The sequence below is a fragment of the Carassius gibelio genome, chromosome A16 (assembly GCF_023724105.1).
Source record: "Carassius gibelio isolate Cgi1373 ecotype wild population from Czech Republic chromosome A16, carGib1.2-hapl.c, whole genome shotgun sequence".
Taxonomy (NCBI): Eukaryota; Metazoa; Chordata; class Actinopteri; order Cypriniformes; family Cyprinidae; genus Carassius; species Carassius gibelio.
Window position 1 is genome coordinate 15,118,333 of NC_068386.1, and position 142,484 is coordinate 15,260,816.

Consider the following 142,484-nt stretch of genomic DNA (forward strand, 5'->3'; position numbering starts at 1 on the left):
TGTTGTTGCTGTTGTTAATGTAGAAGGTGGTGAGAGATGCGTTGAGATGCTTGAAATCACAAAGTCTAAGGTAGGTTATGAAAATAATATTATATTACTATGTTTTTTTCCCCTCATCTTTTAAGTTTGCCACTCTCAGCTTTTTTGTCTGTCTGTCGCATTTCGTCTATTCATATAATGTGAATCAATGGAAAAGGGCCCAATAACTTGAGGAAAAGATACATGTTCAGTTTAATAAAATCCATGAGCTCTTGAGAAAAAGGGAGGAAGAGCTGATAAGGCAACTCCAGAGACAAGCAAGCAGCGCTGAAGTATCAATGAAGCAAAATGCGTAATTTCTGTCAAAATTGTAAATAATGGACAACTAAGAGTTCATATTGGAGTCAGGATAACAGATGTTGTCTAAAAAAAAAAGAAAAAAGTAAAATAAAGAAAAAATGCTAACATTTAAACCAATAAAAATTCCTATGGTCTCAGGGGGGAAAGTGACTATTTACAATTTTTTGCAAAATGTTACATTTGAGGCTGCTTGTACAGTTTGATGAAGTTGCCAGATTATTGTACTACCTTAAGCTACTTTATATTGACTGTCACAATTCATCGAATGATCTTTTAATCTGTGCATTTACTTTGTTTTCTGTAACAGAACATGAAATTAAGATCAGATTTGACATATTGACCATTGATGAATAGACGGATGAATGAATAGCTTCCCGTATAATACACATGCTCAACATTTTTTTTTTTTTTTTGAGGGAATACATTATGGGGTACAATAAAATATATATATATATTCACCTTTTTATTCTTGGCCAGTCATTATACAAAGTAGAAGTGGCATCTGTTAAAAATATTTAGGTCTTTTTCAAGGCAATCGTTTTGATTGATTTTGATATTTTCAATGCATCCAAAGATAACATTGCATCCTCAGTGTGGTTCTTGGACTTAATATCTCTCCTGGAAAGCTCTCCTTGGGAGACTCCAGCCAGGAGCAACTTCCTGGCATCCCCGCACCAAGATGAGAAAACTGTGGGTATGGTCCCAGTGGGGACCCATTTTTAAATTCTGATTTCTCAGCTAAGGTTGTTGGGACTTAGAGAGCTGTCTCCATATGGATTATGTATGCTCTGAAGAGGCGCCTCTCCGTGTCAACAGCACACTTTAGACCCAGACAAGGAAGCAAGAGTTAGGAAGCCAGGAGTAAGGATATAGGCATAGGTGTATCCTGTGCTTAAGTGTTTGTATTTTAATTTTGAAGTTTATATAAACCATACATTTTATATATTTAAACAGGGCATCTTGCTGTATTAATATTTATTATACATTTCTTAAATAACCAGTTTCAAGCACAGCTGATGACACTTTAAAGTGATAAAGAATATTTAAATAAACAAACAGGTGTTTCTTATTCTTCCATCCAAATTTTCTTTCCTTGCATCATTTCCTTAATTCCTAAGGGGGGTGGAGGTAAGATGCAAGGAAAGGAAATGTTGATGCACAAATGTGACCCTGGAGCAGAAAAGCAATCATAAGTAGAACAGGTATATTTGTAGCAATAGCCAACAATACATTGTATGGGTAAAAATATTATATTTTTTCTTTTATGCCAAAAATCATTAGGATATTAAGTAATGATCATGTTCCATGAAGATATTTTGCCAAGTTCCTATTGTAAATATATCGAACTATAATGCAAATGTAAACTTCATTTGGACAACTTTAAAGCCAAATTTCTCACTATTTTGAGAAATTATTTTTTTGAATCCTCAGATTCCAGATTTTAAAAAGAGTTGTATCACAGCCAAATATTGTCCCTTTCTAACAAACCATACATCAATGGAAAGCTTATTTATTCAGCTTTCAGAAGCTGCATACATCTACGTTTCAACAAATTAACCCTTATGGCTGGTTTTGTGGACCAGGGTCACAAATAGGAAACAATTTTAGACAGAGGATGAAAACTTATATAAAGAAATTATGTATAATTTAAATAATGTAGGGAATAATTGATGACTGTCCATCGAATTATAGAAAATAATTCTTAAGTTTTAATGTTTTAGCTCCACCCCCTTGGTGTGAGGAAAGGATGCTGTGAAAGGAAATCATCAGCTGCACTCAAAGGATCTGCCCTAAAGCTGGTTATTTAAGAAATTAATATAATTCAGCAAGATGCCCTGTTTAAATATGTGAAATGTATGATTTATTTAAACTGCAAAGGTAAAATGTTAACACTTGAGAATAGGATACAGTCAATTATTCCATCAGTTATTCTGCTTATATGCTACGGTTACCACATCTTGTTCCACACCTTACAAAGGCTTTGTAGTTTTATATAAGGAAATTTGTGTTTGTTTTTGTACTTAAATAACTCTTGTGTGTAGGAGCAAACATGCCCCTTTGGGGCCCTTGGGCCCACTGTGTGTATGAAATGCGGGGTACGTGTGGGCCCCACGATATTGGGCCCCAGGTGGGGCCCCTGCAGGACACTCAAAATTTAGACTGCTCACAGTAAGCAAAGTGTTTCCACAATGGGGCCCAATGTGGGTTCCAAAATGTAATTTCAGAGCAAGTAATGAGGCTTGAGCCATTAATATCAGACTTAAAAACAGACTACTGCTTTATTATAAAATGAGAGAGAGAAATTAAGCATGTTTGAAGTCTGTGGGTCTCTAATAGTAACTGTAAGTTTATCTGCCTCTTTAACAGTATTGTTATTACCTCACTAGTGAAATGTCATTTAGCTTTTAAGTTGCTAAACTATTTGGCTGTTAAAATCAAGAGAGCAACACTGACAACACTTTTTAGACTGTCTGTATGTATGTGCGTTTGTAAATGAGAGAGAGAGAGAGAGAGAGAGAGAGAGAAAGATAGTATGTGCTTAATAAAACATAATTTTGTGTCAAAAACATGGAATATCTAATTGTTTATTGGTTATTTTTTAAATAAATGAAATATTTTGGCAAAGTGATATGGATATGTTACAGGGATACTCCACCCCAATATTCAATTTTTGTCATTAATCACTTACCCCCATGTCGTTCCAAACCCGTAAAAGCTTTGTTCGTCTTCGGAACACAGTTTAAGATATTTTGGATGAAAACCGAGAGGCTTATGACTGTCCCTTAGACTGCCAAGTAAGTTATCCTGTCAAGGTCCAGAAAAGTATGAAAGACATCATCAGAATATTCCAAGCCATCAGTGGTTCAACTGTAACATTATGAAGCAACAAGAATATTTTTTGTAAGCAAAGAAAACAAATATAACGACTTTTTTCAACAATTCCTTTGTCAATTGTCTCCTTTGTGGCATAACCTGATTTTAGCAAGTGAGACATGGTCCTGGGACAACATCTTTGCCCTGTTTTCTTTCAAATCAAAGCTAAATACACACCTTGTGGCAAGCATTAGCAGCATGTTGATATGGAGAGACACAGAGGAGTTGTTATTGTTATAAATCTTCAATCTGTCACAGTGTCTGGGTTGTGTTCCCTGGGTATCCACTAGATGTCCTCCTTTCCCACAGTGTCTGTCACTTCATCAACCACATTCCTCACGTCTCTGCCTAAATCATTGCACCCAGCTGTCACTGGTTATCAATCATTACACTCTTGTCAATTTCCCATTAGCGTAGTCTCTCCCTGTGTATTTAACCTGGTCTGTCTTAATAGTGTCACGGAGTCCTTGTTTAATTCATGTCCGTCATCTATTTGTGCCCTTGCCTTGTGCTCGTGTTTGTTTATGTTTTGGATTTGTTGGATATGACCCCTGCCTGGACTGTTTATTCTTTGGATTGCCCCTTTAATAAAGACGTACCCGCAATTGGTTCTCTGTTTGTGTATCCTTGTATCCCAGTCATGACACAATCTGCCTCTTGGGCTGATTAATACAGTTTTGGGTACTACACAAAAACTTTGATTCTGGGTATCAGACAAAGCTTTTGCATACCAAACATTAATATTTGCTGACAGGATGTTGACAAAATCTTACAAAATAAACAATTTGTCGAACATAATGTCATATTTAAATTGTATTTTGGGTCTATATTTCTTTTTTCTTTTTTTGGCTCATATACTGTAATAGAGTCCATGCTTCTACAAAGGCTCATGTATTAACTGGTATTATCTTTTATTGTTTATTGTTTATTGGCTTTATCAGCTTCATTACAGGTACCCAAAGACGTTTGTCGTAGGGGAACACTGAATTATTTTGCTGTTACAGTGAATTGTCAAAGCATATTTACTCAAGTTAAAATACAAGATTAAAAGAAAAAGAAGAATAAAATACTTAATAAAGGTATGCAAAGTCCATTTAAAATCCATAATCATTTAAAAGTCTACACATATATGGAATAGGTGATCTCCTGAATTGTTCCGTTCGGCATCTGGGGGTTGTCAGTTTAGAAGAGTTCCTCATCTGGCGTCCAGTCAGCTGCTCCCTGAGTGGTGGTAACCAATCTCTAAAGCTAGACTTATATAGCTTCCTAGCAAAATCAAGGCTCAATTGGACTCGTCTCTCTGCTAGTGTACTCAATCCAAGAAAAGAGAGGGCATCAGAATATCCTTCGTACCTTCGTCCCAGTATGATTTTACATACTCGTTTCTGCACTCTTTCCAACCTTTTAATTTGGTCAGTGGTCAAGGAATTATGCCAAACTGGGACTGCATACTCTAACACTGGACGTACGTACCCAGTATAGATGGTAACCAGTTCTTGATCATGAACTCCAAATTTCTTTAGCCGGCGAAAAGCAAAAAGCTTTCTATTAGCTGAGGACAACATGTGGTCCACTTGTCCATCCCATTTTAAGTCACTCTGAATGGTTACTCCTAAGATCTTAACAGAGTCACAGATGTTTAGAATATTCTGATCTATAGAAAGTTGTGGCCAAGTTGGCAAGTGTGTCATACAGGAGACATGTAAGACATTACATTTTTTTGAGTTGAGTTTCATTTTATTGTCCTCAACCCAAATGCCAAGGTTATTTAATGTAAGCTGGAGAGTACAGGGCTGTTAGACTGTCCACCTTTGGGCCATAGTCATGTCATCCACGTATTTCCAGTGATTTATTTGATCTTGAAGAGCATTGTTAATCAGTGCTAGGAAGATTATGGGTCCTAATATGGTTCCTTGGGCAACTCCACATGAAGGATACTCCCAATCAGATAAATATCCATGGTAACGCACTCTTTGACAGCGATTAGACATAAAATTACTGATCCATGGAATTAGACTAGGTCTCGCTCCTAGATCCAGGAGGCACTTTATTGCTACTGTGTGGTCGACAGCATCAAAAGCTTTTGCAAAATCTGTTTTAACTAATGTGCACACTGAACCTGGTTCATCACAAGCTTTATACACAAAGTCCATCAGGCTAACTAAATTATGTGTTGTGGAATGATTATGTCGACTACCGAACTGCATAGGATCTAGGTTTGGTGTGATATCATTCACGATCCATTGCTCAATAAATTTTTCACAAATTTTTGACAATTGGGATGTTAGTGAGATCGGTCTTAGTTCCTCAATATTCGGAGGAGAAGATTTTGGTATGGGAACGACAATGGCCTCTTTCCATTGTATGGGAACTACACCTTCTACAAGGGAGCTGTTAATAATGTCACAAATAGGATTGCTGATTTCACATGCAAACTCCTTCAATATTCTTGGGGGAATCATGTCAGGGCCAGGGGATTTGTGACAATTTAGGGAAGATAATTTTCTGTACACTTCCCATTCTGGAATGGTGGGCAATGGTGGAGATGGAAGATAAGACGGTAGGTCTGCATACTTGAGAGGCGGGAGGGATTGAGACACCTTGACCAACTTTGTGTTAATCACATTAGCAGTTGTTACAAAATCTTGGGGGTTAATTCCCGGGACTTCAATTCTATCCACCTTTTTCACAGATCCGCACATTGATTTGATTTTCCTGTGCCAAGCCCTCGGACTCCCTTTGATTGTACCTTCTACCCTTGATTTATAGTAGTGTTTTTTTGCCGCGCTTATTTCCTTTTGGACTTTGTTCCTGTAGAATTTTGATAGAGTGCTTGATTTCCGAGTCTTGAAAGCTTTTTGTCTCAGGCAGATTAAATGCTTAATTTTTGGAGTAATCCATGGTTTATCTGAGGGATACATTTTTACTGTCTTCGTAGGAAAATGACGGTTAATTTCAGGCATGATGGTACTATAAAAAGCGTTAGCCTTTTCATTGGTACCTGTAGCTTCATTTACCTGCTGCCATGATTGAATAGTAATCCATCTACCAAACTCATTCAAACTGGACCCATGCATGGATCGAATTACCTGCTTAATGCACTGAGGTGGTCTTACATGTACTTTAGGACTCCACAAAACACAATTATGATCTGATGAGCTGACTGGGGGGAGAATTTCCGGTTTCTTGTACACTGATTTCATATTAGTGATGATCATATCAAGTATTGCATCACCTCTAGTGTTATTCTGGACAACCTGGCAGAGTTTATTATCCAAACAGATGTCCTGGATTCTGAGATGATCCAAATCTCCAAGTATAATGAGGCCAATATCAGGGTACTTTGTGCACAGCAGATCAGATGATGTTAAATGGTCAATGAGTTCTTCTTGATATGGTGATTGAGGCGGTGAATACACTACGCACACAGCAATAGCAGATATGTGTCGTGGGAGCCTCGATGGTCTCACCTTTACCCACAGACATTCAAGGTGATCGGGAACACTAATACAGGTTAAAGGGTAAGATGGGACACTTTCTTTGATGTACAATGCAACTCCTCCACCTCGACGTGCGGTTCGACATTTAGAAAATAAAGTGTATCCATCGATACCCAATAAATCTTCTGGCATGTGGGGGGTGAACCAGGACTCAGAAATTGCAGCTATGTGAACATCATTTTCCATCAAAATAGCTTGAATCTCATCAATCTTATTTACAAGAGATCTAGGGTTTGTCATTAAAAGAGTTGGAAGCATAGCATGATTAGTTGACTTTGTATGCTCTACTCTGACTTGTATCAAACTGGATTTGAGTGCATCTCTTTTTCTCAATCCAAGCAAGCATGATGTTTTGAAATCAAATCTTCTACCAACAATGGTCTTAATTTTGTGCAAAGTCTTCTTACCTCCTCTGCATCCTCTTTTCCTGACTGGTGTCTGTGCAAGTCCTTCATTATATTAGAGCTTTCTTAGTTGAGAGCTTGGTGGAGGAGCTGATTGCTTGAGGCCTTTCAGGAAATCCATGGAATAATTAAATATGGGTTTCTTTTCTTCCATTTTTTAAAAGGATGTTCCAAACTGTTCCAGTTAAGTACGTAGGAAAACTAAGTTTCAGAAGCTCAAACGGATGGTTATCCTAAAGAAAGTTTCTTATCAGATTGCAGGGAGCACATCTTGCTACCCAAACACATGTGGCAGCCATCTTGGGCGCTCCTCTGTCCATCGACAGACATCATTTATATAAAATGATGAAGACATATACATGAAAGAATATGAAGATCAGGCCCAGAATACTATACACCTGATCACATCTAAAGTGCTTAGTAAACCTCTAGGACATGGATTTTGAACTCCAGGGACCACTGACGGTTGCTGGGGATACAGAGAAATGCTGATTTAAAAATAGAAAAAAAATATTATATAAAAACATAATATTTTCTTACACAATTTCATATGTGAAATCATTTAAAATCAATATATAAAACAATAATATTAATGTGTTGCATATTTTAGCCTTTTTTTGTGTTTGGTAGATGGAGGAAGACATCGAAGACACATTGTTTAAACTGCTAAAAGTGATAAGCGTTAGGACTATAATCAAATGTTTTCAACTCACCACTTTTCAAAACGTTACAAAGCTTGTAGAATCGAATTAATTCAACTTAAGAGCATTAATTACATTTTATGGATTCTTTTTATCCTAGGACAGGATGAAGGATGGACTGGAGATTTTGGAGACAACAAAGAAATAAATGATATGGCACAAACTACTGAAAATGAATAGATTAAGGTAAAACACTATATTTTTTATTAGAAGTAGTAGTAGTAGTAGTATTGCTCCCAGAACAGATCTGTTGTGCATGGAGGAGATCCAGCTGTTGAGAAACCAGGAATAAGAAGTGAATAAACAGCTGGAGAAATAGGAAAGGAATGCAAGAGGCCATGCGGAATAACCTTTTAATGATATGAACAAAATGAGTAAATGAGAACCAAAAGTAATTCCAGTTCAAAACTGTTTTTATCTCCTAGAACTGATAGTGATAAATTGATAAGTTGCTAAAGTCATATGAAAGTGACTCCTATTGCTCAATCACAACCGGGAAATGAAGGTGTGGGAAAAGTTAAACAGAGCTCTGTCAGTCTTTAATGAAAAACAGCAGTGTCATCTGAAACCAGGCACGAATAATTAACATAAATTCACAGATTGCTCAATAGTCATGATTTTGTGACAGTGCTGCATCCTGCTTTTGACTTGTGTTTGTTTTTTCCTACACAGTTGTATGTCACACCAGTGTGCCAGAACCTTTAATGATAAAAGCAGTGATCGGCCCTCACCACTATGACTTTTTAGGCTTTGAGCACTTCACCAAAACAGTGACTGATGGAATAAAAAACAAAAGATAAGAGATCTGCGACCTTTTAAATGTTTTGCTATTTTGCTACATGAACTATGCAGATTTAAATGGTTAGATGCATATTATTATTTTTATGAGCATACCCTAAAGTCTAATTATATGAGTAACTTCATATTAATTAGGTTACTGTAAATTGTACATCTCTATATTACGTACATCTTTAATCTTTCATTAAAAAACTAACAAATCTTGTTTGGATGTTTTGTGTACAGCTGGATTTTACAACATGTTCAGTATGAAACATTTTACAGGAATTCATATTATAATAATAAAATCATTTCACTATCATGGACAAACTGTTCTTTTTTTTGGCTAGAATGACTCATTGCAAAATATGGGTTGTTTTGTGCATGGTAAAAAAAAGTTCAGTATTGCATAACCAGCTCTCCTCTAATTCATCCTCTCTGTGTTTACCCTCTAGCGGCCCTGAATTTGTGCACATGATCACAGGCACGATGGGAGGGAGAGAAAGTGGGATAAAAGTTAGAGCCCAGTGAACTGTGAAAAGGAGCAGTTCATACAAATCTGAGCAGACACACTCAGGAAGAACTTTCCCTTCTTCATTTTTTCCAGGGAAGCTCTCTTCTGGTTTCTTTCTTCTTCGTGGACTGTTATTTCTTTATAGGTGATCTGGAGGACCGGACTAGAAGATAAAGACAGACTAATTAAGAAGCTCTGTTCTTAAATAAACTCATTTACTGAATCTTTTGTTAAAGATGGAAGATATTGAAAATTACACCAGTTTACAAGAGTTCACAGAGGACGTCTCTCATGGTGGAAACAGACCTATACTCACATCACAGGGCAAACAAGGTAATGTATATGTGTATATGCGAGTGCGTGAACTGAAGGGGGGAGTGGAAGAGAAATGTAGAGAAATGTGGAGCAAGTCAGAGTAATAATCAACTAATTATGTGTTTCCTCAGGGGTTCACAAAGGGGCGAAGTGTCTGACGGGGCAGGCTTCCCTTGTACTGCTCGTGGCTCTACTGACCTCAGTTTGTGCAAACATAGTACTTGGCGTTCTCTGTAAGTAAACTGACATTACGCACGTAAGCATGCCTCTGAATCTCTAGTGCAGAGGGTTTCACAACGAATAAAAGAGACTAGATTAGAGACTCTAAATAAATAAAAAATAAAGCACTAACAACAAAAATCACTCATTTAAAAATGTAGACATCACAAAATGATGTTGTGATGTATAATGTATAGTATAGAAAATGCATATTCATTTTGAGATTTGCTGTTTAAATGTGATGACATATAAATGTTATTCAATTAATAAATGTGTTATTCAGTTAATGTTTGCAATTATTTTGAAGCTTGCTAAAGAATACATTTAAATAGTTTTATTGAATTAATAAAGTTAAATGATGGCAATGGTAATGTAAATGTAATATTGACATTGATCATGCACAACATGGACATATACAATAGTATAAATATAATATTGACCTTTATCCAATATGGTACTGATATAGAATAGAATAGAATAGAATAGAATAGAATAGAATAGAATGGGGTGCATCAATATTACATTTTTGAGAGATGCTGATAATCTGGTATTAAAATTCTAAATGTAAAAAAAAAAAAAAAAAGTATTAAAAAAAAATGACAAATTCCTATAAATAAAATCTTATAATATAGCCAAATAAGCAATATGGTACAATATATTTTGTATCCCTACATTAGAATAGAATAGAATAGAATAGCCTTTTTACCAATGAGTTAAATGTTTTCTATAAGGCTTTAGGATTTATATGCAGACATAATTCCTAAAATAATATTTCCTGAAGGATAATGATAATAAATAGCTGGTTTTCTGGTAGCTAGCTGGTAATTTAAACATTTATTTAAGACCATAAAAACATTGCGGTGTCTGAAGTCTTTGCATGGCTGCTGGTTTAATACACTGATACATAAAACTCTGTCTCTCTGCAGTGGTAAACAGTCACAGACCAGACACTGTAAAGCCAGTCAAGAATGATGAGTCTGAGGCTGCGTCTCTTTCTCTCAAACTCACCGCCATGCAGGAGCGTTTCTCCCGCCTTTGCTCTGAATACACAACCCTTGGACAGACTTGTTCCAAACCGGGTGAGGAAACAAAAATATTTGTGAATATACAGTCTCTGAATGATATTTGATCCCCGAGGGTCAACCTTAGATTGTTGTTTTAATCTTTCCCGCTCCCTTTCTTTCACCCATTCATTCTGTAACATCTCTCTTCCGCAGTGATCAAATGTAGGCCATGCCCAGAAGACTGGCTGCATTTAGAAGGGAGGTGTTATTTCTTTAGTGGTGATAAACTTGACTGGCAGCACAGCAAAGAGAGCTGCGCGTCTATGGGTGGCCATCTGTCAATCCTGCACAGCCACCAACAACACGTAAGCCATGTTTGTGAATCGACTTCTTACATATACAGGATGAAAACTTACTTAAACCTTTGTTTCAATTAGTGTATGCAGCATTTATGTTCATATGCATTTATGTTCTGATATTTTTATTTTTATTACAGCACACACTTGAAAGTGTCGCACGCAATCGTGGTGGAGTAGACTATCATTACTGGATTGGTTTATCAGACCTTGAGACCGAGGGAGTGTGGAAATGGGTGGACAACACACTGGTTAATAGAACGTACGTCGCACACACACACACACACACACACACACACACAGACACACACACACACGCACACACACAGAGAGGATGAACAAAAATAATACTAACTAGGGATTTTTTTTTATTTTTTATAATGTATATACATATACATAATATATATATATATATATATATATATATATATATATATATACATCTTTTTTTTTGTCTTGTACCTTTCTTTCTACAGAGATGTTTTTTTCACCAGTTGCCTTTAACTTATTATTATTTGTATTATTTCTTTTATTATTTATCTAAATTATTTTAATATTGGTGTAAAAATATTTCTAATAATATTTCAATCAATTGTTTTGTGGGAAAAAGGCCAATTGTTTAAGTATTATGTAGCCTATACTTTTTTCTCAAACAGTACATATAGGTCTGTACATGAAAAAAATAAATATATATATATATATATATATATATATATATATATATATATATATATATATATATATATATATATATATATAGCTACATTTATATTTTAGGGTGTCCCTTCATATTTGGGGGTAATGGGTCCTTAAAACTCCTAAAAACCCTGGATATAGACAAGTAAAACCAAAGCAGGATTTTGTCTTTAAAAAATCTCAGTGACAGTGAAGGCAGTGGAGGTCATTTAAATGCAAATTGGTTTCTCTGAGGAGATGTTAATATTATGTTTTCCTGATTGTTCCGCTGGTCTCTGTAGGTTCTGGAGTGAAGGGGATAAAGAGCCCAATAACCACCAGTCAGGAGGGATTCATGGAGAAGACTGCGCAGTCCTGGACTCACACTCCAAAACATGGTTTGACGTGCCATGTGATTTCAGTTACAAACGAATCTGTGAAATGGATCCTATCACAATTAATATTTGATCTGAAGAATATATATAAAAATGCATCTCTATTTTTCTATTGCCTTTTCATTCTTTTTAATAAAAAGTGAAATTGAAATTCTCATATCCGATTAAGTTTGTGTGTCTTTGATTTGACTTGAGATTTGGGACTCTTAAAACATTGCATAATAATGTTTTTTCCTCTCATCAACACCCCCTTTGCCTCAGGCACAAACATTTTTTAAAAGTTTTTTATGCAATCAAAGTTATGTCGGCTGGTTTATGAAGGTTTCAGGCACTTTTTAGCTGGTCAGACTTGGAAACCGGCTTATACTGGCTAAGACTAACAAACCATATAGGTTGATTTAAGATGGGTACAAGGAGAATTCAATAGTAAGGTTTCTTGTTCAACAAGTTGATGTCATAATAACTGGCTTTGATTCATTGAGAAGACTTCCCAAGAAAATATAATTCTCACAGCCTCACGGTGGCGATGTGTATCCGCTCACTCTTACAATCGCTCTGTGGACACGCCCACCCTTCTACGTCTCCGCCAATCAGAGAGCACGTTTCATGTCGTATCACGCTTGCTAACGGAAGTAGCAGTGACCACAGTTGACACAAACAACCTCAGTCTTTATAAATAAGGTAAATATACCGCATTTTCTGCACATTTGACTGTGCAAAATGTGGTCTCAAGTTCATTTTGAACATTTGAGCGTACTTGGCAAAGTGTGCAACGACGCGTGTTTACGTAAGATCTTAGTTTACTAACCGCAAGGCCTAGCTGCTGGTGTGTTGATGTAACGTTACTTCACAACGGGCGCTGAACTTTAAGCACGAGCTGACTGGTTTATTCTCTTAAACTTGTGTTTATTAGTATTAAACAAAATAGAATGCTTTTAGACTCCATTAAACAAAGTAAATTCACGGTTAGAATATGGATTCGTGTATCAAAATCTAGTAACTGTCGAGAAACACAATTAACACTTCAGTTCACTTTAATAAAACAGCCTGTTTTCCGAAGTGTTATTAATTTACATGCATAACGTTACGTGTTCGTTATCATTTGTAGTCTCATAAATATTCTCATTGTGTCAAGTGCATGTAAATGCATGTCTTTATGTTTTAATCCATAAAGTTATGCATGATCATGCATAACTTCTCCCTGTTAATGTAGTTATTGTTTACCATGAGCCACCTGTCATATTAAACTCTTGTATCAAAATGTCGTCGAAAGCATATTGCTGTGGATCAACAGCAATTTAACAAGCCCAATGAAGCATGTTTATTGTACACGAGTTACTGAGGCTTTCAAGTAACGTTACAGATTTAATAAGAACAACTTTTGCATTTGATAGGTCTGAACATAGTACTTTTTATTTCTGAAAGTTGTTCAGGGCCTCCTGGGTGGTTTAAACTCTTCCTCTTCATTCAGATGGAGGTGGATCAGCTGCTGTCTCTCTCAGGTCCAGCTCTGGCTCAGGCCATCAGCTCTGTGCTGGAAACCCCAGGCCTCTACGTTTTCTCAGACATACTAGAACTGCCCAACGTCCGTGAGGTGAGTTTTTGTGCTAAAAAATCTATTTCAGTTCAACTTGATGACTTTACATAAATTCTGTGTCAAATGTAATTGTTTTAGTTTTCAACGCCTGCATGTCATGCTCGAAATCAAGTCGATTAATCATCTCTTCAAGCACTGAGCTTTTTATTTTTCTTTCTTGATGTGCTTCGCCATGGTGTCTGAAACCAAATCCAAATTTTTGTATATCCTATTTAAATTAGATTAGTGTAGTATACTCTTGAATACACTTGAAAAGAGTATGCTACACTAATCTAATTTGAATGGCATATACAAAAAAAATACAAAAACAAACACACACAGGGCATCTGAATTTAAGTTTGATAAATATAATTTTTATGGTTTGAAATCTTTCATATTCAATCTGAATAGTCAGGTTAAAATTCCAAGTTTTTGTTTTCCATTCAGAGCATTCCACGTATTTGATGTCAGTATGGATTTACGTAGACATTTATATTACAATATAAATTGGTTTTATATATATTATACTTTACTTTAGTCTTCAGTGTCACATGATCCTATAGAAATCATTCTAAAATGCTGATTGCTCATTGTGGAAAACAAGATATTTTTTTTAAGATTCTTTGAAAAGAAAGAAATAGAATTTATTGTTACTTTATATATCTCTTTACTGTCATTTTGTTCATTTTAAAGTGTCCCTGGCTGCTGAATAAAAGTAATCATTTCTTTATTTAAAAACACATACTGACTCAAACTTATGTAAACATAACACATTTATTATATTATATATTACTGTATTGATATTTGCCAGGAGTGCTGTAATAAAACCAATTGGAAAGCCAACAGATGTCATCATCACTGCGTTACATGCACACTTCTCTGCCACATATGAGATCCCAGAGTACTCATGTACCACATCGTCATTCCTACAGAGCCCAGCTGAAGTGTTTACCTGCTGAACACAAGATACTTCCACACTTTGTCATATCAGTCATTGTCTGCACTTCACTGTCCCTCTCTCTAGCTGGAGACGGGTCCCCATGCTGCAGTCTACCAGCTTCTCAATCTTTTTGCGTATGGAACCTACTGCGACTATAAAGGTAACCATGACAACAAATGACCAGATATTGGCCCCCGAGGAGGCAGGTTCATTCCCTGCACTGCCTCTGAATGAGACCGTATACGCTGCCCTTTGCCTTGCTAAATACGTTAACTACTGTTCTTTTGCAGATTTTACCAGGGCTTTAATGTAATCAGTTGTTTTCCTCCTGGTTGTGTGGATGGTTCTAATGTATGTTAATTAACTGTATGTTTGCCACTTAGAGAGGGCAGCCTCACTTCCTGAACTCACACCCGCTCAGAAGAACAAACTCCGTCACCTGTCAATCATCAGCCTGGCCTCCAATCTAAAGGTAGAGATTCATCCGTTCTCAACCGAGGGTTTATTAGCACTGTTTTGAATGAGTTCCCTTATGTTCAGCGCACAGCTGTTCACAATATGGGCTGTTAGTATTATTGACTGCATGATTGATGAAACCAACGTTCTCTTATCAAGCCTTTGTAATATTACTAGGACAAATTAGAAGTTTCAACTTACCCCAGGGCATAGCATAGTATTCAAGAAACAAAGCAAAAAACACCTCTTTCTCTGGATAGTGTCTGCCGTATTCATTACTGCTCCAGCAGTTAGAGCTGAAGAATGTGCGCGAGCTGGAAGACCTGCTGATCGAGGCTGTTTACAGTGACATTATCCATGGGAAGCTGGACCAGAGGAACCAGCAGGTCGAGGTAGATTGCAGCATAGGTCGAGACCTGGGCCCCAACGAATTACCAAACATTGCCAACACACTGCAGGAGTGGTAAGCGTGTGTTTGTGTTTGTGTCTGTGTCTGTATGTTGCAGTGGACTCTGCTGGTGGTATGAAATATTCTGTCTGTTTGTGTCTCTCAGGTGTACAGGCTGTGAAGCAGTTCTGTGTGGCATTGAGGAGCAGGTGTCAAGAGCCAATCAGTACAGAGAAAACCAGCTCAAGGTCAAAGCTCAAGTGGAAACGGAGGTTTGTGTGTGAATCTTTATCCATCCTAAATGACATACAATATTAGATCATGTCAATGATAAAGATTTGGTTTCATGTAGTTTCAAATGACCCTAATATGTAAAAGTAAAAAGCAAATAAAGTCAATAAAAAGTAAGTGTATTTTTTATATGTGAGTGTACACGTGTAATTATTATTTTGAAGGTTTCTAAATGGTTCTTGTTTGTTTATTTTTTAATACATTAATAAATATAAACATTAATAAATATAACATTACAATTATATTATTAAATATAAGTGCTACATTTATATTTAACAAATTCTACATTTATACATATACATACATTCTATATAAATAATGAAAATTATCCCAAACTACATTGAAAACTATAATATTAATTCTTTTGAAGCATGTTTCCCTTCATTTTGATTTCAAATAGGTTGCATCACCCTGCCTTTTTTATTTATTAATTTTTTTACTTTAAGCCCCCAAGAATATCCAAATGAATGTCAATTCAGGAATCTAAAGCATGTTAATCATTGAAGAAGTGTAAGTCATTGTGCGTATGATTTGCGGACAAAAAATAAGCATCACTTGACCCACATATAAAGGCAGTTTTAGGTGTTTACCTGTTCGATGAGTAAAATTAAACATTTCTGTTAATGTTCAGAAAAGATAGTATGTGCTTAGTTTTTTATTGGACTGCCAAAAATGAAAAGACTTATGACATAGATATATTTTTATATTATTTTAATGTTCCTTAAGGTTAATAGTTTTTTTTTTTGCACAAAAACTCACCCGTTAAGCAACTGAATGCCAGTTAGTTAATAGTTATAACTATGCTTTAATGTCTTGTTCTAGCAGCAGTCATATGCAAATATGTTTGCCTATATGATGTCACAAATCCCACAATATCCAAACGAGCTGTGTTTGAAGCTTGATTAAATAACTGCTTTGTTTGTAATGAGGAGGATGTTTGGTGTTTAAATGGTGCAAAGACTTTTTAGATGTCAAAAGATCAAAGCAAATTTTATTTCTTATGTCATGACCATTTAAGACCTTTTTACACAAAATTGAATAAATATGCAAAAAAACAAACATTTATTGGTTATGATAGTATACAGCATATTGTTTAAAGTGTCCCATACTTGGAATTTGTGCTCTGCATTTAACCCATCCAAGTGCACACACACACACACAGTAGTGAACACTCACCTGGAGCGCCCGGGGAGCAGTTGGGGGTTCGGTGCCTTGCTCAAGGGTCTTACCTCAGTCGTGGTATTGAGGGTGGAGGAAGTGCTGGATATACACTCCCCCCACCTACAATCCCTTCCGGACCTGAGACTTGAACCCGTGACCTTTGAGTTACAAGACTCTATCCATTAGGCCACAACTGCCCCAAAATCTAGATGAGGGCTTGTCCCGGTTTTATTTCACTTTGACAACTGCAGGATTCAATGACAAGTTTTTTTTCTCATCTTCTTATTTAGGTATCAAACCTACAGAAAACCCTCAAGGCAAGTTCCGCTTCCCCCTCATCTGGCCCCGCCCCTGCTGGAGCAGCATCAAATCAGGATGCAGACCAGCCAGCTGAGCCAAGAGACCCCGCCTCCTCACAGGAAACACGGCAACCAGGAAAAAAGAGTTCAAAGGTCAAAGGGTAAGTGAACTGCATTTTAGGGTTTACTGCCTCAGAATCCCCTTCGGTTAGTGTTTATAACTTACTGTAATATCTAGAAAATATCACAGTGGTATATATAATATATATATATATATATATATAAAGCCCTGCACAGTTTTTATTTTTTATTAAAACTACCAGCTTCACTACACATAAATCATACATCTCAGGGAGTAAATATATACTAATGGCATTTTTAAGCACATAGAATATGATTTATGAGTATTTGTGTGTGCTCTTTTTGTGAGCTTATGTACTGCTTCCTGCCTTTTAGTTAAATGTGATGTATAAGATAACACCCACAGGCTTATAGTCCTAATTAAACACCAATGAGTTTAAAATAGTCTCTGTCCTGGTTTGGAAATCTCATGTCAGGATGTGCTCCGGAAAGAGACGGGGCTTTTGATCACCACTGCTTTTTCTTTGTCACCAAAGAATGTCAGTTAATTTATTCAAGGCTGATTAAGCACAGATTAATCCAAGAGTCCAAGGCTTTAAAAGTGTCTCAGTCATTAACATTTCAGGGGTACTCCTTGTCCATATGGGAAGCTGCTGCTAATTTTCCAATAATAATTATCAGATTATTCAAATATGATTAGGAGAATACATTAAAGGCATGTCCTGGTTAAGATAAGCATTAAGATCATTTGCTTTTGTGGCATAATGAAATTTAAAGTTGCACCTTTTTTAGGCATTCAAAATGAGTGTAAATAAGACCAGATAAAAAAAGGAATATCTCACTCAAAAATGAAAAATGCTGAAACCCCAGGCCATGAAAGATGTGTAGATGAGTTTATTTTTTCACTGGAACGGATTTGGAGAAATTTAGCATTGCATCACTTGCTTGCCAGTGGATCCTCTGCAGTGAATGGATGCCATCAGAATCAGAGTCAAAAAGCTGATAAAAGCATCACAATAAAGTGATCAATATGACTCCAGTCCATCAGTTGACATTTTATGAAGTAAAAAGCTGCATGTTTGTAAGAAACAAATCCACCAATACGGCGTTTTAACTTTAAACTGTCATTTCTGGCAAATAAAATAAAAATACCAATTCATAGTCCATAATAACTCTTCCTCCAGTGAAAAAGTCCATTCCCTGTTGTCTTCTCACATCAAAATCCATAGACATTTGGTAGAACTGTTCTGGACCGTTTACGCTCGTAAAAGGTGCTTGATCTGTGCATATTTCTCTTCTGATTCAGATAAGATGACTTTTTCACTGGAGAATGCGATATTATGGACAGAGGACTTGAAGTTAAAAAATGTCTTAATGATTGATTTGTTTTTTACAAACAGATTTTTACGTTGCAAGACATAATCATAATCATGGATAACTTGTGAATTATTGTGATGCCTTTATCAGCTGTTTTGTGAGCAAGTGATGTAATGCTAAATTTCTCCAAATCTGTTCCAGTGAAAAAAACTCATCTTCATCTTGGATGGCTTGAGGGTAAGTCAATTCTCTGCAAATTTTCATTTTTGGGTGAACTAACCCAACGGCATTAAATATGAACCATTAATAGCCACAAGGAAAATTACGAAGAATCATTACAATAGATCAATATTTCACCTGAACAATTCTTTCTGTATTTTTTAGGCTTCGTGGGAGCGGAAAGATTTGGTCAAAGTCTAATTGATCTTAAGCGCTGAACTCAATCTTCAGTAACCCACTCACAGTCAGATATATTGTGGACTGCTCGCTTGGATAGACAGAAAAACAAAACCTGCCACTTCTCAAACACAAACCACCATCACAGTCTAAACTCAACTTTAACACAATTTTGGGAGTGTGTTTATGTACATGTGTGCTGTAAATGTCATTTAATTTGACTCATACTCCTTTTCCTTTGCGCGTTTGTTTGGTTCGTTATTAAACCTGGATGTAAATTGATAAAGCCAATGAATAAATGATATCCATCTGTCACCCTGTCTAGTCTCTGGCTTTCACGTTTCCTTTCCTCTAATGTTAAGTGCTGCTAAATGTTTCGTCTCAATGGGGGCATGTCTGTTGAGAGGTCATGACATTAATTAGCCACACTTTAATGTCGGGGCCCTGAAATAACATCCTGGTTTCCTCTCAGCACATACACTCTTCCCTCCGCTGTGTTATGCAAAATGCCCTTTATCCAGCTATTAAGCTTGACTAAAGCAATGTTTCTCTCTCTGTCCTGCATAATGGTCTGTAATGGTAAGCGATTAACTTGTAGCCACTCAGAAATGAGGAGAACAATAAAAAGCAGAGAGCAATGATCTACTTGTACATTAACCCCTGCCTTCGCTCTCTTTCCATCTGTAGAAATCCATCCACCTCAAAATCCATGATCCTTTTTACGCACACCCCCTCCTCTGTTTCTCTCTATAAATAGTGGTGTTAATTTCAGTCAGTGTGACTGCGCTTCAGTTTCTCGGTCTTTCAGCTCTGAGCAGATGGGAGCTGTGAACTTTTGCGGCTTACATGCAGCATGTGTGCGTGTGAAGTGTCTTCGTGTCCCGGTGTTTTGTTACTGTGCAATGGCTAATGAGTCCTCGCGGTGTCCCTTTGGCCTGGCTGTTTGGAGTGTGTGATTGTGTGACTCACTGTCATATAGACAGTCCTCTCAAACACCACACCAAAGAAACATGTTTTAAAACACCAGAGATGGCTTTTTATTGACTTCATAGAACACTGAATCACATTTTTAAGGCAGTGCTACATAAATGATGTGAAACCTCTAAACATATCTCACATGGTGTAGCTTCTTGTGCACTATGTGAAAAATTAAGAGAGAATTCTGCTGTGACCATAAACTATAATGGCACATTAGTTTCTTTTTTCCCCTCTCTGTTGTAATTTTTTTTTCTTCACTTCACGAGTTACATGGTTATTTGAGAGGGTCTGATAATGATTTCCTTGGAAAATACAGCTTATAGCAGAATTTCTTCTGCTTTTAAGTGAATATGTAAAATTGATCTAAATATATGTTCTTGGTCATATTGTGAACAATTCATCATTTCAAAGAAAAATGTCTTTGAATTAAATGTAAATAAAATGTACAAACTTGCTTTTCCTCAAATTTCCTTTTACAAAGACCGACCACACAGTCTATAGAGTGGAAGTAAAAATCCCATTCCTATTCTGTTTTTAATGATAATTTATATAAACTATCTCAGAAAGACCTTCTGTGAGCTACAAGGTTGTTATCTTTTGAAGCGCTCAGCCTGCATTATTAAGATTTTCTTTTAATCATGTTCAACAGCTGAATTTTTTACCTATACTCTTTACATAGACGCTTCCAATAATCAGAGAATCGTGATAAGCAAATAGTGCCAAAAAAAATATTTTACCACCTGCACATTACCATGAATCACTGCACATAATTGAAAAACATAATAGTCAGTCTTCCTACGCTCCTAAATGACTTGAATATTTGTATGATATGCATATTTTGCTGTGAATGTCAAATATATTGTTTCTATATCAACGTCTTTAAATCAATATTTTTATATTTCTACTTTATTATGAATTCAACCATGTAATTTGCAATGCATCATGGGAGTGTAGTTTGTTCCCTCAAAGTACAGTCTTGCACCTTTGTCAGATTTTTTTTTGCTTCAAATGAATGTTTGCAATGCTGTGGTTCACCTTGTAGTTGCTTGATTTGGTTGATGGCTTATAACTATTAAAGACTTTATTTTAAATCCCTGTTGGAAAAAAGAATGGGAAAAATACATCCGAAACCAAGCCTGCTGATAACTGTTACAATGTATTGGATAATGCTAACCCCTGATTAGCCATTAACTATCCATGCACTGATTTTGCAAACTTGCATTCAATCTGACTCCATTCTAAAATAGAAAGCCAGTTTTTCACAATTGCCCTTTAGAATCTTTACTGTTGAATATCCCCTATCATTATCAAATTAGTCAAAATACACAAGTAAACACTGACTTCAGCACGTATTTAAAAATGTTTCTATCGTCTAAGAACCCAAACCCTGCTGATAGTTGCGGTTCATAAATGAGAAACCCCAAGCTGCCTCACTAGCCATGGTTGTTAGCATTGTGATAGATCAAACTAACTTGTGTTTTTTTACATTGCTTATCAAACTAGATATGCCATGGCAGCGCCAAGCGTATTTTTCAGTATGTCTTCACACATGTCCTTAACTGTGCTTTCCATAAACTCAACATGAAAACATCACAGACATCAACCACTGTGGTTAATGCTAGCTCTCTGCTAACCAAAAAAAAACACCCCGAGAAGAGCTACATGGCCATGATTTAGAAGTATAACGCTAAAATGCATAACACCACACTTTGAATAGAATTACGTAGGTTTCACAAACACCTCAAAAGATGTTTGACGAAAAACGTTCGTCAGATAATTAGTGTAAATTATAAGGTAACACTGCAGAGGTGTTTCCAGATATCTGTTTATATCAGCTGACGTCATTGCAGTCCACTGTTGCCATGGGACACGGAGCCATATGAAACACTATAAACAAGTGATGTGAATTATATTTAACTCTTCAGAATAGCTGCAGTCATTCATTAAGCTCAAATAAATGCTACTCAAAGTGAGATAAAGGCAGCGGTGGGCAGCTGTAACTTTGTATGCATGAGATAGGCTACTACAAGTATGTGACGCCGGTTACTAAATGAATAACTACATACATCACAGCTTATTCCAGGATCAGAAGCGAATGGTTGTTTTTATGGTAGAGGACTTGGCATTCCCAGAGCCCTTCTGAAAGGCTGCGTTGACTAACAAGAATAATACTGTCGAGAATAAACAGCATTGGAAGAAAGAGTTACAGCCAGAAATGAAGAGCCACTGGACCACAAAACCTCACAGTCTCCATCAGAGTGTCCAAACAGATGTTATTCATCCATATATCCACACGTGTCTATCTACAGGTTATGTACATTCGGATGGCTTGCCCATGTGTGCACACCAAAGTCTATGTCATGCCAGCGGGATTTGATTATCATACTCAGAAGAGTCAGCTCTTCAAAGATTGACCACTGGTATCCTGCAGCGTGGGGTAAAGAGATGGAGAAAGAGAAGGCAAATTAATAAGTGTCGCACTCTATTATCGAGAGTGATATTAATACTGAAATGCACAGAGCAGCAGGAAGTGGGTCTGATTTCATGGATGGCACGCTTTCTTTCACTCTGCGTTTCTCCTGTTGAAATATTCACAACAATTGAGAAAAACCTCCACAACCAAGCCTAACTGACTGTTTTGTATTGCAAGCCTTTACAACTGATCTAACAACACTAACATCCTAATTTACACACCATTTTCACAGAATCAGCCATACATACCGGGTATCTGCATTTTTACGTTTAAATAGATATTACATTCATTAATAGAACACATTTTCACTGCATGCACATTTTTAAAAGATTCAGCGCAATTTTGAAACAAAACAAAGATAGAAAAATATCATATTTTAGTCATTAAGTGATGAAGTCTAAACCACATCAACAGGTTCAACTGAATGAACATTGATCACTCAAATACTTTATAAAAAATGAACAGGTACAATTTACATCACTAAATGAGTTAATGGAAAAAATGTAATATTGCTATTAATTTTATAAGAAATAAATTTGTGATTAAGTTCAAATAGTTAGGCCACTTACTGTACATTTTCCACTTACAGCTTTACACTGAATGTCATTTTTAATCTTAATATTTATTTTATGTTATGTCATAATAATTTAATCTTGATATTGTAATTGTATTTATGCAACAGTGTATGAATGCATAATGCAATAGTACATTTTAATAATTTTTCTTTCCTTAAATTAAAAACGTTCAATACTTCATACAACTTCTGTGCTATTTGGAATAGAATAGAATAGACTTTTACAAAAGGGTCCACAGACTTCCTGACATGATTTTAAAAATCCGTAATTTAACATAGCCCCTAGGTGTGATTATTTATTTGTTAGGAACGTGTTTTTTTATTTATGTTGTTCCCTTTGACAGTGTCTGGTTTACCAGTCTTGTTATCTCTGACTGTTCCTCTTTCACACACACACACACACACACACACACACACACACACACACACACACACACACACACACACACACACACACACACACAGTGCTAAACCCAGTCTTGGCACCCTGTCCCACAGGCTTAGACACGCACGCTACCTCTCTCTGCCGGGGAAGGATGGTGTGCTGTGCAGTGTCTGCCTGCTGTCCTCCTGAGCCATGTGCCGAGGGATGGCAAGGGAGAGAGGCGGAGGGCGCTGGGAGAGACTGCGGTCGTAACTGAATGAAAGAGAGAGAGAGATTAGGACGTCAGTCAGTGAATGAATAGACACTGAAGAAGGTGAGAAAGAGGCATGAAAAGAGAGATTAAAGAGTATAACGGGAAAGAAGGCAAACACTTCAGAGGCACTGACGGGAAGTTCATTCACTCACTGGCTTAATTTCATAGACCGCCTTCAGCAAGAAAAATAAACCCGCGGGGGAAATAAAGCGTGCGAAAGTGAGAGAGAGACACTGAAATTATCAGTTAAAATCATATATGTCATCCAGCAACCATGGGAAAGACAAAGTGTCACCGTGTGAGGTCCCATGTAATATTAATACCCCACATCGACACACACTTATCTTCAGTGACTCAGGAGCGAGTTCACTCCACCTCTGCTCTGATGGGATGATGGACTGGAGGTGGTTAAGTGAGCGCGAGGGTGTCTGTCAAGGCAAGTGTGTGATATACAGAGATTAATTGCGTAGATGTAGCTTGTGTTTGCAATAAAACCGCCCTCGGCTCGCTCAGATAAGAGACGGCCTCACATTTACATAAACCTGTCGGGAATTCATGATGTCACGGTTTTAAGCCTCTCTATCGATCTAACAAACACTGTCCGACGTTGCCTGCACTATTGCTTTACCGCAGCATAAAAAGCATGTGATTGGCTGAAGCAATCCGAATCTTATGAGAAAACAGTTATTCTACGAGTTGGCGATTTCGTATGAATTTGTGATTCGTAAAGAAACATTTCATTTTTAGAACGTGAGACTGAAGGCCCAGCCTGAACTGGAGCCAAAAACTTGTCCACATTCATACGGTCTGCACTATGTAATTTTAGTCAACAGTTTTTGCTGATGTCTGCGCAATGTCTGCCTAATGCCATGTGTGAGTAATTTTGGCGCTTGAAAATAACGATTTGAATGTCTATCCACACTAACAGTTAATAGAGTAACGTTACACTTTAAAAGTCTTGCGTGCTCAGCTGGGAATTGTGGAAAACGAAATACACCTGACCTGGGCCTAAAACCTAACTGCTTAGTTGGATAGTGTTTGCCAACACATGCGGTCGACTCATGCGCACTAGAAAGTTTCTAGTGTCCAGTGTCTGCGTTATTTCTCTCCAGAAGTTATTAGCAATAAAATGTCTTAAATTAGATTTTCGGTATCTCTTAACCCTCAAACACAAGCACTTGTCGACATGGCTCTTTTGTTGTTGTTCTATCTCTGGGGTTTCTTTCTTGACTGTGAAACAAAAACATTGAAGGCACATGTGCAAGCTGAGAGAGGTTAGAAAAATCTGGCTTCACATGTATAGTATGTGTTGTATATACTAGCTTATGTTGATGACATAGAATGTATGTACTATTTTGATGACAAACTTTATGTCACAGTGCACAAAGCATATAGTGTACATGTAAAAGCCAAGTATAATTTGGGCCTAAGCAGATAGGATAAAAACATACAAATGAGACTGTACAAATTCATAGACATTAGCCACCTATTTTTCAGAAAAGTAAAATAGTTATGAATTGCCATGAGAGTGTGTGGGCTGATGGCACATTACGATGGATGTGAATTCAGCGAAGGGAACATTCTAGCACAAACTAAGGCTGGTAGTAATAAATCACACTCATAACCTGTCACCCCATGTTTATAGTTACTCTGAGGATGATATGGGCCGTTCCTTAGCTCTCTATATCATTTTAATGGTCATCTATGCGATCAAATGCTGCAGTCAGAGTAAGTATAAATGCATTCCTATGCCTGATGGCCCTCAGTGCTCTAGGCTACATTTCCAATTAAACCAGCACAATAAAACACTGTAAGGTGTCCACACTGTTAGTGTCTGCAGAGTTAGAATATCCATAGCTGGCTTTTTTAACAGTTCTGTGGGGAACTCTTACTGAACAGCAGAACCCTCGATTGAAAGTTTGTGGAAATCTGTGGTGTGAACCCATTATGGCACACTGACTGTACAATGACTCACATAGACACACGGGAGCAAGCTGTCTCAGGCTATGTACGACAGAACCATACAGACAGAGAAGTGGATAAAAATCTCACCAGAGTTTAACAGAGATGATGACCGCAGAGAGAATCAGCAGAGATGAAATTGTCACTGTCACGTAAAACTGTGGGTCCACTGAAAAAAGTAAATTAGATTACTTATAAATTAGACACAGCAAGGGGACACTTTAAACAGATGTGATACTTTACATTGTAATGATAGGAAGAGGATTTGCTGAATTGCAATTCAAATACTTGTAAATAATACAGTGTTTACATATGGTCTCTCACAATCTTCTATATTTGGTTATATCCTTAAGAAATAATACAATTAAATATACATTCCTCAAACAGTAGAGTATATAATATTCAATATAGTAAATATATTGAATGCAATGCATGTTGCTTTTGATAAAAGTGCCTGCCAAATGCATGATCTGTTTGCTGCCTCAATTCAAATGCAAGAACTGAACTGTCAACTCATTCACTAAATGCACAACCGTAAAAAAAGCAATTAAAGGAAACACAAAGATGTCGGAAAAGTGTGAAGACATTGAGCGAAAGCAACAAGGAACCATTACAGGAGAGAAGAGCAAGAGAAAAAGTTGGGGGCGAAAAGGGTTGCAAGAGTGTCATAATCAGGTAAAATTAAAATGATTGGATTGTTGCCTGCCTTCTGCTCAATGGGAGAGAAATCTAAGCTCTCCTCAAGCGCAGATTTTCTACTATGAGGAACCAGCATGAGCTCAGAGTCCTGTCAGCGATGCAGCTCTCAGATAAAGAACTAATTTCACGGACACCAACCTTCCTTGGTGTCCTGCTCTTCTGTCTCTATTTTGTCCCTGTCTCCTGTAGTTGGGTGTTGAGTTTGATTGGCAGGCATGCTCCGACGATGTGACCAGTCCTCGGGCGTAGTCTCCCTCAAACTTTCCGTCTCCAGACTGGACAGGAAGTGATGGGTTTCATCCTCCAGGGGCTGCGTGGGACCCCAGTCCACCGCCCAGAGCTGAGTGGTGCTGGCCTGCGCCGTGACTGGCATCTGCATTTCGCCCAACTCCTCCCACTTCCTGCGATCTCTGTCACCGGTGGCAGTGCAAAAAATTACAGTGACCAGCAGGAAGCTCCAAAGGGGAATGAATCCAGTGTGGGGAGAGATGGAGCTGGGGGAAGCAGAGACAAAGCAACGAAAAGACGGAAGGAGGGATTGAAAAGGAAAAGCTAGAGATTGGAAAAAACACAACTGAGAGGCGTGAATCGAGCACAGATGGAAAGAGACTTAAAGCAGAAGCTGATGCAACCCAACAGGCTGCAGGAAACCAACTGGTCAGATCTAAGAGCACAGTGCAACCAAAACAGTCTGTTAGGCACTCTCACTTTGCCTTACCATCGCTCCATCGCTTCAGCCTGTTCACTGACTCCTTGCCGCTCCGATCATCTCATAAATAAGAATGACATAAAGAGAAGAATGAGAAGAGAAACAGAGCTGAAAGGGGGAAGGTTCAGTCTTGACACTGACTAAAAGACCATAAACAGATGGCTTTAGTGGAGAAATACCCTGCTGGCTCTGAGACAACACAAATAAAACACACACACACACATGCATACACCCTTATCCAGATCAAAATGGATCACACTCATCAAAAACCATACCACAAGCTCCACAGGAAAACACACATGCAAACACACCTGTGGATGCTTGCGTGCGTTAAGCCTCTTTCCGAGCCGTCAAACAAAACTCAACATCTGTATCCAGATTTACTCCACCCTCTAACTTCCATGCAACACTCACAAATACACCTACACACACTTGGAAACATGCAGATTCAAACTCTCAAGACAGATATCTGCTCGCATGCCTACCTCATGCCACCGAAGAAGAGACTGGGAGAGAGGCAGAGCGCCTGGAAGTGGGGGAAAGCATTGGTTGCCGTAGCGACAGAGACATGTAGAAATTGTGCAAGTGAGAAATAGAGTGCAGAAGAGGGAGGTAGAGAGATAGAAACAGAGAGAGAGAGAGCCAGGGGAGGGAGGGAGGAAAAGAGGATTGGAGGAAAGATTGAAATACTAATTATGCATCTTAACTGGTTCAAATTAAATAGGCAGCAAGAAGAAAATAAATGAATTTTGACAGCAAAAATAGCCAGATGGAATAAAAGAAGCAGCTTATTAATATTCTGAAGACCAGTTTAAGTAAATAAAAAGTATTCAAGGGCGACAAATGAAAAGAGGCAGCGGCAGGAAAATCGATATACATTAATGTAGCGTTGGACAGGAGCCCTATGATGAACAACGCTATAGATATTTATAGACAAAAGTGCCAGCGATGATAAATAATCTCACACGTACACAGACATAACATGGTAGGTTTTATTGGATCAACGTTTACATAAAAACAGTCTGTTGTTTCTCTCCTCCTTCTGTTTCTTCCCTTCTGCAAGTCAGTCAATCTGTTCCACTTCAGTCCCCTCATGTGATTTCTTGCACTCCATCGTCGCCCCTTGACATTGCCTTCACTTTCTCTTCCTTTAACCCTCCTTCAGTCTCCTTTCCCTCACTCTCATTTTTCATTTACCCCTCCTCTCGCTCAATGAAGAACACAACACATCCATGAAGAACTTGTGGGTTCCTCTGTTTCAGATGCATCCTGGGGTATGGAGACTTCATCATCGTCCACTGGAGGGAAAAAATATATTTTCGTTAAGGCCATCAAAGTGAATTAAATGTTTTATAGCATTGCTTTTTAAACTCATTTATTCAAAAAAATAAGTCCATAAAGTGTGTAAAAAAATTATTGAATTAATGCAGCTTTTTTTGACTGGAATAAAAACTTTATTTATTAAAATATATAAAAATATTTAAAATGTTAAAATATTGAGAAAAAAAAAATCATATTTGTTTTACAAATAGGTTAATGCATCCATCTTTGGCTCTCTCTCTCTTACCCTCACTTTATTCATCATCGGAGTCTGTGTCGGATTCAAGAAGACAATCTTCCAGTCGGCTGTCTCGTCTCACTGTGACATCGCCTCTAGAGGAAAAACAACAGAAGACAGTCAGTGTAGGGCAGTTGGGTCACACTGTTTACGAGGACAGAGGATGTTTAACTCAGCCTGAAGCAAAAAGCAAAGCTGCTCTGCTGACAACCGCGCGCTGTCAATGGGTTTGGAATGACTTCATTATACAAACTGCTTTTGAAGTAGCAAGTACATCATTAAGAGTTAGGCAAAGGCAGATCAACTTAAAAATCTTCATATCTGGCTTAAGATGACACATTAGCTACATTTCAATGAAAAGGTCTATAGTGTAGCGAAACATGAATCTGCTCACACAGAAGTCACTTTTAAACCAGAGAGCTTTCTGTTAGGTCAACCCAGCAAAATTCGGTTTGGGGATGGGGGAATGTTTCCCCCTTGGTCTGCAACAGTTCCGCCACCCTAAGGACGGTGCTGACTATACCTTTAGTTGTTCAGAAGTTACTCCTGGTGACCCAAAACAGAACCAAAATTGTTTTACTGTTCTGCTGACAAAACCTGCTTAAACCAGCATAATCTGGTTTTAGTTGGTTAAATCTGATCTCCCATCTCTACACCATGGTGATTAGCTGATTTTGCTTGGTGACCAGATTAAAAGTGGCCAAAACCACTCCAGAAACCAGCTAACAGACAAGCCTAACCAGGCTGGGAGACCAGCTAAGACCGGCAAACCAGGTTAGTCTGGATTAAGACATTTTTGCCAGAAGTGTGTACAATTGTAAACACAGATGTCCTTGAAATGAAACATCAACATTGACATCAAATGTTTGCATCTGCCTAATCTGTATAGGTTCCAAGTGACATATTAAGTGCCAAAATATTGAATGCAAGTATTTGGTTTTGGATTTCCCATTGGACATTGAGTGGTGACCCAACACAGTATCGAAAATGTTTATTGCTCTGCTGTAAAGCCCAATTAAACCAGTCTGGTCTTTGATTATTAATCTGGTCTCCCAGCCCTGCTAAAATGGTGTTATAACTAAATTGAGCAACTGACTGGTCTTCCAGATTGCCCAGCTGGAAAACTCCCAGAATTACTGTAAAACCAGTAAACGGATCAGCCTGACAAGGCTGGGAGACCAGCTAGGACCAGAAACCAACAGCAATGTAAACAAAAAATGTCCTTGAAAATAAACATTGATAGTAATATTGCCATGTTGAAATCTGCCTAATTTGGACAGCTTCCAAGTGACAGATTAAGCTCCAAAATACAGGATGCAAAGTCTTTGACATCAACAACAAATGATTTGGGAAGCCTTTCTCTCTTTCTCTTTTTTTTCTGGCAAATCTAAATATGCAAAATTATATGGCTAGTTGCATTTGATTATTTGCATTGAGCACTATTTTCCCTAAAACCCACCAGCTGAGACTCTAGACTCCATTTTATCCACAAAGTGATCATCAGCATCCAACACTCAATGTGAGCTACGGTTCGCATCGTCAGTTAAACTGTGCCCGAAGCATTCCTACAGACTTCTCATTGATAAGCATCCCAAAGTTACTATATTCCAGCCAGCATCTCATTACTGATGTACATATTGATATACTGATTAAATGAAACATTGAGCAGAGTGTCTTTTATTAGTAACTACTTGTCAGCAAATGTCTACAAATTAATACATATATACAGTAATACATTATATGAAGTAGGTGTTGATGGTATAAGTAATGGGCAGAAGGGTACATTTATTAGAAGAAATAGGTTTGGGATAAACGAAAGGACTGCTGTATCTGAGAAAACCCACCTCTTTTTGAAACTTCCAGGAAGCTGCTCCCAAAACAATGAGGTCACGACCCCCTGTGACCCAACCATGGTCCCCGCTTGCTGTTAGCCATGCAGCAAAACAAAGAATCCTGGGAAGATGTGAAGAGGTGAGCGAAACCAGGTATTTGCACTGGGGAAGAGAGAACACTTAAAGAGAGTGAGAGAAAGACAAAAAGAAAGGGGGAGTGATTATACAGCTCGCAGTTTTGCACATCAAGAGGTGATAAAATAAAATTAAGGTTAAATTCACTAACAGTACATAGTGCTCTCTCCATTAGTGATGTCAAAACAAGAGCCAATCAAAAGGCCGGGTATTTGATTGACACAAACTGTGACACCAGCAGTGCTGCTGTGATTGGTTGGTCTGGTCATCATGCCTGCACATGATTGGAGAGAGCAAGCATGATCATTAGCGGCATCATAATAACATTCATCCACTGAAACACAAATAAACCATAAACAAAAAGTAATTAAACTCACATAATCTGTCTATTTATAGACTCCATTCTTACTCTGTCAGTAGCTGCTGACTTTGTGGTGGGTTTATGCCATTTAAACCAATGTTTTTTTGTCTGTAAGAAGCTCATTAATTCTTTGAGCGCTCCAGCTACGATTTGTTTGATGAACTGGGGTCATTATGAATCTCAGCACTCTTGATTAGAGTGTCACATCATGTTGTGTGCTCCAACCAGTAACTCTGATTTATCTGATGTAATTGTTTACAGGTTGTTTTTTCCCCTTGAGATAATGGCCTTTAGCACAAATATCCTGTGAGAAAACGGGATTAAAATGAGAAAGTGGCAGATGTTTTTTACGTTTTCCTCTGGCCTGGGGTGAACAACCCCCTCTCTGAGCCACTGGGACTTTAACACAGATTATATTAGCAGCTCTGAGCGAACAGATTCAGTCAAGATGTATTCCATTAATAAATCTGTTAAATAGCCTTGAGTCAAAGAACAAATGACGGTCCAGTGGGGGTTGTAAAATATTTATTGCTACAGAATCCTGCATATCCATGAGAAGTGCTTTATAAAATAAGATGTTGACTAAATATTGGTGTTGATGGCAGATCATAGGATTAGGTTGATTTAACATGTTTATTTGGTGTGATTAAGTTAAAAAAAAGTAACGCGGCCCATTTATCTGCACAATTTTATGTACTGTATTCTTTGAAATATCTTTTTCTATTTTTCCTAATTTGAGGGCTACTTTTATCAAATATTGATATATGAGATTAACAGTGATTTATTTGATTGTAAATTTAAGTAAACATATTTATATATACATAAAATTAAATTTTATATACATATATGTATTACTTTTGTAATATGTATTACAAAACTTTTATTCCTTAAGGACGCATTAAATTGATCAAAAGTGACAGTAAAGTGTTCGACATTGTTGCAAAAAGTATATTTCAGATAAATGCTGTTATTTTGAACTAATTAATGAATTAATCAAAGAATCTTGAAAAATAAAAAGCCTATTAGAATGATTTATGAAGGATTGTGTGACACTGAAGACTAAAAATTCAGCTTTGTTCATTTATTCAGAGGAATAAATTGCATTTTAAAATATATTAAAATAGTAAATAGTAGTTTTAAATAAATTTCACAATATTGCTGTTTTTTTAATCAAATAAATCAAATAAATCAAAAAATGAACAAAACTCAAAAACTACACACACACACACACACACACACACATATATATATATATACATCATAAATTCTATTGTCTAATTAAAATAATAAATATAATTCTAATTTATATTAATATTAATCTTAGATTAGAATAAATTCAGTATATTACCCGTTGTCCAATTTAGGATTCGTATGCTGGCCTTTCTACACGAGAGGAACACGCGGTCACCGCGGGGGCTCAGAATCAGCCTCCCGTCACCCCCACTACACCCTGTGACTTCTGGCCCCCAGATGTGTAACCTGTGGAGGGGCTCCGGCCCTTCATCGGACACCTCCCACACACACACACATCCCTCTGCAGAGCCGTTGAACAGCAGAGGACCCTGGGACTGTGGAGAGAACGAAGGGTAAATGCCACTGTGTTTCCATGACAACTCGTGCCAACTAACAGTATTAAATATGGAAAGAGAGTCACCGCTGTTTGATGCTACAGTATTCGGTTTCTTATCTCAGCCTATTTCTTTATCTCAGTTGCTATGATTTATTTACTTCTATTCAGTATCTATTGATTATTTTTATATTATATCGCTCTGCACAGTTTGATTTCATAGTATCCATTAATCACTAAGTAGAAAGAGACAGAAACAGCAGGAGAAAAATGTTTAAATGTTGGCATTTAATTGCTTGTAGATCTCTGTGAACTTTAGACTGTGTTTAAAGATCGCAGAGGAGAAAAACTGTTCTCAAGGGATTCAGCTTTGAGCGGAGGCACAACCTTTCTCTTTTTTTTTCGTGAAACGTGCTGCTCTCTAAAGGGCAGCCTCAGAAAGTTCTAGATGCCAGCGCAGTTCTGTTGCCATGGCACTCGCCCACCTGTAGTGTGGTGACTGCGTCCAGGTGTGCGTTCACTGACTGACAGTTCTCCTGCGAGCGCCAGCTCCAAACCTGCAGCTTCCCAGCGTCTAGTGTAACATCAAGAACACTGTGCCTCAGACACACCTGATATATCAAGACTGATGCAAGACATGGTCAACTCAACCTCACTCTCTCTCACACACACACACAGATAACTACCTGAACCAGTAACAATGAAGCCTTCTCCTTCAGGAATGAAGCACAGGCTTGAGACTGCATTCAATGTGTAGATGGATTTGACGCACTGACCTGCAGGAATAACATGATCAACATATGTTGCAAACCCCAAACACACTTGAGTTTAATTCACCCTCATCCGCAGAGGACGGGAAAAAAGATGTGGTGTCCAAAAAAAGAGCGAGTAAGACCCTCTCGACCTGTTATATAATGACTGATTCCTGAGATTCAGATAATGGATGTTCAGAACAACAGCACATTTACTGTACACTCTCCATCCTTTCCTATTGCAGTTTTAATAATAGTTTAAAATGGACATTTGTAATTTGACGACACATTTCTAATGCTACATTACATTTTAAGCAGGATTTGGCAATATTCCAAATTGGCATCCTTTTGATTCGTGAGTGTGAATTTCAATCTCCTCGCTCTCACATCACAGGATGTTGATTCGAGAATGAGAGAATAATAATGCCATATAAGGGCATTCAGCACAGTCACATAAATGAATAATTAAATTAGTTTAGTTTAGCCACAACACATAAATAATAACATCATTAATTTGGACTAAATATGCCTTTTTATTTTCTGATATGTAGAACAGATTCATCATTGTACATCAAACACCACACCTAGTTTCACGAAAGTAAAATGTTCACTTCAGAATTTGTATATAACAAATATGTAATAGACTCAGTTATAACAACACAGTAATAACGAACATGATTATATTACAATTTCATAGTCCTGTTAAACAAATTCTGTACTAGTCTGTGAAATGGCAGTTCTAGACCATAAAAAGGGGCAAATATTTGTAAAAGTTTAGGGTGGGTATGATTTTTTTAAAATGTTTTTGAAAGAAGTATATTTTGCTCACCAAGGCTGCATTTATTTGATCAAAAATACCGTAAAAACATATATATTGTGAAATATGATTGCAAATTAAAATAACTGTTTTCCATTTTTTATATATTTTAGAGTTTTTATTATTTGTAAATATGCTTATTTGGTGCTCAAGAAAGAATTAGTATTATCAATGTAAAAAAAACGGTTTTGCTATGATCTATTACATCAGATCAGAATTAATTTCAATGTTAATTAAGTCAAACTGTTTTGTATTTGCCTTCCTCCTTATATTCAAATTAGTATTCAACAGTTTCTTCTTAATAATTGAAAGTACATTCATAATTCTAAAGCTGAACAACCCTTGTTTGAAAATGACTGCTAAGGCCACACGTGTGTGTGTGTGTGTGTGTGTGAGTGAGTGTGTGTGTGTGTGTGAGAGAGAGAGAGAGAGAGAGAGAGAGAGACTCATCCGAGCTCAAAGCCCAAATTCTCACACAACAGTCTGTGGAACCACTTAGAACAAATCTTTCCCTGTCAGCCAAGTCGAATGCACGTGCTGTGGAAAAACAGATTAAGAGAATGAGAAAGAGTAGGACTGAGAATGAGAAAAAATTGTGACTGTAGGACACAAGAAAAGGGAGAACGAAGGACAAGAGATATGAAGAACAAAACTGTCAAAACAGCAAGACATGGAATAATGGAGAGCAAAAGGGACAGATGGGAAGGAGGGCATAAGTAGCTGGAACAAAAGAGGTGGGAGAAAAGAGAGAGAGCAAAAAAGATGAGTGAACAATCACGGCTACATCTGTATCAGCCGGCTGGCCCCGTCAACAGGATCAATTATTCTTTACTTTCCCGGGCTTGAGAGAGTGTGAGTCTGTGTGTGTGTGTGTGTGTGTGTACCCAATCTCCTGCAGTACTCTGGAGGTGGTGCACTGAGACAGGTGACTCCACCACTGTGACCTCCCAAATTGCACTGCTCCGTTGCCGTGGGAACATGCCACACTTTAACTGTTGTATCTCGACTTAAATCGGCAGAAACAGTAGGTGAAAAGCAGAGAATAGAGAGAGGCATTAATGGATACGTCAGCAATTTCACAGTCATAAACTGTTTTTGTTTGTTTTTTTCTCCATCATCGGTTCAGGTACCTGCCAGAACTCAGAAGATTGTCGACAGCAACCACACAAGTGGTGATGTCACTATGACCCTCCTGAGACCTGAGAGGAAACTTGGCCTTTTCCCAAGTTTGTTTGCGAGATTTGAACTCAGCATCTGCGATGTATGAAGACAAACAAACAGTTTCATATAAACTGAGGTCATTTTGTTTCCTCTCCCGTAAATGCTGATAAACTAACCATATGTTTTATCATCGCATGAGACAGCCATAAGGCAGAACTTCCTGTGAAAGACAAGCAGGCTTGTAATCAACATCTGTGCGAGTAACTGTAATAGTGTGTGTGATTAGTGCACTAATTTGACCTTCTTGTTCTTCTACACTGGAGCTGACGGGGAAATGCGTTTCTCCTCTGCCATCTGTCTGGCTTCCATCACTTCTTTCATTCTCTCATCTCTCCTCTCGCGCAATCTTCAGCGCAGGAGGACGGGCAACATGTTGCTCTGTGACCTTCTCGCTATCATGAAAACTAAACATCAAGAAGCACAAAAATATCATGGTCAGTCAATTACTCTCACGCCTGTCCATAGGTAAAGGGGTCATATGATGGGATTTTAATTTTTCCTTTCTCTTTGGAGTGTTACAAGCTCTTGGTGCATGAAGATCTGTCAAGTTGCAAAGACTAAAGTCTCAAATCCAAAGAGATATTCCTTATAAAAGTTAAGACTCTGCCACGCCCCCATAAAAAGCCTCATTTAAACACGCCCCCACGTCTATGTCACTGTGTGAAAAATTTTCGTAATACCTCCCAAATGCTCACGCAAAGAAAGTGTGGTTTCAGTAGCACAGTTAGTGTTGAAGCAGCCATGTCAGATATCCTGTGTGTATCCAGGCAAAAGAAAAAGCACTTTATTTGGCCTTCTGAAAGTAGATGCATTTAGGAATCTTTAAGATTACTTACAACAGAACAGCAATGCATTTTATGAACACCCGTTTCGTGAACCTAGGAGAGGAGGTAATTCTGACTTTGCCACGACAATCTGGCTCTTCTGAATCAGCTACTGTAACTATGTTTTGTTATAAGTTTAAGTTTTGTTATAAGTTTTTATTAAGTAAGTTTGCTATTAAATGTTCAAATCCGGAGTTTTGTGTGTGTCGCGCGCATGTGTGTGTGTGAGAGAGAGAGAGAGAGAGAGAGAGAGAGAGAGAGTGAGAGAGAGAGAGACAGGGTCACACAGTGGAGTCAGCTGTCTTAATCGTCCATGACTCGTGAACTGCAAACACATACGAGCTTCATCAGTGTGTCTGGCAATGCCACTCTGTTCCTTTCTCGGGCTTGAACTGATGGTAAAACTAAGGACAATATTAACTATCTTTACATTTATTTTGAAATATGAAACTCATGATTATGGAAAGGGGCGTTACATTTCTGACGGGTGCTTAATGTGTTCGGCCAATCACAATGCACTGGTTCAGTTGGCCAATCACAGCAGACTGTGCATGTCAGAAGGAGGGACTTTGTGTGTGTTTGAGAGCGGCGGGGCATATAGGACATAAAATAATGTACAGTATTTAAAAAATAATGTGTTTTTTGAACATTAAAGCACGTCAACATATTCTGTTACACAAAATAATGATCTTTAAAATAGCGTCATATGACCCCTTTATTAACCAAATGCTGCTTGTCTTTATATACCTTAGTTGTAACAAGTACATTATTAAATAACAATGTGCCTGACAGAAAGCCCGGATGTGGAAGTTCAAGAACAGAGTTTTTAAAGAAATATGATGAATCAACACTGCCCAGACTCCAGAGAGCAGAGGACTAGAGTTTAATTTCACACGCCCCGTTCATCTCGCTCTCTCCTTCCCCACCTAGTCACTCATTCTTACACTTGTCTTTTCATTTTATCCTCCTCCTTTCCCACAATCCCTTGAGTTTGCTGGGGGCCAGAATGCTGCAGCAGAATCTCAGCCAATCTGGAGCGAAGCTCCGCCTTCTTTGAGACCTACAAAGAGTCAAAGATGTGTGATATTAATAAAAGAACTAAACTAATTTAGGGTTTATCTGATTACATGAGTTATTCATCTGTGCTGAACATATTTGCTCTCTATTTGAGATTCAATGTGCAGAAATTCTGCTCTGTTCTAAGTGCAGTAGGAACAAATATTTCACCTTAGTAAATAAGAGGAGGATAATTCTGTAACTTTATTTTTTCCTAGGACTTAAGGGAAATTTTGATCTCCAAGTTTTCAATTTGTTCTTCTTTTGGAGTTTCCTCACCTTCCCCATCTGACCTCAGTATAAACACAAACTCACTGACACAAACACAAACTACGTTCATTCAAACTGCAAGTTTTCTGGTTTATATGAACTGAATCCACGGTTGATACAGTAGACCAGACTTAACGGATTTCTTGTAGCTCTACTCCAGACTACACTCGCGGTTGCTATAAACAGACGTGAACGCAAACCTCGTCAGCGAGTGTTAGAAGTGACATCATCTAAAGGAAACCCGTGTGTGAATCTCTCTGGCGACATCGCGTGGGTTTAGTTTAGGAGAACGCTTTTCGCTTGTTCTCTGTTATTTGCATGCTCCTAGAGTAGACATTATAAATATAAAAGACATTTATCATCTCTGAGAAGCGACAGCAACACGTGTAAATAAGAGCTTTAAACAAAAATAGCCTATATATATATATATATATATATATATATATATATATATATTTTTTTTTTTTTTTTTTTTTTTTTAATTGAACTTAAAATAGGCTATAGTAATGATTCAGTCAGTTACATTTCACAGTGTAATACAAATAGAAATACCACAGTAACTAACGTGTCAGATAGCATTCATCATTAAACTACAATCAGTAATATTAAAAACAAAATACGCAAATGGACGGAAAAGGAGATTTAAATTAAAAGCGTAATTTAATACATTATAGATGTCTATGGTACTGTCTTTACGGTAACTGAGAATTAGACATTATGAAATATAAATTCTCTTTCGACATTTGCATGGCATTTTATTAGATTTTCAAACGTGATATTTCCATGGCTGTTAAAACCTTGTATATTTCACTTTCACATTTAATAGAGACAGGTGGAAAAAGCCAGGTCTGAGTGAAGTCGCAAGCCTGAAACCGTGCAAAGAGGCTGTTTAAACATTGTTGTGTAGCATATCTATCATTACATTTGAAAAAATGCCGTTGTAGTGAATATCGAAACCTTCGAAACCTTTCAATATTTCTAAAATTACATATAGACTAGAATATTGGAGGAAAGGTTATGATCTTGAAACGAAAACGAAACGAAAAATCTGGACCTTGGGGCAGTGAGAAGTTTTTCTTAACCATATTTAATTTCGCTATCAATAAATTTAAGATCTAAATCTTTGTTTTCATAAGATAAAATAAGTTATTTTATTTTAAGAGTTTAATTAACGTGCTAAAACTATTTTCATGGACATGTTTGACCTTACTAGACGGAAATGACGTCAGGACGCACGGCAGCATTCGCGCCGCTCGGAAGGAGCCAACTCTGAGAAAAGAAAAAAAAATAGAAAAAAGAAAACACAAGGGAGGAAAAAAAAACTCATTGGAATTCTTCAATCGGGTTGCTTCGGAAAGACTTTGCAAACTACCCCGGTCGGAGAATATCCCCGCCGGGCGAAGCAGAAGTCTTGAGAGCTGGTAATCCGTCTTTATCTTTCACTTTGGAGCTTGTTTTTGGCTGTTGATGTGAGCCGCTGGCGCCCGATCGACGACTCTCATGTGCCGGAAGTCTGCGTAAAACTGCCTTGGTCCCAGCGTCGACGTTTTTTTCCCACTTGTTCTTTTTTTTCTAGCGTTTTTCGCTTTTCCTTTTTTATTTTAGCAGGCAGTAGTGTGAATAGCCGGGTCACATCACGCTGTGGGCTGCAGGTGCGCCTTCGCTATCGTTCAGTAGATTCACCGCAGCCTGTCGATAATATTTAGATATTTACATGTGATGGGTTATTTGCAAATAAATATTTGAATATTTTAGAATATAATAAAAAAACACTATTTTACTGTACACCAACGATAAAGCAAAGCACGTTCTCTTCTCTGCAACTAAACATAAATTGAGATAAACGCTAAAGCTTCTATGAACCCAGCATCTGTAACAATATAACCTAAACACAGACTCGCGAGTGATGTTGCTTTTGTGATTTGAAGTGTATTACAGTCATGTATGGGGGGGTTTATATCAACTAGTTAATGCGAAATGCATGATTTATTTGTTGCGGTGTTGACCATAAATAGACATACAATAGACACCAGCTCTTCCTGGATAAAAATTTCCTGTATAAGTCATGTTGTCCAGTTCCATATTAAAAGTGTTTAATTGTCAAATGTCCATTTACTATTGTTATTATTTTCTTTCTGAATCTTCTGTCAAATTATATCCCTCACAGATCCATTTTCTGTTTTTATTTGAACATGTAATTTATAACTCTGTCCCTATCCTTAATCTCTCATTTTAAAAGGTCACAGATTATAGTGTTTGCTAAATTTTTGCTTATCAAAATGTTTTCTTTCTTGTGTCAGGGGTGATGGAGGATTCCCATTTCAATTCTTCATATTTCTGGTCCCCTGTACAGGGACAGGTAAGCACACAGATTCAACTGTCTATGTTTGAACTTTTGGCCTGTCCTGTGATTGCATTATTATAGTACAAATCTAATGAATTTGCATGCTTATATTGTATTTTACATTATATAAACTACCGTTTAAAAAAAAATAAAAAAACTATTAACTGTATTACTTAATCTAAACTGACAGTGAAAACCTTTCTATTGTTACAAAAAACAAGAAATGCTGTTCAGTTTTAAGTAATTACTGTTCTTTTGAAATCTCTATTTATCAAAGAATTCTGAAAACAAATATATCACAATGTAAGATCATTTTCATAAGGATTTGAAGCTGCACAACTATTTGCAGTATTGATAATGATAATAAATAAAATCTTGATCAGCATATTACAATGATTTCTTAAGTATCATTTGACACCGAAAGCTAGAGTAAGGACTGCTGAAAATTCAGCTTGCCATCACAGGAATGAAGTATATCTAAAAAATATATTAAAGTGGTCATGAACTGCCTTTTTATTATTTTGTACTGTTCTCTGAAGTCCACTTATAATATTATCAAGATTTAAAAAAATAATAATCATCATCATAATTTAGAAGAAATGCACTATTTTCTGTTCTGTTTTGACCCCCCCCCCCCCCCCCCCCATAGTTGGCACAGCATCATCTTTTAGTTTCAATCTCTTATATTTCTGAAAATGTAAATTGTGCCTTGTTTGTAAATGAATCCAAGTGAACAAAGGACCAAGTTTTCACTGACACGGTCTGCAACCTCTTTTAAAATAAAGTTCATCCACTGATCACTCTGTCTTGGGATCAGAAGGAAAGCGATGCAAAGAATGTGTTTTTCCACAACTTGGAACTGCACAGCGTCTTGTTGTCTTAAGAGCTATCTTCATCGTTTGATTTCTGTATAGACCTTAGTTAGTTCCCTTTCAAGGCGGTAACTAAACATTACGTCAGCTATTGACATATATGGGAACTCCTCCCTTCTCCACTTTCACTGAACTCTTATGGGCTAACGCCAGCGGGGGACAGCCGGCCAATTGACACGAAGCATGCAAATACTGACAGGTCCGTGGGTAGTATAAATTGCATTGGTCCGAAAATCATGCTATTTTCATGCTAGAATTCTTATTGAAGTCATTGTGGAAGTTGCTTTAGAGGACTACTCTCATTTATTTTCCTCTCCGCATCAGATGGCTGCTACATGCCAGATTTGCGCAAGTCCTATTGACCCCCCTGACCTTCACCAGTTCTGTGACACCTGCCTGGGCCTTGCCCAGGCCGAGCTGCCAGTGCGCGCCCTTAGAGCCAGTAGAGAAGTGGGTCAGGCAACAGCAGGGATGAGGCCCACTGCAGCCAGCAAGCCGCTGGTGGGCCCTCCCTCGCCCGAAGACGAGTTCAACGCTGTTGACTTTATGGATGATAGCTTCTGCACGGGTATATGCGCATGCCCCCCCTCATCGAGGAGACTGTTGCCGCTCACCTGTGCCCGTCTTCCTCTGCGTTGGGTTCAGACCGCAGTCTGCCTTCCAAACCGTGCAGGTTTAGGCCCACAAGGCGGACAAAGCATGTGCTGCTGCAGCGGAGGCAGTTTCTGCTCTTCACGCCATGGCTATACTCCAGACTCCAACACTGCTAATTTATTTTATCACCTGCGCAAGAACCACGAAAAAGAATACAGAGAAAGTCAACGTGCAAAAACTGCAAAAGCAGCATCGAGTGGTGACGTAAGCGCTCAAAACAAACTACAGACACAGACACTGCAACAGGGGCCGTTCACATATCGCGCCTAAAAACGCATGGAAAACGCTAGGCGCGCTGCTTTCTCTTTCTTTCCAAAGCGCTCGGACAGTTGCGCCCCTGAGGCGTCTTCCTTTGCTAAGCAACCATGACGTGCTCTTTCCATGAAGACGCGGAAATTTCAGCAAAGGATAAATGGATTTGCAGCTCTAAAAATCGCTTGCAGCAGCTCTGCTACTAAATTTATTTCAAAATGGCAATCCATATACAGCTATGATCAGCTGTTCCCTCATCTTAGCTGAGCTTTCAACGTTGGTACGGGAAAGGATGAAGCTGATTGTTTAGTTCTTGTCACATGATCCACGGTGCGCTTGCGGCATTCTGAAAGTTGAAATGTTCCAGGCGCATACGCACCGCGCTTCCATTATGACCGCGCGCCTACATTGGAAATAACAAACTTGAGCGCGCAAAAGACACGATATGTGAATGGCCCCACAGGCTTTTACCCATGGCACACCATATAGCCATAGCTCCCGCAGATGGAAGGAGATCACTTCTGGTGTTGCCAAGCATATCTACACAGTCGAGAATAGTGGGTTGAAATATTTTAATGGCAGGTGTTAACATGACCAACAGTCTTGCTGGAAAAAAAGGTTCTAAATAAAATAAATATTTATTAGTCCATACTACCTTTATTTGTTTTGTATATCATTTCAAATTGCATTTCCACATTGCAATTTTATATAGACTATTCATAAACTGAATTAACAGAAAAATTGCTATATCGTTATGTATATCGTTATCAGGATATCAAATTAGCTATATCGGGATATGAAATTTTGGCCATATCGCCCAGCCCTATGGTGAAGAAAAAAATAAAACATTTCATAGGGCCCAAAACATGTAATATTTGTAAAATTTGGTTTTGCAGTAGTTTTTGAGGGGTAATTTTTCCTGTAGAGATATCGAGATATATATCGTATATCGAGATATAGCAAAATATATCGATATATATTTTTTGCTCCATATGGCCCAGCCCTATCTTGAATTATCTGGACGATTGGCTGATTTTAGCCCACTCAAGAGATCAGTCATGTGGAAACACTGCTTCACCATTTGGATATGCTGGGACTTTGTGTGAATATGCAGAAGAGCTTGTTTATACCGAGTCGGACTATAACATATCTGGGAGTATGCTTGGACTCGATGGCGATGCGAGGCCATCTCTGTAAAGCGTAAAGAGGCAATTTCATCGACTCTGTGCAGTTTCAGACAGGGCAGGTCCGTATCACTGAGGGAATTTCAGAGGCTTCTGGGAATGATGGCGGCGGCTTCTCTTCAGTCTGCCATCTGGGTCTTCTGCATATGCAGCCACTGCAGTTTTGGCTGAAGACTTGCATTCATCTGAGGGCGTGGTCTTCGGGCCACAAGCGCATTACGATCACTCACAGTTGCGTCAGCACTCTGAGACCGTGGAGCAGCCCGGATATGTTCGGAACAGGAGTTCCTTTGGGCATACTGACCCAGCGCACCATGGTCTTCGACGTACACATCAACTTCAGGCTGAGGAGCAGTGTGCCTGGGCATACCTGCCTCAGGCCTGTGGTTGGAGTCACAAGGCAGGTGGCCCATAAACCGTTTGGAATTGGAAGCGGTGTCTTTAGCCCTACAAGCCTTTCAGTCAAAATTGGAGCGGCAAATCGGTCTCTTACATAAATCGTCAGGGTGGCGTGCATTCCAGGGCTCTATTCAAACAGGCAGCAAGTCTCCTGTTGTGGGCGGACCGGCACTTTGGTTCCATAAGAGCGGCCCACATCCCTGGTATCCTGAACTGTGGAGCGGACATGTTTTCGAGAAACGGGATTCCTCAAGGAGAGTGGAGGCTTCACCCAGGATCAGTTCAACTGATTTGAGATCGATTTGGGAGGGCTGAAGTGGATTTGTTTAATACACAAGCAAGAACACGCACTGTCAGACGTTCTTCTTGCTATCTCACTCCTCGCTGCCGGGAGATGCTCTGACATCACATTGGCCGGAAGGCAGGCTTTAGGCTTTCCCTCCAGTGAAGATTCTGACTATGGTGTTGTGCAAAATCAGGGACGAGGAGGGAGCGAGGAGATTGTGTCCTTCAAGGCTGCCGTCGGTGCCCTCTAGTTCCGCCTTTCAAATGCAAGTACTCTTAGTGATGTGGCTATTGGCTACTGTCTTGCTTATGTGTGGGTGTGATTGACCCTGTTCAGGGCTTATCTTAACTGCTCTCACTGCGGGATTTAATACAGTTCTCATTTATGTCAATAGCTGATGTAATGAGTTACCATCTTGAGAGTGAACGTCTCCAGTTACTATCGTAACCTTGGTTCCCTGAGAGGCGGGAACGAGACATTACGTTAGCCGCCGTGGTTGCTATTTGATCAGCTGTGCTAGCGTTCAGTCGTGATTCTGACGTAATTTTTGCGCCCATGCAAGTTATACTGCCCGCGGACCTGTCAGTATTTGCATGCTTCGCGTCAATTGGCTGGCTGTCCCCAGATGGCGTTAGCCCATTAGATTTCAGCGAAAGTGGAGAAGGGAGGAGTTCCCATATCCATCAAAAGCTGATACAATGTCTCGTTCCTGCCTCTCAGGGAACCAAGGTTACGATAGTGATCGGAGATGTTTTCCTCTCTCGTTATTTACACTATATCGGTGAGCAGGGCTAAACAGGCAGTGATGTAGAAGCAGACGTTGATGATCTTGTTTAGCCACACTATTACACCATAAAGTGGCACATTCGACAACCTGTAGTTTTGGCAGATTGCCTTCAATATAGTTTTTAGACTAACAAGAAAGTTTTGAGTTCTGAAACTTACAGCATGTATATGTCAAAATATTGAGGAATTTTTAGATTTTTCAGTTCATGACCCCTTTAAAATAGAAAACAGTTGATTGAAATTGTAATATTTCACAATATTAGTTTATATTTTAGTTTTGATCAAATAAATGCCTCACTGAACATAAGAATTCTTTAAAAAAACATTTAAAAATATCTTACCAACCGCAACCTTATTTAAAATTATTTTATCATTATTCTTTTTTATTTTGTTCTAACCTAATTTAATGTTTTTGGCTTTTAGATTGAGAATGCTGTATTTCTCAATAAGGTAAAAGAGCAGCTTGGTCAGGACAAAGCCCACACCTACTCACATGGCTCCGCCCACTATCCCACCACAGCAGTGGTGGCAGTTGCTGGGGGTGCCATGGATACAATGACAGCAAGGACACTAAAACAGGAGCATGCACAGCCATCTCAGTCCTCACACAGTATCACAGTGTTGCCAGTACCACCTACTGGCATTATGACGGCAGGTACCATACCGGTGTTTTTCTAAATGCTAATGATTACAGAGTTTTCATGGGTTAGTTTATTTGCACTTTATTTCACTTTCATAAGTCTTCCATCACTGCCTCACTCTTTCTAGCGGGTTTGGTCACTCTGGTGTCTCCAGTGTCATCTGCTCAGTCCTTTATTCCTGGACATCCATCTACCACCATGATAACAGTCCAGACTGGTAATGCACCTTATTTCACATAAACATTGACATGCACACTGTATTATTTTTGCCACAGTATTGCTATTTAAATGCAATTTAACATTTTCTTCTGTACATTTTGATTGTACAATCAAAATTATGCCCATTGTGTTCACAAGGAGCAGCTCATGACTTGCATCTTTTGGCCAGGCACAACCTGATCTGACTTTTTTTGTCTTTTTGCTTGTCCATTTATCTTCTAAAGTGACCTTGATCTGTTTATTATCATCGTTATTATTACACTGTGTAGTCTGACATGTAGCAATCCTAGAATTTAAAAATAAAACTTGCACCTGGCTTTTCAAGTGACCTTCATGGGTCCCTGTTCAAACTGAACTCACAAACATCTCTGTCTTTATTGCTTGGCATTATTACATGCAATTTTTGAGTGTGTAGTATGCTTGAGACAGGAACAGATAAACTTTATAGTCTCATCAGTCTTGGCTCACATAATTAAAGCATTTTACTCTTGCATATGACTCCAGCAGACAAAAAAAATGACTCCGTGCCCTGCTCACCGGTTATCATCCCATTACCGTCGAAACGAGGCAGAAAGAAGAAAGACACACTCCCATTGGTTGGCTCACCTACTAGGACAGATCACTTTATTTTGGGTCTTTCAGGGCAGGTATGATAACCATGCATATAGAGAAATCCTTAATGACATTGTCTGAAAAAGCGATTAGCACACATACCACTAATGTTTTTAATGTGCCTTTTATTCTTCCAATTTTAAGATTTAACAGTTCTTTTGACTGATTTTCCTTTTTTCTTCAGCATCATTCTTCCAACCCTTACAGTTTATCTCCAGAAGAAGGGCATCCTGGGAAAGAGGGTGGAAAAACATACAGGTAGGGCTTTTCTTAAGGATGTTGGCTCAGCATGCACTCAGTGTGTTTTTTTTTTTATGATCTATTAGAACAGGCAAAGACAGGGGCAGGTATTCCTAAGCCACTTCATTTTCATACTGCAGCAATGCATGGCCCTCCTGGCCGACACACACACACACACTCCTGGCTTCAGGGCTTTGCAAAAATATATTTGCGTTATTGTCTGCTGTGCTTCAGTAGAAAATCTTTTTCAGCAGCATGTGCAGCCTCAGCTACATACGTCCACACACAAAAACACACACTCCTGTCACACTCTTTGTTACTCATTCATTGTCCTTTTGCACTTCCGTTTCTGGCCTGTCTCTCTCATCTTTCTTTTCTAGAGCCAGAGTTTCCGATTTGATTCTGGATTGTTCTCCACTGACCTCCTCGTCTCTCACCCTCGAGCTTGTGTTGTGTCTCTTTCTTGCCCGTTTGTCATGGCTCATGTTTCTCCTTTCACTATTGATGGACCAGGCTTGTAACTTCCCTTTTCTCGTTGTCCCGTTCTCATTCGTACTTTGTCTTCTCCCGTGTTTTCCTCTTCTCTCATCCCTCTGTCCTTCTCTTGGGGTGTGTGTGTGTTTTTTCTGTCTGTAGGTGCCGGATGTGTGGTTTGACGTTCTGCAATAAGTCAAACATGCAGCTGCACTCCCAGTCACACACGGAGGTGAAAGCTCACCAGTGTCCGCACTGCTCCAAATCCTTCGCTTACACCAGCTACCTGGCCCAGCACATCCGCATCCACAGCGGTGCCAAGCCCTACACCTGCTCCTACTGCCAGAAGGCTTTCAGACAGCTCAGTCACTTACAGCAGCACACACGGTACTCCGCACCGCACCTCGAGAGTGTGTGTGGTTGTGTGTCTGTGGCAAAGCAGGCGGGTGATGGAGAGTGTGTATGATGGACCTGGATGCAAACTTCCTTGCGATACGATACACACTACAAAACAATCATATCATAATTTAAGCTGTAACTATATTTATCGGCCGATAATTTACTACTATCAGCTATATAAGGAAAAAGGCTAATATAACAAACCGATGGTTTATTAATTAACTGAATGATGACCAAAACTTAAATGATATTTTATTAAGTTTATTGCATCCTTTTTCACGCCAAAACAATCACCATAAGAACATTAAACTCTCTATTTCAGTTGCATTATCATCAACATACAGTGAATTACACAAAACACTTATTATAGGTATCAGGAAACAAATATATACAGATCTCATTTTCAGGGGGTGCTTAATAAACTAACAAACTAAATCCGAAGAACTGCTTGTTTTCATTACCCATAATGCTCTGTAGACTAGAAAACCTGTCAAACTAAGAGTCCTGCCTTAGTGAAGGAGATCTCATATTTAAACGGAAAAGAAATGGTAAAATGCATACAAAACATTATAAGATTAATCGTAATAAAGTCTGTTACAAGAAATTATTAACATGTATTTAATTTATACAGTGAAGTGTTTTTACATTTGTTTACTTTATTTCTGTACCTGAAAACTGTTAAACCTACCTAAAAAGCACGGTTTATTTAACATATATCTTTATTCTGTTGTATTTATGTAGGCCTGCTGTATGTTAAATGGATCCAATCCATGTTCATTAGAAATTGTTTGATGATGCAGCAATAAAACTGCTAGTATAGTTTAATGCAGGTGTTTTTTTAACTTTGCTGATTTAAAACATGATCAAAATATCTGTTTTGCCAAAATTTCAAGTTAATTATTTGTCAAGTTACAAATATCAGTATTGGAATCAGCCAGTAAGTGTTTAATTATTATCGGTATCGGCCCCCAAAAATTAGTGCATCCCTAATTCCAAAGCAGTGTGTTACATTAATAAATTCATTATTGTGTAAAACTATTAGAAAATTATATGAATAAACATTCAAATTATTTGTAATAGGACCTTTATAATGGAAATAAATGATAAATATTTAAAGGGGTCAACAGATGCCCATTTTCTACAAGTAGGAATATTTCTTTAGAGTCTTCATGAAATGTTTGTAACATACTTTGGTTTAAATTCCTTAAAGGTAATTTAAAACAACACCCTTTTCACTTTGTCAAAAACAGCTCTGTTCACAGCGACTCGTTTCAGTGCAGTTCACTTTCAATCATAATTAGCTACCTCTCACCCCACCCTCTCTTCTGTGGGGAATTGCTGCCTTGGACTCCATATATGGCTTGGATGTGGGCTTTTTTAAATGGTTGGCTATCTGCGTAGAAACCAACTACAAATTGGAACCGCTTGCTGTTGACAGTTTCAGACTGAGAAAGCGCAAAACAAACTGGCTGTGTGTCATCTGATCTCCCTTTTAACAAAATACATTTTTAGGGATGTTAAAGTTAACATGTTAACTTAAAATATGACTAAATTTGTTTAACACCGTAATAATAATAATGGTAATTAAACACATTGATTTAGAATATGTAACTTGAGAAGTGCTTAACAAATCGAACTTTAAAATGTTTCTTTGCGGTATTTTCATATAGGGCTAATGCTAGTGATGGGAGATTTAAAAAATTTTCCATTTCCAAAGCGGTAGCTGACAGTATTTTCAGCCCACTTCATGAATATCTGACAGAAAGCCTACGTGGTTAAAGTGTTTCTTGTGACCTCTGTATTTTGCTTTCTAGCAGTTTTTGAACACAAACGCGTGTTCTGGGAGTCACATTCTGTGGTCACGATGGAAAGGTTGATAAACAGGGTCTCATACTCTACTGCTTGTGGGTATAGCAACATACTCTGATGATAGTTTGCTTGTATGTAACTTACTGTGTAATAGACTGTGTAATTAAATACCACAGTCTTTATAATTGTGAAGCTGATGTCACCATGTGTAGTGGACAGATTACACATTAAATATGTCTCACTGATGTACACTTCTTTTAAAAATGGTTTGAAGAAACTAAAGTTTGTCAGGAAAAGTTCTTAGATTTCAAAGAATGAAAGAAATAATCTTTTTTTCTATATTTCCCTCTCTGTGCTTTCTCTATTTGTTTAATTTATTTCTCCTCTGGCACACTTTTGATTTACTGCAGACTACACACACACACACACACACACACCATGACTGAAGGATTGAACTGAACTCGCAGCTGTCAGTGAAAGCCCAGTTCTCTTTGGCTCTACATTATCGTCCCATAACTGTAGAAGTTTTATGAGGTTCTGCCCCACTCTGAAATGGAGGTCATGTAAAGGTTTTGTACACACTTGGTTACACTTGGATGTGGGATTGGGCTCTGCCCACAGGAGTTCCTGTGAGGATTTGGTGCAAATGTTTTTTTGAGAATTGGATCTGCCCTTTTTGGGACCTCATTCAAACTCCTACCATGCCACTTCCAAATGTCTTTGAAATACATTGCACACTTTTAATAATCTTTGACAGTACTGATAGGGACCACCTAAGAAAGGTCAGCAATGTGAGTGTAGAAATGAAGAATATTGTCATGTCAAATTTTGTGTAGTGTGTGTAAATTATTGAATAAGCCCCATGTTGGTCTTTCCTTTTTTGCAGAATCCACACAGAAACCAAACCTCATAAGTGTCCTCACTGCTCGAAATCATTTGCCAACACAAGCTACCTTGCTCAGCATATACGAATACACACAGGAGTTAAACCTTACACCTGTAACTACTGCCAGAAGACTTTCAGACAGCTCAGTCACTTACAGCAACACCAGAGGTACCACACAGAGCCTGCATTATTATTCATGCAGACAATGTTTAGTTTCCATTATGTTCTTACCTCTTGACTTTAACATTTTGTGCCTGTTCAGGATCCACACAGGAGACAGGCCATACAAATGTGCACATCCTGGTTGTGAGAAGTCTTTCACTCAGCTCTCTAACCTACAGGTGATGTAGTTTGTTTCTTTAAGTCGATATTTTAAAGTGTTTCTTTGGTAACACTTTAGAATAAGGTTATAGAATAAGGGCCTTCTCTTGGTACAGTACCTTGTATCTGGTACTTTTTTTTAGTACTACCTCGGTTGAGGTTCCAAGTGAACCGTATGTTACCAAACGTTACGTTTAAACTCTGCTGATCACTGATTGGCTGGAGAGAATAGTCACCACATGCATCACTGAACTTGCAACACAAAATAACCGCTCAATTTAAATCAGCACAGCTCCATTGTTTGGAAGTGAACAGCTTTGATTTTTACAGGTTTGGAACAACATGCTTGTGAGTAAACAATGCTTTTTAAAGTCTGTCACTTTATTATTTCTCTCGATCCTTTACAGTCTCATCGGCGTCAGCACAACAAGGACAAACCGTATAAGTGTCACCACTGTAACCGTGGCTATGTAGACGCAGCCAGCCTGGAGGTTCATCTGTCCACTCACACGGTCAAGCACGACAAGCTGTACTCCTGTGGTTTATGCAACCGCACATATACCTCGGTACAAACATCTCGCACCATAAATGAGCAGCATTGCCACTTCTTTTTCATAATGATCCTAATATGTATCTCTCTGTGTCTGTAGGAAACGTATCTGATGAAGCACATGCGAAAACACGCTCCTGATATGCTTCCATCTCCACCCAGATCAAACCAACAAAGTCTCAGCCCTGGTCACGCAGGAGGAAACGGCTCGAATGGAGACGCACAAAGCCAAGCTGAGAGAATCAATGCCTTCCAGCCAGTCGGTGTGCCGTGCATATTCGACTTGAACCAATACAAACCTGTAACTTCTGCAGATGTGCAGTATAAAACTGTCAGTGTATCTGACATCTCTCCTCACAAAGACCTCTGCATCACTGTGGAGGCTTCTGCCATACAGGTGGATCACCTGAACTCATGAGGAATCCCATGGAGCGAGGGATGAAACTTTGGAGGTTAGAAAAAACGTTTGCAATTGACGAGATCCACAGAGCTGTGGATATAGAATAACTTTTCTTACTTGATACCTTTTTATTTGTATGAAGGAGCAATTGGATTTAAATGGACAGAAGTGAAGAAGTTTTGTACTATTTTTCTTTTTCCATTCCATTTTTTTAACATGTATTGCCGTAATTCTGATCTTCCTCCCAAAAGCTTCCTAGAAGACTTGCTGTTTCAGTGGGTACCCAGCTCATATCTCAAGTCTTTTTGTGAAATTTCTGGTTTATCTTGTTTGTATGATTGTCTTCATCTGTAGTTGTTGGTACGATCACTGCACTGTCAACATTCTTATTGATACTGTCAATAAGAACGGAAATATTGTGTCTTGCACAGTGTGTATGGGAAATGTTGGTCTTTTTTTGTTTTTTAAAAGGGAAATGTGTTCATATGCAGTCTTATGTAAAACAAAAGCACGTTTGGTTATCAGATGTATTGTGAGTGAATGAGTAAAGGACAACCGTAAATAGGACAAAAATATGTGTGTGTCAGCTAATGTTGATGGCAAATATCTTATTAGATGTTTTTATTGGAAAAAATTATCCTGTTTTGTATTTCCATTTGCAGATGACATGTAATATTCCATTAATAGAATATATTCTATTCTATTGTAACTACTGTTATACTATCAAAATAACTGTTAACATGCAACAGCCTCTAAGCATTAAACAAAATCAGATTAGCGTGCATTAACCCTTTAAAACAAGATATTAAAAACCAATCTGAAATTATTGCTTCTTGCATGCCTCCTTGTGATCATCTCTTCTTATAGCAGGAGTTTGCAACATTTACAGACTGGCAACCTGGGTATCTCAATTAAGATTTTCATTGATAGCATTAACGAGTAGAATTTACTTTTATAATACTTAAATTATTAAGTACATAGTAAGAACATTATTTGTGTGCTTAACTTTGTATATGATATTAGATTTATTTGTAGTTAATCATACTTGCATTTAAGATTGGTGTTTCTAACATTGGATTGTATAACAGTCAGTTTCATTTCTAAGACAAGACTGCACCACTTAATCAAAAATCTGGGGGTTCAAAATAACTGTTTTATCGTTTTTCATTTGTAAACAGAAGTCGCATAAAGTGAACAGTTGCAGTTAAAGAAGAGAACATTTGAACGAGAGTCGATCAAATGTATTTCTGACGCCTAGCGTTGAATGCGTTGAAGATCATAATGGTAGCGTCCGTCTACCCCAGTCATAGAAAAGTCCACGCGAGTAACGGAGAAACTTCACGAATGAAAATATTTAACGGACGAGGAGGACATACGTCCTCGCCCATTCTTTCTAGTTTCATCTTTTGACTAATGCGAATATGCCACGCAAAAAGCCTTTTAGTAACAAACAGAAAAAGAAGCAGCTCCAGGTGAAACGCGGGAAGAAGAGAGGTGGGTAACTAACTTTAGCTTAGCTGAGTTATTAGCCCGCTACAAGCTACATTAGCCACGTGACGCATTGTTTTATGATTTATATTTTAGTATGCAGTAATGTGTGAGCAGCTTTCCACATAAGTTACTAGAGCATTCACTGACCTACTACAATGCTGTAAATACTTTGTTTGCTAAGTTTCTGTGGGGGTGTGTAACCAAACTTGACGAGCATAAAGCAGTGCGTTGCTGTTTTTTTTTATATGTGCTATGCAAATAAGAAGAAACGCTTAATTTCAACCACAGCAACCGTAGAAATGAGGTGAACAGTGAACTGATGTTGAAAGGAGGTGATTGTGATAAGCATTTTGCTGTAGTTAGCGCTTGTGTCATGCGGTAAATAAGTGCGCAGACTCAGCGTGAAGTTAAGTTACGTAATACCAAAACAAAGCGACCGATACACACTAAAGCAGGCTGAATTAACTGCTGTTCGCTTGCATTTCTAGAAGTATTTGGGTCCAGTACACAGCAAAACCAGCCAAAATACCTGCATATGAACTAGTGAACGCATTAAAGGCATAATTATGCCGTCAGTGCAAAGCACACTGCACTTTTCCGACAGAAACTGTAATGGCAATAAAGTGTTATTTATGGAGGCATGTGACTGGTTTCTGAAGATCAGTCACAGTGGATGACACCGTTTAAGACAGCGCAAAACAGGTTGACAGGTTCTTTTCCGCTTCATCAGTAAAGCAGATACACAGAAAGACTAAATTCCAGTAGAAGTGTAGAATTTCTAAACTTCTCTGTGTTGACCTGATCATCACTCTTGTGTGTGTTAAACACAATCTACTACATACGAACAACGTAATTTTAATGAAAAATAACAAATGAAAAAATATATCATGATCTATGACAAAAAATACTATTATAAACTAGGTTAGTAGATAATTCAGCAGCAAAAGATACTTTAGATTCTAGAAAAATCATGGATGCCCAATAATTTTATAAAATGAAGTGAAATATTTTATTTGCAAATAAAAGTGAATAAGTCTAAAATCTGGTAACATTTACAAATTGCCCTTTGCATTGTTGTAAAATACATGAATGTAAAAACAACTATATACATTTATATAGAAATCTAAAAGATGTTTCTTTTAAAAGTATAGCACAGTCATAAAGGCAGCAACATATAATAGATAGGACAGTACAAGAAATACTATTAATAATCTTTGATTGCGCAGAAAAGTATTATAATACTAAAGGCAGAGCATCCTGTGCTCAGAATGATGAGCTTGAAACAACACCGAGTCACAGTGTGCAGGCTGCGCAGCCCACATAGAGAAATTAGTACAACACACAAGCTGCTCGGCTCACGTTCATTTTCAGTTCTCTCTTCACAGCAGTTCAGTCAGTGTCCTGTTTGAGTAAATGAATTACTCCACGATATTGGTTAATTTAGACTCAGAGACCGTGTCAGCCACCTTTAAAAAGTGAATAACTTACGTAATTTGTGGGTTAATGCTTACTGGAGATGCGAACAGTTTCAAACGATTCGATTTGATTCGAAAACGATTTGGTCAACTGGTTCAAGCGATTTACTAAGAAGAACCGTACATCACTAGTACAAAGGGAAGAGATATTGATTAAATAAATGTATGTTAGTTTAATGAGCCTTTTCTTTGAACAGTTTTAATCCTCAGTTACTGACCTCTTGAAGATAGTTTAATAGTTTTGACTATAGTAACCGAACGCAACACATAATTTGATTGCTGAATAGAGGATGACAGACAGCCGCAGTGGAAAGAGTTTATGTGAACTTGAATTTAATGACTTGAGTGTTAATCTGTGCTTCACATTTACTATCTAACAGCTTCAGAACACTTGAAATATGTGCACGGAAATTTTTTGGTGCTTTTGAATGTTTTTGTGCCTTTCCTGGAGCTCAACAATAACACAGAATAGTATTCGCACAATATCGGATTTGGATCTGTCTCGTCTGATCGGAGCCGATTCCGATCCCGAGTATCTGATCGATGAATCCCTAGGCCATGCAGCACTGCTTTAGAGAAGAGGAAGAAAAATAGGCGTGCATGTAAAAATCTATTCATATATAAATCACAATTCATAATTTGTTGACAATTCATGAAAGTTTCATAATCAATCTTCTAAAGCAGCGGTTCTCAATCCTGTTCCTCGGGTCGCCCTGCTCTGCATCTCTCTCTCTCTCTCATTGAGATCATTAGCGTTATACATGGACCCGCTTGCGGTTGCTGTACTGTATTAAAGCTTTCGTAAGAATAAAACCATATATTAAAAGCTAACATAAGCAGTAGCATTCACAAATAACAGCATATCAAAAAGTATGAGGCATCAACTCCAGTTACTTGCATACTCTGGTGGTTGTAACTATATAAGACACTTGTATTTTGGGACAGTGTACGCTTATTATGTTCCATTCAATTTATTCCTTGCATTTTCTTTACTTAAATAGTCTTAACGTACCTTCATAAAAACTACAGAAACCCTGGATTGGAAGTACACAATGTTTTTCACAGTAAATGGTGTATAATTCAGAAATAAAAAAAAAACTTGGGAATCATTACTTTGCTTTGGAACCACATTCTAGACAGAAAACACTCTTTAAAGTTTCTGAATGTGTGTTTGTGTACAGGAGAAACTGGTTCAAGTCACAGTAGCCGAAATGCCAGTGTGGAGAGAGGAGCTGGTAGAGACAGACAGTCGGATACATCAGACAGCGAGACGACAGACATCAAGAGGATCAACCATCAGCCTGGCTCCAGAGACGGCAGATATGACCCCAACAGGTGAGACGGGACTGGCAAAAATAGTCAGTCCAGGCTTGTCTTATTAGTTCAGCATCAGCTATTTTGGCAGGGGCATGTTTCATCCTGTTTGTTAATCTTATAATGGCTTGTTTTGCAGATTCCGTCTGCACTTTGAGAAGGAGAGCAAGGAGGAAGTGGAGAGGAGGAAAAAAATAGCGATGGAGAAAATCCTGAAGCCCGTGGCAGAAAAGGAACTAGAGATTGATATGAATCAGATCTACCCAGAAGAGAAAGGTATTTATGCTACGTGTAACTAAAAGTGTTCAAATACTGTTATGATAATAAACTTTACATATTGTAGGGAATTGTCTTCACAAAACAAGCCAAAGTGTCACTTTCACAATTACAACATCTGATGCTGCAGCGTCTTTGTCAAAAAAAAAAAGAGTGTACGGTATGACTGCTGTTAAATAGATGAGTCAATGACTTGTCAAACATATTGGGTCTGTTTACATCCATTTGCTGTTAAAGAACAGGACATGTGTTTTCTCTATAAATTCTGTACTCTTTTGCCTAAAAAAAATAAATAAATCAAGCACTAAATGCAAACAAACTACAATCCAACATTTTAGGGTTGATACATTTTTAATGTTTATTAAATAAGTCTTAAATGCTCACAAAGGTTGCATTTATTTTATTACAAATTAAGAAAAACTGTAATATTGTGAAATATGTTTACAATGTAAAATTTTAAAATTAAAATTATTAAATATTTTTCCTGTAAAGGCAAAAGCTGAATGTTCAAAAGTCAACATTGCTCAAGTATTCAGTGCCACATAATCCTTCAGAAATCATTCTAATATGCTGATTTGGTGCTTAAGAAACAATTCCTAATATTTATAAAAATGTGGAAATTGTGCTCTGCATTTCACTCATCCAAGTGTGTACACACACCATGAACACACAGAGTGTATACCGGTAGTTATAATTATAATACATATTATACATAGTTATAATAAATATATTAATGTATAATATATGTATTATAATGATAGGTTACTACCCATTTTGTCATTGAAGTAATTATACTGAAATAACTATATTTAGTTTTTTACTGTGATATTGCTTTTGATCCATGTTGTTATGTCTTCATTTCACTTTCATTTTGTCTAATAACAGGACTGAATTTCCCACGGCGGCCCTCATGGCATTACAACATGCAACGAGAAGAGTTACTGCGGAAAGAGGAGAAGTCATTTCTGGAGTATCTGGAGGTTCTTCACTCCAAGAACCCACCTGGTACCCTCAGCCACTTTGAGCACAATCTCGAGGTGAGGCACGTTCTGTTACAAAACACACAACTGAAGTACTTTGAAAAACAATGTTTTATCAGCGACCAGAATTTGATTGCTGCTGAGTCAATAGCTGTAATGAAATAGGTTTTTTTTTTTTTGCACTCGAGCATCTGTTGGCTCAGTGCTGGGGGCAAACACTATAAAGTGATTCACTGGTTTAGGTGCTGTTGCCTTTCTCAAACCATGTGACACATAAAACTGTTGTGTTTGCTTAGTGCAACGCACCACAATATTGTGCAGATACCTTTAAGAGATAACAAGCTTTCTTTCTAAGATCACTGGATCACAGTCAATTCATTGTTTTTTTACAGTCTCCAATTTTCAGATAGTTTTGGATTAATGAAGCAGTAGGAGACCATAAAATGGCTGAGCCATAAACCTGTCAAGTCATTATTTTACCTAAAGTGGGCCAAAGGACTAAGAACAAGTTGGATAATACAAAAGAATGTGAATAACAGATCACTACTGAAATTCAGACAGATGAATCGGTGTTCTTTCAAAAAAACACTATTTAAAAAAAAATAGGTCCTTTTTTCCCCTACTGCTGACTGAATGACTCTTTCTCTCTCAGACATGGAGGCAGCTGTGGAGAGTATTGGAGATGTCTGATGTCGTTCTTCTCATAGTGGATATCAGATACCCAGTAAGTGTACCACTTTAATGCCTTTTGAGACTTTTAGCAATTTTCAACAGATCATCAAATTTGCATAGCCATTACACTAAATGAAGGCGAGTGTCAAATTATGCAAACTGACTTAATAAAATCCCCACTAGGTGGGGCCAGAGATTATATTACATTTAATCTCAGAAAACGGCACTTTTTTTATTGCTATACATTTTTAGCAAAAGAAATATGGTGTGGAGGACTCAGTGTATAGTACTCATATTCGAATCATCATTGGCGTTCAGTACAAGCAAACATTATCACTCTGTGTGTAGGTGCTGCACTTTCCTCCTGCTGTCTATCACTACATCACCGTTGAGTTAAAGAAGAACATCATCCTGGTGCTCAATAAGGTGGACTTGTGTCCCGCCCCGCTCGTTTTGGCTTGGAAGCACTATCTGACTAAACAGTTCCCACAGTTGCACTGTGTCTGCTTCACCTCGCACCCAGGACAACCCTACAGCACACGTGAGAGAGTCTTTTCAGTATCAGTGCTGTAACTATTGTATGATCAGAACAAAATAGATAAGAATATAAATGCTTCCTTCATCTGTACTAACTGCAGTTCTACAGAAGAAGAGGATGAGGAAGAAAGTCCGATGGAATGCTGGAGGCCCGATCCACATCATGAGAGCGTGTCAGGAGATCACAGCAGGAAGAGGTTAGATCGCCTCCTCCCAGATATCAGTACTGGAACACATGGGAGTATTAAATGATGATGATGGTTGTGGTTTATAGTGGATTTGAGTAGCTGGGAGAAGAAGATCCAGAGGGATTCTGTTTTCTTGGAAACGGAGGGGGATCCGGCTGATGATGAATCGGAATCTGTGTTGATGGAGCATCATAGTGACATTGCCATGGAAATGAACAGTCCCTCGCAAGAACTTTATAAAGATGGAGTACTAACATTGGGCTGCATAGGTAAAAGCCTGTTACCATCAAATCAGAACTGACACAATTTTTACAGAATATTGCAGCATTTATTACATCAATTATTGATCTGTTCACATCATTATGTTTATAAATGAATGTGCCCTCGTAATTCTTCATCAAAACTATTAATATCACCTTGCTTCAACAACTCTTTTCTCATAGTAACATGCACTGGCACAATGACAAGACAATAATTGCTCACATGAGATTATCAGCAGTTAGCAAATTCCTGTCCCATCCTACATTTTTATCCACCAAGAGAATTGAATTTCAAGGAAGAAAAGACCATCTTAAGTTCCATTTCATTCTGAAATTCAAAAAGTGTTGTTCTAGATCCGTGTCAGTTAGCTTTTATATGAAGTCTCTTCTCCTTGATGTGTAAATTGAAATTCATTCATTTTTTTTAATATTCATATGGAGACTTTTTGCACTTTTTCCAGGTTTTCCTAATGTAGGCAAATCTTCAGTACTAAACAGTCTGGTTGGCAGGAAGGTCGTGAGTGTGTCCCGAACCCCAGGTCACACGAAATATTTCCAAACATACTACCTCACTCCCACTGTCAAACTGTGTGATTGTCCTGGGATTGTCTTCCCTTCCCAAGTGGACAAGCAGCTACAGGTAAAAACTGCATGATACTCTATCATTTCTGAAAGTGAAGTCATCCAGTCTGCGTTTTGTTTATGTTTGTCTATGTGTGTGCGTGGGTTATTTATCTTCTCAAACAGATCCTGGCTGGTATATATCCAGTGTCCCAGCTGCAGGAGCCTTACAGTTCAGTAGGATATTTGTGTGAACGGACCAACTTCCTGTCTGTATTAAAGCTGACACATCCTGACCACACCCCCGAAAGCCCACACAACTCCAGCACACAGGACTGGACAGCATGGGATGTGTGTGAAGGTGCCCGTCCTGTTTTGAAATGGCATCATTCAATTCATATTTAACATTCGACTGGGGGAAGAAACGTGGAGAGATGAAAAGTTTTTTTTTTTATTGTTTTGTCTACACTCACGTATGTATTTTACATTTTTTAGCCTGGGCTGAGAAGAGAGGGTATAAAACTGCCAAGGCGGCCCGTAACGATGTCTATCGAGCAGCCAACAGTCTCCTGCGTTTAGCCATTGATGGACGCATGTGTCTTTGTCTGCAACCACCTGGATACGCTCCGAGTAAAGGTCAGAGGTCAAAACACTATGAATCATATCATCCGTCACTCACTCCAAAACTTCTGTCTTCAGAATATGAAGAAATAGTTTTCTTCATGGTGAATTTAATAAAATGTTTGCATTTATTCTATTATAATGTTGAATGTTGAATCTGTATCTGACCTGTGAAGATTATATGGCAATAGATTGAACTAAATTCGTTCTCTTCAGATGAATGGGAATCACACCCAGAGCTGTCCGAGATCATCGTTCTACAAGGAAGGAATGATGAAAAGGATGAGTGTGGTGAGAGGGAAGACGAGGATGAATCCAGCTCAGAGCTGGAGGAGGACAACGATCCAGATGGCGAAGAGGATGCTGATGGGGATGATGAAGATGATACCGTGAAGGCTGACAGGAAGGGCTTCACTCTCAACATGTACAGTGTGCTGGGAGAGAATGAGTGTGCGTGAGGGATGAGATCAATGTTCATTCCATGTTCATGCATTCCAGTTGTTTTTTATTACCATCTCTATGCGACCATCTTATTTAAATCTGCAATGTTTCAATCAAAGGACTGTATAAAGTTTTGAATTTAAACGCTACACGTTTATTTTGCATTTGACCCTCATTACAGACTTATACAGCCCATTGTATAGACAAAAAACCCCCATTCTACCTATTTTTACTGGGTGTGTTTTTGCAGCCTCTCTGTGCCTCTGTATCTTCCCTGCTTTTCATTTATCATAATCAGATAATTATCAGAATGCTTTGAAACCTTTTTGAGAGGGCAGAAGGAATGTCTGAACAATCAGTGTTACTTAACAAGCATTGATGAATACAATCTCAAAGCAGTGATGCCAAAAGTCAGGTGAGGTCAGAGGTCACTGCTCTGACCTCAAACTGAGTTGCCCATGTGAATGTATTTTCCCTTCAGTGTCCGTACCACAAACCTCTGCATGCAGGGCAGAACCAGCCGTGTTTGAGTATAAGAGAACATGCTTTTGACTTCAGAAGATTATTTTGGTAAAGAGAAGTTATAGACACTCAAAGCACTTTCTAAAGCAAGAGGAAGCAACCAGCAGTCTTTTATTGTTGTGAACTTTTAATTTCTGAGCAGATATACATTTATTATGTGGGTAATGAAGTGTGGGTGTTGTTGAGAGTTGCGGTGGGAGTGAATTTATGCCACAAAATGTTATAGACTATGCAAAGTTTTCAGAGATGTCAGAAAAACCTGACAAGTGATCAAGTAATTAAAAGGAGATTGTGTAGCACACATCATACGTGCATACTAACACAAGCCACTCAAAGATATTGGAGTCATGTTATTTTGGACTTAAAGTGCATTCGTTAGAGAGTGGGTTGGTTTTGAAGAACTCGAGTTTGTGCACTTTTGCTGTAGGACTGATGCTGTGCAGAGATACCGTTAGAAGGGAGCTGGTTTCCTGCTTTTCAGCCTCCAGTCCTATATGCCTTTGCTTGGGGATTTCATGTGGGTGTGTCTTTGTTTGTGTGATAATGTGTGGATCATTCTTTATTGAAATGTTGTTATTATACTGACAGAAACAAACCTGCAATAAAAACCTTCCCCTGACTCTTTGTGATCTGTATTTGTGCACGAGGACACCGCTACTCTTAACAAACATAATGTCAGTGTAAATGACAATATAATATAACTGAAAGTATAATGTAGGCAAACATAAAATCAAAGTAGCATCTGGGCTGGAAATGTTTACTTTAACTTAAAATGAATCAGAATAGCAAATTAACATCTTATAAAGCAATCACAAAAAAAAGTATAACTTTCACTGGAAAAGGGTTTGACATTATGCAGTCAAAATTCGATCTATTGCATGTATTTAACAAACAAATTGTTAATTTTCATTTCATGCCAAAATTCGTAAATAACATTGAAATCTCAACACAGTGGTCAGATAAAGATGTTCACAAGATAAAGTGTAACGGCTTTAAAGAAGCCAAATTTAAGATTTGTTTAACATTTGTTGTTTCGATACATAATAACCTATGCTTCCAGTTAGTGTTTTTCCATAATCTTAATAACTATTATTGTAAAATGTGGAAAATAGTAATCATAAAGAAGGAGTAGGTGTGTCCACAGACTGGCACTAATTATAAGCTTTACCGTAACACACTTAGGAAAGAAAACCTTTGCCAATCACTGTTCACGAAGTCCCACAGCACTGCATCACATCAGCTAAGACACTACTAATCATCATTTCCCAGCTGTAAACACTGCAGCATTATGAAGACAATGAATCATTCCTATCTAATTTGATTATTCCACCACAATCAAAAACAAGTCATGTAAAATCCTCCATGTGGAATACGTTATTATCCGTTTCTAATTAAATTGGGAAAACTATTAAACAGGCTCATGGTTTCGGGTGTGACTTGGATATGTTACAGTGCCTGACAAGCATTATTTGCTCATAATAACCAACACAAGTAATCTTCCCCTCTGTAAAACTATAAAACACAACTTGCTAATTTCCTGTAGATTGTGTAAAACTATTTGCCTTTGTAACCAAAGTCAGCTTCATGCTCCTCTCATATTTCACTCAACCGTGACCTCATAAATTATCCAAATGAAATTCTGTGGCCTATAGCAGGAGTCACTGGTCACACTTGTGCTGTCCATATGTGTTGCATTAGTGTAGAGCAGCTAGCTTTTCACATGACGTCCATAACCAGCCTGCAACACCCTTTAAACCACTAATCTACAAAGAGTGAATGAATTAGTCCTATTAAACCAGTCTGCCTTGTAATCAAGGGCCTGGTATTGACTGAGACAAAGTCTGAGTTCAATGTGAATAATGGTAAACACACAGAGGTTAATCAGAAACCAGACACATACTGTATCTCTAACCTGATTGGTGTTCATTTGCATGTGTAGACATCTGGTGATTTTGCAAACTCTGTTAGCCACACCATTTATCACATTTCCCAGATTAAATTACCCTCCACAGTCAAATGAAAAATGAAGCTTGTATCTTGATGATGAATGGAGGTATGAAATCGTGTGCTTCAGGATGAAAAGGAAATGCAGAGGTGCCATTTGGTCTTCTTGACTTGGCGGGCTCTATATCACCCCGCTTAGGAATGCAGAAGGAACTGATAACACTGGCACAGCAATCCTAGGAATGTCACTGGTCTCGCAGCGCAACAATATTTATGGTTCCAGTGATATTTGACCACATGATGAATTATTACAGACATGAGAATGGAATTTTGAAATGGTTATTCTGTTCGTGGACAAAAAAAAGAAAGTCTTTTAACTTTAACAAACCACATCCATTAAATGAAAGTTATAATATAGCCTGTTTCTGCTTCTGAGTAAAAAATAAAACAGGCAATTTTGAGAAATAAACTCGCAGTTGCGTGATATAAAGTCACAGTTGGAAATAAATGAATTAAAAATTAAAAGATATAAGTAATGATTGTGAAAAATAAACTTGCAATTGCATGATATTAGGTCACAGTGAACAATAGCAAGCCACAACTGAGAAGAACAGCTTGCATTTACAAGAAATAATGTTGCGATCGCATGATGTCACAATTTCGAGAACTAAACTTGCAGTAGTATATCATAAAGTCACACCTGCAAAAAAATGTCACTTTACAAGAAATACTGTCACAATAGCAAGATTTGAAGTCAATATAAAGTTACAATTCTGAAAAATAAAGTCACTTTTACAAGAAATAATGTCACGATTTTAAAATATAAGGCACAACTTGCATAAAATATAAAGTCCCAATTGTGGAAAACAAAAATAATGTTACAATTGTTACAACTACGAGAAATAAACTTACCATTGCTAATATAAAGTCACATTGAGTAATTTGTTACAACTGTGAAAACTTGTTGCATTTACAAGTAATAATCTCATAGTTTCAAAATGCAAGTCACAATTTAGAAAAATAAACTCACAAATTTGTAAAATAAAGTACCATTTCAAGCCATTGAGTCATATTTAGAGATACAAAGTTAAAATGAAAAGAAATAACATATATATTGAATTTTTTACCGTGAGGTGCATCTCTGTGTCACACCTCAAACAGGATTTAGTGAATTAGCCTTCCAGGTTGGCCTTTTCATTGACCACATGATTGAAGAGCTCTATTAAGAAGTCCTTACTCAGCTACATAAACAAATTTTGTTCATGATTTTGAGTTTAAAAATGATTTATAGTGTTTATTGTACATATGTGGATAGGAGTTTCCCCTAGATTTATTTCAGTACGCTCAGCGCTTCAGGAACACACACACACACACACATGCCTGTGTAATTTATGAGCAGGCAGTTGTTTCTAGTCTGCTTCCGAGTTGGGTGCCGGCGATGGCAGTGAAGTGTATTAGGTGTCCTGTCTTCGAATCTAAACTCTGCTTTCAGTATGGCAAGTCAGAGAGGCCAAACTGTACTAGCACACAATAGTACTGACATAATAAATTAGCATCAGACAGCACTAGGATATATCACACAACAGGACCACCATAAGCCACCTATTATGGGATAGAATGAGCTCAGATAGCCTAAAGACCGGGTATAACTCACATCACAGAGATTTTACAGATCCAATAAGTGATATTTTATATTTTCATCACTTTTTTTTACATGTTTTCCACATGTGCATCTGTGTGTTTTGAGTGGTGTGACTGTTAGCCGCTTGCAATGTTTGTTAGAGTCTATGTGTCAGTAGGTATTTTTAGCTTAGGCTCTCACTGCATTGCAATGGCACTCATTCCCAAAATCCCAGCAACCCCCCACTCCACTCACTCTCACTGTGAAGCCAGAGAGAGCAAGAACGGACTGGAAGAGAGCGAGTGGGACAGTTGTATCGTCACATAGACAGTCTATGCAGAATTAGACACTACCTGCTCTGTTTCCATGGAGACAGTTTGAAATAGCCTCTATGATGGGCTGTTATAAAGGGTGGCCCACCTGATCGCCACACGCTGACTCAACCGTTATTACCGTCAGCCGTTACATTGTTAACCAATCATACGCTCCGTGCAGAGACAGAAAATAACAGTCATTTGGGGAGAATCAAATTCTGTCTGATGTGGAAGAAAGAGGGAGGGAGAAACGGAGGGAAAGAGACAGATTCAAGGAGAGAACCCATACTTAGGAAACACGATGAGTGTAACACGGGAACTAATGAATTAGACCCTCAGACAAATAAACGACAGACATGTTTATTCACAGATGGAGAAGACTGAGAGGCGGTGAAGGAGAGGAAAAGTGAAACTGTTTCTGCAGTCACAACTTCAGCAACAGTTGTAAAGGAGACACAAATAGCAGATCTCTCTCTCCCTCTTCAGGGTCTCTTCACTTTCCTCTTTTCATGTTAAAAGAATCAGAGTCCCTGAAGGCTTCTGTAGAGATCTGGGAATGAAGCGAGCAGACTGATAGAAGAGTCTGTGGGTGGGGTCTTAAAGGGACAGTTGACTCAAAAATGGCTTTTCTTTCATCATTTATTCACTCTTCTGTGGAACATAAAACAAGAATTAATGGGGGGGAAATTACTAGTTGCTGTAAAGTAAATGACAATAAATGGGGATCAGAAGCATCATATAAATATCATACAGGTGGTCCAAATGGCCCATTTAGAATATTCTGAGAATCTTACATCATGTGACAGCTTTGTGTTTATGTAAAAAGCAGCAATTTTGTTTACAGTACTACCATAGTATTTATTATTATTTTGAGTTAGCTATATATATATATATATATATATACACATTTTTTTTTCAGTTTTTCATTATATTTGGTGAGCTGTGATCAGATCATTGAGTGAATTCATGTTGTGAACTGAATCAATATGATTCATGAACAAATCATTAGGGCAAATCTTGGAAACTTAATCAAATATTCATCGAAAAGATCTGACTCAAAACAATAGATTCTTCTCATGAATGCGCAATTGAGGGATATATATTTATAAAGATATATATTATTATTAAAGATTTGAATCCATTTTTGGTGTTTGTGCATGATTAATTTGTCTCTTTCTCTCATTTCAAATTTTGATTAGTATTTTATTATATCTTTTTCTTTTTAGAAATAAATATTGATTTGATTTTCACTTAACTTCCAAAAATACTTAAATTTTTATCTGTTCCTCAAATACCTTATGACTTTAGAAGACTTTCATGGTAACTTTACATCCTTTTTGATGAACTGTTTTGAATGCTCATCTTTAATGTATGGAACTACATGACAAAGAGAGACCATTCTTCAAAATGCCTTTTTTACGTTCCACAGAAGGAAGAAAGTCGTACAGGTTTGGTCAATGGTAAAAAATGACATCATTTTAATTGAATCATCTATTTCTTCAAATCCTGAGTCTTTGACTATATAATGCAAGTGGTCAAGAAGAGCAAAAACATCTAACCACATGACTCAAAAACACAGACAGACAAACGCAATTACCGTCTGCTAAAGAAAACCTGCGGTCACACTCACCCTTTTGTTTTAATCTTCAAAGGAGATGCTCCATAGAAAGAGAAAACACACAACACAATGCAGAATTAAAACACAACATTACAGTAATATTTATGAATGCATTGATATTCAGGCCCACAAAAGAAGGATATACAGACTCTTGATGGAGGTAAACATGATAAATGCTTATGTGAATATGTCTTAGAAAACTACCCAACACAGAAAGAAAAAAACACAGGCTCAATGAATAATAAGTGGGATTACTGTTCAGGAAATGACTGTGGGTCTAGGAATAACCTGTTTGAACTCATCACATTGAAGCTGAGCCTTATTTCCAGTGGCTGTGCTTCTCTGCTGAAAAAATGGTTATGCAGAAACCGGTCAGCCTGATTTGACAGACTTCAGTTCTATGAAAGCATTAAAGCATTGAGCATTTTTACTTACCCATACCCAAAAAAGAGATCAGAGAGCTGACACCCTTCTGACCCCCCACCCAGACACCCGCCCACGGTTGCAGCCTGACCCCATGACCTCTGACACCTTCACCTTTTGGAAAAGCTTCAAGGGAGTTACCAAAAATGGTCAGTATCTTCAAATGTGCAAAGTAATATGTTTAATACACAATAGGTCAATGCTGCCATGATCAATGCAAAATAAAATGCCTCAAGAAACTCAGTGACAAAGGTAATGACACAAACTAAGGGATGGTTCACACACGACATGTTCTTGGGTCCAAAAGACCCTCACTATCGTTTTTAGCATTTTGCACCATGATCGCTCTGTAAAATGTGGTGCATAGTTAAGTAGTAGACAGTAACACAGTATAGTACTGCTTTAATTTTTTTAAATATTTAATATTTTAGTATTTGGAATTTGGGAAACTTTTACGTCACTCTTTTTCAGTGCATAATGTATTATCTTTTTATTTAACAATATTTCACAAAATTGTATCTGTAACATTAGATCCCCTCTCTTTAGCAAATTTTTTATTAATTAGCCTATATTTTTTATATATAATAAATACATATTTAAATAGTAGTAATAATAATAACAATTGTTATTGTTGCTAAAAAATAATTATAATTAAGAATAATATTAATATAAATAATTATATTATTATAGCTTAGTATACATTTAGTACTTTATACTTGAACTCAAAAGAAATTTGAGTCATTATGATTAAAATAAGTAGGCTACTTATATTTTCACATAGTAAGCAGTGATATTATATTCATCAGGTATCTGTGTTAGTTCATCCTTCATTCAACTTTAAAACATTTCTGATTTCATACAGTGGCTGATATTTTAGCAGTGATGTGATGTGAAGTGATTATAACATATCACCAGGAGGAATCTCCCTCTGTTACTTTCATTGTCTTTTCTAATCACACACATACACACAGGACAAAGTCAAAAGTCTTACATTCCTATGAGCCTCAGACACCAAATGTGGCTGATCTCATTTCACAAAACAGTCACACACACACACACACACACACGGTCCCTGAATCATCACTGTCTTTTCACACTCTTATGACACTTTAGAGAAGCTCTCTAACCTCTGGGCCCCCGAGACAACCAGCCATTTTGAAAGAGGACACCAGAGAGGACAGAACAGAGAATGTCCTGCCATTCTTCAAGTGTGTGTTTATGTGTGTGTGTGAGGTGGGGGAGGATTTTTGTGTGTGACATTGGTAACTGAGGTAGCGGGAGGGATCCATAGAAAGGGAGGGAGAGAAATGGATAGATTATGTGCTTTAGTAAGGGAATGAGTGGAATGCCAGTTTGTGTCGCTTCCCCACATTCTGCAGGCATGACATTGTGAGAGTGATCAGGCCGCTCTGCCCCTCAACAGCTGTGTGTTTGTGTGTGTGTGTGTGTGTTGGTGGGGAGGGGGGCATACATGTGGACTCATGGGTGTACATATGATCTGCACTTCCTCACTTAAATCAGCTTTTAATTACATAAATTGTAAAGATGACATTGGTGAAAGTGAACAATTATAATATAGAATGCTTTGTGTACGCTATATTATGTTGGTATTCAAAGCCATGTGTATCTCTCCCTCTCAACTGTGACCTTGCACATCTGTGCAACTTAACAGTTTTTTTTTTTTTTTTAATTTCTAGCATTCAATTAGACTATTCAAGCATAACCTGCATTTACCTTTCTGCAGAAAACAGCCTGTTTTGTCTGTCCATATGTCTAGAACAAATGCAAATTGTTTGTTGTAAGTTGGATGACGTACATTGTGTCGATAAGGTTGTGCAGCAATCCATTATAAGTATCTGTTGCAACGACGTGATTATAAGTATTCAGACAGAAGCAAATATTAAAGTGACAATGAAAATTACTCCATGATTTACTCACCCTCAAGCCATCCTATGTGTACAGTATATAACTTTCTTCTTTCAGACGAATACAATCAGAGTTTTATCAAAAAATGTCCTGGCTCTTCCAAGCTTTATAATGGCAGTGGATGGGTGTTAAGATCCAATAAAGTGTATCCATCCATCATAAAAAGTGCTACACACAGCTTAGGTTACTAAAGGCCGTCTGAAGTGAATAGAAATGTATAGTGTAAGCTCCAATGAGAAGTGACATTAAGTGTAAATTTACATTTGCATTTAATCATTTAGCAGACACTTTTATCCAAAGTGACTTACAAATCAGGACAATGGAAGCAATCAAAATCAACAAGAGAGCAGTGATATACAAGAGCTATAACAAGTCTCAGTTAGCTTAACGCAATACATGAAACTAGTTTATATATATTACTATAAATAAAAAGACAACAGATAGAATACAAAAAGAATAGATCAAGCTAGTGTTAGAGACCTTTTTTTGCTTTTCTTATTTGTATAATAAATAAAAAAAATAGATAGAATACAAAAAGAATAGAGAAGCTAGTGTGTTTTTTTAAAGAATAGAATTAGAACAGAGAGTTCTAGAGTTAAAGGGTCAAATAAAGATGGAAGATAAGTATTTTTAGCCGATTCTTGAAGATGACTAAGGACTCAGCTGCTTGGATTGAGTTGAGGCTTGAGGCTTCTAGAGGACACATAAGTCTGAAGTAATGAATTTAGGTAAATGGGTGCAGAGCCAGTGGTGGTTTTGTAGGCAAACTTTAATGCCTTGAATTTAATGCGAGCAACTATTGGTAGCCAGTGCAAATTGATGAACAGAGGTGTGCCGTGCATTCTTTTCGGCTCATTAAACATTCATCTTGCTTCCGCGTTCTGGATTAATAGTTAAGGTTTGATAGAACTGGCTGGAAGACCTGCCAAGAGAGCATTGCAATAGTCCAGCCTGGACAGAACAAGAGCTTGAACAAGAAGTTGTGCAGCATGTTCCCAAAGAAAGGGCCTGATCTTTTTGATGTCGAATAAAGCAAATCTGCAAGGACGGGGCAGTTTTAATAATGTGGTCTGAGAAAGCCAGCTGCATCAAGGCTTCTGGCTGTTCTTGAAGGAGTTATGGTTGAAGTGCCTAACTGGATGGTGAAATTGTGATGAAACGATGGCTCACAACCAGAACTACATGCATCACATATCCTCAGTTGTTAACTGTATTAAAATGTATTAAAATGTTATGCATTACTGGTTTCTCAGGGGGTAAAACTATAATTATCAGGCACTTGTGTGTCTGTCTTCCCTGTCTTTCTCTCTTTCACTCTAACCAACTTCACTCTTTTTTACCTCCTTTTCCTTTTGGCCACATTTCTCTTTTCCCTCTCCATCCTTCACAGAGAATTCCACACAGGATCAGGCCTGCTTTTCATGCTTAGCTGAATCAAAAAAAAAAAAACCCAGACAGACAGAGAGAGAAAGACGGGATTGGAAATTTAGCTGTGGAAGAGATCTGTTGAAAAAGAGTCACTGACCAAGCGTAACAGAGGTCCTTATCTTCAGGAAGAGAACGAATGACAGAGAGAGTGAGACAAAGCCATTGCAAGTAGTGGAAACAATTGAAACAATGTGCAAAGGTCATTGCAACAGTACAGGGGGATCGCAGGTTGCCAGAGACAACGCACAAAGCTAGGCTGGCGGGAGAGAGGTAAAAAAGGGAGGGTGAGAAAAACAGAGAGTGGGAAGTGGAAAGAAAAGAAAAGAAGTAGATGAAGTAATCAGGTTCTATCACAAGTTAAGCCTGTGGAGGTGGCATTCAATTTTCTAACAAAGTCAAGAGTCATAGTTTCCGTCTTTTCTTGTGGCAACAAGGTAAGCTGAGCTCTGCTCAAGGACGTGCCCTCAGATTTATTGCTCTGTGCTGAAATGCACATCACAGTATTGATTTTCATTATAAAACTTGAAGATTAGTTGAATCACTCTGTACCTCAAATTTAACATTGGAAGGTCCTCCAATTTTTTTCACCATATAAATGCAGACACTTAATCAGTCAGTAATTAAATTTTAAGTCTTGATGAAATAGAAGTTGTGGCAGATCATTTATTCATATTGTGATATATATCCGAGTGAAATGGATAATAAAAAAAATAAAAAGGGTGGGGACTCGGTTCTGTCCATTGTTGATTTAGAGGTGGACTAAATGATTGCTGTCTGACATTTCAATGTTAGACTGAGTTATGACATTTTGAATAAAAATTAAAGGTCAAAGAAAAAAAGAAAAGAAAGAAAGAAAGAAGCATATACATGCATGCATGAATCATTCACAATAATACCATTGAGGTGCATTTAGAAAATAGGAGTGCATTTCCATTTCATGTCAACTTAAAGTTGCAATGAAACGAAGTGTCAGATCTCTGGCATACATCTGGTTTAAGTGGACAGAGAGAAGTCTTTCATTTTCAGGATCCAGTTATCAACATCAAGATGGGACAGCAGGTATTCAGTTTTATTCAGACGGGTTAGAATTATGATTAAACAGGTAAATATAAAAAAAAAATGAACATGAACAAATGAATTGTTTAAATCAAGATCTATAAACATGCATTAAGAAACTACATAGGGTGAGTTTTCTTTTCATACTGACTTTGAAAAGCAAAGTGTGAGGAAAAGACAAAAAGAGGCAGAGGATTTGGGTCAGAATCTTTAACCATTAAAACTGTGTGAATTTAAGTAAATCATATTCAAAGTCAAACCAGGTCATGCACAATTGTTCATTCAGCTCAAAGAAGACAAAAAACAAGCTGCTTTCAAAACTAAATTTGAACTGGAACTCTTTCAGTTCTTCAATTGTTTCTCGTTAAACACATTCTCTCCTTTAACACACCTTTGTTACAGTTTCAGAACGGATGTTAAATGATATCGCTCTATGTTTTTCTCAAATATACTTCACTTCTCCGTGCAAATTCTTTCCGTGCCATAAAAAGCAATACCTCCACACATGCTCATGCTCATACACTATGCCTGCGGTCAACAGGCTTTGAGAAACAATATTGACTCGCTAGGTAGACGGCTGTTTCTCTCGGTCAACTATTTACCTCAGTGTTACTGAATGAATGCCAAATACTTTCCAATTCCCATCTCCTTCCAGTGAATGGGCAAGTAGCAACACATAGCTGTGGAATAGATTTTTCACTCCTCCACCCTTCTCTACCTGTCTTATTTACCTTTAATATCGCTTTTCGCTGAGTTTAAAGCACCACACCCATTCATTCTCCTGTATTAATATATCTGCAGAATTTAGCCAGTTTGAACTTTTCAAACTAACAATGGTTCTCCTTGTTATTGCCTCTGAGCTCAGGTTTTAGTCTGTTAACACACCATCTTTCCTGTCGTGCCTCAGGAAATAATATATAAGTATATTGCTGGAATTTTTCTCTGTAATAATGGCATCTTTTAACACTACAAAGGGCTGTTTCTAAACGCTAACCATGAAACTCTGTGGGGAAAAGCCAGCACTGTTTAGTTATTAGAAATTTAGCCATTAGCCTACAAGATTTACGGCAGGCACTGGAAAGGTTTAACAAGGTAAATCCTGTTGTTTCCTTACCAGCAATGCAATATTAAATTTTATATTCAACAAAACTATCCGTTCCTGTAACACTTTAAAAAAAAAGGTCTCTCAGAGGTAAGCCTTGAGTATCATTTACAGCGGCGATGCCAGGTCACGGGTTCCTTACTTTTCTCGCTCCGGATTGGTCAATTGCCTCATGAAATATTCAAAACAGCACCTGATTAAGGGATGCCATTGGACGCAGCTAGTGCAGTTATGTAAATGAGCACCTGGTCGAGTTTGCAAGCCCTGAGGGGAAGAGAAAGAGGTCTAAAAGCAAGGCGCTTATGAGCGCGCGGAGAGAGAAGCACTGACTGAGAAATAAATAAGGACCTCCGTGTCATTTGCGCTCATAGAGAAGTCGGATTTTATTGAACATTCCTAGTTACAAACCTTTCCGAGTGTGGGACCCACAACTTGCCTTCTTTCAGAAACTTTCTGCCTTTGCTTTCTTGACTCGATTTATTTATTGGTGCTTTTGTGGCTTTAAGCACAAAGTCATAGGACTGTGCCGGACTATATTTACCTAGTATAAAAACAACCTGCCAAAGTGAACAACTCGGATTAAAAAGAAGATCAGGCGACACGTTTGGAGACGTTTTCGCGTTCTGACAGACTTATAGGTAAGTCAGAAAATAACTGATAATTGCGCATAAGTGTAGTTTATGTTACGCAGGCTGTCAGGCGTTACTTTTAACTAACGATATGTCGTTTTAATGCACTGTAGATACTCGTATTTTGGTTGTCAGTGTTTTTCGACCGCCGCGTGGAAACACATTTGGCTTTTCATAAAATTCTAACGTTAGCCGTTTTAGATCCTGCTAAAAAAAAAGTCGTCGCGCGAGTAAAGTTAACTGTCTCTGTCTCATGCATGGCGGCTAAGAGTCTCTCTCTCTGTGTGTGTGTGTGTGTGTGTGTGTGAGTGAGGCGTTTGGACATCTGCCACTGTACCGAGAATGCGCTCGGTCTGCTGCGGAGTCGTGCTGTTTGTTTGTGAAGTTATTTTCACACCCACTCGACGAATTTGAATGGCTCCTAGTTATGGGTTATGATACCTGGAACCAGGGTTCATTGGCAACATTTATTTGAACAAAAACTGTGAAATGGCTTGAAAACTGCTTTGGGTCATTCTGGTGGTATATTTTCCCACCTGTGGCCCCGGCATTACGAGCCAGTTACTATTTATGGGCTACTGCAATTTTATTAATGTTATTGAAGAGAGCAGTCTCAAAACACGCTGGTCTGACGAGTCATGGTGTTAAACCAGTTAGATTTATGCAAAGTACTAGTCAGACCTATATGCAGTATGCACTGATTTACGCTAGCTCCTGATGAACTTATTTAGAACTCAAAATAGTCTTCACGTTCCTTTTATACTTGACAACTACATGTAAATACATCAACTCTGGTATGAGTTTCCAATTGAAAGGTAGATTTTAGTCACAAATGTTACTAGTGAGATTCAGCAGGATAGCAGTGCTTTTGTTTAAGCTCTTTTACAGCCACTCTAGAGCTTGTTTGAGGGGGAATGTGGCATCCAGTTGTGACATTCAGATATGTAGCATAGTAATTTGTGAGCTTTTGGTGATTTGGAGGCTTATTCATGTGAACTTGTAAGATTTTGGTGTGGATTTTCATGCTTTATACTAAAAATTGTGTTTCCATGCAAATCCCATCATACAAATTCATATGAAATTGCCATGTCATAAAGTAGGTAGGTTTTTTAATGAGACCTGGTTGGATTGTTGTGACCCTTCTGTGCCAGAGGTGACCTCGGACCACCACAAGACAGGAGAGCAGCTTTAAACGGTGTGCAATAAAGACACTGCAGTCTTTCAAGCTGTCTAAAGTACTAACCATACAAAAAAAGCATATCAATGCACTTTTGCATTGAAAAGAATTAATTGTCTGATGAAGCAAATAAAGAACATTACCATGATAACCATAGTACCACAGCTACTGTATGAGATTTCATTCAGACCATGTCAGAATATAAAAAACACTGGGTGTTTCAGTGAAGGTTTTTTTTCTGAACTGGCAAAAGAAAATGCAGTCAATGCGCAAAAGCAATGAAGAGATGCTAATGAATGCACCATGAACCCCCCCCCCCCCCCCTTTCTATCTTCTCTTTCTCCTCTCTCTTGCTCTCTCACTGTTTAAAATGGTTTTTGGGGATGTTTGAATAAAGACACAATGAAAAGTGCTCTGAATTGTGCTGTGTCACTAAGGGAGGGAACGGAGTGCAAAGAGGGGTACAGAGGAATGTGTGTGTGTGTGTGTGTGTGCAAACATACTCCACAAACATCCCCGAGGAGGTCGAGAGCATTGATCTGAGCAGTGAGGGTTTTATAATTTAGTTGTTTGTGAAGAAATCACCGAGAACTCTTCGCTGGGTCATTATCCCAGGGAGGTTTGGCTTTACTTGAATACAAAGAACTATAAAATGATTTCCTTTGCATTTCATCTCATTCTTGATGTGTGTGTTTAGGTTTACAATTAATTGTTTTTCATACTCGTCTCTTTTTTTGTCTCCACACTCATGTGTCTGTAAAAAGCTGGGTAATATGACTAGCGTTTGGTGGGTAATGATAGAGGGATCGAAGGAGAATTGATAGAGAGAGGGAGAGACAGATAGCACACAGAATGGAAATGTCCTCTGAGCTGGAACTAACATCAGACGGTCTTATTTCATCTATTAAATTGTCTTTTGACACTCCCTATACTTCTCTCTTTCTCTCTCTTTGCCTCGCTCTCTTTTTTCTCTCTCAGTCCATTTAATTTAGATGCTGCAAGTTGGCCTCCTGAGCAATCCGTTTTACTTCATATCACATTCTGTTCACCTCCTGTCTTCCATCACTGTCTCCATGCTGTCCTGTCTTGATGTTGAGGTAGCTGTCAATCATTTAGCCCATCCATCCATCATCCATCCATCCATCCCACATCACTGTCTCTAACTTCAGTCTCTTTTCTAAATCTTTTGTTATCATGTAAATATAAATCATATTGATGATTTAAGAATTAGAAATATTTTAGATTTTTAGTTAAATTGAAAAATGTCTAAAACCATTTTTTGAATAATGTGAACACAAATAGAAAAAAGCTGTATATATCAGGGGTGTCCAGACCTTTACCTGGAGGGCCACTGTCCTGTGGAGTTTAGCTCCAACCTTAATTCAACACACCCAGACCAGTTAACCAAGGTCTTCAGACTCCCTAGACCCTGCCAGGCAAGTGTGTTGGACCTGGTTGGAGCTAAACTTTGCTAGACACCCTTACTGTACTTGTTCACCTGATTCACTCCCACTTACAGACATGTTCTTCATCTCCAGGATTTCAACCTAAAGATTTAAAGGCACATTTTCAAGGTTGATGCTGCTGTAGATTCTGCCTGTTTTATTGATCATCATGCTCTTTATTATGTGCTTTCTATGTATTTTATGATTTGCGCATAACCCCTGTGGTACAGTCTGGATTACTGAAGAAATCAATGTTCAGAGATCCTTGGCCTGTATGTGTGTTACATTCTGAAAAGCTTCATGAATCACTCTTACATAAGGGTTCTGCATTCATTAATGACTGACACGAGGGGTTAACCAGAATGTGAAATATAACAGCCAGAACTGCACACAGAACTGCAAGGAGAGCAACAAACTAAAAAGTTATTAAGATTGATTCATACTGGAAGAAATGATACATCATCCAACACAAAGTGGACTGACTGTTTATATTATGTAGTTTGAATAGTGAAGAAACAACTCATTAGCATGTCCTCTAGCTACGTTTCACAGGTGCATGAACCTAAATGTAATATGAAAATGGGTTTAAACCGGTAGGACAGTTTTGATTTGTATGGAGGATGACTAACAAACATGCATCTTCATGCTTTATCACAACCGCAGCCCGGCTCATTTAGCTCTCCAGTAATTAAACATGGCCTCAAGCAAACGCTTTTCAAACTCGTTCCTGAAAATCCAGACTGCCAAACACTCTAGAGGAAAACAAAACCATAACAACTCTCACTTCTGCTTATTAAAACCATTTTCAGCATTTTGTGCCTGTCTTCTTTGAGTTTTCAGTAATCCTCCAGACCTCAGCCAGATATTGCACCAACAGCCTTCTGTTTGTGTCTGCTTGAAATGTGTTTTCATCATCAGTCTATATACTACTTGTGCGAACTGATACTAATATTCTGAAGGAGATTTTGTGCGAGCCCTCAGGTAAGTATTGTTTTGGGCAAAACACTGCTGTTCACAGTGCTGAACTTTGTTACGCATTTCCAATTGAACAGTTCTCTTCATTTTTTTTTTCATTTTTATTTTCAACTAGTTTTTGAAAATGCCATCCTTTTCACCCATTTTTAACTACTAATAACCCTCAATCTAAAGACCCTACTCATCTTTCATTCTCTCTTTTTCGTTGCTCTTCAAGGTCCAAAGTCAAAGCGCTTTAACTGTTGCACAAAAGAGCAGTATCACGTTCTCTCTTTGCTTTTAGTCATTGCAGAACCTGCAATGTGCACAAGTTTGTTTTGCTGTGACAAAGAGCTACTTTTACTATCATAAAGTGTTGCAAACCTGAGGGAGATATTGAGGGGTTGTTGTTTTTTTACAAGACAAACCAGCATCTTATTTACTTATTGCCCACAATACAGTTTAACCAGTCACTCTGCTGGTAAGCAATATGCTGTGAGTAGATTTGGCAACTGAAAATATTTGGTTGAAGCAACAATAAAAGGAAATCTGCTTTCAGCCGAAATGGTTTAATTAAACACATTAGTGTGGATGCACTTCACAAATGGTTAATTCAATTGAACTTTTATTTGGACCAAGCTCTGTATCGATTCAGTGAAATAAAGCTACTGTCATTCATCTAACCTTTTTACGTAAATGTATATTTGCACCTTTGATGCAGGTATATTTGGACTACTGTATATTCTCACTTGATGGAAGTTAATTAACAAAGATGAAATAAGAGGTGGAGTTGCAGTTGTAGAGGGATTCTGCTGGGAAAGTCCCAGGAATGAGGTAATGCCAGGAGCATGTCTTTGTGTCATGATTGACTTGAGTAGATACACAAGGTTCATTCATTTAAAACTGAATTTCAAAGTCCGTTATGTCACGTGAAAGAGGTCAGACTCAGTTCACAGGAAATTAAAAACTTTATAAAAAAGTTTGTTAAATTTTTTAATGGTTTGCCATTTCATGGAACATATGACATCACAGTTGAGTTTTCTTGATAGTTGGGTAAACACAGATGGTTACTATTGAGAAAACTTTTTATTTTATCAGCCAAAACATGAGGAAACTTAATAGGATGATATTCTTTGGATATCAGTGCATGGGAAAAGTGGATTTGGCATAATGTTCAAATAGTTTGATTGTATTGTGGGAACTGTCAGCTGTGAGTGTTTGACGGGGTGTCGAGGTGAATCGGGCAAGTGCAGAAATGTACTTGGTTGGGTAAAGGGCATATAATGTCTGATTGCTGAGGTTTAGATGTAGATGAGGATTTAATCAGTGGCTTCAATGATTTGGCCCATCCTGGATATTTCCAGTAAAATATTCTCCTTTTGTAAAGTGACTAAACCTTCCTGCCTTTTTGTTCTCTCTCCTCCTCATTTCTCTCTTTCTTGCTCTCTTTTATTTGTCCTCTCTCTGACTCTTTTCCTTTTCATTGAGTAAGTAATTCTGATTTCCTTTTCCTGTCAGCCACAAATTAATAAGTTATTGGTCATCTTGGCAGGACTGCTGAAGGAACGGCTCATCAGTGCGACTGAGTCAGTGTGGGGACTGACACACACCTGAGTCACGATTTAGCATGAAAATAGTGTGTCCAAGTGTGAACATGACACTTCATTCTTCAAAACACTGCTGCTGTCAGATAGCCAACTTCAGAGGTGATGTGTTTTTTTAGAGATTGTGTGGTCATAGGTCACTTGGGAACTGAGGAAGCTCCATTTAATCTGATGTTTAAAGGGGAACATCAAAACAATGGAGCCGAGGGCGCTGAGTCTCGTTAGTCCGAGTGTTACTCACCGATTCTTTCTCATGCCAGCGTGAGCACACACATTGATTCAGTCATTCTCCACAGATTTGGACGAAGTGGTTGGAAACTTTTCATCTGCTTGGCTGAGTCAGTGGGACTCACTCATAAGACTCACATATGCATCAACATGGCCGTTTAAATGGTTTGGACACTGTTTTAGTCAAACAGTGTTGTGCAACAATGCTATGACTTTGTTATGGTAATGAAATGAAACCAATGCTATACTCTTTATGATTTATTGAAAATTAAATGAAGGAGTTGTCAAAGATGTGGCCTATCCGTAAGCACTCAGGGCATGCTGAACTGTGGTGCACAGACAGGAGATCCAGGTTTGAATCCAAATCTCTTTCCTTCTCTCTCGCTAAAAACAAAACAAAAAAACTTTCTCTTCTCCGTTAACTTTGTCTAGTAATACTGGCATATAACTAAAGAAAATAAATAATAATAGAACTGACCTTTCATTAGATTCTGCCCTCCTTGATTATTGTTACAGCTAACGTAGGATTTAGAGAAGATCCCAAGGGAATAAACTGGAGATTGCCATGAATATGAGGATTTATAAAAAATAAAAATAAAAACTTCACGATTTGATTATAAAGTGGTATATTTATTGAAGATTATTCTTGCATGGACTGTAATGAGTTCTGACATTGTAAATAACTTTTTGAAGAAGAAATAGAAGAATAAACTAAAATACAACCTAGCAAAAATGATTTCCTTATGTGTGTGTAATTCTTTTGTGAAACAATTGTTTAAGACACATCCCCATTATTGTGTTGCTTATGTTTTTGACAGGGTCTAACAAACATTGTAAAGAAATGTCACGTTTCACTCAAATTGTTAGAAAAATAATACATTTAAAAATATTTTTCCCAAAAAATATAGATATATATTTTATAGAAGGAAAACGAAGAAATAAAAATACATTGTATGTTTTTTTAAGTGAACTCAGTGCAGATGGGTTCATGAAGGGGAAAGTCAAAAGTCAGGAGTGATGCATGTATGGTTGATGTGAAATATAGTTTGCCCAATGATTGTGTCCTCAGGGGGATACACTCAAAAACACATACTGTAAGCATTTGTGTTTTGCTTTATCAGCAGGTCTAATACTGACAGTTCTTGATGTGCTTGTGTGTGTGTGAACTTGCTTCAGGCGAGTCAGTTAAAACTTTGTCAAGAAGGATTTTGTTAAATGGAGCTGAACTGATGAATTTGCTGTGTGAATTTCCCCTGGGCAGAATCACACCCAGAATGACCTCAGTGGTGTCAACCTGAGTTATGAGTCACATTGTTACTGTATAATGTATAGGGGGTTCTGATTGACTTTTAATGTATGAAGTGAGTCATTTGAGTGTTTAAGATCTTTATCTGTTTAAGCCCAGTACATAGTGGGGTCTCTCCAGCCTGGTTCCTATATGGCTCCCGCAGGACCAGACCAGCATTATTATAACCGCTGAGGAGGTTTAGATCATTCACTCGCTCCAGCAGATGCTGCTATAGAAAACATCTTTCTTTGCAGAACATGAAATGGAAGTTTATAGGGGAAATGAAAGATCAGATCAAACTGAACATATAAACTTGCATTACCTTAGAACTCATTTCCTGAGTTTTTCATTTTTCTGCTTTTTTTCCTTCTCCTTTGCGCTCAGGGTTAAGCAAGCCAGAAATATATATATTTTTACAGACAGTGAAACTGTCCACACATACATTTCTGTACTAATGAAAATGGGATAATTTAGCCATTTGGTTTACTTTCATATTAGTGAGAAACCGCACAGGTCATTATGTCAGTCTCTGCATTATATCAAAGGCAAGTCAGTTCATTCAGTGGTCATATTGGTAGCGGCCCAGGAGAAAGTATTTCTAGCCATGCACGTTCAGCTCCTATCTATCTCAGAAGGGAAATATATATATTTTAGGTTGGTCAGGCTAATAATACAAGACTCCCAGTTTTATAGCCGCCATATTGAATGTTGCGGATGCTTGCGAGAAAGAAGTCTGTGTTATTGTATTGAATGTGCACTTGTAGTGTACTTTGTATCTTAAAAATGTACTTGCACATAATATAATATTAATCAAATAAAATGGCATTCTCATGTTTAACAGATTTTTTTTTTTTGATTTAATAAAATGTGCATTTTTTTAAAATGCCAAATTAAAAATGTAAAGTTTTAAACTTTAAAGTGGATGTTTTCTAAATGTACTAAATTGCAACTTCATTGCAAATGTGTTATTATCAGAAATATGAACATCCGAGAACATGACATCCGAGGTTCATTAGAAATTATATGAAAGTATGGTTTAGTTTACCGTAATGCTTGTCAGCATATTCCTTAGTACATTTTAACCATATTTCAAAGAGAATAGAAGTAACTACGAAATTAAATTTAAAGATGTGTATGTTGAGTCAAAAAGCCACTCTAAAATAAAGATAATTGCATTTAATATACATGTAAACTATAAAACATGCAATTAATGCCCCAAAGCATTCCATTCAGTACTTTTTTCATTAGAGTTAATTGATTATAAATATTTGATGTGATAGGCTCATTGTTTTAAAGTTTGACTTACATGAGGTAATGTTGCAATGCATAACAAAATTACCTGCCAACTGGCAATTAACTTTATTTTGTTTACCTGCCAATGTCAATTTTTACTCACATTGGTGCTTGGTGAGCATTCATTTTGGACTATGGTCTCTATTTTGTTCTCTCTCACAATCATTTGGATTCGGTTAATTTAAATTGTTGATAGCTTGCTAAGACGTGAGAGGATTCGTAATGCCAACTGTAATAAACTCAAAACTTGCATTACAATAGCGAATTATTTGGCACAGACTGATATTTCTCTCTCCCTCTTCCTTTCTGTTTTCCCTGGGTTTTGGAAACACTTGCAGCCTGTGTGTGTTGGCCACCGCTTGTCTGGAGCTCAAGACAGCTGCACTGGCTGCCGCACTCATTCACACACACACACACACACACAAACACACACACACACACACACACACACACACACACACACACACACACACACACACTATATTGAACATGACATACACAATAACACACATTATGCTGGGTCTATTACATGCATGCCTCGTCTCCACCCTTTTTTTTTTCTCACCTCCTTTCAGATTCTACTACTCTCCTCTACTGTTTTTGTCCTTGTGTCTGCACAGCTGTGTATCAGCTGTCTGTCTCTCTCTCAGACCCCAGAACCAGCGCTGTCACTCCTCACTGGACAGCTGCCACCTCACACACACACACACACACACACACCCCATTCCATGGCAAACACATATACAACAACAAATCACATATTTACAGAGACCTTGTTTTTAATGGGGATGGAATAAAAGCAATGCCAGACAATGCTGGAATAGCAGCATGTGTGGTTAAAAAAAAAAAAAAAAAAAAACTGTAACCTATAAGTGCATATTCACTACCGTACAAAGTTTTTTATTTATTTATTTTTTTTACCAAAGCTGCATTTATTTAATCAGTAATCATTGATTTAATCAAAAATATATAATATTGTGAAATAGTCTTTTTCTTCAGCAGCTGTTTCTTCAGTCTTTAGTGTTACATGATCCTGCGGAAATCATATAATATATCTAATATGCTGATTTGGTGTTCAGGAAATAATTTTTATTATTATCAACGTTGAAAACAGTTGTGCTGATTAATATTTTTGTGGAAACCATGATATTCTTTTTCTTTTCTTTTTTTTTTGATGAATAGAGATTTCAAAAGAACGTTTGTTTGAATTAGACATCTTTTATAACATTGTCATGTCTTTACTACTACCATTGAGCAATTACATCATTTCTGAATAAAAGTATTAATTTGTCAAATAAAAAAAAAAAACCTCTTATTGACACCAAAATGATTAATGGTAATGTACTTTGACATGTGGTGCACATAGAGGAAATGAATCCAGCCAATCCCAATCCCTCTCTCCTTTTTGGAGTAGCCAGCTTAAAAAAAAAAGACACCTAATGTATAAACAAACACATATCCCATATTCGCAGAGACAAAGGATTGGTGTTGATGGAAAAAAATCACATGCTGTGCAACTTATTTTTCTAATATGTTTTGATATGTTTGGCTGCTGGAATGGCAGTATGTTGATTTTGGGAGAATATCTACACTTGCTGGACCACCAGTGTAAATGAAGTGATCTCAAGTGTTCTGTCCAACTGACTTCATTAGCTGTAGAAAGGTGGAGATTCCCCTTATCACATGCTATGACATCATAACGGAGATTCATTTCACCCCAAAATTGAATGGATAACAGTATAATAGTCATTACAGCACGTTTCCACTGTGAACTGTGGAGTGTAAATGCTACAAATGAATTTGGGCATCACAAAATTACAGAGTTCAATTTGATGAACAATGTTTAACGGTGTTATTAGATACATTTAACAGTGATATAAATGTTTTAGTTTTTTTAAAGATTAACTTTTAAGTTAACGTCTGATGATGGCAAAGTTCATTTAAATGTAAAAATGGGAAATGAAACTTGAAAAACGAATTACCAATATATTTTAAAACTGTTATATTGGTCTATATCCGATGCAGTACCAATATTGTGTGCATTTTTCGTACAGTGTGTGGAAATGTAATTGAATCATTCTCTCTCTTTCTTCCTCAGGTATGTCTGTAGAAGATCGTCCAACTCTGGACAGGTAACCTGGTGTCACTGTTGCCATGGCAACACAGCTGCTGCCGTTGTTGCCTGCCCTCCTCAGTGTCCTCCTCGTTCCCTGGACAGCGGCCCAGGACGTGGATTGGCATTTTGACACTGGTAAGAATGTCAGGTGATCGTGTGCTGCTCCTGTCATACATCACAGCTAGTGTGAGAAACATCCTTTCTCAGTTTATTTAACTGTGGCTTTGTGGTCCGACCCTGAGGATGTGTGGGTCCTCACATAATCCTAAAGTCAGATTTCCTTTAATCAGTTTTCTTCCCTGTCTTTAAACTCTTCCAGTCCACTTTGCTTTTGTGTGTGTGTGTGTTTATTGGGGTTTCTAATGTGTTTTTAATGCCTGTGAAATGTTTCTGTGGTCATTAGAAGTCATTATATTCAGGTTACTGATAGTTAATCATGTCATAAGCTGGAACGTCTGCATGTATAGCTTGCCATGAGAGGGAAAAGGAGATAAGATACTTCAGTCTTCAGTGTGACATGGATGATGTGTTTTCTTCAGGAGAGAGAGAGAGATGAACGTGGAGGTGCAAATAGATCAGGAGCAAAAAATGACTGCATTCATGTCACTGAGACCGAGACATCTGCTTACAATCCAGAATGACTGTAAAGCGCTGCTCTCATCTGCTCTGTATTAGCTGGAGATGTGTGAGATAGACAGATTAAGAGTCATGGAGAGAGAAAACATTTTACTGGCAGCAGAGTGATGATGTAATGAAACAGGCACCTTTCCACAGTGTGACTCTCTCTCTCTCTTTTTCTCTCTTTCTTTCTGTGTGTGTGTGTGTGTATGTGAGGGTCTCGCTGGCTGGGCAGGGTTTGTTTTCCAGCCATTGCATTCTTATCTCATGAATCATTTTACAGCATCTGAGTACCCCCCCCCCCCCCCCCCCCAACCCAAAACCTCACCCATCATCCCCCAGCTTCAGACAGGCACACCCTCTGGACTGACACACAGGCAGCACTGACATGTGATCTGTGCGGATGATTTCAACGCTGCGTTTGTGCCAGAATTTTTCTCTGCCGTCCTCATTTTTATCTCTTTCCTTCATTTTTTCTGCTCCCTGCGCTACATCTGTAAGGCATTGCCGAAGCAATTGCAACAATGCAGCAACGTTGCATTGGTATTTTTGTGAGAGTCTGACATTGTGCCATGTGTGGGACTTCAGTTACCTATGCTTTAACCACAGACATGTCCCAAGAATTCAGCTAAGACTGATAAAACCTCCTTTCAGTGATATCCCTTAAGGTTGTTTTTTTATATAGTCAATGGATAACAATTTTATCATAAATATCAAACTTACATTGAATACTGTCATTCATAGAAGTATTAAAGTATGTAAAGGTTGTAAGTCTATGTAATCATTTAGATTTAAAAAAAAAAAAAGGGTAAACATGCATGTGACAATATTATTTTAATATTATATATACTGTTAATAATATATTGAATTGGCTTTTACTTTCAGATTTTTATTTTTCAATTTGAGTAATTTGATGTGCTTTTGGCATTGTTGTTTTTTTATTTGTTTTAAAATATAAAAGAATTAGCTTAAGCTTTATTCAGTTTTATTATTTTTAGTAATTCAATATGAACTTATTTTATTTCATTTAAGCCCCTTTCACACTGCCATTCCGGCAAATACACGGGTAAAGTGTTCCGGCAATTGTTTTGCACTTTCACACTGCCAGTGATTACCCGGGATATGTGCGTGCTTTCACACACAACCCGTAAATATCCTGTAATGACACGTGACACCAGGGTGATGTGTAATGTACGAGTCAAAAACGTTAGGCACGTTATACTTTCACTGAAGCAAGCGAACGATCTCGGCGCTTGAAGGAACGATGATCTTCCTTCAAAACAGCTAGTAAAAGAGTCGCGCATAGCGTGCGTCATCAGTTCGACAAGGCATTAGATCTGGCTTTTGTTCACACAGCGCTCGTCCCGGGTCGAACCCGGCAATGTTACTAGGTCACCGACCCGGGTTCAATGCCGGGACGTGTTTGCTTTCACACAGAAGGCAACCCGGCAATGTTCCGGAAATATACCGGGTCCGACGTGCAGTGTGAAAGGGGCTTTAGTTACCAAGGCAACTTTTCTTAAAAGTTTTTTTTTTATTGTATTTTTTTTTTCTAATATGTATTTATATATTTTAGCTTTATTTCAGTTAAACAAAACATTTTAGTTATCGCTAATACCAGAATAAGTGTTTTTTTTCTACCTTCCTTCATTTTAGTTAGTTTTGTTCTCAGAGCCTGTCTGATGTGTTTCCTTTGTAACACACAGCTAAGTGTCGCTACGCTCTGGGGATGGAGGACCGCACCATACCTGACTCCGACATCACTGCATCCAGCGCCTGGTCCGACTCGACCGAGGCCAAACACGGCAGGTAAGCGTAGAGCACATGCTTTCAATTCACACACTGCTTTCTTGTTGCATGTTGCAAAATACACATTTTCACATTTTGTGTTTGTGGTTGGTTGTTTGTGTTTGTGGGTTCTGTCAGGCTCATGAGGGGACGTGATTAGGTTACATGAGGTGTCAGTAATGGAACGTATCCTGATATAGCGCATTAGGTAATGACATTACAGCACTGTCTGTCTGGACTAGACTCACATGCTGCTGAATACAGATGCAACACACACATCAGACACAAAAGCAGACACAAAACGACACCTGACTAATAAGCTTTGAGGTTGGCAATCACTATCCCACCCTGAAACAAATAGAAGCATGTGTGTGCGTTAGCGAGGGGTGTTTCTGTCTTTTGGCAACACACAGATCATGTGGTTGTTATTAAGTCCACATTCTGTTTAAGACAGCAGGGGATTTTGAACAGAGGGGAGAGGAGCTTACAGGAGAAATGGAGTGAGGGAGAGGTGCTGAAGATGGGATTTATGGTGGGGATGCTTTAAAGGGTTAGTTCACCCAAAAATGAAAATTAGCCCATAAATTACTCACCCTCAAGTCATCCTAGGTGTATATGACTTTCTTCTTTCAGATGAATCCAGTTATATTAAAGTTATATAAAAAATTGTCTTTGAACTTTCAAGCTGTTTAATGGCACTCAGCGGGTGTCTCACATGGCTCAGGGGGTGAACGAAGGCCTTCTGGAAAGAATTGATGCATTTTTGTAAGAAAAATATCCATATCCATTTTCCCATTTCCAAATTTGTTTTGAAGTAAAAAAAAAAAAAAAAAAAAAAAGAATATGAAAACATGACAAAAATAATGTAAAAAGACTATGTGCTTATTGGTTTTATTGAAGGAAAAAAACTACAATCCTTTGATGAGCCATTCCGAAAGACAAAGTAAAAAAGATGATGAGTACTTTAAAGATTGTATGTTTGTGTGTGTGTGTGTGTGTGTGTGTGTGTGTGTGTGTGACCCTGGAGCACAAAACCAGTCTTAAGTCGCTGGGCTATATTTGTAGCAATGGCCAAAAATGCATTGTTAAGAATTCATTTAGTCAGATACTAAGTATTTCGATTTTTTTTTTTCTTTGCTCACACCAAATATTGTCACATCTTAACAAACCATACATCAATGGAAAGCTTTGAGATGATGCATGAATCTCTTTTTTTATTGGCACTTTAGACTGGTTTTGTGGTCCAGGGTCACATATATAGTTTCTAGTATTTATAGGGACACTGATTGTATTTCTCTGCAGAATTATGGGAAATGCATTTTTTTTCACCTGGAATTCTGTTGTTACAGACTATTATTACTATTTATTTATAAAAAAAAAAAAAGAAAAGAAAAAAAGTTTAAATAATGCACACTGATTGCAACAAAAGCATTTACCATTGATTAACAAGCATGTAGTTTACAGTAGGTCTGTCTTTAACAGTTTATAAGTTAATGTGAAACATCAGTTCCCCTATGAAGTAGGCTAAATGGATGGGAATTTAACTTCCAGAACACAACTGCTGAATTCTGTATATAAAGTAAAAACCAAGCCAACACTCTTCACAAAAGAAAAGCAGCAACACAGATAAAATTACCAAAGAAAAACAATATTACAGAGAAACAAACTTTGTTACTGGTTAGAGGTGGAATGTTCTGCAGGAAGTTGCACTTGCAATTTCTAAAATTGGCTCTGGACCAACACTGATCATTTTACATGACTTAACTCTGCTGACCTCTTTTTGTTCAAGTTTCCTATTCTTGACCAGAAGAACATTTCAAAGTGGACTAAAGTTCATTTTGATTTTGAAAGGGTCTTTGAGACTGATCCGTGTGTCTCTGTGACTCTGAGGTCATGGTGAAGATTCAAGGGTAAATCTGAAATGTCTCAGACTGCTCTCAGTTTCTTGATCCCAGCTGTGTCACAGTGAGCTCTCAGTGAAGTGACAGTACCCACACCTCACTGGAATATCTTGCCTCAGGTGCATTTCTCTTTCATTTGAGCAGTTGTGGTCTCGACTGTCTGTCATCAGTGTCTTGTCACCTATGTGATATCAGTAGCTGAATGAAGGGACATTCACTGTTGTTATTTCTTCTATGAGTGAGAAACGTTTAGCACTAATGCTGCGCCAGCTGACAGCTTTAGGCTATTACTTGTGTTTGTGAGTGAAGAAAGTGTGTTAGGAAGTTTAAAAAAGGAAATGGCTTAAATGTCATACAGATGGTTGTGTGTATTTTAGAGAAAGCGAAACCAGGTAATGGTGTTTACACACAGACCTCGCATCGCACACATCACCTCATTAGCCTGCAGTTTTTTTCTTTGGATTGGGGAAATTCCAAAAAAAAATATTATTTTGTTTGTTGTGTGTTAATCTATTTTGCTTTGTTTTGTGTTGTGATTTGTTTGAATTTTTATTTTCAAGATAATTATAATTGTACCACCAAATTCTCAACAAAATGTACATTTAAAATTATTCAAAACAAATAATAATTTTATTTGTAATGTAGAAAGAAAAAAAAGAATAGTAAAAAGTCACAATTTAAAAAAATTGCCAGTAGTAGACTAAGTGTAAAGTATTTGTAAAAATGTTGTTTTATTTGTTACATCCCTAAATTTTGTACATTTTGTGTATGCATTATATATATATATATATATATATATATATATATATATATATATATATATATATATATATATATACATGTGTGTATATATATATATATATATATATATATATATATATATATGCAAACACACACATACACACACACACACAATCTATATATATATATATATATATATATATGTATATGTTTATTAGATCTATATTGATCTATATTATCTAATTGAGCATGTGTATAATGCTTATGTTTGTGTCCTGTCCTAGGTTGAGTACTGGAGAGGGGGACGGGGCATGGTGTCCAGCTGGTCCGGTGTTCCCCAGCAGCTCCGAGTACCTGCAGGTGGATCTGCGCAAGCTTCATTTCCTGTCTCTGGTGGGCACACAGGGTCGCCACGCAGACGGGCTCGGGCGGGAGTTTGCACGGAGCTACCGGCTGCGATACTCTCGTGACGGACGACACTGGATGACGTGGAAGGACCGCCGGGGACAGGAGGTTTGTTACCCTCGTATCAATTTTAATAATAAATTTTTGTTAGCAGAATATGGATTTTTTTTGTTGTTGTTGGTATTTTACAGTTCTTCTGTGCTGTTTTTGGCTCAGGTGGTGACAGGTAATGAGAACACATATGACGTGGTCCTGAAGGACCTGGGTCCACCCGTCATAGCTCGCATGGTGCGCTTCTACCCGCTGGCAGACCGCGTGATGAGCGTGTGTCTAAGAGTTGAACTGTACGGTTGTGTTTGGAAGGGTGAGTCCAACACATGACAAGCAATCCATCACACAACTCCATTACATTCACACCAGGCACATTTTGCAGTGGAATGATGTTTACCTTTGAGTGATGTGCTTCTTCTCTGTTAGACGGGCTGAAGGCGTACACCGCTCCGGTGGGTCATGTGATGGACCTGTCAGGCACTCCTGTCTACCTTAATGACTCCGTCTATGATGGCAGTAAAGAGGAAGGGTAATGTATAAACACACAAACGCAACTTTGTTGATTTTCATTTTTTAAGAATGAAATTGTTATGCTCCCTGCAAGTGTTCCATATCTGCATGAAAATCGCTGGTAACATAAATGATGTAGAAACCATCAAATAACATTTATCAATCATCATTTTGTCGAGTTCAACAAACAAGTAGGTTAAACTAGGGAAGGAGATTGTTAGATTCTCTTGGCCAGAATCAATGATTAGTGACAAATAAATGAACACTGGCATAAATAAACAATGAACTGCATAACAAAGAAACAAATAAACAATAATGTGAATTTGAGAAACATACTGCTAAAATGTTTTAATGGTTGTAAGCTGGATGTGTTTGATGCACTGAGAGTCATTCATTTAGAAGGTGGTCAGACTGGTTGCTTGGATGTTTTTGATTCGCTAAAAAGAACTCAATTTGGAATCAGACTTACTATTTTACAGCTGTAGAAGAATGCACGTTCTAGAACCGATGATGGAGCAAAAAAACATTCGAATATTATATAAAAAAGAAAATGGGTACCATTTCTCAGTTTGCAACCCTAGCTTCATGCTGTGTGTCAGAAACAAGCAGTTGAGAACTTGCTGTGCTAAACTTCTCAAACCTCACCTGCTCCTGTCAGACTTCATTTTCTGTGATGTATGTTAAAGTCCAGAGCCCTTTCTCATGTATGTAAGTGCATCTGTCAAGTGGGGTTGACGAATATTGTGTAGAAACATTCCCAGATGTGTTTTGATGGAGGAGAAATGTTTGCAATACCTAAGCTAACGTTTGACACTGGCCAGATGTGAGTATGCATGGGTCTGTGTGTGTGTGTGTGTGTGTGCATGCCTAATGACTACACTGCTTTAATGTCTCTCTCTTCTTTGTAGGGTGATGTTCGGAGGATTGGGCCAGTTGTGTGATGGTGTTTTTGGTGGGAATGATTTCATGGAGAGTAAAGAGCTGAGAGTGTGGCCGGGATATGATTATGTGGGCTGGAATCAAGAAACCCTGGGCCAGCCCACTGTTGACATTGAGTTTCACTTCGAGAAAACACGGGTCTTTCACACCATGCAGGTCAGTATGTGTACCAGCAACTCAAATTATGTTTGGAGATTTAAGTCACACTTTAAATGCCTTAATGTCATTGATTTTGATACAAACAATCACAGCAAGGCAAACAAATGATACCAGAACTTTCTGAGCCATTTTAAATTATGGTTTCAATGTGATTTTTAGGCATTCAAAGTGTCTAAAAAACAGTTTTAAGGGATAGTTTACTCAAAAACTGATAATTCTGTCATAATTTACTCATCTTCATCTCTTTCTTTCTTGTGCTGAACACAAAATAACTTTTTGGTTCATACAATGAAAATCATTGGGGTCCAAAATAACATTAAATTCCATTTACTAAAAAAAGATATTTTGTTTTCTGCAAAAAAAAAGAAAAAGTAATACAGGTTTGGAATGACATGAGGGTGGGTAATTGATCTGTTGTTCATCTTCAACCTGAACTTTCAACAATGCAAGACAGCAAAAGCTATGCCAGAATTCATCTCAGTCAGTTAGAAGGACAGCAATGAAGCTCTGCCTCAGTAAATCACCCTCAGGAGTCTGTCATTATCCTTCAACCCTTTAATGAACATTTGATTTGTTTTTCTTCGTCTTTCTGCCCGTGGCTTTTCATTTGTGGTCATGTGTGAATCTGGGAGGCATCCGAGCGTTTTGTTATCCAATTTGTGGCGCCATTATTTTTTCTATTGTTTGTTATTTGCGTGTATGTGAGTTTGTATGTTTGCATTGTCATTTTTAAAGGGTCTTCCAGACCAGGAATGCAGATTTATTTGTACCACTTCTGACTTTTTCTGGTGTTGAGAGGGCATTCTCTCTTATTTCTCTTTTTCACAAACACCATCATCCTCCCATGTCGCCCTGTTTTTCCTGTGGCTTCCCAGTGTTTTGAACACTTCCTCTAATGCTTGCTTCCTCTTCGTCTTGCAGCAGATTCCCAAAAGATACTGAGAAAAAGGACCAGGGGTGCTATTAAAACATTTTCCATAACAACAAGCACTTGTTCACGTGTCTTTGCAAGATGATCCCTCTTCTTTGGAGTATTTCCGGCTGTATTCCTGCCGTTTCGGAATAGCTCCAGTCTCACCAGCACCTTTCCTGTGTAAATCAATCCCCCGTTGCTTCAGGAACTCCAGTGCAAAGTTTGCCACACATTGAGAATAAATCAGTGTCGGTTTTACTTTAAAACAGTTCTCACTCAGAAATTGCTAATAAATTTAATAAATAATAGTAGCAAGTAACACTTTAAATTAAATGTGAGATTTAGTAGAAAGACTGAAATAGTATTTTCTTCTAAAACTTAGTCTTTACTTTGTTTACAAAATCATTTCTCACCAAAGTGTATATGTGTGTGTGTGTGTGTTCGTGTGTGTGTGTGTGTGTGTGTGTGTGTGAGAGAGAGAGACTTATGAGGTGTCAGTAAGATAGCTTTGGCTACGCATTAAATTCCACCGCTGTAGCAGCAGCTTTTGTTTTCGGTATCAGCGAGCGCTTGCACACATGTGCGCAGTTACACATTGACCTAACAGCGCCATTAATGTCTAACCTGTCACATTATATATGTTCTAGTCTTCCACCTTTTATTTGCTCCCTGTATCTTTCCTTTTTTTCATTTGTGGAGTAATAACTTCAGTTTAGTTCTCCCTGATGGCTGTTTCCACTGCTCCTTATTTTTGTTCCCAGCACTGATTGCAGATTGTGGTTTTTAAATGTCTGTGTTTCAGGTGCACAGTAATCACAGACACACTCAGCACGTGCGGGTGTTCAACGAAGTGGTGTGTGAGTTTAAGGCCAGTCTGCTGAGCCCGTGGGCAGAGCCTGCGCTCAGTCTTCAAGTGCCGCTGTCTGACCTACACGACCCGTCGTCCCGCACCATCTCACTGCCACTCGGAGGACGACCAGCGCAAATTCTGCGCTGCCGTTTTTCTTTCAGTGACCGCTGGCTCCTCATCAGCGAGATAAGCTTCTATTCGAGTATGAACACACACACACACACACACACCTGACCTCTCCCAGCAAGGTGCACTGTTCATTACCATTACAGAGTTTGCAGCCAACTTACAAGTATATAGTAGCAATTTATTATGTATCAGACATATGTGACCCTGGACCACAAAACCAGTTACTAAATCATAGTAGTGTGACTTTGGATGGGTACTTAAACCTGACAAATTTGAAGAAAAAGTGAATCTTTGTGCTGCATTCACTTTGATGGGTTTGAAGATAAGATAGAGAGAAGAAATGATCAATATTCATGCTTTATCCAAAATAAAGCCTGCTTATCTAAATCTTTCTTTTTCTGTTATCTTTTCTCTGTCTTGTCTCCAGTGCCTTTTGAGGATGGATACTTCCTTCCTCCTCTGCCTTCCTCCAGCAGTCGTCCTGTCAATGCTTCTTCTCCTCACACCCCCAGCCCCACAAACGGAACCAACAGCCCCTCCGGTGAGTCGGATACAAAAATTCCAACAAAAACATTGTTTTAACCACTGCTCAAGCGGAACTTCATTGGAAACTTACAGTTTTATATATTGTTACTTTTGATAATAAACAAAGTCTCATCTTTCAAATTATGTCTTTTTTTTTTTTACGAAATTCTAACAATAAATGCTGTTTTGGTGCTCTAGATGTGGCGCGACAGATCGCTGTATAAACGCCTTCAAATGGCAGCACAATCATCCCTTCCTCATTACTACTACCCTTGTGAAAAAGAAGTGCACTTAAGTATACTTTTATAAAGTGTACTTGTTGCGGAAATAATATACTTTAAAAGAACACACATAAACTCAAATTAAATATGTTATTTTCGCCGCTTAAGTTTATTGTATTTGTAATTAATTTCAAATGTGTCACATTTTAACCTGTTAAATGTCACCCCGTCCCGAATACGGGACGCCTACGTTGACTATACTATATTACAATCAAATTTAATCTAATCTTGACAAACTATATATCGTTGGAAAGGTCTAAGACTCCCAAATATATATTTTACCAATATTTTGTGTTAAAAATTATGTAGGAAAAGTAATAGATGAATTTATGACAAGAGTGCACCCTCTTCTACATTACAAAAAGAGCTTTGACCTTTGTTTAAAAAAAAGACTTCCTCGTTGCCTTTTTCTCTATCACATTTTAGAAATCAACAGAAGTTATATATCACTTGAAAACATAAAATCTAAAAATTCATCCTTCAAAACCCATTTTAAAATCAGACATTGCATTACCACGTAAATGGTACATCAAAATCATGTTACAAAATGTTTTCAGTCATGAATTATACAAATTTATGTTTGTATCATGCACATTCAAGTCTATCTTCAAAAACGTGAGTGACAGTTAACAGGTTAAAGTTAATTTAAATGCAATAAGTTGAACTTTTGAGTGATTTTTTTGAACAACTTAAGTGGGACTTAAGTTGCACTTTTTAGTACATCTTTATATGTACTATTATATGTTCCTAATTGCTTCTAGTGTCTTTAAAATATGCTTAAAGTGTACTATTAATGTATTGACATGCAATTAATGTGAACTAATAGTGTGAATTAAATGTAATATTTTTGACCACATAAATGCATATCATTTGTAATTAATTTCAAATATATTACAATTTAAAATTACATTAATTGCAATTAGTTGTAACTTTTGAGTGATATTTTTGAACCACTTAAGTGGGACTTTAATATTTTATATGTGAATTGAAATATGGTAAATATGTACTTCTGAATACGCAATTAATGTGAACTAATATATACTTCAGTGTCATATATCTCTGGCAATGAAGTTGACATTTAGTATATTAAATAATAATAATAATAATTTCTTAATAACCTAGTTACAATCAAAGCAAAAACACAAAATGGTAAACCCTGTACATTTATTGCTTTTTACTGATGCACAAGAAAAACCCAACACTATACAGTTACAACACTTCAACTCACTTATTAGAAAGAGTCTGGAGGACAATGCTAATTTCAACATCATGGAAAACATAATTCTGTAAGATGTGTAAACCTGTTTACTCATTGGGAACCTAAAAATGTCCATTTATTGGTATTACTATACTTGTGAAGTCATTTGGTCACCGTAACATAAAGGATTACTAACACACAAACAACACACATTTAATACAAAAAAAAGAAAGAAAATTATCTATCCATGTACAACAAACATTAAGAGCAGCCCAAGACTAAAATGTAATTCTGAGCTGTTTAAAATTATAGAAATGTGCACTGACTGATCTTTAAAAATACCAGTGCCTTTGTTTTGTCTCAAGATGCACACAATAATGTTTTTTCAAAGGCATGTCAAGGAAAATGATTTAAATGTCCTTATTGAACTATGGTCCTGGCTTAGTCTAAGCCCTGTCTGTGAAACCAGGCCATTAGTTCTCAAACCTTTACTAGCACCAACATTAAACAGCTTACTCCAGCATTAATGAATGCAGGTTTGAATAAATAAATTAATTAATTAATAAATAGAAAAGAACTCCAAATGAACTTGCTGGGACGTGCTGTCTGTCAAAGTCCCAGAGGCTCTCCATCCGAAGTAAACTTCACATGTCATGAAGCTGCACACATCTCTCCACAGTCTGTGTGAACAGAAAAATTATCCAAAGAGGCAGGAAAGTCCAAAAATATTCCTTGAGGAAAGAAAGAATAACAATTTTTATAAAACATATCCAGCCATTATAAATGGTTCAGTTGAGTGAAAGTAATAGACTTGCAGTCTAAAGTTTATATACACCTTGCAGTATCAACAAAATGTTAATAATTTAAGCAGTAAGAGACTATATACTCATTATATTTTACTTTACCTGTTAGTGATGTCTTAAATATTTAATGTTAAAAATGTATTATGGAACGAGTTATGAGAGGCACTGTGTAAATGAATATTTTTAAACAACAAACTGAATTTTTTTTATTTAAAAGTTAATTTAAAAACTACATTATGTGCAATTATCATGTTTGCATATATTTTTTTAAGTTGAGTGTTGCTTGCTATATTCAAAAATAGTAATTAAATTTAAGTTTGGGCTCTGTTGTTAACTGTAACCTCACTAAAGCATATGCCGAGGTAGATTTTTATTCCTAAAATGTTTATGTAAAGAAACAAAAGATTAAAAAAAATTGTTTCGTTTTTCCAACTGCTGTACCAAAAATGAATCAAACTGTGATTTCAAATAACGAGGTGTGTACCAAACCGTCATGTTTGTGTACATTTTATTTATTACAACAGCACGCTGGACCAAGGATACTACTAAAATTAAATAAATAAATATTTTAATTGTTAATTCAATTTTTTTGTTTGTTTGTTTTGCTGTTTTGAAACCAGTTCTTCATTTCCAACCCTTTTTATGAGGTTTATTGGGAGAATAATTGAGAAAATGCATCTTTAAAAACTGAAAAGGCCTAGCTCACAGTCTGCCCTCCCTCATCTTTCAGCACTCTCATGTCACCCACCCCATCTCTCTCTGACTTGTACACCCTCATTTTTCCAGACCACCTCATGACCATTACTTCACTGTTGCCCAGTAGCATATCAACAGGTGAAAGAGAGAGAAAGAGAGAAGGACAAGGGGAAGAAAAGAGTACTGTCTCCTGTAGACTCTTAGATTTGTATGGCGTGTTTACCAGTACAGAGAACCCTGCCCTCACATAAAATACTTTGAGAATGTGGTTGGTTGTTGTGTGTGCGTATGCGTGTCCATGTCCATCTTGAAGACAGTAGAGAATTTTTTTTGCATGACTCGGGTGGCTTTTTTTTTTTTTTCTTGATTTTAACAATGCACTATTGTTTTGAGTTAGTGTTTTTATATATCGCCAAACTCATAAAGAATCTTTGTGAAATCGCTCCAGCTGTCCTTGCTCTTGTCCCTTTTTGAATTAACTTTAGCTCTCTTAGCTTTAGGACTATAACCACTCTCACAGCTCATTTACCCCCGTCAAAGCTTATCACAGTCCCCCAAAACAACAGCTGCCTTCTAAATTTACTGACATAAGAACACACACACACACACACACACACACACAGTGTATAAGAAAGCAAGTCAAATCACAGAAAGTGTGTCAATGACCATGAAGACATTTACTTATTACTGCCTTACCCAGCACTGAGATTAAAAGTTTACTGAAATGTTACAAGAGGTTTTACTCTCTGAACGCTCTGAAGGTCTTTAAATGCCTAATTGATGGTGTTTGTAATTATTTGTAAATTCAGCTAGCATTACACTAACATGCATGTAATCTTGAACCTGATGTGTTTTGTATTAACAGAGTTCCCTGCCGTCACTCTGAGGGCCGGGTTACCTGTAGCCAAAGATGACAGCAGCAACACGCCCATCCTGATTGGCTGCCTTGTTGGGATTATCCTGCTCCTATTGGCTGTCATAGCTGTCATACTTTGGAGGCAATACTGGAAGAAGCTACTTGGCAAGGTGCTTTTCATCACTATGTACAGTTCAAAAGCACTGGGACTTTTGCGATGTTTGTGTAACTCCACTTGACTGTGTTCAGGCTTTATAAGCAAGTCCTTAACTCAACTGATTCGTTCATAAGCACTAATGCTTGTTGGGAAAGAAATGGTAAATGTCTTTAATAATAAGTAATTTAATTATTCTTTTAGGTGATTTTCATCAAAACAAGTGAGTCAATTAATTATTCAGTAAACATAAAGCATTCAGGTTCATCCTGAGTCATTCTGAGACATGATTCTGCTTTGATTTTGTTTGTAACTTTTCATTGGTGGAGCAAAAATAAAGGAACTGGCAATAGTGTATCTAAAATATGAATAGGCCGCTGTATAAAAGCAGAATATTCATCTGTTTGATTTATTTTTTCATAATAGAAAATGGAATTTGTTGTGCATTTATCTGTTATAGCATTTTAGGAATGTACTTGTGTACAGATATCTATCAGACATTGACGAATTGGATTTCATGGCTCTTTAATATTCTATTTGTCTCTGTGTATCCAGGCACAAGGCAGCCTCTCTAGTGACGAGCTGCGGGTTCATCTTTCGGTTCCATCGGACAGCGTGGTGATCAATAACACTAACACACACACATACTCCAGCCGCTACCAGCGCATACACACCTTCCCCGATGACCGGGACCGCGACGGAGAATACCAGGAGCCCAGCACTGTACTGCGGCCCCGAGAGCAACGTGACAGCACAGGTGACAAACACACACACACACACACTCAGCATTCATATACCTCACTCAGTAAATGCACAGGAACCCAGGTCACCAGGGGGAATCAACTGCACTGCCAAAACGACATCAGAAAAAGTACTTTAGGACAATCCACAACCCAGACACAAAGAGCCACTGTACTATCTGAAAAAGAGAGAGGAGGGAGGCAGATTTATTTCACTCACACTTCACTTGTACTCAAATGTTCCGTTTTTTCCTGCTATAGTTGCTTTCGTGACAGATACTTAATGTTTTCATATAATAATTAACATAAAAGGAATGCCCCACAACAGACTGACCAAGACGATTAACAGCCTGCGTCATTCTCAATGACAACACTGCCTGCTGTGTTTGTGAATCTCACATGGAACTGGTTTGCTCCGTCACCCATTAACGGCCCTGTTGTTTGTGTTTTGTTGTTGTGTCGTCTCGTGTTGTGATATGGTTGTGTTGTGATGTGGTTTGGTTGTGGTTGTGCCGCTTCGTGTCGTTTTTGTCATGTGGTGTCTGCTCACACTGTCATACCCTTCGTGTGTCCGTGGGATTTGTGTGTGTGTGTCTGTGTCTGTGTCCTCCTAGCACTGCTGTTAAACAACCCAGCATATCATCTCCTCCTGTCTGACCTGACACATGGCCCCAACAGGCTGACAAACTGCCACAGCCAGCGAGAAAAGCCCCAAAACCTGTCCCAGGGTAAGAGAGAGGGGTTCATTCTGCCCCAAAAATGGGCAAGGGGTGGTGTCCTCCCCAGGGAATATTTTGAAGTGCCCTGAACTCCTAAAGGTAACAGTTAGTGATGTAAGCCCCCAGAACAGCACAGAGGATATTAAACATAAAAGGGTGTTTCTTTAAGTGTGTTTTTGGGACTTGGAAGTCTTGGAAGCTTTTAGTGGTTTACCCTTGTCCCAGACCTAAACGTCAATTACAATATAAAATCCATCATGAATTAGTACGTTTAGAACTAAGATGACCTAACAGAGTGAAATAAACATTAATTGTTAAGCGATTTAATGATTTGGCCTCAAGTTTTTTTGTTTTGTTTAGTTTTTTTATCTGTTGTTACTTTCATTGCCAGCGCAACAACAAACATTTTTGTAAATTATAACGTTTATTGAAATTTAATGTACTTGTTTACCTTGGAGTTAGTGGAGTTCATGCTTAAGTTGGTATGCAAATAAAACATGAAAAACAAATTCTTGTCTCATTTTTAATAAAAGTAAAATTGTATCAAATAATTGTTTATTATTAACAACTATGAAAATATTAAGTTAGTCTATTTTAGATATTCTAGCTGTAAAATTTGCTTTAGCAATCAAAAATCGCTGAGGGCTATTTTGTTATCCAAATACAGTAAATATATATATATATATATATATATATATATATGAGCTGAACTAAAAAATCTAAGCCTTTTTTTCTCTCAAATATTGTTCACAAATCTGTCTAAATCTGTGTTAGTGAGCAATTCTCCTTTGCCGAGATAATCCATCCAACTCACAGCTGTGGCTTATCAAGATGCTGATTAGACAGCATGATTATTGCACAGGTGTGCCTTAGGCTGGCCACAATAAAAGGTCACTCTAAAATGTGCAGTTTTATCACACAGCACAATGCCACAGATGTCCCAGGTTTTGAGGGAGCATGCAATTGTCATGCTGACTGCAGGAATGTCCACCAGAGCTGTTTCCCATGAATTGAATTTTCATATCTCTACCATAAGCCGTCTCCAAAGGCGTTTCAGAGAATTTGACAGTACTTTCAACCGGCCTCACAACCGCAGACCACGTATAACCACACCAGCCCAAGACCTCCACATCCAGCATCTTCACCTCCAAGATCATCTGAGACCAGCCACACGGACAGCTGCTGCAAACCAATTGTTTGCATAACCAAAGAACTTTCAGAAACCGTCTCAGGGAAGCTCATCTAAATGCTCGTTGTCCTCATCGGAGTCTCGACCTGACTGCAGTTTGTCGTTGTTTCCGACTTGAGTTGGCAAATGCTCACATTTGATGGCATCTGGCACTTTGGAGAGGTGTTCTCTTCACGGATGAATCCTGGTTTTCACTGTTCAGGGCAGATGGCAGACAGCGTATGTTCTGGACAATGAACACAGTTGCATTTTATTGATGGCATTTTGAATGCACAGTGATACAGTGACAAGATCCTGATGCCCATTGTTTTGACCATCACCTCATGTTGCAGCATGATAATGCACGGCCCCATGTTGCAAGGATCTGTACACAATTGCTGGAAGCTGAAAACATCCCAGTCCTTGCAGGGCTAGCACACTCACGGGACATGTCACCCATTGAGCATGTTTGGGATGATCTGGATCGGCGTATATGACAGCGTGTTCCAGTTTCTGCCAATATCCAGAAACTTCACACAGCCATGTGAAGGAGATGTGTTGCACTGCGTGAGGCAAATGGTGGTCACACCAGATACTGAACCTCCCCCTGGACCCCCCCCCCCCCTCCCAATACAGTAAAACTGCACATTGCAGTGACCTTTTATTGTGGCCAGCCTAAGGCACACCTGTGCAATAATCATGCTGTCTAACCAGCATCTTGATATGCCACACCTGTGAGTTGGATAGATTAATTTGGCAAAGGAGAAGTGCTCACTAACACAGATTTAGACAGATTTGTGAACAATATTTGAGAGAAATAGGCCTTTTGTGTACACAGAAAAAGTCTTAACTCTTTGAGTTCAGCTCATGAAAATTGGGGACAAAAACAAAAGTGTTGCATTTATAATTTTGTTCAGTGTATATTGACAACACTGAAACAATTGTGCTGCTTAATAAACTTGTGGGAACCAGGTTATTTAAATATGAAGTTTAAAGGAATATTCTTTATTTGATATAGATATCTTGAATAGCAATGTAAACATTTTTGCTGTCACAAATGGTAGAATATTGTTTTGTCCAGGATGAGGTAACGTATGAGCCGATTGGAGCATGTTAGTGTTTTCTAGCTGTCTTCTGACAGCCAATCATATCCAGTAAGCATGTACATAATATGTCATCTCCAGTGTATGTGAGTGTTTAAGTGCATGTGTGCAGTTAATAATTTCTTATTATTATTATTGGATAATATGGCTTTCTATTATAAGTATTTCTTTTTTACCTTTTTTTATCTTAGCATGTGCTGTTGATATGGTTGATAAAGGCCTACCCATTCAGGAGGGACCGCCTCCTTATCCTGGAGCTCCGCCCCCTGGCCTGGCTCATTATGGAGAAGCATCGGGAGGCGGGGGAAGTGTTCCTCATTATGCGGAAGCTGACATCATTAGCCTGCAAGGCGTTAGTGGAAACAATACATATGCAGTTCCCGCCCTCTCAGCCACGCCCACTGATTGTCCGCCCCTGCCCGAGTTGCCACGGGAACGACTTGTATTCAAAGAAAAGCTGGGAGAAGGACAATTTGGAGAGGTACAACTTTGGATTGCATAAACATTACAAATTCCCACACCCCTCTTAGCTTCATGAAATTCTTTCTTCAAAAACCTTATTGTGTGGCCCAAAGGCAGACTAATTAAATAATATAGTAATATAATGTATAATATAATGTTGCCTTTATAGCAGGCTATATACTTTATGTTTCCTTGTTAGGTTCATTTGTGTGAGATTGAAAACCCCCAAGACCTTGAAAACCTTGAGTTCCCATTTAATGTGAGGAAAGGGCGCCCTCTGCTGGTGGCAGTGAAGATTTTAAGGCCAGATGCATCTAAAAATGCCAGGTAACTGTATTATAATTATTATGGGTTATTATATAATTATAGTTTTTTGCCATATTTCCAGATTTAGTTGGAATAGTTCTTGAGCTCTAAAACCGTAACTGTTGTTATGTATTTAGTAAAACTTTAGTAAACTCAAATTCTTCATACACTTTATATCTTAATATTTTGTCCTTTCCCCTTCTCTTGTTACCCTCTTATTCTTTTCATGCTCTTTTTTTTCCAACAGGAATGATTTTCTGAAGGAGGTGAAGATCTTATCGCGCCTGAAGGATCCGAACATAATCTGCCTGCTGGGTGTGTGTGTGAGCAGCGACCCACTGTGTATGGTCACAGAGTACATGGAGAGTGGAGACCTCAATCAGTATCTGTCCCAGAGAGTGCTGCTGGACAAGACTGGCCCTTCACATAACACACCAACCATCAGGTGCACAGACACACAGAACACTACAGCGATTATATCAAGCAGAAAAAGCATTTCTTACAGTGTGGGAGGTTAAATGTCTCTTTCTGTCTCAGCTACCCTGCTTTGATCTCCATGGCGAGTCAGATCGCATCAGGAATGAAGTTCTTGTCGTCTCTGAACTTTGTGCACCGAGACCTGGCCACGAGGAACTGCCTGGTGGGTGGAGAGAGGGGCGAGGGGGAGGAGCGCGGCGGGGAGCGTCAGATAAAGATAGCTGATTTTGGCATGAGCAGGAACCTCTATGCTGGTGATTACTACAGGATACAGGGACGAGCTGTGCTGCCGATTCGCTGGATGGCATGGGAGTGCATCCTCATGGTGAGAACACAAACTATTACTTTTTTCTATTAGAAATAAATGAAAACATACAGGAATATTAGAGACAAACTAAATTTTTTTTTATGGATAAGTTTGTCTCGGTGTTACTATAATGATGATATAATTAATTAATTTATATTTATTAAATTATATTTATTATCATACTTGACATTTTATATCTTTTAATAAAGAAAACTTATACATACAATTTTGTACACAAATAAAAATACGCTCTTTATAAAGTTTATAGAGTCCCAAAATCTGTGACCACTAGTGATTAATCCATATTTACTAATTAACATTTATTATTATGTATTACTTAAGGAAATATAATATCATAACATTTTGTGTATCTATTTTATTTATTAAGAAATAAAAATACATTATATATAATGGGGTTAACATTTCTGGGACCACTAGAGAACGTGTGTAATCTTTTCTGCATTACCATAATGAAGATATATTTAATCCATTCATTTATATTTGTTTATTTAATATTTATTATCTGATTTAATATTTATTGTATTAAAATAAAAAATATGACATTATAACATTTTGCCATGTTCTTAAATTTCGAATAAATAACATTTCCGTTTTTTACAAATTTTCATTACCACAATTAAGATATATTTAATTACTTTGTTTATATTTAGCATATTTATACTTATGACTAAATATGTATTTCAGCTGAATAAAAAAAAAGTACAAAAAAATAGTTTAGTAAATAGTAAATAATTTTTTTTGTACTGTTTCTCATTTTATCATGTTTCATTTTTAGTAACAACTGACCCAACTGTATATAATGAAATGACATCAGCAACGAGTCATATCCATATACAAATGTATTAGCTCGTAATGTGCATTATACCGGTTCCCTGAATGTCGAGTCAATTTGTGTGTGTGTAGGGGAAGTTCACTACGGCGAGTGACGTGTGGGCATTTGGCGTGACTCTGTGGGAGATGCTGAGTGTGTGTCAGGAGCAGCCGTACAGTCACATGACCGATGAACAAGTCATTGACAACGCAGGGGAGTTTTTCAGAGACCAGGGCAGACAGGTGCGCGTGCTTGCTAACACTTATTAACCCTCATAAGAAAAACATTAGCATAGTCTCAATCACTCTCTTTCTCTCTCTCTCTCTCTCTCTCTCTCTTGATCAGGTGTACCTGTCTCGCCCGGCTGTGTGCCCACAGGGTTTGTATGAGCTGATGCTTAGCTGCTGGAGCAGAGACTGTAAACTGCGGCCTTCCTTTGCGTACATTCACTCCTTCCTCGCCGAAGACGCCATGAACATGGTTTAGAAAGTGACAGAGAGATGAAAAGTGGAAGAATGTAAGAAAGTATGTGTGGACCACAGTCTGGTGGTGTGTTTTTAAGCAGACATGGCTAAGCACTCTTATGTAAATTAGTGTATTTTTTTTTAAAGGTGGGTTGGGGCGAATAAAAGCCGCAGGTTCGGTGCCCCTAAATGACCCACTTCTCACTCCCTATCCTGAGATCCTGAACTCCTCAAGCAATATTTTATCCTGAAATCATATTTAGACTCTCTGTTCCCGCACTATCAATACTTATGGCATCAGTATTTAGTTTCACAGAGCACAGATCTCCCAGAATGCACCACAGAATTAGCCGAGTCATCCTTTCTTTCCAAAATCATCATATTTTCTCTGTGAACCTGAGAATGAAACGTCTCTGTAAATGTTTGAGTCTTTTGTGTTCGGTGAGGTCCAGTAATGATGACTAAGCGCTGACGATGGGTTAACTTGAATTATATAAGATTGATTTTAGGATAAAATGTTGCTTGGTAACTCAACCTTGAATCCCGGTCCTCTAACCTGTATCAAAACTTTCTGAATAGGTCACGAAACATAATCATATGAACTGGTGGAGGGCTTCATAGCTAGATGACAGGCAGCACAAAAGCACACGGCTCTACAAACCAACAATTTAGTCATCGTTCTCTACAGGAAACACTTGACACACATAATCAATAATCTATTGAAACATACTTTAGCAGAAACACAGATGTATTTTTTCCTACTTGCATATTAAGTGAAAATAGTAAATAACTTGTTTAACAGTGAATTCTGCCTAGCCTTGCTAGCATTCGTGGTCATGTAGAGAATCTAAGGCTGTCTTTTCTGCGGTGGAGGGTAATTCATCATTAAGAAACGCTCACAGATCATTAAAAATTCAACACTGTGTGAGACGAGTTCATCTCAATGATACAAATTCATTTTGTTGATCTCTCGGAGAGCCATTTAAAGTGTTGATAACCATCAATAAGACATTTAAAGAGCTCTTGGTGTATATTAAAAATGTTCTATAATTATGTACATCAATGCTGATATATGAAACACAGGCTTATTACATGATATTATCAAATTCAGCCAAAACAGAAAATGGATATTTGTGACTCCGCCCCTGTATGTCTGCACATAAATGGTCCCTTAAGGTCTGTTCGCACCAAGGACAATAATTACAATTTACAATTATCCACCTTAATTACTGAAGCTCTATAAAGCTGGATGGATTCTGATTGGCTGTCAATGTTTTTATCATACATCAACTAGAAAAAAATAAACTTCTTTCAAGCCCATTCACACCAAGGATGACAACATAAAGCTTTAATGATTCAAATTCTGATTAAGAATAAAAACAATGACAGCCAATCAGAAACCACCTGACTTAAATATGAGCCTGGACTTGCCCGAAATCAAAATGCGGGGGCCTTGAAGAATTTTATAGAGAGAAAGAGAGGAAAAAAAACAAGCAGAATGGCCACAAGCATGTACATTTATACCAATAAGTGTGACAAAGTTATTGCCTATGTAATGAGAAATGAACAGGGTGAATAGAAAAATAAACAAAGCGTTTGTCCTGAATTTACTGTGTAAACCTATAGGACACTTGCAGGAAACTCTCTTAAAGCTACAGTACGTAATTGCACACTGCAGATTTAACTTGAACCTGGTGTGATGACGCCACCTCTTCCTCATTTAAGAGTAAGACTGTGTGTGAAGGTAGGGGTGGAGAGCAACATATATACTGTAACATACACACAAGAATGTGATTCCCAAATGGTTATATTACCATGCCAATCTTTTTTTTGGTACACCGAGTCCCTGAACCTTTATTGTATTTTTATAAATATAGTTATGGGCATGTTCTGTCCTCAGCTATTCATGTTTCATAAACGATGAAAAATGTAAATACTTCATGGGACATAATTTTCTTCATTAATATTGCTCTCTGTTATTAATCGGGTCTGTCTGTCTCTGTTTTAGACTCCCTGCTCTGTTAGTCAGTGTCATTGCCGGTGTTGTCTATTTTTTGTAGGTGTTTTAATAAAGTAACCTTTTCAAATAAAGTGATATCCTCATTTTCACCAATGCTCGAACACAATCTGCTCATTGTGAGTAGTGTCGTTTCACATTAGCATTCATTATATGCTAAACATTATAGATTTGTGGAAACACATCCAGACAAAGCCATAAATTGACATGTTAAAGTAGAATGCATACTAATAGTTTATTGTTTATAATAAACAGTACATACTTAATATGAATAAATCCTAGCCTGGATATAGCGATCGTCAGTTTAAGGTGAACATATACAGTATATATTCATTGAACGTACAGTAAGGCAAAATTGGGTGTGTCATATATAAAAACAATAATGAGGCTTTACACTAAAAATAAAACATTCTAAATGAAATAAAGGCCAGGAAGTATCACATGACACACCACAGCTTATGTTGCTGAAATGCAATCAGAGCAGCTTGATTCAGAGAGGAGGTAAAAATAGCTCTGAGGCACTTTGAAGGCATAAACTACAAATGCATAGGTTAACCTTTCGTGATGTCAAGTCCATTTTAGTGTTAAGTACACAGCAGCATTGCAAAACAAAAAGACTAAATTCTTTTTTTTTTTTATACAGTGATATGAGAAATTAAACCATCACCAGCCTTCACTGGAGTTTCTTTGCCTGCATTAAATCCCTGACCAGTTTCCTCTTCTTCTTTTATCATGTTTGTTCATCAGCTTAAAAAAAAATCAAAGGGTTTCTTTTCTTCACCCACTTCCCACACCATCTTACTTTTCAACTTGCTGTATAAATCACTTTCCTGAGCTCAAGGTAACAGAAAATGTATTATATTCAAAATAATTCTCAATATGTCTGCAAACTGTGCCACTGTTCAAAGAAAAAAGCTTTCACAGAGCATTGCATGATAAACCTTATCTATAAAAGTGCAAGAATAAAGCGTCACACTTCTGTGTCTGCAGATGTGAGGCATCATGCACGAGGACTATGGCTTCAGTAATGCACTTCAGGTGGATTTACATGCATTTGACTTGAATGCACTTTGGTTTTGGAAGAAACTGTACCAGAATCAACATGCGTGTGGCTCTGACAGACAAGAAATACTAAAAACTATTCCAACAATAAAAAAGGAGAAAGACCAGCCCTGCTTCCCTGAATATAACAGTGGCTCTAGAGCAGATGATGTAGTTCACCTAACTTATAAAATTACCATATGATTAAATATCAATTAGAATAGAATAAAAAAACTGAATGTTAAAATTAGTGGATTACAAACACAAAAATGACCTCAATGTTCCAGGTTCAGTATAAACACAGGCATGCATACGGACACGATCACAGCGGATCAGACCCGATTCCTTCCTCATGCACTCCATTAGCCCATGCGGGTTGATCCAACCTGTCCAAAACAGAAGGTAACAAAATGTTAGTGTGGCTGGAGTAGAAAGCAGGTGTGTTTTAAAGCAGTTTGTACTGTATTTCTGAAGTATTCTAATGTAAACTTAAGGGGCATTCTAGCTGCCTTGAGTGTGGTCACCTGTGAGATGTTGACTCCAGTCAGTTTCTCCACTGCGCTCGGCAGCCGAGTCATGATTTCCAGAATTTCTCCTGTCAGCTTAGCTGCGCCCACTTCTGACCCACCGCTGGACACCATGGTGACCTTCTGGGCTGCACAGAGTGGCTTGCTGATCTCTTCCGCCATCTAGAGGAGTGGAGGTCATTGCTGAGTGTTCTTGTCATTGAACTAATTCATGGACGTTCAGAATTTCGGATGCACTAACCAGTGGGAGTTTCTCCAGCAGCATGTCCACCATGGCTCCCTCTTTGTACTGGTTAAAAGCTTCTGCCTTTTTGGCCATCTGCTCGGCTTCAGCCCGACCCTTTGCCTCCAGTGCAAAGGCCTCTGCCTCTCCCCTCATCTGAAAGAGAGACAGAAAAAGATGAATGTTGAGCAGGGTATGTGTCTTATGAGAACAGAAACGCTCATTTTCAAAGGCAAGAAACAAGTGTGTGGAGAGATTCAGGAACTCACCCTGATGGCCTCTGCCTCAGCTTCTGCCTCCATGATCAACTGAAGCCTGTTAAAGTGAGAGAACTTATGTTTTTTGGAGATTATCATACAAAGCCATGAGTTCTATTCTTCAGATTTGCTTCCACTGAACCGTTAACAAATTTGTGTGAAATTAGCCAAAACATTTGGAGCCCAGTGTTTGTGCATCGCTGCAATAGTTCCTCGGTTCTCACTTTTGTGCCTCAGCGATCTTCTCGATGCGGAATCTCTCGGCATCAGCTGGTTTCTGGACTTTGGCCTCCAGTTCCTTCTCCCTGCGGGTGATCTCCTGCTCCTGTAGGGTGATCTGCTGGGTACGCTCCACGACTTGAACCTGCATCTTCTCCTCTTCAATGCGCTGCTTTGTCTTGGCCACCTGATGCAGATGACGGCCAGCAAAAATCTCAGTAGATGGGACTCAATCGTCTAGTTTTACAGGATTTTTACATGAAACGTTACATGTTACCAGCTGAAAACCAAGGTGGAGATCATTCGCTACCTGAAGCTGATAGGCCATTTCAGACTCCGCCTTCTTGGTGTTGACCTCCACGTCATAAGCGGCTTTCTTCAGCTCAAAGTCTCTCTGGGATTTAGCCATCTCAATCTCATTCTTATACTGAGCAGAGATCTTCTCCTGCATGGCGTGAGCCTCCTACATACACAAACACACACATTAACAGTTTAATCGGACACCAACATCACACATTCAATAATGATAACAGAAAAAATAAATATTTTCACCCTGATGACGGCATCCCTCTTGAACTGAGCTTCGCCGATACGAGCATCTCTTTGCACCTGAGCGGTACGAGCTTTACCCAGCGAGATTAGATAATTCTGGAAGAAAGTTCAAGTGAGTTTCAGTTGAGTGAAATATATATATATTTTTATAATTCATGACTGAAAACATTAAGTAACATGAACTTGATATACCATTTTCATGGTATTGCAATGTCTGATTTTAAAATGGGTGACAGTTAACAGGTTAAGCAGCACAACTGTTAAAAGACATTTTTTGACCACCAAATCAGCATATTGGAATGATTTCAGAAGTATCATGTGACACTGGCGACTGGAGAAATGGCTGCTGAACATTCAGCTTTGCCATCACAAAAATAAACTATATTTTGAAACATATTTCCTACATGTGAATATATTTAGGTTACACAAGCACTTGAATGGCAGTGAACGTTAGGGTGTGTGGTTCCTGACTATAGTCACCTGATCATCGTGCACATCTTTGAGCGTGTAGCTGACAACACCGATCCCCATGTTGACCAGGTCAGAGGAAGCCACCTTGAAGACCTGCTCGGAGAACTTTTTACGGTCCTGATAGATCTCCTACAGAAAAAAAAAAAAGAAAGAGAGATTGTACAATTAATAACAAATAGCCAGCTAACAACAGAAGTACAGTTGCTTGTTGATCTCAGCACTAAAATCTTCCAGTTCTCTTTGTAGTCATCTTATGAAAGCTTGTATCTTCAATCTCTTTTAGCACATGGCAGTACCTCCACAGTCAGGTGGGCGATAATGGCTCTCTGGTGTCCCTCGAGGGTCTCCAGGGCAATATGAGCAATCTCCCCCTCCGACATCCCCAAGAACATCTGACAGGCTGTGGCCAGCATTTCTTTATTCTGACCCTGGATCTTCACCTGAAGAACACGTGAACAGCAGCGCTTACAGACTGTCCAACAGAGCAGTGTGTAATGTGTGTCTCTCTAACCTGAGCAATGCCCGTTACTGAGATTGGTACTCCATGTCTGGTGTAGACCTTGTCACTCTTCACATTCAGAGTCAGAGTACTGAGAGAGATCCTGGGAGCGAAGAAAAACGAGAGGGAAAAAGTCCTTTTCAAAAACAAACAAAGGCAGATATGCACACCATCCAAACGAACGGATTTCCCAAATATGGAAGCCTGTTTCCACCACAGAATAAAACTAAATTTTTAAATAAAGATCTTGACTTTTTATCTCTTTTTTTTTCCTGGCAATTATAACTTTTTGCTGTGAATTCTTGGTTAACATCTTGCAATTCTGTTTTTTTTCTACCACAAAATAAAAAATAGACAGGGTTTTAGATACTTTTTCTAAAAATGTCTAACTTTGTCTCACAATTGCGAGTTTATATCTCATAATTCAGACTTTTCATCTCAGAATTGAGTTAACATCGGTTTTGTTTACATCTTGCAGTCTGAATTATGAGATATAAACTCAGCTTTGCTATAAAAAAATATCACAATTACCCTTAATTCAAGCTTCCATAACCAAACAGGTGTTTTAGATTTTTTTCTGACATGCTGGTGTTATATCTTTCACTTGGATGTTATAAATTGCACTGTGTAAATACCGTTGGATAAAACTAAAATTGTGTCTCTCTTCATTTCAGGCTGCAAAGCAACTAAATGTGATTATTTTAAAGGGAGGTGATTCTTTTCTATACCCAGTATTGTCTCCCATTATTTGGGCAAATAGATAGCCCCACCCCCAAAATCAAGCAACACCCACATACAGTTCTGCACATTGACGGCTGAGCTTAACCTCACAGATGTGAGACTGCTGATGTACAGTAATCAAAAGATCAAGACTATGTAGAGCGAAGGCAAATATATTCTTTGCAGACTGAGTGATTCGTTAATCCTCGCTATGTATACGAGGAGACTAATGTAAACACGAGTGGAGTCTTTATTACACCCAGGGCCACCTCTTGTTCTTATTCCCTCCAATAATGAGGCCCGGGACTCTCAGTCTTTTCTGGAATCAAGTTAGTGACTACCACTGCAGCACCTGCTCAAACAGAATGCTTCCTGTGCAGGTGTGTTCTTGCACTAACACGTTCTAATATCTGTCTTCTATTGTAATTCTTTACATACCGCTGGATTTTCTGAATGCAGGGAATAACAAACACTCTTCCACCAGCAATCATTAGTGGAGGAGAGCGGCCACACCCTGAAAGAGACACAACAGAGAGAGATTTTGTTTGCTGGTATAAAGCGTCAGTATTCATTGAAAACATACTTGGGTGGCAGGTATATCCATTATAGAATCAGTCATTTAATATCGATATACTTAAAATAAATGCATTACTAGCCATTAAACTATATTTTTTTATTTTATATTTATTTAATTATTTAAAAAATTAAGTTAATAACTTAACGATTTGTTTAAAGTTATTAATACATTAAATCAAATATTATGTCAATGCTGTCCTTTTTAAATTCCTATTCATCAAATAATCATGAAAAAAAGCAGCACTTCAGCATATTAGAATGATTTCTGAAGGATCATGTGACCGAAGACTGACGTGACGACTGCTGAAAATAAAACTTTGCCATCACAAGAATAAATTACTTTTTATTCAGCATCTAAATGTAGAAAACAGTTATTTAAATGTGTACAAATATTTTGCAATATGATTTACTGTATTTTTGATCAATGCAAGAGACGTTTTATTTTTACTACTTTTACAACATATTAAAAAAAAATGATGACAATTCCTATTAACAAAACTGGCGACCACTGCCCAAATGATTCACTTTTATTATCAGGACACACTTCTAGTTTAACAGAGAAACGTATGTCATCTTAACATTACATTGCTGGAAATCCACACACACACATTTCACAAATCATGTTACTGCTTCTTCTCTCTAAAAAGCAATGTCAATCCCATGCAGGATTTCCAACAGAAGCAAAGAAACTCATTAGCACACTTCCTGCAATCGCATGTCTCCAGCGGCATGTCAACTGTTTACAGAGAGAACGAGGGTGACAGAGACATAATAGAGCTGCTTACTAATTTTTTTTTTGCCCCTCTGCATTGTGCAGTTTGACTGCATTAACCTTGTTGTAGTAAATGTGACCATGCTGGGGTTTCCCCCTGAGCATTAAAGTAATCTTAATGTGTAACCACTGACATTTATCTACACACTCACACACAAATCACAACCATTACAGTGAACTTTGTGTCTGTATTGACCTGTGAATGAAAGTCACATGAACAGCTGAAACCAGTTCTGGATTTGGACATTGTTTAAGAAAGAATGTCGTTTGCACAATATCATTGATCTCTATGATCATAACAGAACTCCACAGTTTGTAGTCAAAGTCTGATGGGGTTCAGTTTCTAGTCAACAGCTGCTTTAATTATACATTATTTTTATCATATGTAGATACATTGTCGTGATTGTAAACTTGAAGGAGTATTTTTACTTCAATGTTTATTTATATACATAACTGACATAACTGTGCAATAAAGCCCAACAGATGCAGCATACCTGAGACCACCATCGCCTCATTGGGACCACAGGTGTAAAACATCCCGAATTAGATCTGAAGAAAGAAAGCAGCAGTACTTAAAAGGCATCAGTCAACACAGGCTGGGAATATTTAGATATGACATCTGAGCAAAAACATTCAGCACTAGATAATCTCAAGAGTTCAGTGGAATATGTTGATGACTTCTAGTTTGTCTCTCATGCGAGTTTGCTTTTCCCATTGCTTTGCTGTAACACACGTACAGCTCTTTTCACTTTCAAATCAAGGATCTGTTAACCAATCATAAACCTAATCTAAAAAGCACTTTACAGTAGAAGAGATCTGCATACTGCTATGGAACAGTTAAGTTTATATCACAAATGCAAAACTTACATTACACAATACAAATTATAGAGAATAATAAATAAATAAAAAACTTCATATAAACCTATTTTCATATAATCGACACAATTTGCATCAGAACAGGAAATGCTTGGCTACTGTCGTTACCTAGCAGCGGCTATGTAGCATTTCACGCGACTTTAGTTTACTTTGTTGATGAAAACCACAAGTTCAGAAACGTCGTGATATTTAGATAAATCCATTTGCTCTTACCGACTGTTGATGTTTTGTTAAAATCGAGGTAAATGTGACTCAGATTGTCTCACTTGTGTCGATGGCAAAAGCTCGTCGTAATTACGCAAACTTGGCCACGCCCACTCACAACACTCGTGCCGTGTGTCAACACTCAGTGAGCTCCCTACAGTCACTACAGCTCTGCGCGTTCGCACTGCGCAAAATATAGCCTAGGTAGGGTAGTTCACAAAGTCTTACGACGGTCATAGAGAGTAGTGGGTAGAATGCTCTCTGCAGTGAACTGAGGAATGAGACACCTTCATTTGTTTGCTCGTAGAAATGAGAACAATATTATAGCCTACACCCATCCTTTTGTAAACCATAAGTTGGCTATGACATAAAAAGTAATAATTGGGCTATTATAGGGTAATATAAATGTCATAATTATGATCTAAGACGCCAATTTGTTTGTGTCATCATAAGCAAGTCATAACTATGAATATAAGCTATTTAATAATTTGTAATAATAACAGGCCCTATGTCATAAAAAGTCTTTTAATTGTTTATGATATGGATTTTTTTAGGTCATACTTTTAAGACTTAGTATCTCATCATTGACTTTTTTTTCTTATGTGGCAGAATACAAGTAGCTTTGCGAACAAATGGGTAGATCGAAGAGGAATCGCTCATCAGTCCTACATATTTATTTAGGACATGAAACGATAAAAAGTATTATTATTTAGCAAATGTGAGAAGTCCAGAGTGGGCTAATAAGGAGCACTGTTTAACACTTTTCTTGTTTATTTCTTTATTCCTTTAATGATCCCTTAGGTTGTTCTCATACATTAGTCTGCAGTCTCTCTGATACTCTTTTTCAATGTCTCTTTTATCAGCTCCATACTGCTTCGTCAATGCAGCAAGCTTTTGACACTTCCCTTCTTTTATTTTCTATAGTCAATATATTTTTTCATTGTCGCCATATTGTATCCATAAAGAGAATATCAGTGGGAAAACTTTATTCATTAAAATTAAACAATAAAGAATAACATACATATGTATACACCATAACAATTACTCTGACTATACATATGTGTATTTAGAAAGAAGAACACTAGTTCAAGGCCACATCTTGTCTAGAGAGTAAAGATCATACGGATCATACAAATCATACGGATGCAAAAGCATTAGTCAGGAAGGACATTTGCTTTAAATAAGTGAGTAAACACCTTAAAAAGAAAAGCACAACTGGATACAATCCGCAGACTTTTCTCTCTTTTTTTCGACATACTATCCTTGTTGGCACTCCCTCCATACTTCCGGTCTGCACTCTAATCCCCGTCACTAAAATGCAAATGTATCTTGCACCAATCAGGTTCCACAACATCCAGCAGTGCCCCGCCCACTACTATTCCAGCCTCGATCTGGAGACAGTCCAGGAATATAAAGCCTTTGTCCGGCTTTTCCAAATTATTGGTGAGCCGCACCGTTACTTTTCAGTTTTATCTGAGAACTTCTCACACAAATTCTAACAATGAGGGAGATTGTTCACATCCAGGCCGGGCAGTGCGGAAACCAAATCGGTGCCAAGGTAAGAACAGTTCTTCAGAGAAAAAAGTGAGTCATTTAGATTTAACAGCCACGACTAAATAACAGCACAAGAGTTTCAGAATGCAACAATAATCAGTGTAATTTTAGTTCAACGTCTTTACCTAATCTAAAATAGACATATTAGCTCTTCTAGCCCTAATTGTTTCTCAGCATATTAGATATATTAGGCATATTTTGCAGAAAATTGCCTAACTATTTTATTTTGCTTTGCACCTTTACCAAATGTTATTGTAATGCATTATTAATATGGCAACATGTTGAGCAGTTTTATAGACCCAGTTTATGTACAAGAATTGTTTTATCCCCCATTACACTACTTTTTTTCTTTTCTTTTTTTTCCCCCTCATCTGAACCCCCTTTATTCACACCCAAAATATGCAGATCCCACTCCTCATTCATTGCCACTTTAACACGATCTGTAGCTGTTTCTCTAAATAAATGATGCTCAAATTCCACAGACTCCAACTATAAATCTCTTTGTCTGTAAATCAGAGCTGCGGGTGAATGGATTCGCTGGTCAGTGGGGGGTCTGTCCTCTTTCTCTCTCTTGACAATGCGGGTGTGGCGGATCAGATGTGAACAGCAGCTCTCTCAGTGATCACTAAAGACTGAGCCCTTTAAACAGCTGGCAGGACCAGAGCGCGAGCCATGACACGTGGCACTAATATTACTACCGCACCTTTAACATCATTTCCACTCGAAATAAATTTTCTGAGTTTGAACTAAATTCGTTTTTTTTTATCGATGTGCAGATATTGACCGCTGTGATTCAATGGTCATGCGGAGGATGATGGGAAGGGTGGGGCGATGGAGAATGATAGTAGATAATTTAATAGTAATATAATTGAAGAAGGCTAATAATGTGAAATTCTGACGTTAAATCAAGCTATTTTAGAGTGAGTCATTGTTTAATTGTTTGTTTTTAATTAATTAGCTTTCTTCTTACTATAATTGTTATAACAAAATGATTATCAACGTTTGTGAATTTAAAAAATCCAGTTAATCTATCAAATCCGACTTTTCTACCACATCTACAGAGATTAGAGCCAGTGTTGTGCCCAAATTTGACCCCCAGCCAAATTATTACAGGGGGTCAGAATTGGGCACAACACCGACAATAAGGATTTATTCACACCCATGGCCTCATTAAAGATGCACATTTTTTAAAGATTGCCCTTGAGATGTTGCATGCCTCCTGTGGCATCAGAAATTAGGTTAAATCATCTTCATCCTTTAAAAAGCCTTGACATGCCTTTCAAATGATAAGATTGTGAGTGTCTGTTGAACTCATCTGAGGTCAGGGTGGGGACAAGGAGGCATCCACAAATGGACTCTAACAGCTGCTGCCAATCCTGGATATGGCCAAGATATAAATGAAATATTTAATGAGTAAATTACATATTCATGGAAAACTTTGTATATTGGTGAAATCAAACAAATTCAAAATGATGGGATAATTGTCTTAAATTGTGGTTAAAAAGGTCAAATAGGTGGAGCCTAATGATTTCATATGTGTCTGCATGGTATATTAGGATGATATGATGTGATGACAGAGCAGAAATGTAACAGGTTTGATAAGCGAGAGTGTCAGAACAGGGTCACATTAGGGCTTTGTCAGTCAGCGCCTTCCAGTTTATTGGCCTCATTCTTTCAAAACAATTATTTTCAATATATCCGAAGAACAAGCTTTTCTTCCTCCATTCACTCGCAGCCTTGTTAAGTCCATCCTGACCCCTCTCTCTCTCCACTTCTCTTTCAGATTAAGGTCACTTGGACAGTAACATAGAATTAATGATTTAAACATTCATAAAGCCTCGGTTAAATTTAATTGAAATACACCTTTTATCAAAGTATTTTGAGTAAGTAGTACAAATCTGATTTACAGGACAGAATTAATTTGAATAATTAAATTGAATGATAATTTGAATTGCTGGAATGATTACTGAATTACATTAAATTGCAAGGAGGAGATGCTTTAAATTACAATGTGTTGTTTGCAGTTCTGGGAGGTGATCAGTGATGAACATGGGATCGACCCAACAGGAACCTACCATGGAGATAGTGACCTGCAGCTGGACAGAATCAGCGTCTACTATAATGAAGCTACAGGTACTTTGAGACACACATATAAGAAAAGATTGGAAAGATGTCCCCTTTAAGAACAGTGAGCATTTACTGCTAAATTGGAACACTAGAGATGCTTTTAGCACATACAGGATGATGATACATCAACTATTATTAAAGTCAACAAGAAATCAAAAGTTTGTATTATTTAATGGGATGCTGCAATGTTTATCATAAATTATTTATATATGAACATCATAAAAATAAAATTGCACTGTAATCTTTATTCAGAAACACTGCTTCCCCCTCCCCCACGACATCTCTTTATTTTTTGTAAAATATGTTATCCTTTTAAAGTAATTGTTTTGAAAAAGTTGTCATTAATATATTATGTCATTAATACATAATAGACATTGAATGTTCCATGAAAATGTATGCATGTTGACTATTTAGTTATAGAACAGAATATAGTTATATTTAATAATTAATTAAATTATTAAATATTAACTCTGTGGATATTTTGGAACACCAGCAGCAACATTCCACTGAGGATGTTTTAGTTCAATAATAAATAAAAAAAACAATAGATTTGGCTCTACATATCTAAATACTGTATGGCTGTAATTAAGTCAACACTAAAGCATAACTATTAAAAAAAATGTGTTGAGATGAGACTTGGTGACTAGAGGTCAAGAGAAAAGTGAAACTTTTTTTTTTTTTTCAAAGCCTTAAACCTGAATGCAGGTATGAAAATACCTTCTTTTATATATTTAATTTCTTACATGTACTGAGCTGGTCTGCTTCTTTCCCTTGTCCCTGTCTCTCTCTCTCGTGGAGGAGGTAAATATGTGCCAAGAGCTATTCTAGTTGATCTGGAGCCTGGCACAATGGACTCTGTGCGTTCAGGACCCTTCGGACAGATCTTCAGACCTGACAACTTTGTATTTGGTGAGTGACTGGGAAAAAAGGAATATGTAAAAAATACACAAAATATGTTAAAAGTATCACATTATAGCTTTAAATGCTATAAATCTTGCACAGTCTGAAGTTTTTGCTTCCTCCTTGTGACCTTACAGGACAGAGCGGCGCTGGTAACAACTGGGCCAAGGGCCACTACACAGAAGGGGCGGAGCTTGTAGATTCTGTTCTGGATGTGGTCCGTAAGGAGTCTGAGAGCTGCGACTGCCTGCAGGGCTTCCAGCTCACTCACTCCCTGGGCGGTGGTACCGGGTCTGGCATGGGTACCCTGCTGATCAGCAAAATCCGTGAAGAGTACCCAGACCGCATCATGAACACCTTCAGCGTGGTGCCTTCTCCAAAAGTCTCTGACACCGTAGTGGAGCCTTACAATGCTACACTGTCTGTACATCAGCTGGTGGAGAACACAGACGAAACCTACTGCATAGACAATGAAGCCTTATACGATATCTGCTTCCGCACCCTCAAACTCACCACTCCCACATACGGCGACCTCAACCATCTGGTCTCGGCCACCATGAGTGGCGTCACCACCTGCCTGCGCTTCCCCGGCCAGCTAAATGCTGACCTCCGCAAATTAGCCGTTAACATGGTGCCCTTCCCCCGCCTGCACTTTTTCATGCCCGGTTTCGCCCCTCTAACCAGCCGAGGCAGCCAGCAATACCGCGCCCTCACCGTGCCTGAGCTCACACAGCAAGTGTTCGACGCCAAGAACATGATGGCGGCTTGCGATCCAAGACACGGACGCTACCTGACCGTCGCCGCCGTGTTCCGAGGCCGCATGTCTATGAAGGAAGTCGACGAGCAGATGCTGAACGTCCAGAACAAGAATAGCAGCTACTTCGTGGAGTGGATCCCCAACAACGTCAAAACTGCCGTCTGTGACATTCCGCCTAGAGGTCTCAAAATGGCAGTAACCTTCATCGGCAACAGCACTGCTATCCAAGAACTGTTCAAGCGTATCTCCGAGCAGTTCACAGCCATGTTTAGGCGCAAGGCTTTCCTCCACTGGTACACAGGAGAAGGGATGGACGAGATGGAGTTTACCGAGGCAGAGAGCAACATGAATGATCTGGTGTCTGAGTACCAACAGTACCAGGACGCCACCGCCGAGGAGGAGGGCGAGTTTGACGAAGAGGCTGAGGATGATGCTTAAGGAGGAAAGGTGTTTGGGGAGGTGGTAGTGTGTCCAAGTTTGAGTAACATGTAGCAAAACGTATATGGAACAATTTTAGTGTCTCAAACAAAATAGAAATTAGCACTTGACAAACGGGGCCAAAAATAACCAGAGGAAGGCAGAAAGAATGTTCTTAAACACGGAATGGGTGGATTACAGCGTTTACAATTATAAATCAATCACTTTTTTGTGTATTTCTTTACCGTTCTGATGGTCATTTCCTCTCTGTAGAGAACAGGGAAGAATAAAGTAGCAAATATCCAAATGGAATAAAAGTTACAAATGGAAAATGTCCACAAAAAACTCAAACAAAAATGATTATTATAGTTTTTAATGTTTGCTTTTGTTATTATTGCACTAGAACGAGGAACTCTGTGAGATAATGGCACTTCACAATGTGACCTCAGCAGGTCTAATTGCAGTATTTATAGAAGTGTTTAGAAAAGTATGTTGTGTGAAAGATGAAGGAAAAGAAAAGTACTGTAAGAAAGACAAGATTCAGAATAACAAGGGTACTGAATCTTAACCTCGCTTGGGCGCCAACCAACGTCTACAGGAGGATGAGTATGATTAACGACATGGACAAAATGGGAAAGTATTTTAGATTTTGCAGATGGAAAGATGAAAGTTGAATGGATTTTGAATGGATTGTTGGTGCAAAGTTTTAATTCATGGACTCTCATATATGTGTATATGTTCTCAGCCCGTACTTTTAAGTGTTACTGCATACTCTTACACATTACATACTTTAAATGTTTTTATGTTCCTTGATTGTCCCTATGTGAAAAAAACTGAGCCTCTGGAGAAAACCAAAATAAAAATGAAAACAATGTTTTCATTTTGAGTGTTTTTGCTTCATTACAGCATATACATAACTAAAGAAGCTCAGGTCATACCACAAAAAAAGTCACTTTTAGGTTTGCACTTTCATAAACTATGCCTTAATGAAAGCATTTAACGCATAATATGGTAAAGAATATAATATAGTCATAAAGTGAAGTACAATATACATATGGGGGGGGGGTGTAATGGAAAACAAAGATTTAATTGTATTATAAATCACCATTAACGTTAACTGTTTTATATTATGTTACTGTCTGCTTCTCACACGTCAGGAAGCAGTTGAAGAATAGGTTTATGGTTATAGTTATGGGATTTGGCAGACGCTTTTGTGACATACAAATAAAACGTTTTTGTTAATCCTGTCGGCATTTAGTTGAGAATGTGTCTTCCCACGCTGCTTGATCCACGCCCGGCATTTCTCCCCTTGGGTTTTAGGTTTCGGGACCCCATCCAAACACTTAGGGTACCAGGTATCAGATTTGCACAACGCTTCGGCATGTTTCCCCTCGCTCGAAAGTTTGCCAGACCTCCTGCACCTAGTTACGGTTGCTTAGCCACACGATTAGGCTTGTGGCGGTTTTCGGGCGTGGCTTATCGAAGGATCAATTCCTAAAGGTTAAAAAAACACTTTCAAACACGCCTCCTCTTCAGAAAGAGCGGAAAATTTGCAAGTATAGCCAATGGGAGTTACGAGATCAAGGTGTTTTTACACCATGATACCTGATTAGTTGATGTAATAGTGACGTTAGGTTTAGGGGTGGGGTTGGGTAAGGGGGATCATTTAGATTGCATGATTCAGAAACACCCAGCAGTTTTAAAACACCCACATGGTGATAAACGCCCACTTTTACTCTGCAGAGACCTAAGTCTCAAAATTTGGGGCAAAGCCCTACGCCCATCATATATGATGTCTGTGCCTACGCCTGCTGTTTCTCAGATGACCAATCAATCCGCAGTGACGCATTATCAGCCAATCAGTGCAGATTCAGTTTCTGATTGACAGCTTGACCAGCGAACCAGTAGTGTTGGTTTTAAGGGCGGGTTTTAGTGTTTAAGAAATGGTTTCCACGTTTTCTGCACTATAAGGTAAGCGCACATCTTGTATTTCCTTAATAAAATGAAGTAGATTGCGTACGATATATCAGTACAAACGTAAAAAAAAATTCCTTTGCATTTTGGTGGGAAGCATTATTTCTGATTAAGCTGTCAGTGTGGCAATGATTCGATTACGAGATGATTAGAAAGTCTTAGCAATGCCCTTATATCATACAAAATGTGTTAAAGTAAACTTTGTCACACATGCATCACCATTCATCAGAGAATGTTGATGATACTATTGTATAATATGTTTCTTATGTGCATAGAGCTAAAAACTTATCTTATTTATCTTGTATTCACGATAACCTTATTTGTGTTGTAACAACACTTTTGATTCTTCAGCTAGAGAGGAGGATGGATGCCACTCAGCAGATTGACGATCCCTTCTCTGAAGAAGAAGAAGAACAGGAAGAGGAGGAGAAGGAAGGACCAGAAAGAGAACAGCTAGCAACATTAAAGGTGTTCAAAAACAACCACATACCAGAGGCAGGTGAGTGTTCCTTATATATGAACTAATATTTAAAACTAATATTACTTGTGTGTTATTGAAATCATGACATTTTTTCTCTTTTTCTCTCTACAGAATTCCCTCTCTACATCGGAGAGAATGTCATCGGTCGTAATCCTGCTCTCTGTTCTGTTCTGCTTCCGGCCCAATCTGTATCCAGTCGGCATGCTGTCCTCTCCATCTCAGTGTTCTGCTCTAGGAAAGACCGTTTTGGTAACGGTGATGACATAGAAGCACTTTTATGGGACATGGGCAGTTTGAATGGAACCAGAAAAGGCAGATTCAAACTAACGCCTCAGGTACGATATGCTTTGACCGATGGAGAAAGTGTGGTGTTCGCTGATGTGCCATGTCAGTACATTGGCTTGAACATCTCAAAGAAAGATACATGCATAACTCCAGAAAATGGAGGAGTGTCCAAAAAGGAGAAAAATTCAAGTTCGGCACTATCAAGCAGTGACTCGGAGTCAGAGTTGAGTAAAGGCGTGCGGAAAAGGTTAAATGTGAAAGAGAGGAACGTTCTGCCTCCTGTGCCTTTATGGAGCCCTGAGGATGAACAACCCAAAACGAGTTCACCACAGCCAGCTCACAAACATCCTGAGATCACCCTGGTGCCTGAATCTGAATCAGATGGAGAGAATGCCACGGATGAGAGGAAAGATTTTGGTAGGTAAATTGACAAAGAATATTACTGAATAGGTTTTAATAACAATATTTTCATGCTTGCTTTCTTTTTTCTTTATTACTATAGTTTCAGACTCGGCGTCGTCTTCTCATCTGTGTAGTTCCACTAATTCATCATTTCTGACCCCTGCAAAAAAAGTCATTCCAGAGAGGTAAGTTAAATGCTTCATGAATGTTTTTTTAATGTTCCCTTCTAATTTTCCATGAGCTAGTCAAAATTGTATGTGTTATATAATGTTGAAGATTTACTACATAATACAACTGATATAACTCCATTGAAATTAGATTTTGTTTGAATATATGTCAAGGGATAGAGCACCAAATGTGAAATTCTGTCATTGTTTACTCACCCTCAAACTTCTATGACTTAATTTTTTCTGTGAAACACAAAAGAAGATGTTTGTTTGTCAGTTGTTTTTGTCTATATTATAAAGGTCAATAATAAAAAAATGCCCATAAAATGTGATACTGATTGCCAAATTAATAGACAATCAGTTTTGTAATATTTTTATGCGGATCACTCCTAGTCCCCTAGGCCTATTTAAAATGTATAGCCATTATTAAAGGAAACGCTCAATGTGATAAAGCATAAATGGCTTAATGTTAGTATGAAAGTTCAAGGCATGCTTGCTGTTGCATGGCTAAAGGTGCAGTCACATTTACTATTGTTCAGTGAAATTACACTGGCAAAATCCAGTCATTTCAGTAGAAATGCATGCAATTGGAAATTTTGTGTTGGGGTGAAAGTTTTCACACAGATTTTGCATTTTGTTAAGTCGGTCACAGGAATTCACCATATAGACCCACAGAAAGCTGTGTGGTTTAAAGGTGACTTCTGTGTAAACTGTGTTTCATATATTGTTAAAACTATTAACTGTACACCTTTTTGCCCATGTGTGATCCCACCTTAATGCTATAAACTGTGCAATACATTTATGGATCTCAATATATTGTCTCCCAATAAATCAGCTTCACCATTTTTTTTTTTCTTATCAGTGAGGATGAAAGTTCTATCACTCCATCTTCAGCCTCCATAGACCGGTTCAGACTGCAAAACCCAGATGAGCCCAGTTCAAATTCATTTAAGCCTGGCCCTCTTGTCCTAAATCTGGACTGTGACGTTAATTTGGAAGAAAATGACATGGAGAAAATCAAGCCTGAACCAGAGGCTCACCCTGACTTAGCTCCTAAGGTGGAACCAGTATCTTCAGCTGAATTTCATATGGACAGTGATATTGATGTTGAGGAAGAGGAACTTGAGGGAAGTAAGACTGAACCAGAGGCTCAAGAAGCAGTAACTCTAGAGAAATCTGTATCTTCAGTTGGGCTTCATATGGACAGTGATACTGATGTTGAGGAAGATGAGGAAAAGAAAAGCAAGATTGAACCACAGGTTAACACTGAAGAAGCTCCAAATGTAAAGTCAGATCTTCATATGGACAGCAATACTGATGTTGAGGAGAATAAGGCTTATGTAACGGAAAACGTCTCCAAAAAGGAAGCAGTTACTGAAAGTCCTCCATCAGCACCACAATATACAGACTTCCACTTGGACAGTGACACTGATGTTGAAGACGATAATCCCATGAAGGTTTCCATTGCAACAGAGGTTTTACATCCTGTTGGAGAGGGAAGTGATGTCAGACCTACATCAACTCCAGCGACAGAGTTGCACATGGACCGTGACACAGATGTAGATGAAGAGAATGAGGACAAAGAAAAGGTGAAGGCAAAAGACCTTCTGTCTAACAGTGAAACTGATGATGAGGATCCCTTTAAACCTTTACCAGACAAAGCTGTGAAGCCTGCATGGAGTCCGAAATTTTCTGTAGAGCAATCAGAAAAGAGAACCCATACAATACAAGACCATTATTCTCATGCAAAGACTAATCTTGAGGAACCGACCCAAGCTTTTGGCCATTTAGACGAAGACTGGGACTTGCTTCCCACACAAGCATATGGTAACCATCCCACTCACTTTCTTCTGAATCTCATTATTTTTTAATTATAAAATTCATTCATGTAGTCAATACAGTACATTAAATTCCTAAAACTTTTTATTTTCCCTATGACAGGGGTTTTCAGGCCTGGTTGCCAGAGGATGTTAGAGGGGCATAATACGTAGAAAAAAAAAAAAAAAAAAAGGTTACAGTGTAAACAACATATGTTGATTTAAGTATGAAAATTTTTTTTTTTTTTTTGTCCAGTAGTACTTCATATGTCCAATTTTACATATTTGTTCCTAAGACTTAAAACAATTATAAAAATGATCTTGCAATTATAGACTTCAAATATCTGCTTTTACATCCTCCATATAGTTGCCTTGTTGACTTACATAGTAGCTGTTTCACTGTAGATTCATATTCATTTTCTGGCAATCAATATTATGCCACAAATGCTGTGCGCTGAGTTTCATGTATACTGAACCCATAAAACTCCTTTAAACTAAAATTGTAGGTATTGTGGTGTATGTCACATTTAGGAACTGCTGGAGCCAGTGCTAGGCTCAAGCCAAAACAGCTCGATCTTGAGGCTACACAAGCATATGGAACAGAGACAGACATGGAGGAAGAGCAGGAGCCTCTCGACTATACCCAACCATACTCCAACCTCTCAACTGCTGAAACTCAACTCATACATGTAGCAAAGCCTGATGACGAGGAGGAGGAAGATAAAGACACCGAAAATGACTCTCACCTTTCCACATCTGACACTTTGATCATAGCCAGCACCCCAAAAAGAGAGGAGCAGATGCAGCAACTTTCTCTCTTCACAGCCCAAACACAACTTATCTGGGAGGCAGAAGACAGAGAGGTTTATCAGAGTGAGCCCACCCAGCTTATGACCGACACCATCGATGAAACGCAGGAGAGTGAGGAGATCATGAAGCAAGGTAAGAGAACCCGTGGTGAAGGAGCGGCACACAAAGGTAAAAACACCAGCTCTTCTCTTATAATTGCTGAAACTCAGCCCATGTGTGAGGAAGAAGAGGCAACAAATGCAGATCTGAATGGGGATGGCTTTCAGAAACCGAGTACAAGACAGCATTCTGAGAAATATGATTCTGCATATCTTGCTGAAACCAACTTCAGCTCCCGTCTCACTATTGCTGAAACGCAACCAATGTGTGATGATGGAGAAGCACCAGATCAGGACAATATGGTGAGCAGTACTCGTATGGAAATCGCTGAAACACAGCCAATGTTTGAGGTAGATGAAGCACCAGAGGATGATCAGAACAATGAGGTCAACAGAAGACAAAGCGAAGGTGAGTCCATACCTCATATTGAAAAAGCCTCTGCCTCCAGTCGTGACATCCCTGAAACACAGTCTGTTGGTGAAGATGATGAGGGGCAAGAGAAAGAGCTCAGCAGCAAGACGTCTAGCAGAAGATCACGCAGGTGTAGACCAAAGAAAAAGAAGGAAGTCTCACAACCTGCTGAGGATGTTCCCGATCACACTATAACAGAAACGCAACCAATGTATGAGGAAAAACTAATTGAGGATCTGAAAAGTGAGTTCAGTTCACTGAGTAAAAGACAACAACCACATGAATTGAAATCACCAGAACTTTCTGAAACTGACTTCAAAGCATGCGTCACTGTTGCTGAAACGCAACCTATGTGTGAAGAAGAGGCAGCTAGTGAAGATCTGAATCATGCACTTGGCACCAGGCAGATAGATGAAGACCGATCCACAGAACTCCCAATACCCTCGAGCTCCCATGTCAGTATATCTGAAATACAGCCAATGCATGAGGAAGATGATGGACAGGAAAAAGACCTCAGCAAGAAGATGACACACATAAGTTCACGCAGGGGAAGACCAAAGAAAGACAAAAAGGTAACACAAACTGCTGAGGGTGCTATTCATCAGAATATCACAGAAACCCAACCACTTCCTGAAGAAGTATTTGAAAAGGATGAAACTCTGAACAGCGGAGTGAAATCCAGGAGATCCCGCAGAGGAAGGCCGATAAAAAAGGACAGCGTTCCACAACCTGCTGAAGCTGCTGTTAGCTCCCTTTCCATTAACACAGAAACTCAGCCTGTTCATGAGGACAGAACTGAAAGGGATGAAGATCTGAGTGGTATCAGATCCAAAAGACCCCGCAGAGGAAGACAAAAAGATGAAGATGAACCTGCACAGTCTGCTGAACCTAACTCTGATCTCAGTGTTGTTGGAACACAGCCCATGGTTGAGGATAATGCTCAAGAAGAACCTAGTGGCAGAAGACAGAGGAAAGACAAGGCAGAGGTGCAGAACGATCACACCCAAGAAAAACTTATTGGCAGAAGTAGCAGAAGACAGAGGAAAGACAAGACCGAGATGGAGGTGGAGAGTGAGACAACTGCATCTAGTAAAGCCCAAGGTAAAACTATAAAAGGGCTGGAAGGAAAAAGAAAGAGGGGGAAAGCATTGTCTGAGGATGAGGAAGAAAGTGAAGTGGACAAAAACACAAGGAGAGGAACCAGACGGACAGGCATAAAACTGAAGTGTAATGAAAAGGAAGAAGAGGAAAGATTGGTGGAGAGGGATGCCCAAGAAGTGAGAGAGAAGATGGATAAAGAGCTCCAAGAACGAGAAAAGACAGAAAGGGAAGAAAATGAAAGACTGGAGTGTGAGAGAAAGAAACGAGAAGAATGTGAACAAAGGGAGAGGGCTGAAACTGAAATGAGACAAAAACTAGAACGAGAGCAGAAGGAATTAGAGGAAAAAGAAACACTGAAAAGGGAAGAAGAGGAAAAAGTGAAAAAAGAAATTGAGAGAATTCAGAGGGAAAAATATATTTTAGAAAAAGAAGAGAAAGAGAGGTTGGAGAGGGAGAAGAGAGAACTAGAAGAGCAAAGACGAAAAGAAGAAGAGGAAAGAATTCAAAAGGAGAAGGAACAAATAGAGAGGGAAAGATTAGAGGCAGAAAGAGAAAGACGTGAAAATGAGGGGCATCAGATGAGAGCAAGAGAACAAAAAAAGACAAAGGATAGATACCATCAGAAAGAACAGAAGAATGATCGACTGGATGCGGCAGAACCAGAAGCTCCTCTAGTTCCTCCGGCCAGACAAACACGCCGCTGCTCAAGCTCTTCTATGAACTCTGATCAGTCTGCATCCTCACAATGGGAGGCGTCCAGTCAGAGGGGACGAGGGCGGGGCAGGGGGCGAGGCCGAGGGAAGCAGACAACTGATGAGCAACCCATCAGTGTTAGACAGTCTGGCAGGAGAGGACCAGCTAGTGCAGTTGAAGACACAGAGCAGAACTCCAGTTTAACAACCCGTTCCCGTTCCCGCTCCAGTTCTAGAAGTTCTGAAAGATCTGCTCATAGTATCGGACCTTCGAATCAAGGGACCAGAGGAAGAGGCAGAGGCAGGAAGAGTACGAAACTACAGGAACCAGAAGTTGTTCCCCAACCTAAAACTTCTGGAAAAGCCAGGGGAAGAGGAGGAAGGCATTCTGTTGCGCAGAATGTAAATGTTGGAATGGACAATGAGCATGAACAAGATGTTCAGGTGGTGGAAGACAGCACTGCTGTGTCCCAAACCGACAGCACTGCTGTGTCCCAAACCAACAGCAGAGGTCGTAAGAGAGCAGCAAACAATAGCGTATCCCCAGAAGAGGCTCCTTCACCCACACCCAAGACTTCAAGGCGCTCTGTATCTATTCGGGCACACAAGGTCACACACACCCTCAAATACAGACATTTACTCACAGGTTATATCACTGTGTGGATAACACCAATCTGTCATCTTCTATTTTAGGTGTTATTCACTGGGGTGACAGATCAGGACGGAGAAAGAGTCGTCTCCCGGTTAGGTGGAAGTCTGGCTAGTGGAGTGAACGACATGACTCACCTGGTGACTGATAAAGCAAGGCGTACTGTTAAGTTTTTGTGCGCTGTTGCCAGAGGGGTGCCAATCGTGACTCCTGATTGGCTAAAAAAGGTGAGGGAGTGCATAGGAATGTTCCTGGTTCAAGCCAAACCTAAATTCCATAATCCATATCTGACTTTATTCCTATAATATACTTGTTTGTCCAATAATGAATGTCAAGTGTGTTCTTTATTAAACTAATTTTTTTTAAGTGAAATGAATTTTATTATAATATAAATATTATAGCTCTGGGAATGGTTTCTAGCAATATTGCTAATTTGTTTATATATGTATATGTTGGAGAAACTGTTTAAGGGTTTCTATCTGTGGAAATAGTGCAAAATAGAGATTTATTTTTAAATAAATTAAGCATGAAAACATCCTCTCATTGCAACATTTCTCTCTCAGTGTGGAAAAGCTGGCCATTTCCTTTCTACTGATGAATATATATTGAAAGATGTCGAGCAGGAGAAAAAGTTTAGTTTCTGCCTACTGAAGTCAATGCACACTGCTCAAACTCAACCTCTTTTAAAGGTATTAGTCCCTCACAAGTTCATTATTGCATCAAGCCCAAATGTACTATCCACATCATGCATTTTCTCCCCTAATTTTGCTTTTGTAGGGTTATGAGATTCACGTAACCCCTTCTGTAATGCCAGAACCATCTCAAATGAAAGAAATTATCATCTGCTGTGGAGCACGCTTCCTCCCCAAAATGCCGTCTGCTCACAAGGTACCCAGAACCAATGCATATATTCTCCTATTTTAATGCACATATTACATATTCTCATATTTTATTGTGATTTCTCCCTCTGTCTATTAAGGAGCACACTGTGGTGGTCTCATGTGAGCAGGACAGGGTGCTTTGTGATAAGGCAGTGAGTATGTCATTGCCCGTGGTCAGCACAGAGTTCCTATTGACTGGCATTCTGCAGCAGAGAGTTGACCTGCAGGCCTATTCTCTCACTTCCTCTCTCAACACCTCCAATCAGCCTACAGCCCCCAAGACTGCTGCCAGGGGACGTAGGAAGTAATGACAATGACATAGGAAAGGACTTATGTGTAATACATTTCCGCCAGTCTATGACAGAATCTAATACATGTATGTTTAAGATCAGATTGCTTAAGATGAATATGTGACGCTTATTTCAGTTTTATGAAAACAGTAAAGAGTTAGATGAGATGCTGCTGCACTTGTAACCACACATCCACTGATTCCTGTGAATATGAGGGCTGGAGAGAGTGTGAGGTGGATGTCAATGAATGATGAGTGTTAGTGAAAGGAGAATGAGCTCCTCTCATTTTTTACGCATTACTTCAATAAACTCTATCAGAGCCTAAAATTAAGCAATATTTTGTGTTTTTGCCCTTTGATGTTCAAAAAACGGCATAAATAGAAAACAAAAATGCATATAAAAACGACAAAAAAGTCTAGTGCACGTTTGTATTCAGGACGTTGGTCTCAGTGCTGAATCGATCTGAAGAACACCTTAAAGACCTTCACGTCGGTTCTGCAAAGGTTGGCTGAGTGAGTTCGGATCCACTGACACGCCCATAAGGGCTTGAGGCGCCGGGCTTTACCGACCGCACTCGAGACGCTGCAAGATACCGGACGGATTCCTAAGGTGCATCTTAGTCCTTAAGTGATTTTTGAGGTAGAAAGGAACGAAAAACGTACATTTCAGTCTATTATAGATAATCAGCTGAGGAGGATTTTGCAGGTGAGCGGAGAACACGGTAAGGTTGAATGTCAATTTTGCGGCAGAGATGTTATAAATGGGCAACTATGGCTTTGGCTCGCAGGAATTGAAGGGTTAAATTCTGCAGTTTCTGCTTCGTCTGGTACTTTTCCGATTGGATAAAGTTGCTGTTTGAACGCGACTAAAATAAGGTGTAATATGCTTATTTAGTGATGTAGACGAGCATTTAGGCTGGATGAAGAATAGATTTGCGCTCTTTTCTGCATAAGAAATGTTACCGAGATTAAATGACAAGAAAATTAAGGCGTGAAGAGCAAATATAATCAATGTTTATAGCTATAAGCTATAAATGTAATAATAACATTAATAATTTATATTTTTATTATTATTCTCAGGGAATTTATAGCTAATTTTGCCGGTGCTGCGGCTCAATTGGCGTATGAATTTGTCGTCCGTGCACCATAATAACCCATACATCTGTAGGCGATCTTTCTCAGCTTGTGACCGAGAGAAAATTTGTTTGACTGGCAAATAGTTTTATGATTGGGAGGAGAACAGATCATAACAGAAGCTTTGCGTCAGAAATCGAGGGGAGATGTGAGCGCGCGTAAGTCAAAGCTGCCGCCGCCCCCGCCGCTCATAACACATACGGACTGTGTCTCAAATCCCATCCAGATGCTTATCTACGCCATTTTCTCAACCGCAATGAAGCCCAGATAAGGTGCCTAGGTAGTCAGCTCACCAGGTTGTGAGGCATAGCCATGATCTCATCGCCTTTCATACATCAGACCCTTTTAACTACAGTAGCCTGTCGCCTTGAATTGATCTAATTCAAGGCTTTTAAATAGATTATGATCCAGGAGATAGAAATAAATCTGCATGATCTGGAAGTAATTTCTCTTTGGAGAAGACCTACTTCTAACATCAATTGCCACATATGAGTTTGCTACAGCACCTTTGCAAATATTGTGGTTGATTTCCCAGAGCTCCTATTCATCTTATTTTATTTCCCTGGTTTACACAGCCTGCTTATAGCATCATTTACCAATTTGTAATATTGCAGTTCATATATTTGCAGCAGGTTGTGTGGAGCTCCTATTCATCATTTGTATTGCATTTAGGAGAAGAGCATGTTATAGACTACAGTATGTTGCCCATGTTTAATGTATGCTGTGTCTTATAGGAGAGGAACTGTGGTTGCTGTAGGAGGTGTCATTCTAAGGGAAAGAGGAGTGAAAGCATGGACCAGATGGCACTTTGGCCATATGAAACTAATACTGACGCATTTACACATCAGCACATGTGTCTTATTGTCTAGAGAGATATAGGCACTATACTGTATACGTTCATTTGCTGTGTTTGTTTATTTATTTATTTTTTGGCAATAAAATGCTCATATGCAATAGCTAATTGTCCTGGAAGAAATCTGTTATGAAATCACTGAATGACCTAAATGCACGTCTGCTGTTCTGGATGCTTTCCTTGCTGTCTAATATGTGTGGCCTGGCAAAGGTTTTCTTAGGATTCTCATTGCAAGTGCCGGCTTCTTTCAGACTTTGAATTAATGTGTTTATCCTGATATTTCCACAATACAGATTACCATATATCATACCTATATTATCCTATCTATAATAAGATGTAAAATAATTATGATTTATGTATTATGATAAGTGTACGTTTAGCATTTATTATATTTGTGCTTCAAAAAACATTTTTTATATTGTCACAGAAAATCTTGAAATAGCTGGGTATTTCTCATCTCCATGTCAGTAAAAGTAATGGGAATCAATAAAATCTTTGACATGTCTGTAGTGAATATATTTTATGTTTTACTCAAATGTATAATAAGCATTATTAGTAGTATTTAGAATAGGAATCTGTTCATTCTAAAGTACCTGACATACATACATATATATATATATATATATATATATATATATATATATATATATATATATATATATATATTTATTCCTTTTTTTCTTTTTTGTTATGAATTGTTATGAGAAGGCCCATATGAAATCTGCTCTAAAAAAGGAAAGTTCTGCATAATTGAAATGTCATCCAGTTTTAAACATCAGAGAGAGTTTTTGAAGAACAAACCGTGTTAATGGATAGATTCAGTCAGATTTCATTTTCTCTCACATTTTTAATAATCTTCAGTCATTAAATATTCTTCTGATAATTAAGATATTGATCCACGATGTAATATGCTTCCCATTCCATTTATACCAGTGGCCTCAAACTTAATTCCTGGAGGGCAGTGGTGGACAGTAACGGAGTAGCGTTACTCACTGCGGTCAAGCCAGCCGCCAAGTAGAAAAGCATGGTCAATCTAGCCGCCACGTTATTTCGAGGGTCGCGTATAAACTACGTATTACGGTAACACCGTCAGAGAACTGATCTGAATGGAGTGCTCTTCCAGCGAACGCTACTTTTTTCCCCCAACACACAGTCCGTTACTGTCTGATGCTGAATACCAAAATAAAAACCCTCTAATACTCATATTACAAAATAAGAACAATAATATATGCTTGTTGCATCTCTACATTCGAAAAGCTATACAAATAAAAGTTCTAGAATGCACAGACAGAAAGTACAGTGTCAGCTGCATGCTGCTGCATCTACTTTAAAAAATCTATAAAAATTAAAGTTATAGATTGCACAGGCCACTTTCACCTCAGATTGAGAGTACACCTTGCCACGATGTCAGATGCATCGTTTCAGGACAGTCCGATGTGGAATTACAATATAAGAGCCTCCCAAATCTCATAAATGGGATGCTGCATCTCTATTTTCAAAAATCTATAAAAATCTAAGTTATAGATTGCACAGGCCACTTTCACCTCAGATTGAGAGTACACCTTGCCACAATGTCAGCTGCATCGTTTCAGGACAGTCTGATGTGTAATTACAAAATAAAAGCCTCTCACATCTAAGAAAAAAAACTGCTGCATCTCTACTTTGAAAAATGTAAATTTTAAAAAGTTATAGATTGCACAGGCCACTTTCACCTCAGATTGAGAGTACACCTTGCCACAATGTCAGATGCATCGTTTCAGGACGGTCTGATGTGGAATTACAAAATAAGAGCTTCCCAAATCTCATAAACAAGCTGCTTCATCTCTACTTTCAAAATTATATATTTAAAAACGTTATGGATTGCACAGGAAACTTTCACCTCAGCTTGAGAGTACACCTTGCCACAATGTCAGCTGCATCGTTTCAGGACAGTCTGATGTGTAATTACAAAATAAAAGCCTCTCACATCTAAGAAAAAAAAACTGCTGCATCTCTACTTTGAAAAATGTAAATTTAAAAAAGTTATAGATTGCACAGGCCACTTTCACCTCAGATTGAGAGTACACCTTGCCACAATGTCAGATGCATCGTTTCAGGACGGTCTGATGTGGAATTACAAAATAAGAGCTTCCCAAATCTCATAAACAAGCTGCTTCATCTCTACTTTCAAAATTATATATTTAAAAACGTTATGGATTGCACAGGAAACTTTCACCTCAGCTTGAGAGTACACCTTGCCACAATGTCAGCTGCATCGTTTCAGGACAGTCTGATGTGTAATTACAAGATAAGAGCCCCCCAAATATAATAAATGAGATGCTACATCTCTATATAAAAAAATCTATAAAAATTAAAGTTATACATTGCACAGGCCACTTTCACCTCAGATTGAGAGTACACCTTACCACAATGTCAGCTGCATCGTTTCAGGAAGGTCTGATGTGGAATTACAAAATAAGAGCCTCCCAGATCTCATAAACAAGCTGCTTCATCTCTACTTTCAAAATGATACATTTAAAAAAGTTATGGATTGCACAGGACACTTTCACCTCAGATTGAGAGTACACCTTGCCACAATGTCAGCTGCATCGTTTCAGGACTGTCTGATGTGTAATTACAAAATAAGAGCCCCCCAAATATAATAAATGAGATGCTACATCTCTATATAAAAAAATCTATACAAATTTAAGTTATACAATGCACAGGCCACTTTCACCTCAGCTTGAGAGTACACCTTGCCACAATGTCAGCTGCATCGTTTCAGGACAGTCTGATGTGTAATTACAAGATAAGAGCCCCCCAAATATAATAAATGAGATGCTACATCTCTATATAAAAAAAATATATAAAAATTAAAGTTATACATTGCACAGGCCACTTTCACCTCAGATTGAGAGTACACCTTACCACAATGTCAGCTGCATCGTTTCAGGAAGGTCTGATGTGGAATTACAAAATAAGAGCCTCCCAGATCTCATAAACAAGCTGCTTCATCTCTACTTTCAAAATGATACATTTAAAAAAGTTATGGATTGCACAGGACACTTTCACCTCAGATTGAGAGTACACCTTGCCACAATGTCAGCTGCATCGTTTCAGGACTGTCTGATGTGTAATTACAAAATAAGAGCCCCCCAAATATAATAAATGAGATGCTACATCTCTATATAAAAAAATCTATACAAATTTAAGTTATACAATGCACAGGCCACTTTCACCTCAGATTGAGAGTACACCTTACCACAATGTCAGCTGCATCGTATATGGACGGTCTGATGTGGAATTACAAAATAAGAGCCTCTCAAATCTCATAAACAAGCTGCTTCATCTCTACTTTCAAAATTATACATTTAAAAACGTTATGGATTGCACAGGAAACTTTCACCTCAGCTTGAGAGTACACCTTGCCACAATGTCAGCTGCATCGTTTCAGGACAGTCTGATGTGTAATTACAACATAAGAGCCTCCCAAATCTCATAAATAGGATGCTGCATCTCTATATTCAAAAATCTATAAAAATCTAAGTTCTAGATTGCACAGGCCACTTGCACCTCAGATTGAGAGTACACCTTGCCACAATGTCAGCTGCATTGTTTCAGGACAGTCTGATGTGTAATTACAAATTAAGAGCCCCCCCAAATATCATAAATGAGATGCTACATCTCTATATAAAAAAATCTATAAAAATTTAAGTTATACAGTGCACAGGCCACTTTCACCTCAGATTGAGAGTACACCTTACCACAATGTCAGCTGCATCGTATATGGACGGTCTGATGTGGAATTACAAAATAAGAGCGTCTCAAATCTCATAAATGAGATGCTGCATCTCTATATTATAAAATCTATAAAAATTAAAGTTATAGATTGCACAGGCCACTTGCACCTCAGATTGAGAGTACACCTTGCCACAATGTCAGATGCATCGTTTCAGGATGGTCTGATGTGAGATTACAACATAAGAGCCTCCCAAATCTCATAAATAGGATGCTGCATCTCTATATTCAAAAATCTATAAAAATCTAAGTTCTAGATTGCACAGGCCACTTGCACCTCAGATTGAGAGTACACCTTGCCACAATGTCAGCTGCATTGTTTCAGGACAGTCTGATGTGTAATTACAAATTAAGAGCCCCCCCAAATATCATAAATGAGATGCTGCATCTATTTCAGAAAATCTATAAAATTTTAAGTTATAGATTGCACAGGCCACTTTCACCTCAGATTGAGAGTACACATTGCCACAATGTCAGCTGCATCGTTTCAGGACAGTCTGATGTGTAATTACAAGATAAGAGCCCCCCAAATATAATAAATGAGATGCTACATCTATATAAAAAAATCTATAAAAATTAAAGTTATACATTGCACAGGCCACTTTCACCTCAGATTGAGAGTACACCTTACCACAATGTCAGATGCATCGTTTCAGGACGGTCTGATGTGAGATTACAACAAAAGAGCCTCCCAAATCTCATAAATCGGATGCTGCATCTCTATATTCAAAAATCTATAAAAATCTAAGTTCTAGATTGCACAGGCCACTTGCACCTCAGATTGAGAGTACACCTTGCCACAATGTCAGCTGCATTGTTTCAGGACAGTCTGATGTGGAATTACAAATTAAGAGCCCCCCCAAATATCATAAATGAGATGCTGCATCTATTTCAGAAAATCTATACAATTTTAAGTTATAGATTGCACAGGCAAATTTCACCTCAGATTGAGAGTACACATTGCCACAATGTCAGCTGCATCGTTTCAGGACGGTCTGATGTGTAATTACAAAATAAGAGCCTCTCAAATCTCATAAACAAGCTGCTTCAGCTCTACTTTCAAAATTATATATAAATAAAATGTATAGATTGCACAGGCCACTTTCACCTCAGATTGAGAGTACACCTTGTCACGATGTCAGATGCATCGTTTCATGACAGTCTGATGTGGAATTACAAAATAAGAGCCTCACAAATCTCATAAATGGGATGCTGCATCTATTTTCAAAAATCTATAAACATCTAAGTTATAGATTGCACAGGCCACTTTCACCTCAGATTGAGAGTACACTTTGCCACAATGTCAGCTGCATCGTTTCAGGACAGTCTGATGTGTAATTACAAAATAAAGGCCTCCCACATCTAAAAAAAAACTGTTGCATCTCTACTTTCAAAAATGTATATTAAAAATGTTATAGATTGCACAGGCCACTTTCACCTCTGATTGAGAGTACACCTTGCCACAATGTCAGATGCATCGTTTCAGGAATATATAATTTCGAAAGTAGAGATGCAGCAGCTTATTTTTGAGATTTGGGAGGCTTTTATTTTGTAATTACACATCAGACTGTCCTGAAACGATGCATCTGACATCGTGACAAGGTGTACTCTCAATCTGAGGTGAAAGTGGCCTGTGCAATCTATAACTTTGATTTTTATAAATTTCTGAAACGATGCAGCTGACATTGTGGCAAGGTGTTCTCTCAATCTGAGGTGAAAGTGGTCTGTGCAATCTATAACTTTTATTTTTAGATATTTTTGAATGTAGAGATGCAGCAGCTTTTTTATGAGATTTGGGAGGCTTTTATTTTGTAATTACACATCAGACTGTCCTGAAACGATGCAGCTGACATTGTGGCAAGGTGTACTCTCAATCTGAGGTGAAAGTGGCCTGTGCAATCAATATTTTTTTTCAATATATAATTTCGAAAGTAGAGATGCAGCAGCTAATTTTTGAGATTTGGGAGGCTTTTATTTTGTAATTACACATCAAACTGTCCTGAAACGATGCAGCTGACATTGTTGCAAGGTGTACTCTCAATCTGAGGTGAAAGTGGTCTGTGCAATCTATAACTTTTATTTTTAGATATTTTTGAATGTAGAGATGCAGCAGCTTTTTTATGAGATTTGGGAGGCTTTTATTTTGTAATTACACATCAGACTGTCCTGAAACGATGCAGCTGACATTGTGGCAAGGTGTACTCTCAATCTGAGGTGAAAGTGGCTTGTGCAATCTATAACTTTTGTTTTTATAGATTTTTGAAAGTAGAGATGCAGCAGCTTTTTATGAGATTTGGGAGGCTTTTATTTTGTAATTCCACATCAGACTGTCCTGAAACGATGCAGCTGACATTGCGGCAAGGTGTACTCTCAATATGAGGTGAAAGTGGCCTGTGCAATCTATAACTTAGATTTTTATAGATTTTTGAATATAGAGATGCAGCATCCTATTTATTAGATTTGGGAGGCTCTTATTTTGTAATTCCACATCAGACCGTCCTGAAACAATGCAGCTGACATCGTGGCAAGGTGTACTCTCAATTTGAGGTGAAAGTGGCCTGTGCAATCTATAACTTTATTTTTTATAGATTTTCTAATTTAGAGATGCTGCATCTCATTTATTATATTTGGGGGGCTCTTATTTTGTAATTACACATCAGACTGTCCTGAAACGATGCAGCTGACATTGTGGCAAGGTGTACTCTCAATCTGAGGTGAAAGTGTCCTGTGCAATCCATATCTTTTTTAAATGTATAATTTTGAAAGTAGAGATGAAGCAGCTTGTTTATGAGATTTGGGAGGCTCTTATTTTGTAATTCCACATCAGACCTTCCTGAAACGATGCAGCTGACATTGTGGCAAGGTGTACTCTCAATCTGAGGTGAAAGTGGCCTGTGCCATCTACAACTTTTTTAAATTTACATTTTTCAAAGTAGAGATGAAGCATTTTTTTTTTAGATGTGGGATGCTTTTATTTTGTAATTCCACATCAGACTGTCCTGAAACGATGCAGCTGGCAATGTGGCAAGGTGTACTCTCAATCTGAGGTGAAAGTGGCCTGTGCAATCTATAACTTAGATTTTTATAGATTTTTGAATACAGAGATGCAGCATCCTATTTATTCGATTTGGGAGGCTCTTATTTTGTAATTCCACATCAGACCGTCCTGAAACAATGCAGCTGACATTGTGGCAAGGTGTACTCTCAATTTGAGGTGAAAGTGGCCTGTGCAATCTATAACTTTATTTTTTATAAATTTTCTAATTTAGAGATACAGCATCTCATTTATGAGATTTGAGAGGCTCTTATTTTGTAATTCCACATCAGACCTTCCTGAAACGATGCAGCTGACATTGTGGTAAGGTGTACTCTCAATCTGAGGTGAAAGTGGCCTGTGCAATGTATAACTTTAATTTTTATAGATTTTTTTATATAGAGATGTAGCATCTCATTTATTATATTTGGGGGGCTCTTATCTTGTAATTACACATCAGACTGTCCTGAAACGATGCAGCTGACATTGTGGCAAGGTGTACTCTCAAGCTGAGGTGAAAGTTTCCTGTGCAATCCATAACGTTTTTAAATATATAATTTTGAAAGTAGAGATGAAGCAGCTTGTTTATGAGATTTGGGAAGCTCTTATTTTGTAATTCCACATCAGACCGTCCTGAAACGATGCAGCTGACATTGTGGCAAGGTGTACTCTCAATCTGAGGTGAAAGTGGCCTGTGCAATCTATAACTTTTTTAAATTTACATTTTTCAAAGTAGAGATGCAGCAGTTTTTTTTTCTTAGATGTGAGAGGCTTTTATTTTGTAATTACACATCAGACTGTCCTGAAACGATGCAGCTGACATTGTGGCAAGGTGTACTCTCAAGCTGAGGTGAAAGTTTCCTGTGCAATCCATAACGTTTTTAAATATATAATTTTGAATACAGAGATACAGCATCCTATTTATTAGATTTGGGAGGCTCTTATTTTGTAATTCCACATCAGACCGTCCTGAAACAATGCAGCTGACATTGTGGCAAGGTGTACTCTCAATCTGAGGTGAAAGTGTCCTGTGCAATCCATAACTTTTTTAAATGTATCATTTTGAAAGTAGAGATGAAGCAGCTTGTTTATGAGATCTGGGAGGCTCTTATTTTGTAATTCCACATCAGACCTTCCTGAAACGATGCAGCTGACATTGTGGTAAGGTGTACTCTCAATCTGAGGTGAAAGTGGCCTGTGCAATGTATAACTTTAATTTTTATAGATTTTTTTATATAGAGATGTAGCATCTCATTTATTATATTTGGGGGGCTCTTATCTTGTAATTACACATCAGACTGTCCTGAAACGATGCAGCTGACATTGTGGCAAGGTGTACTCTCAAGCTGAGGTGAAAGTTTCCTGTGCAATCCATAACGTTTTTAAATATATAATTTTGAAAGTAGAGATGAAGCAGCTTGTTTATGAGATTTGGGAAGCTCTTATTTTGTAATTCCACATCAGACCGTCCTGAAACGATGCATCTGACATTGTGGCAAGGTGTACTCTCAATCTGAGGTGAAAGTGGCCTGTGCAATCTATAACTTTTTTAAATTTACATTTTTCAAAGTAGAGATGCAGCAGTTTTTTTTTCTTAGATGTGAGAGGCTTTTATTTTGTAATTACACATCAGACTGTCCTGAAACGATGCAGCTGACATTGTGGCAAGGTGTACTCTCAAGCTGAGGTGAAAGTTTCCTGTGCAATCCATAACGTTTTTAAATATATAATTTTGAAAGTAGAGATGAAGCAGCTTGTTTATGAGATTTGGGAAGCTCTTATTTTGTAATTCCACATCAGACCGTCCTGAAACGATGCATCTGACATTGTGGCAAGGTGTACTCTCAATCTGAGGTGAAAGTGGCCTGTGCAATCTATAACTTTTTAAAATTTACATTTTTCAAAGTAGAGATGCAGCAGTTTTTTTTCTTAGATGTGAGAGGCTTTTATTTTGTAATTACACATCAGACTGTCCTGAAACGATGCAGCTGACATTGTGGCAAGGTGTACTCTCAATCTGAGGTGAAAGTGGCCTGTGCAATCTATAACTTAGATTTTTATAGATTTTTGAAAATAGAGATGCAGCATCCCATTTATGAGATTTGGGAGGCTCTTATATTGTAATTCCACATCGGACTGTCCTGAAACGATGCATCTGACATCGTGGCAAGGTGTACTCTCAATCTGAGGTGAAAGTGGCCTGTGCAATCTATAACTTTAATTTTTATAGATTTTTTAAAGTAGATGCAGCAGCATGCAGCTGACACTGTACTTTCTGTCTGTGCATTCTAGAACTTTTATTTGTATAGCTTTTCGAATGTAGAGATGCAACAAGCATATATTATTGTTCTTATTTTGTAATATGAGTATTAGAGGGTTTTTATTTTGGTATTCAGCATCAGACAGTAACGGACTGTGTGTTGGGGGAAAAAAGTAGCGTTCGCTGGAAGAGCACTCCATTCAGATCAGTTCTCTGACGGTGTTACCGTAATACGTAGTTTATACGCGACCCTCGAAATAACGTGGCGGCTAGATTGACCATGCTTTTCTACTTGGCGGCTGGCTTGACCGCAGTCTTTAACTCTGGAGTCCGTAATGTAACGTAGAAGGTAATGGAGCCCTTTATACATTGTCGTGTATCTTTAGAAATAAATAATGGACAAACGGAGTCTTTAAACGCCTCAGATGTAAAGTTATTCGCTGTCAAAGTGACGACAAATTGAATGGGAGTCAATGGGAATGCTAACGCAAGTGAAGTTCTGCTAAAAGATGGCAGCCCCCACCCGACTTCAAGTTCCGGTCGAGTTCCTTGCTCCCCTGTCGAAATTTTGGACTAATTGGATTAAACATTAAAATAGCACAGATTAAATACAATAAATCATGCACGTTCAAATTCCCTGCTGCCATAATGTTAACAGTTTTATTAAAATGCTACCATCCATGTCCTATGGGACGTCTGTTTTTATATTGTTTATCAACAGTAACGTCATACATATGTATATTGTTTGGATTAACTAGACGAGCAGACAGACATGAATGTTTATTCATAACCATACTGAAAATAAGTAAATATTGTTAGCTAATGCTAACTCGCTAGCTAACAAGCTTGCTGGTGCTAAGTTGAGGTATTTTTTCAACCACATATATATATATATATATATATATATAGAGAGAGAGAGAGAGAGAGAGAGAGATTACATCTGGGGAGAAAAGAAAGGATGTGATGTTCAGAACATAGTTACTACAGTATTTATCAAAGTAGGAAGAGATGCACCCCATTTGGCCAGGGGTGTTTTTAAACCACAGACAAGGTTTGAGAGACGGAAAAAATCATTATGAAAATATAATGATATTTTCCTTAAAATGTTATTCCTAACTTCAGGCCTTATTTTCATGTCATATATAACTGTGATGTTCTGTAAAACAACAAACTTTAAAATACTTCTTACTAGTGAAAATCAGATGATCAACATAGTCCATCAACAACACAAATATATCTTGACTCCATATAGTGGTTATTTTGGAAAAAATCCCAGGTATTTTGAGCAAAAGGATTATAAAAAATATGTGCTAATATAAAATTAAATTAAGTAGCCTATATAAAATTGCAAACATCTATCTTTCAGTACTTTTTTACTTAAGTACATAAAAAATTGAGTACTTTTGTACTTTCACTTGAAAATGGAGTACTTTTACTCTTACTGGAGACATATTTTATCATATGTATCTGTACTTTTACTCAAGTACTTGATTTGTGTACTTCGTCCACCACTGCTGGAGGGCCACAGCTCTGCAGAGTTTAGCTCCAACCAGCTCCAAATCACACCTGCTTGGAAGTTTCTAGTAATCCTGAAGACCTTGATTAGCTGAATCAGATGTGTTTGATTAGGGTTGGAGCAAAACTGTGCAGAGCTGTGGCCCTCCAGGAATTGAGTTTGAGACCAATGATTTATACAGACAGCACTGTACCTAAAAGTTTAATTATTTATAATGAAATTTATTTCTGAGATCTCTTAACTGGGAATCTCAACAATAAAATAACCGAAAGCAGATTGCTGCTTGTTATTTATTACAAACCCCTCTGAGATACTAGATCAATGTTGAATATAAGCTATGCATAAGACAAACCAATAAACCCGCAATTACTGACACATTCGAGTAGCTCTTTAAAGAAGCTCATTTGACAACAGAGCCCATGGCTGACACATCACAGAGCCCAGAGCTGACACATCACACATAAAAGCTGGAAAATAGTTGTAGACGTCTGTCTAACATTGACATAAAGTAGATTATTTGACAGTCACAGCTCCACATCCAGGGACTCAATAGATCTGTGTCCATTTGCCAATATACCTCTCATTTTTTATCAATTGTTTTCATTATTTTTATTCCTAGCTGGAATGTGAGAAAACTTCAGCAACACACCAATGAAACTTACAATGTTAGTGCTTATCACTGAAATCTTCTCTCCATGTGTAAATGTATTCAGAGCCGATATGCAGAATCTAAGACTGCTCGTCTTAACTGTGCTGTTTTACTCAGGTAAGAAAGAATTCTTGCTAATCCGTTCAATGGTTGATCTGTCTGTATTATTATTAACACGACACAAGTGTTGTTTTTTGTGCTGAAATGTTAATGTCAGTGACATGCTAATAACTATTGTAGATCTTTAATTACAGCCCTGATGCACTATGCATCATCTCTAAGTGTTGTAATGTTCTCACAAATGGCAAGGCAGTATTGAATGTACCCGCTTACAGGGACTGCTAGTTGTATAATGAATATTTGACTCAAAAAGACTAGGGTTATTAAAAGCGCCATCTCTAATGGGTGTATATTAGCCATACTGCATTTTCTGAAACAAAGTGGGTATTTTTTTTATAATTTGTATATTGGAATATCAATCAAAAAATTAGAGTTGAAACTTGTAGTAATATTTCCAAATACATAAAAACAGTAAATTACTTAATTTGCTTTGAAAAGTTCAGAATATGTGCACTTTAACTCATGCCAAATGACATTTGTTCTCTAAATATGTTCTTTAAATCTTTGAAATATTCTAATAAACTTTTAAAATAACTTTCCCTATGAATTATCATAAATTAAACATGTCAGACATTATGAAATGGTGTGTTATGAACAGTGGACAATTTTCACTAATTGATTCATAAATTCCTTTGTATGATAACTAATTGTCCAATCCAAAAAAAAATGTATATAAATGTAATAATAAAGAATATTAAACATTTGCATAAAAGTTGAGTACATTGTCACTTCCTGGATGATTTGTCTAGTTGATGTCACATTATGGTGCTAATGAATGTGTTTGTTAATATAAACATTGGTGCTTTTCTTTTTGACTTTTTAGCATTCTCTGCAACTCTCAAAGGTAAAACAAACACAATTCCCTATAAATATTTGTTTGTTTATTAATAAAAATATAAACAGCTGCAACAATGTAAACAAGTAAAATCTAGCCCCTATAGCCTATTCATCTTTGTGTTTCTTGTAGCCCAAGAAAAGTCTCAGACTCTGTTTTTTGGGGAAGACTTCCACATCCTCGTGCCGGCAGATGGAGCTGATGTGACGTTCAGGTCTTCGGTTGTCCAAAGTCCTGAGAAGACTCTGATGAGTTCTGGGAAAGTGGTGGAGCTTCGTGCCAAACTCAACTCTGCTTCGAAGCACCTGATCTTGGAGAATGTTGGAGAAAATGATGAAGGAGTCTATACCATCACATCTCCCCAAAATCCAGAGAATGTTACACGCATCACACTCTATGTTAGAGGTACTGCATAATTAAGCATTTGTACACTAAATTGGATATCCACACATACACTAGAATAGCTCTGAGTGACTTTCATTATCATAGGATGTCATGTTGTGAACAGCAGTGTTGGGCAAGTTACTTTTAAAAAGTAATTAGTTACAGTTACTAGTTACTTCTTCCAAAAAGTAACTAAATTAGTAACTCAGTTACAAATTTTTAAAGTAACTAGTTACTTAAGAAAGTAACTATTGCGTTACTTTCAAGTAAAATTAAATTTTAAATGCTCAAACGTGACCCCACCTCTACCCCTCTTTAAAGGAACTTAAAATACATGTGCATGTTCAATTATTTATGATAAATCTGAATATTATAATGAAATGGACACTTAATACAATACATTATTAACAGAAACATGAAACATTGTACACACATCTAAAAAAAAAAGTTGCTGTGGGACAAAGTGAGACTAGCCTCCAATCAAATGGCATGTATGTAGATATTATGTTTATATAGTGGATCAATGCAAATAACACGATAGATTTTTGGGAACTTTTGATATTTCCTTTTATTGTTTCTTTAATTTCTTGAAGGAAAAAGTAATGTATATACTTCCATTTAGAGAAGGCTACTTTTGGATTATTTGGGCTCGTCGCCATACCTGTCTCTCGTTGACTGACTGGCTTGTGTTGTTCGTTGTGTGTCCTGTCCTGTCCGATGATGGGTCGTTCGCGAATGAGCGTTAGTGATGATGGATCGACTCGTTCGCGAATGAGCTTTTGAGGAGTCGTTCGCGATTCGCGAATGAGCCGACTCTAAGAGCC

The 142,484-nt window shown here is 38.0% G+C and overlaps 10 protein-coding genes and 1 pseudogene across 26 annotated transcripts; 8 read left to right on the plus strand and 3 right to left on the minus strand.

The window, feature by feature from the left end:
• The first annotated feature begins 9,080 nt into the window (after positions 1-9,080).
• LOC128030727 (CD209 antigen-like protein E) lies at positions 9,081-12,230 on the plus strand. Of its 2 annotated transcripts, XM_052618596.1 has the most exons (7): positions 9,093-9,254; positions 9,346-9,442; positions 9,556-9,657; positions 10,570-10,722; positions 10,861-11,012; positions 11,144-11,265; positions 11,981-12,230. In XM_052618596.1, the coding sequence occupies exons 2-7, from the start codon at positions 9,346-9,348 to the stop codon at positions 12,144-12,146; spliced, it is 792 nt and encodes a 263-aa protein (XP_052474556.1). In that variant the 5' UTR covers positions 9,093-9,254; the 3' UTR covers positions 12,147-12,230. The 2 variants fall into 2 exon arrangements, with proteins under 2 accessions (XP_052474554.1, XP_052474556.1); XM_052618594.1 differs by having other exon boundaries at positions 9,081-9,442.
• Positions 12,231-12,378: 148 nt separating this feature from the next.
• Positions 12,379-19,293, plus strand: LOC128030725 (COP9 signalosome complex subunit 7a). Of its 4 annotated transcripts, XM_052618593.1 has the most exons (9): positions 12,379-12,754; positions 13,545-13,667; positions 14,674-14,749; positions 14,973-15,061; positions 15,306-15,508; positions 15,600-15,705; positions 17,176-17,345; positions 18,784-18,819; positions 18,967-19,293. In XM_052618593.1, the coding sequence occupies exons 2-8, from the start codon at positions 13,545-13,547 to the stop codon at positions 18,815-18,817; spliced, it is 801 nt and encodes a 266-aa protein (XP_052474553.1). In that variant the 5' UTR covers positions 12,379-12,754; the 3' UTR covers positions 18,818-18,819; positions 18,967-19,293. The 4 variants fall into 4 exon arrangements, with proteins under 4 accessions (XP_052474553.1, XP_052474552.1, XP_052474550.1 ...); XM_052618592.1 differs by lacking the exon at positions 18,784-18,819 and having other exon boundaries at positions 13,499-13,667; XM_052618590.1 differs by lacking the exon at positions 18,784-18,819.
• A 694-nt stretch (positions 19,294-19,987) lies between these two features.
• On the minus strand, positions 19,988-27,586 carry LOC128030728 (PILR alpha-associated neural protein-like). 5 transcript variants are annotated; one of them, XM_052618597.1, is made up of 6 exons: positions 27,497-27,586; positions 27,021-27,071; positions 26,441-26,796; positions 25,694-25,772; positions 23,521-23,640; positions 19,988-22,381 (listed from the first exon to the last, which is right to left on the minus strand). In XM_052618597.1, the coding sequence occupies exons 2-6, from the start codon at positions 27,029-27,031 to the stop codon at positions 22,360-22,362; spliced, it is 588 nt and encodes a 195-aa protein (XP_052474557.1). In that variant the 5' UTR covers positions 27,032-27,071; positions 27,497-27,586; the 3' UTR covers positions 19,988-22,359. The 5 variants fall into 5 exon arrangements, with proteins under 5 accessions (XP_052474557.1, XP_052474561.1, XP_052474558.1 ...); XM_052618601.1 differs by having other exon boundaries at positions 26,441-26,712; positions 27,497-27,559; XM_052618598.1 differs by having other exon boundaries at positions 27,021-27,569.
• Positions 27,587-27,988: 402 nt separating this feature from the next.
• Positions 27,989-37,788, minus strand: LOC128030724 (uncharacterized). Of its 2 annotated transcripts, none has more exons than XR_008187951.1 (10): positions 35,371-37,788; positions 35,164-35,287; positions 34,918-35,039; positions 33,151-33,240; positions 32,950-33,038; positions 32,246-32,465; positions 30,693-30,810; positions 30,414-30,580; positions 28,579-28,664; positions 27,989-28,309 (listed from the first exon to the last, which is right to left on the minus strand). XR_008187951.1 is itself a non-coding variant. In XM_052618589.1 (10 exons), exons 1-9 carry the CDS (start codon positions 35,444-35,446, stop codon positions 28,614-28,616), a joined length of 1,062 nt encoding a protein of 353 aa, XP_052474549.1. In that variant the 5' UTR covers positions 35,447-37,782; the 3' UTR covers positions 27,989-28,309; positions 28,579-28,613. The 2 variants fall into 2 exon arrangements, 1 of the variants encoding a protein (XP_052474549.1); XM_052618589.1 differs by having other exon boundaries at positions 30,688-30,810; positions 35,371-37,782.
• A 631-nt stretch (positions 37,789-38,419) lies between these two features.
• Positions 38,420-51,558, plus strand: LOC128030723 (zinc finger protein 384). Of its 4 annotated transcripts, none has more exons than XM_052618585.1 (11): positions 38,420-38,825; positions 39,705-39,763; positions 44,605-44,836; positions 44,950-45,039; positions 45,546-45,688; positions 45,838-45,911; positions 46,530-46,754; positions 49,462-49,629; positions 49,724-49,802; positions 50,190-50,348; positions 50,433-51,558. In XM_052618585.1, the coding sequence occupies exons 2-11, from the start codon at positions 39,710-39,712 to the stop codon at positions 50,748-50,750; spliced, it is 1,542 nt and encodes a 513-aa protein (XP_052474545.1). In that variant the 5' UTR covers positions 38,420-38,825; positions 39,705-39,709; the 3' UTR covers positions 50,751-51,558. The 4 variants fall into 4 exon arrangements, with proteins under 4 accessions (XP_052474545.1, XP_052474546.1, XP_052474547.1 ...); XM_052618586.1 differs by having other exon boundaries at positions 38,422-38,825; positions 45,549-45,688; XM_052618587.1 differs by lacking the exon at positions 46,530-46,754 and having other exon boundaries at positions 38,431-38,825.
• A 451-nt stretch (positions 51,559-52,009) lies between these two features.
• LOC128031075 (guanine nucleotide-binding protein-like 1) lies at positions 52,010-60,689 on the plus strand. The gene is made up of 12 exons (XM_052619292.1): positions 52,010-52,226; positions 54,880-55,033; positions 55,152-55,288; positions 56,174-56,325; positions 56,921-56,992; positions 57,289-57,481; positions 57,579-57,674; positions 57,752-57,934; positions 58,387-58,565; positions 58,673-58,847; positions 58,982-59,122; positions 59,324-60,689. Exons 1-12 carry the CDS (start codon positions 52,154-52,156, stop codon positions 59,563-59,565), a joined length of 1,797 nt encoding a protein of 598 aa, XP_052475252.1. The 5' UTR covers positions 52,010-52,153; the 3' UTR covers positions 59,566-60,689.
• An 11,083-nt stretch (positions 60,690-71,772) lies between these two features.
• Positions 71,773-104,422, plus strand: LOC128030729 (epithelial discoidin domain-containing receptor 1). 2 transcript variants are annotated; one of them, XM_052618602.1, is made up of 18 exons: positions 71,773-72,140; positions 82,219-82,371; positions 84,561-84,663; positions 87,569-87,797; positions 87,906-88,053; positions 88,167-88,269; positions 89,159-89,345; positions 91,064-91,313; positions 91,668-91,781; positions 95,609-95,769; positions 96,309-96,510; positions 97,108-97,221; positions 99,675-99,964; positions 100,145-100,272; positions 100,499-100,696; positions 100,789-101,053; positions 101,960-102,109; positions 102,213-104,422. In XM_052618602.1, the coding sequence occupies exons 2-18, from the start codon at positions 82,275-82,277 to the stop codon at positions 102,351-102,353; spliced, it is 2,880 nt and encodes a 959-aa protein (XP_052474562.1). In that variant the 5' UTR covers positions 71,773-72,140; positions 82,219-82,274; the 3' UTR covers positions 102,354-104,422. The 2 variants fall into 2 exon arrangements, with proteins under 2 accessions (XP_052474562.1, XP_052474563.1); XM_052618603.1 differs by lacking the exon at positions 97,108-97,221.
• A 128-nt stretch (positions 104,423-104,550) lies between these two features.
• Positions 104,551-111,435, minus strand: LOC128030730 (flotillin-1-like). Of its 2 annotated transcripts, none has more exons than XM_052618604.1 (13): positions 111,295-111,435; positions 110,700-110,754; positions 109,296-109,371; positions 108,150-108,240; positions 107,935-108,078; positions 107,648-107,767; positions 107,168-107,263; positions 106,926-107,078; positions 106,621-106,802; positions 106,409-106,454; positions 106,158-106,295; positions 105,914-106,078; positions 104,551-105,775 (listed from the first exon to the last, which is right to left on the minus strand). In XM_052618604.1, the coding sequence occupies exons 2-13, from the start codon at positions 110,740-110,742 to the stop codon at positions 105,752-105,754; spliced, it is 1,278 nt and encodes a 425-aa protein (XP_052474564.1). In that variant the 5' UTR covers positions 110,743-110,754; positions 111,295-111,435; the 3' UTR covers positions 104,551-105,751. The 2 variants fall into 2 exon arrangements, with proteins under 2 accessions (XP_052474564.1, XP_052474566.1); XM_052618606.1 differs by lacking the exon at positions 111,295-111,435 and adding an exon at positions 111,190-111,270.
• A 1,243-nt stretch (positions 111,436-112,678) lies between these two features.
• On the plus strand, positions 112,679-117,920 carry LOC128030732 (tubulin beta chain). 2 transcript variants are annotated; one of them, XM_052618609.1, is made up of 4 exons: positions 112,679-112,843; positions 114,864-114,972; positions 115,765-115,875; positions 116,004-117,920. In XM_052618609.1, exons 1-4 carry the CDS (start codon positions 112,787-112,789, stop codon positions 117,059-117,061), a joined length of 1,335 nt encoding a protein of 444 aa, XP_052474569.1. In that variant the 5' UTR covers positions 112,679-112,786; the 3' UTR covers positions 117,062-117,920. The 2 variants fall into 2 exon arrangements, with proteins under 2 accessions (XP_052474569.1, XP_052474570.1); XM_052618610.1 differs by having other exon boundaries at positions 115,768-115,875.
• A 696-nt stretch (positions 117,921-118,616) lies between these two features.
• Positions 118,617-127,430, plus strand: LOC128030731 (mediator of DNA damage checkpoint protein 1). Of its 2 annotated transcripts, none has more exons than XM_052618607.1 (10): positions 118,617-119,011; positions 119,366-119,513; positions 119,607-120,197; positions 120,283-120,367; positions 121,212-122,176; positions 122,698-125,888; positions 125,973-126,155; positions 126,492-126,617; positions 126,706-126,816; positions 126,908-127,430. In XM_052618607.1, the coding sequence occupies exons 2-10, from the start codon at positions 119,378-119,380 to the stop codon at positions 127,115-127,117; spliced, it is 5,598 nt and encodes a 1,865-aa protein (XP_052474567.1). In that variant the 5' UTR covers positions 118,617-119,011; positions 119,366-119,377; the 3' UTR covers positions 127,118-127,430. The 2 variants fall into 2 exon arrangements, with proteins under 2 accessions (XP_052474567.1, XP_052474568.1); XM_052618608.1 differs by lacking the exon at positions 118,617-119,011 and adding an exon at positions 119,018-119,077.
• A 10,361-nt stretch (positions 127,431-137,791) lies between these two features.
• The window catches only part of LOC128030733 (uncharacterized), a 13,905-nt pseudogene continuing 9,212 nt past the window's right edge, over positions 137,792-142,484 (plus strand).

Coding starts and splice junctions, on each gene's coding strand:
- LOC128030727 (XM_052618594.1), top strand. CDS start 9,346: ATGGAAGATATTGAAAATTACACCAGTTTACAAGAGTTCACAGAGGAC. Junction 9,658..10,569: donor CATAGTACTTGGCGTTCTCT/GTAAGTAAACTG, acceptor GTCTCTCTGCAG/TGGTAAACAGTCACAGACCA. Junction 11,266..11,980: donor AACACACTGGTTAATAGAAC/GTACGTCGCACA, acceptor TGGTCTCTGTAG/GTTCTGGAGTGAAGGGGATA.
- LOC128030725 (XM_052618592.1), top strand. CDS start 13,545: ATGGAGGTGGATCAGCTGCTGTCTCTCTCAGGTCCAGCTCTGGCTCAG. Junction 14,750..14,972: donor AACCTACTGCGACTATAAAG/GTAACCATGACA, acceptor TTTGCCACTTAG/AGAGGGCAGCCTCACTTCCT. Junction 15,706..17,175: donor AAGCTCAAGTGGAAACGGAG/GTTTGTGTGTGA, acceptor CTTCTTATTTAG/GTATCAAACCTACAGAAAAC.
- LOC128030728 (XM_052618597.1), bottom strand. Junction 25,773..26,440: donor AGAGCAGGACACCAAGGAAG/GTTGGTGTCCGT, acceptor TACTTTTTTCAG/TGGACCCACAGTTTTACGTG. Junction 23,641..25,693: donor ATCATCTCTGTTAAACTCTG/GTGAGATTTTTA, acceptor TCTTTCATTCAG/TTACGACCGCAGTCTCTCCC.
- LOC128030724 (XM_052618589.1), bottom strand. CDS start 35,446: ATGTTGATTACAAGCCTGCTTGTCTTTCACAGGAAGTTCTGCCTTATG. Junction 35,288..35,370: donor ATGCGATGATAAAACATATG/GTTAGTTTATCA, acceptor CATACATCGCAG/ATGCTGAGTTCAAATCTCGC. Junction 33,039..33,150: donor CTTCATTGTTACTGGTTCAG/GTAGTTATCTGT, acceptor ATGTTACACTAG/ACGCTGGGAAGCTGCAGGTT.
- LOC128030723 (XM_052618585.1), top strand. CDS start 39,710: ATGGAGGATTCCCATTTCAATTCTTCATATTTCTGGTCCCCTGTACAG. Junction 49,803..50,189: donor CTCAGCTCTCTAACCTACAG/GTGATGTAGTTT, acceptor GATCCTTTACAG/TCTCATCGGCGTCAGCACAA. Junction 50,349..50,432: donor GCAACCGCACATATACCTCG/GTACAAACATCT, acceptor CTGTGTCTGTAG/GAAACGTATCTGATGAAGCA.
- LOC128031075 (XM_052619292.1), top strand. CDS start 52,154: ATGCCACGCAAAAAGCCTTTTAGTAACAAACAGAAAAAGAAGCAGCTC. Junction 52,227..54,879: donor GAAACGCGGGAAGAAGAGAG/GTGGGTAACTAA, acceptor GTTTGTGTACAG/GAGAAACTGGTTCAAGTCAC. Junction 55,034..55,151: donor GGCAGATATGACCCCAACAG/GTGAGACGGGAC, acceptor CTTGTTTTGCAG/ATTCCGTCTGCACTTTGAGA.
- LOC128030729 (XM_052618602.1), top strand. CDS start 82,275: ATGGCAACACAGCTGCTGCCGTTGTTGCCTGCCCTCCTCAGTGTCCTC. Junction 88,054..88,166: donor GTACGGTTGTGTTTGGAAGG/GTGAGTCCAACA, acceptor CTTCTCTGTTAG/ACGGGCTGAAGGCGTACACC. Junction 89,346..91,063: donor GGGTCTTTCACACCATGCAG/GTCAGTATGTGT, acceptor TCTGTGTTTCAG/GTGCACAGTAATCACAGACA.
- LOC128030730 (XM_052618604.1), bottom strand. CDS start 110,742: ATGTTTTACACCTGTGGTCCCAATGAGGCGATGGTGGTCTCAG. Junction 108,241..109,295: donor TGCATTCAGAAAATCCAGCG/GTATGTAAAGAA, acceptor CTTCGCTCCCAG/GATCTCTCTCAGTACTCTGA. Junction 107,264..107,647: donor AAGATGTGCACGATGATCAG/GTGACTATAGTC, acceptor ACTTTCTTCCAG/AATTATCTAATCTCGCTGGG.
- LOC128030732 (XM_052618609.1), top strand. CDS start 112,787: ATGAGGGAGATTGTTCACATCCAGGCCGGGCAGTGCGGAAACCAAATC. Junction 114,973..115,764: donor CTACTATAATGAAGCTACAG/GTACTTTGAGAC, acceptor TCTCTCGTGGAG/GAGGTAAATATGTGCCAAGA. Junction 115,876..116,003: donor ACCTGACAACTTTGTATTTG/GTGAGTGACTGG, acceptor GTGACCTTACAG/GACAGAGCGGCGCTGGTAAC.
- LOC128030731 (XM_052618607.1), top strand. CDS start 119,378: ATGGATGCCACTCAGCAGATTGACGATCCCTTCTCTGAAGAAGAAGAA. Junction 120,198..120,282: donor GGATGAGAGGAAAGATTTTG/GTAGGTAAATTG, acceptor TTATTACTATAG/TTTCAGACTCGGCGTCGTCT. Junction 125,889..125,972: donor TATCTATTCGGGCACACAAG/GTCACACACACC, acceptor CTTCTATTTTAG/GTGTTATTCACTGGGGTGAC.